The sequence below is a fragment of the Hemibagrus wyckioides genome, linkage group LG07, assembly GCF_019097595.1.
Source record: "Hemibagrus wyckioides isolate EC202008001 linkage group LG07, SWU_Hwy_1.0, whole genome shotgun sequence".
Classification (NCBI taxonomy): Eukaryota; Metazoa; Chordata; class Actinopteri; order Siluriformes; family Bagridae; genus Hemibagrus; species Hemibagrus wyckioides.
In genome coordinates this window covers 7,768,523-7,912,701 of record NC_080716.1, presented here as the reverse complement: position 1 = coordinate 7,912,701, position 144,179 = coordinate 7,768,523, and the positions used below count along the sequence as shown (strand labels likewise).

Genomic DNA, 144,179 nt, shown 5'->3' with positions numbered 1-144,179 from the left:
AAGCAAGGTCCATAAAGACATGGATGACAGAGTCTGGTGTGGAGGAACTTGACTGGCCTGCACAGAGTCCTGACCTCAACCCGATAGAACACCTTTGGGATGAATTAGAGCGGAGACTGAGAGCCAGGCCTTCTCGTCCAACATCAGTGTGTGACCTCACAAATGCGCTTCTGGAAGAATGGTCAAAAATTCCCATAAACACACTCCTAAACCTTGTGGACAGCCTTCCCAGAAGAGTTGAAGCTGTTATAGCTGCAAAGGGTGGACCGACGTCATATTGAAACCTATGGATTAGGAATGGGATGTCACTTAAGTTCATATGCGAGTCAAGGCAGGTGAGCGAATACTTTTGGCAATATAGTGTATATCCACTCATACTGAAATGAATAGCCTGCTTCTGTGTCCCTCAAAGTACAAAGTGCAGTCCAGGATAGTCAAGAAAACAAAAAAAAAAGTTTTGTTTTGTTTCAAGCATATTTATGGAAGAGGAAAACAGAGCTAAGCATCTTTTCCATACACAGACAAATGAAAACCAGTTGAAAGTAAACATAAAAAATTCCAAACATTTTATTCACAAAATTTGTCATGTTCCTCTTTTTTTCGGTGTACATCATATTTTTGTCATAATATTTCTTGAAAAAAAAAAAAAGGATAGCATATTTCGTTTCAAACAAGTGGTTTAGACCTGGAATAGAAACAGTGAAATAAAATGGAGATTTTCCCGAAACCCAGAAACTGAGAACTCTATTTTTGGTGAAAATGTTACTTACAAGAAAACATTTCAAGTTTATTTATTATAAAGTACATTTTATTCTTGCTTCCAGTCTCGTGTATATGGTTCATTCATCACTACCCTGACAACACAGCAGGATAATAAATAAACATCCAGCACCATTATTTGAGCCAGACCTCCCAACCACTCAGAGGTTAACTGTTATATTGTACATTTGCATTAATAAATCACAAATCTAGAGACAAATGATGGCTGCAGAGGCAAATCATGCTGTTCTGCAAAATGTCAGTCCTTAGTTAATCAGAGTGCATTTAAATAGTTCCAACAGTAAAATATACTATATTAAATACACTATATTAATACTGCCTAAAGGCTCTCAGAGGTCTTCCTTCTTCGAGGCATGGACTCCACAAGGTCCACAAGGTCCATGTCCACTGCTGCAGAATTTTCCGCTGCACTCTCAGGTTGCAAATCTCGTGTTCTACTTCATCTAAATGTTTCTCTAATGGATTCAGATCTTGTGCCTGAGGAGGCCTCTGAAGTACACTGAAGTAAACTCCCTGTCATGTTCATGTAACCATTAAGACTAATTGAGTTTTGTGGTATGGCGCATTATGTGATGTTGGATGTAACTATTATAGGATGGGTAAATTCTGGCCATAAAGGGGTTTTTGTGGTCAGCAACAATGCTTAGGTATTCTTTGGCAAGCAAACAATGCTTGATTCATAGTAAGGGGCCCAAGATCTTGTTTCCATCACCATTACACCACCAACACCATCACCAGCAGCAGTCTGCTGTGTGTTATGAGATGCTTTTCTGCTCACCACGGTTGTAAAAAGTGGTGATTTGAGTTAGTGTAGACTTTTTGTCAGCTGAGACAAGTTTGGACACTTTCCTCTGACCACTCCTTAGTTAAGATTTAATTCATTCCTGTTCATGTTCATTCATATTCATTCATGTTCAAGCTCTCTATGTCATGTTTCACAACCTCGTAGAAAATAGTCTGTGTATTTGCAGTTGTTTGCATTTTTCTAATTAGTCTACTTAGCCTATAAAATGAAGCAGTGAACTGTTACTGGGAAATAAATTCTGCTAACAATGTCAGCTACTTTTTAACTGTGTCTGTGTGACTGTAAAACACAATAAACTGGGTTTTGTAAAATGACACTGGAGTTTATTCCAAACCCCTATGTTAAAGGCACACACTTTGGAGAGCTTGGTTTTCAGCAGAAATAAGACAATCGTGATCACTTCAGAAATAACTGCGGCCTTTGTCTGATGGTTAAGCTACTCCTTTTTTCTTTGCCTTTTCTGATTTCTTTTGTGTTCCATGGTATTTTCTGCTTTTGTGCTAGGCTTGCATGTGATCTGTTTGTGATCTGACCTCTGCTGTGGACCATGATTTTTGGCAATGCCTGAATAAAATAACTTCCAACTCCGTCTGGCTGCCATATGTTACAGACAGCCACTTCCCTAAACATCGGGACCCACTCAAATCCACAATTAATACCATGACTGATTCTTTAGCTACTGATAGCAAGTATCCTGCCATATGGAAGCGAGGGAAGTATGTGGTACAACCATATGACAACAAAATGTCTTTAGCTAAATGTATTTCCTTCAGTTGCACTGCTGCTTAAATGACAAATTAACAGGTCATTGAGGACATTAACCGAGCTCCTGACAGGAGTCTTTTTTGTATAAGCTGCTGATCAAGTGCTTGATTTTTTCAGTCATGGTTAGTCATTTAAAATAGCAGGGAATCTGATAGCAACAACCTGTTAGTTACATAAAGTAGGACACATAAATAAGGACAGTGTGAGGGGAAAATACAAAATAAGGACAGTGTGAGGGGAAAATACAAAATAAGGACAGTGTGAGGGGAAAATACAAAATAAGGACAGTATGTGGGGAAAATACAAACACAGATTGTCAGTTCAGTCCAGCTAACAAACAAGAGATAACCTTGGAAACCCAAGGATGAATTCATTTTAAAATTCCTACAAATTTGCAGTACTGTAAATTACATCCAACCGTATCAAAGTTATTATATTTATTAGTGAAATCATATAGTCGGTAGCCCATTTAAATGGTCTCTTGAACTGAATGTGTTTAATCCAAACCCTGAAAACAAGCAGACCTTCAAGTAATCTCAGTTTAAATATAATGTGTTCTGTTGCAAGGTTCAGGAAGAAACACAATCTCATTCTCATCAAAAGTGAAAATATTGTACGCATTTGAATTATGTTTGTGAAACCAATCCTCACTGAGTCAGACCATAGAAATGATTTTACATTCATATAAATATTTACACCATTTGGCAGAAGCTGTTAAAACTGTTGGGAAGAAATACAGCAGGAAGAGTACACTCTAGAAGAAAAAAAACAACAAGCGCTAGTTTAAAATGTCGGTCTTTATATGTCATTTTCCATTTTTTAAACCCGGCTCTAAAATATTTGAGAACCCCTGGCCTACTAACTACTACGTGACATGGAACATATTAGTTTGCTGTGTTTATATTTAAATAGTGACTATGTACTGTTCACATGTGTGTTCATGCACTCAGGCTAGTAGGCTAGCAGGCTTCTTTGTAATTGTTAGCCAGCTGATTTATTGTGAAGTGATTTAGCCAGCTATATTATTTACTGTGGATCAAGCGAGGTTGCACGGACGAAGAGCACCTTTTGTTCCATTTTGATGAAGCGCTTCTGTACAGCTAAAAAACACGGTTTCATTGTCTTCATTTTTTTCAGAGCATCCCTCACTGTCAACGACTGATTGTCAAGAACAATGTACTTAGTTAGGGCTGTTATTTACACTCACCTTTGGCTGTATGTGGACTTTTATTCTGCTAGCCAGTGTTTACTCAGAGTTGGTCACGACCATGTGCTGTTAGGAATGAACTTTTTAAGTTGAGATGTTTTATGTAACATATCGAATATATCATTAAAATGAGAATAGTTTGAGTCGCTTTAACCTAACACCACTACTGAAAAGATCAAATTAAATGAAGTGTTACACTTTAAATCAGTGTCTCTATATGAAAATGCGTAACATTAAAGTAAACATGTATTGCTTATCCTTTAAATTGACTGTCCTGAACAGGATCATTTATTGGTTTCATTTCATTGTTTGTCTACAATGAAACAACTACATTAAGATTCATACAGAAATTCTTTTATTGTCTAAAAAAATTGACAGAAAGTGAGACAACTGTGATGAAGAAGCAGACATCATTATCAATACATCCAGCTAGAAACTCCAGATCATTTCCACAGGTGTCAGTCGCTCGCTCCCTGCACAATTATTCCATCCGATTTCTTCACCTCGCTTTTCAAGGACATTTTCATGGATCCATCCCAGCACCTGATGCTCTGCCTCTTACTAATCATTAACACCTGCATGCCATCAACACAGCAATCAGTAACCATTTAAATAAAGCATTTGCAGGGGCGCTGGTGAGGAAGCCTTCCACCTACTCGTGCTCACGTGCTTTCAGCATTCCCAGTGTTCTAGCATTGCCCTGTTCGGATGCTTTTCTTTTAGCACACCTAGATTCTGTTCATGTCTAGTTCTTGTTTTCGTCTAGCCCATGTTGTTTCATGCTAATCACAGCCTAGATTACTTCGGCTAGTCTGTTCTCGCCCAGTCTGAGGCACACTAGAGGATAATCAGGACGATTTTAAGGCCAATTGCAAAATGTCCCTCAATTTTCTTCTTAAATATTTATCTTCCAAGATTATCCTGTGGTGTGGGGTGTAAAAAAAAATCTTTACACATTTAAGCGCACACACAGTAATCTTTAACCTCGATCTTTTTTTCATGTGTGAAGCAACGATAACAGCTAACAGACGAGATGAAACGCCGTTCTCCATGCAGCCATGTTGATTCATGGGAATTCTCTGACTTGAGTCAGGATCAATGATTGAGGAAAGCAACATAAAAGTGTGACGTTTTATTCCGAGAAAATACTGCAGTGGGATTTGATCCATCCAGAAAAACAGATCTGTGAAATTAGTCATTAGTTCAGATTCGATCACGTTCCGCATATACACCACTGCATCCAGTCATTCCTGTTCTGGTGTAAGATCGACTTCATTTTTGTTTTCATATTTCTCATTCTGATTTATGTTTGCAGCCACAGGATTGTGTTCATGTTGATATGTTTTATATTTGCATTAGATCCTAGTTGTGATTTATCTGCTTTCCAGCTTATAACTTTTTCTTTTCTGAACTAACTTCTTATTTGTATCTTCATTGTAAATAATTCTTTTGATTCCTTGATTCACAAGAGTTGATTCAGGTCATGCTGCGGTCCATATTCAACCTTTATCATTTTAATTCATGTAGCATTTACACATCGGAGAGAATTGATTCCACTTTTGTCTGTTTCACTGGTCAAATTACATTTTTGTGTGTTTGCTGAAAAGCCATTATTTGGTAACGTTTTTTATTAAAGATGTCTCTAATGAATCCACTTCAGTGGCAGTAATCGCTTCTTAGTGATCAAAGTCATGGTGGATTTAGAAGCGGAAACAAACCCTGTATGGCGTATGACTGTTTACAGAGCCACCAGTCATGGACATTTTGTAGAATTTAAGGGTGGAACAAATTTTCTTGTATTACTTTTCATGCATTGTGTAACTGCAAGTTGTGTTACCGCATATCTCACATTTGACATATTGACAAAAGTTTTTTCTATGGTTCAATCAAAAGGAATTGAGTATAGTCTATATAGGTTCCTTACTTAAGGGGAGATGCAGACTCTGGCAAAAGTGAAAGAAATGAAATAACAAAAGTGAAAGAAATGAAATAACAAAAGTGAAAGAAGTTAAGCGTTGCTTTTTTTAAAGCGCCTGTTCATAAAATATTAATAAGATGCTCACTTGTTATTGATGACTATAGTATGTTGTAATTTAAAGGGTTGATTCTTTCAGAAGCCAGAAATAAATAAAGGCAGAATAACATTTTTAACAGTGACACTAACACAGACACTATGCCTCATAAATCCCCTTGTAAAAATTGTATTATTAATAATAACAAAAGGCTTTCTTTGTTTCATTTTGTGCCACATTTACGCCACCACATTACAAATGAGAACATTCTGCATGTATGTTGTAATATGTTGAAACCATCATGTTTGATCAACTGAATCCAGTTGGTGTAAATGCAAAAACGAGTAGATTGATGAACTTGAGTGCAGACTATACCCGACCTCTCCCATGAGTTATAAAGACTCCCTTTTAAAAACAATGCAATAACAATGACGTGAGTTTTAGCGAATTTGATTTAAAACTATAAATATCCTTCTTATTTATTTATTTATTTTTTATTTATTTTTTTTCTTCTTTGGGATGTCTCACATTGTACTCCAAAACTGTTTGTTTTTATTTTAATGTACTCCCTGCAGGGCTTGCCATAATACATACAGTAAAATAAATGATACAGACAGTTAGACGAATACTATCCACCCTGTGCTCATTCCCGCAACTGAAGCCAGTGTCTGTACTCTGTATAAAATTAAGGCCAGCGTCTGTGAGGCCATCTGAGGTGAAGACTGACAGTAGGAGTTACGCTCACCACCCACCATCTGGTCAGAGACAGAGACAGAGAGAGAGAGAGAAAGAGAGAGAGAGAGAGAGAGAGAGAGAAAGTGAGTGAAGTGCTCTTCCTTGTGTGGGAAAGCAACAAAGGCTCAATCTCAGAGCCAGCTCTTTCGTCTTGTGTAAGGAAAGACCTACAACACAATAGCCGGCCTTACAGTTTGGCCGAGTCGCCGAACGATGTGCCCCAAGGCAATGGGTGACTCATGCTGCAAGCCTCCCTGACGCTTTTTTCTCTCCGCTCAACGACGAAGAGAAAAAGAGGAAATAAGACCCAGCTGCTGACTGAGAGCCAGAAACACATGGCTCACGATATGCCACTCAGATTGCATGCAGTAGAATCACAAAATGACCCAGAGAAAATTCTTTTTAAGGACATGGGGCACAAGACGAGGCAATTCAAGTCACGTCAAGTTACATGCTATCTCATTCACATACAGTCGAGCAAAATACTCTACCTGCAGCAGCAGGGTACAAAAAAAAAAGAAAGAACAGGATTGACAACAGGAATGACTAGCCAACATGAATGTCAAAGCTGAACAGACCAGCTATGCAAATAACATAAAATAGTGAAAGATTGTTAATTATAAAAAATCTGATTCAGTGAGTTAGAATAAACCACAACCAGTCTTACAGGTACAAATCCAGCAACACACAGAGCATGTTAATGCAAGTTGGCATAACTTTCTAACGTCACATTGTATGCCTGCCTTATTAAGCTCAAACCATTTCTCTAAACTCTTGACATGAATGACTGCTCAATATTGGTTTATCTGTTAAAAAAGGACATGTACTTTAAAAGGACTAATTTTATCACATTATTTCATAATTACAAACAATAAAGAGATGTTGAAAAAGAGAGATCATGTTGGATAAAAAGGCAACATCTAAATCAAGTGCTCCGTGGCGCATCTGTGTGCTTCAGTTTTGTAAACCTGCTCATTTGTGCAAATAGAAAAGTCATTATCATTAAAAAAAAGAGTTTATTATCTCTCTAATCCTGCAGCTGCATGACAAGTCCTTACTGGCTCAGGAGCTGAGAAGAACTCCACAAATTATTTTCCCATCAGAAGAATTACGGTTAGAATGATACGAGAAAAAATATCATGGCATGTAGAATTGTACAGCTGTACAATATCAGTATTGCTAATCATATCACATAATGCAAGTCTCATCAAAAAACCCTAATCAGAACACAGACATTATTTAGGACAATAGAAAAACATGGTTTAGATAGAAAATAAAGTTTGTCATCATGCACTGACAAAAAAAAGAGACAGCTATTCTGCAAGAAAAGGGATTTTCTAAGTGAAAATGTGGTTAAGTCGCCGAATAGAAGCTGAGCATGATTTGCTTTAAAATGATTAGCTGAAAATGTTGGACACTGCTAGCTCTTAATAAAATATCCAGTCTCTGCATTGACTAAAAAAACTTAGCAGGAGCATTTTTATTTAATGGAACAATTTGCATTAACAAAAATATTAAGGTGCCTGAAGTGGGTCAAAGTATTTTGTAGGAAAGTTTCACGGTTTGCAAGTGGAGGTGTTCGTCAAAAATACTATAAAATCATCTACAATCATAGATCTAAAAAAAAAACAATATTGAATAAACATTTAATTATCAAGCAGATTCGTAGATTTGTTTTAAATTCAATTAATAATTCAATATAGTGAAGAAAATCACCTGTTTTAATGACTTATAAGATTAATAATAATAATAATAATAATAATAATAATAATAATAATAATAAACAATAAATAATGAATAAATAATAAATTAATGAATTTGAGAAAACAGACACTTTAAACTCTACCATTAAAAATTAATTTACATTAAATCTATAAATTTTTTACATAGCTTTATTGTATGAATTACTGTTATATTTATGTAAATGCTGAATAAAAATGAATGCATTGGTATGAGTTGATAGTAAGTATGAATACCTTTTTACTAAACCTTTTCTCTCTTTTTTTGCTGTTTTTTTACGGCATGATTAATTCATTTGGCATTTAGATTTTTCCTGCATTAGTCAGTTTGACACAACAGTGAAGTACATAGAGGCAGTACTGTGAAGTGGAAGAGATGTGCTTTTATTTTCTTATATCTGAAGGCACCGGTAGGCTCTGTCACACAGGAATGCATGGAAGAAAAGGGAGACCTGTCAAAATATTTCAGAGTTCCATGAATGGAGATTTCCCAGAACCCACATGCTTTAAACATTCATCAGAATCATTCAACGGGCAATCGTGTGAAAAAGTAATGAGACCTGGCTTTAGTGATATTTATGAGTGTTGGGTTTTGCTGATGTTCTGATGTAATTGTATTTTGCATTTTGTTATGCATGACACACAGGCAGATTTGCATGGCTGACTTTAATTTACAAACTGCAGGTGAACAATAATATTGCCTTAATTAAATCCTCCTTATGCTATTGCCTCAACAACAGTAAGCATGTGTGTGTGTGTGTGTGTGTGTGTGTGTGTGTGGGTGGGTGGGTGGGTGCGTGGGTGGGTGTGTGTGTGTGTGGGTGGGTGTGTGTGTGTGGGTGTGTGTGTGTGTGTGTGTGTGTGTGTGGGTGTGTGTGTGTGTGGGTGTGTGTGTGTGTGTGTGTGTGTGTGTGTGGGTGTGTGTGTGTGTGTGGGTGTGGGTGAGTGGGTGTGTGTGTGAAGTAATTAAATAGAAGAATATGGATATGAAGAACACATGCCAAAGAAGATATGACGGGTGGTGAATTTATTTAGCAAGTTAAGGACAGCGGACTTATTCACTCCTTTTTTTTATGCAGTGTTTTTTTAATGCTGTGAAATTGCTTTGTAAAACTATATTTTGGTGACAAATAGCTAAAAGACGTGAGGGTGTTGAGTGCATTTAGCCCTGATGCTAGAAGAGTTTACAATGTGGTTTAGTCTGGCAGACTGATGACAAGATGAGATTCTTTCTCCCTCTCCCTCTCTCTCTCTTTCTCAAACACACAAACACACACACACACACACACACACAGTCACAGAGTCATGCACAGAACAACAAGCCAGACATTCCCGTTCCACTGAAGCCGTAATTATCATTTACAATATGCTGGTTGCCATTGCGTGCAGAGACAGTCAGAGAGGTTCACAGTGCCAAAGGTCAGGGGTCAGATCAGCACAAACTGGAACAATCTGCCACTGTGACACTGATTATATGAATTATTGCCTGTTGCTGTACATTTGGCTTTCTATATGTCTTTACTCATCCCAATATATTTTATTTATGCCATTGCACCATTAAATAACTGAATAATTACACCCCAAGTGTTTTTATATCCTTGGACTCCACTTTTACTCTGGCACTCAAGCACTGCCTTATTTATATTTTGCATAGACCAGGCCAAATGACTTGTTACTGGTCTCTGATGGTAGAGTTGTGTCTACTAACAAATATCCAACTCCTCTTTTTTCCCCCTGCATTTTCCATCATGTGACCAGTCACTGCCAAGCAGACTAACAGAGACATCTCCATGAAGGATGTGGTTCTAAGCCGTCACATCACTTAGTCCTCTAATGACTATTAAATTGACAGAACCTGTCAGATATGCAGGCGCATGAATAAAATACTATCCGGCGAAGGCAATACTGTTGTCTAAGAGCGTAATTACTAATGACTGATAATTGAAGTGTAAGCATTAATGTTTGAAACGAAAAGTCTGCATGACGAACCCAGGGTATATGAGTAATGAACTTCATAGAAGTAAGAAATTCCCAGAAAGCCACAGAAGAACAGAGGCATTACATGCATGGCTGAAATAGTATTAGTGCAAATAAACACAAAGCGAAGAAGACAGAAAGTAAACACTGGAGTTTTCTACTGGAGGGAAAGTCAACAGAGCTTTACTATAGACGTCTCGAAAAGGCAAAACCTCTTACCTGTTTCTCCATTCTTCATTTCCACATCTCAGATACAGGATCTAGACAGTTATGTAAATACATTTCATTAACAAAAGTCAGTTTTATTCTTAATGATTTTTATATGCAGCCATATTAAAGATGCACATAGATTTTCACTAGCATCTGAATCCATCTGTAATCTCAGTTCATTCTTGCAGCAATGACTTGGGTTCAGCTGGACTCATGAACACTGCAGGTGATAATTTGGGGATGTTACTGTGTCGGTATGAAAGAATTAGCAACAACCCGAGACCTGAACGCTGTCTCTCCCTTGTTGATCCGGACTTCTTTTGATTACATATAAATAAATGTATTTGTAAAAAAAACATGCCACAACATGGTTTGTAAATGACTCATATTTTTTAGAAATACATTTATTTCTGTGTTATCAAAAGAAATCCAAAATGTGTGTGTACAAGCATATATTCTTATATTCCTATATTCTAGAACAGTGATATCTCTGAATGAAATATCTATACTGTTTATAGGCAGTAAGAATGCAACAAATTTAATGAACCTAAGAGCAATTTTCATTAAATGAACTACAGTAAAATTAATATTCCAATCTTAAGGTGTTTGAAGGTCAAAGAAATTTTAGGAAATTTCTGTTTCAGTTTTGTTGAGTTTGGACTATGTTAAATACTAATGTTGTGTGTTTCTAGAAGAAGAAATGCATAATTTCACTAAGATACAAAAGAATCCACTGAGATCAACTAAAATAAATAAATAAATAGATAAAATAAATCAAATTAAATAATAATAATAATAATAATAATAATAATAATAATAATAATAATAATAATAATAATAATAATAATAATAATAATGTATTAATTTCACTTAGAATGTCTGCATGGAAATTTCAAACCATTTGGACCAATTGAAAATTATTTTAACTAAAAATAAGTTTATATAACTTTGTTGTACCTTTTACTATAGTTAAAATATGAACAAATATATTATATATATTTTTTAGATTATTTAGATTACATAAACTACTGAAAAATTTCAATGTAAATACCCTGTCGAACGTATTGTGATCACATAAAAAATATATAGAAATGTAATATTTATTTTAAACACACACACACACACACATTCGTTATAGCAGGCTAGTGCATGTGGTGTGCGTGTCTACAAGCAGAAGTAAAAATAAATGACAAAGGCAATGTGGCAGCGACTACAATACCCATTCTGTTTCATATTGAAAGAGCATTTTCTTTCCTTTCAGATGTAAATGACCAGAACTTGGTCTAAGTAATTGAAATATAATTTTAAAAAATCATTTTTCATGTTCACAATGAAAACGTGCCAAGTACAATAGTTTTTATGTTATTACAATCATTTTTAGCATCACTCCACTTCGAGTAACAATTGGGTTATATTGGCCTGAACAGAATCCTGGAAGGGTTAAGATGGAGTCAATCTAATGTTAGCCAGTTTAGACCAGACGCATAAGTTCTTCCAGATCTCATTCCTACCTTCCTGAACTCTGCGCACAATGCCTTCTTGTTGTGATCCATCTGCCAGGCTAAGCATCACCTTTGGACTGAGAAAGCGATCCTAAATATGATCCTAAACGTGTGTGTGTGTATGTGTGTGTGTGTATGTGTGTGTTTGACTGAGAAAACAACTCACAAACATTTTAGCCCAAAAACTGACAGAGACTCTTTCTGGCTCATCTCTAATGGCACAAAAGCAGACAGTCTGACTGCTTTACTTGGCCTGAACATCAAGTGAACTGCATGTGTGATTCTGAGCACACGGCCAACCTGGCAGCTTCCAGCAGAACTACGCTAACATTCCCCCATTCAGTGGAAATTAGGAGGTGCACGTGAGCACGTGGGCTTGATTTTGCCACCACTATTGTCAAGTTACCAAGCATCAGCTTGTATTCTTTTTTTTTCCACAACTTCAAAAGCAAATGTCAAAGCAATGCCAGATCAGATTCAGTGCTATAATTGGGACCAGGATCGATTTTGAGCGACAGTCTTGCTTCGCTGACCCATGTTTTGGGTTGAAGGTCACTGACCACATCTTCAGTGGTCAACTAAAACTGGCATTGCCTTACGAAAGCCAGAAGCAAAGAGAGAGAGAGATTCATTTCAGTCATGGAGTCACTCTGACAAAATACATAGCATGAGATAGCATTGATTGAGCTAGTATAATAAAGCTTTTGGTAGGGTTTCATTCTTTTGTTTGGGTTATGCATGCAAGTCACATACTATATTTTGACTGCTATAATTATGCCACTCAGTGGAAATCTTTTTCGACTTTATGTTGGTCGTTTTATGTCCAGCAAGTAAAATAGCTGTGATGGTGAATATAGGGAAAGAACATATCATAGCCCATCAACTGACATTAGAACAAAGAGTGCTGTTGTGTGTGCAGTTCTTCCCAGGACAGGCCAAGCGACAGGCTCAACTGCCCTCCCACGCAGGGTGGGGTCTCCCGTACGGCATGACTCACGCATACACACACACACACACACACACAGAGTTTCACACTCTGTCTCTTTCGTTCACACAGGCTTTCAAATAAACGCAAATGGAAACACATGTTACATACAGACTGCACACAAGCACATAAACAACGACACACACAAACACTTTGTCTGTCCTTGTCCTTCCTCTCTTCTTCTCTCACTGTGTGTGTGAGACTGGATACAGCACGCAAACTGAAAGCATTTGCACATATACTCCTTCAGTGACACATCGGACCTTCTCACATGAACCCAAACGGAAACACACACTGCACGCAAAAACTATGTGCAAACTGCATACACACACATACACGCACACGCACACACACACACACACGCACACACAGCCCCGCTTCCTTGACGGTGGATTTCCTTTTCAGGGAGTCACAGGTGAAAGTGTTTTGTATGGGTCTGCGTGTCTGGCTGTCTGATAGGGAGGGCGAACTTTGTTTTCACTCGCCGTCTGGGCAACAGGCCAGACTAAATAACACTTTTATAGTGCCTGTAGACCCCTCCTTTGTTAGATGGCCCTCACAGGGGCTGTTAAGAGTGTCACATCCTCTCAGCCCGTAAAAAAAGGCAGCCTTATTACTGAGAGCCACATCCTGGAGTCTGAGTATAGTATGAATAGAGCTGATCTGCACTCCAGGCACCTTCTGTAGATTTAAAATGTAAATGTATTTAATAGTTCTAGGCCTTTCTACAAAGGCACTGGGATATGATCAGCATCGGGGACCAGATATCACATAATGAGTGCATCAGCTGAGCAAAGCCATCAGTGAACCCAGGACAAGTCGAATTTGTAGTGGATATCCGGTATCAAATTTCAGAGTGATTAAGACTGCGTGGATTAATTTGATCATGTAATGGCCAGTTGCCCGGCAACGCAAACTGTTATGCGGTAAACAGAAACCAGTCTTCAAATATGAGCTCTCTCGTTTACAATGATAGCCCCTCTTTTGAGCAGATAACGACCTGTGATTTAAGATGGAATTATTGTGATTGGTGATAATATGGGTTCATGCCTAGACATTAAGACAAATGCATGGACTTTGCCACAGAAGCTACATGGCTACATACTGTGGAAAAAAATCCTAATGTAGTTACCATAAAACCTTCATTATTATGATATGGCCAGAAGAACAACACAGCCTTCTGATTTCTAACAGGACCTGTAGCTCAGGTCTGAGGACCGAACATAAAGGGTTTTTTGCGTAGAAACATAAGTCCTGAAATGTTTACAGAGGATCTGGAGGCGGTGAGTACAACCTAATAATCATCTTTAGCTCGCATCCTGGCAAATATATACACAAAATCCAAAACAAATCATTGCTTTTCTTATTTCAACGCTTGATTAAGGCCTGCGTATCCTCCAGAAAGGTCACATCACACCTACAACCGCCTTTTTACCCAGAGTTGATTCTCTAATTTAAATAAACATCCTGCAATGACCAACGGAATAATTCTCCATTTTGCTTCTTTTTTTTTTTTTCCAAACTCAGCCTCCTGCCTGCACTTTGAGGCCTGGCTGAAAACACATGCTTCCTCCTCTGTCTCTGGTGTTATTTAAGGAAAAAGGCACCCTAACCCCTCCTCTTTCTCTCTCTCTCTCTCTCTCTCTCTCTCTCTCTCTCTGCACTGGGATGGGTGTGGTTTTTTCGAAGACAAACTTCTGAATGATTTGTGTGCATGCTTCTCAGTTTCTGAGTCGTTCTAGAGGAGGAGCGTGATGCAGAGTAACGCTTAGGGCCTGGCCCGCGCTCACAGTGGAGTAAAAAGTACAAGGCTCCGTGCCTTGAGGCTCCTCTGGCTGGATATGGAACTTCTCAGGACAGCTGGGACCACAGTGAAGCTCCTTCGGAGCCTCAGAGAGCACTGTTGTGAGTAAAATAGTCGAGTTTTTTTCTTTGTTATTATTTATTAATACACTTTTGGAGCATCTAAGCTAGGAAAGTGTTGAATGGGAAAATGTACGAATGTTTTTGTAGTAACATTTAGTACACTGTATTTTAATTAACAAGTTGTGGTTTAAGAGCTCAGAAAGCAAACATTTTTGGTAACTGTTGTTGTAACAGAACTTAACTTTTTACTAATACTCAAGCATCTTAATTTGTTGATCGGTCACTTAAAAGGGATAGACCTGTGTTAAACGCGTACATTTGCTAGCGTTGCATAACAACATGAACGCATCAAACGATTAGATACTACACATGCACAGGCTCAGTTTTACACACAATGCTGAAATATATGAAAAAGAATGAATGGAAAATTGACCGCACTTGACCAGCTGCTCAAACATGGTTTGAAAAAAGAAGGGTCTTGAAACAGTTACTTAAATATAAGCGTAAAAACAGCAATGAGTCTGAGCTGCTTGTAGTATGTGAGTAGAGTTGTAAAAAACCTCACACGCTTCAAAGCGTTATTATCCACGTCATCCAAATAATTTTGTCAATTTCCCACCACCATAAAAAGATACAGGCCGGCTAGAGATAAAATGTATTTTTCCATTGGTGTTTCATGAAGTACTAGATCTACACCAGCCCTGGTGAGAGTTTACTGAAATCTGCCAATTATTTGTATTGGGATCTTAAAACTGTAACCCAAATTTGACAGGAAAACATAGATAAGTCATTAAGTTACATGAGAAACAGACTCCAACTTGGCTTTGATAGCAAGAAAAAAAGGAACCAAATTGTATAGGTGATGAAACACTTATTAGAAACATATTTCTTTCCCTGAAGCACTCCCCCATGCCGTGACTCTGGTACACAGACAATATTGGACGTGGCACAATCACTCTTGATTTGGTAGGTTTGCATGAGTGCAGTAAACAAAATGAACGCAATTTGATTTCGAGTGCCAAACAAAGGTAAACGACAAGGAACGCATTTGCATGTTGGACTGGCAGCCTGAGGCCAAATGCAGTGTTCTGACTGAACATGAACAAAGAAACAAACATCGCTAAAATTGTCTCCCATTTTCAGCAACTTTGAGGTTGGGAGTATTTCTGCCATTGACACAAACCACCTGAAATAAACCAATCTGGAGAAGGAGAATAAATAAACAAGCTTAATTTCATTCAGAGTCAGGTTTAGAGAATGGGCTGTTCAGTGCTGCTCTGTGCTCTGCACCAAGTCCTGGCAAAGAGAGAGGAAGTAAGCCATCTTTTCCACCTGACATCACTGACGTGATTAGAACAACACCGCGGCTGAAGCTCTGGATTCTCTCTCATACATCAACCAGGAGCCCATTACAATCTACAGTTTTTCTCAATACACTATATATAAAACTTCTAAAGAGTTTTATTCATGAACATGCTAAATTCAATATATCAAATTATAATTAGTTTAAAACGTACAAAAACTACCAATGCCATAAATCTACAGTGTAATACGGAGGTTTTAACAAGTTTAAGAGGCAGCGCTGATGTGGTGAAGCGTTTCTTTAACGGCCTGCGTAAAATCATGGCTTCAACTTTATTGAAAATTTTCAGAGGTCTTAGTCAAATCTGAGATATTTTTTGACAAATTTAGAATTTATTATAATAATTTTTTTTTTGTATTAGGTTATCTGATATGTATCACTGTTTAATTCAATCTCTGTGCACACAGTGAAGTGTACAACATATTTATATCCTAGACATACTGAATACAGTGTTTTAGGCCATGTTGAAATTTAAATAAGAAAACATTTAAGCAAAAAAAGAAGCAAACACCTTAATTTAGTCTAATAGCCAAAAACTAATTTTTTAAAAATTATTTTTAGATGCTATGAAATATTACATTTATACAACTCAAAACACATGGGTGCTATTATTTTTTAGCAAACAAAAAATGTAAAATAAGTGAAAAACAGAAGCAAAATAAAATTGTTCAGTTCACAAACTGTTCATTTGAATTTGTGATTGAAATTTGAACGATTTTGTTACAGAGAAATTTTTCTACAAATAGCATTTGGTAGCTGAATTGTGTGTGTGTGTGTGACAGAGAGAGAGAGAGAGAGAGAGAGAGAGAGAGAGAACGAGAGAGAGAGCGGACAAGCGGAAATGACTGCGCATTACTGACGAATTAAATTAAATAAGAAGGGGAGATGACATCATGAATACCCACATTAGAACAAATCATGATCTGATTTAGATTTGTAGATTGTGCATCAAATAAATCAAAAAGAAAAAGAAGAAATATGCACATGCTAAATAAAAATATATTGTCCGAAAGTGAACGGATCATGAGAAATACAGCTTCTATATACTGAACACTGAATAGTTCACTTTACAGGCACTTTAATGAGAAATGCTGACTCTCAGACCTCACTCTAATGTTTCCAGCGTTAAAGTGCATGTAAATATCTCCAAAAACAACACTAAATGCATAATTACAATTATAAAATGCATAAACAAAAAAAAAATAGTTTTTCTGTAATAATTTACGTCAAACAAACTGAAAGTGTGACCCAAGGTAAAGTCCAAGGTAGATTTACTATATTTTCCAGGCCCAATAAAACACCCAAATTCTCCTCACATGGGTCCAGTTGGGAAAAAAGGGCTTTGGCCACTATGTCTCAGCTTCCACAAGGGTATGCGCACCACATAAACCTGACACATAAAATCACTTTTATTTCAATAATTTGCACTATAGGAGAAGAAGGGTGTGATGTCTCATTCAATACATCAGTATTATTAAAAGAATCCCACTGAGCCGAGTCACGTGATCGTTGATAGTAGGATCCAGCTGCCTTCAACATTTTTATTTTCAGAATATTATTTTTTTACATGAACCTGTTTCTAATCATGTGAAACGAAAGTGCATTTAGTCAGAGCCCAGTACTTGCTGTTTCCTCCTATTGTACCTTATCTGCGGTAGAGTCCTTATGTCTGCTGCACAGTAAATAATTTTCAGAGTTGTTCTGCTTCCTGATTAAACTGCCGGCCAAAACGGCTGTTAGACCTTTACTGAAAGACCTGCCTTTGTGCTATTATTGTCTTTTTCTTCAGCCATTTCAAAGGAAAAACAAAACAGGTGATAGATTTTTTTTTTTTTTCATTAAATAATTTGAGCAAATGATTACATTTCCTGTTATTACCTGTTCCAATGTGTTTCCTTGAACATGGAGACCTTCACTAAATGTGTTTTTGTTTACATTAAAATCTGATAACAGGCTGAACACCTGTCGTTTCTATAATTATTTAATCAACTCATAAATCTATTGCACTTTTGTTCTTTAGCAGTTAACTGTAAAAATGTACACCATTATCATAACATAGTCAATACAGTAATAAATTTCTATCTATGTTTTTCTTAGAGCCTGGAGATTAGTAGATATAACTGCAAAGCACAATATCTACGATCATTTAAAATCCTGGCATATAGCCCTGCAGCCCTCTGGACAAACCGGATGTCATGTCCTGATTATTTCCAGAATACTCTCATTATCAGTGGATCTGGAAGCACATGTACAGTGGAGAAACTTCAGTAACGAGTGTTGTGTCTGTAACTCAAGATGTATGATTGGAGTATGGTCTAGAGTCAACTTTCTGTCCTAGCATGCCCTCTGTGTCTGTGTGAGAACATGTGTTTGTGAGTTTTAGGTTGCTGGGGGCTTTTTTGTTTTGTTTTTTGTTTTTTCTTTCAGATTCTTGTTCCCACTGCTATGGGGAACAAGACTTTGATTATTACTACGTGTCTGCATCATGACTTTTTTGTTTAGCCACCATTCCACATTTCCATCTTTTTACCAGACACAAACTCAATGTTGTCTGCACCATCGAACTAGAGAACACGCACACCTGCTTCTAATCATGCAGTGCCTGCCATTGTCCACTTAAGTGCTTCCTCCATGCCAGGACAAGAGTATGATGTAAAAGAAACTTGTCCAGTCATGTGCCCTGGTCTTAAACACGCTATATTGAGCCTGCAATGCCGTCGTATTAGGACGAGTATATATACATATATACATGGGAAGCTATTGTTGTTCTCAATTTTCGTCTTAGTGCAGTGGAATAGATCACATAGGTCAAGTGAATAAAAGCAAAGGGCCTCCACTTCTCTGGACGTTACATTACAGCTAATTTCATGCTTCTGTGTAAATGGAAAATGTAGCAAGCAGAGGTCAAGATTCAAGTTGCATGTGATTTCACAATGATTTATCCTTTTTGCACTGAGTTGGAAAGAAATCAATAAAAAGAATAGGGGGGAAAATCGCTAAGAATATTTATTTCTGCAAATCGTCTAAGATTATAATCCTTTCAAACCAAATAAATAAATATTTTTACAATGAATATTGCATATTTTATGTGTATAATGTTTAAAAAAAAAAAAAACAATTGCTCTGTGTGGGATTTCACTTTATTTTTATGTCATGGAAATAAATAATTAATTCTTTACATTAAAACAGCACTGCAAAGAGTAGAGCAAAATGTAAAGCAAAACAAAAACAAATCTTTTCTTTCCAAATTTAGCACTGACAAATGTACGTGCTAATCAGGTGGACATGTAGGCTATTCTGCCTTCGATTTCCTTTTAGTTCGAATATAAAGGTTTCGACGTCTAAACAGATAATGCTATGTTTCATTCACCTAATATAAATTCAAAGACTTCATAGTAATGACAGACTCTATACTTTCCAGAGCTTATATATATTAAAAAAAACAATCTTTTACCATGAGTGAAATGTGTTACAGTGAAATACAGATGAGATTTCAGTGAACAGACCTGTAATTTTCTTCTAGACAGTCTCCTGGATGTTTTTTTAACGATGATTTTATATAATAGGTCGTTTTATTTTCTAACTTATTTGGGCAGACCTAAGTGGTACATCTTTCTACGTGTAGTGACTGGATAAGATAAGTGCGTAAATTAAGTTTGAGTCAAGTCTATAGGCAGTGGGTTTTTTTTTTTCCGATAGCCTCCCGGCATATTAAGTGGGAGAGATCTGACTTATGCTCTGACTTTTTTGCTAATGCATTACTAAGACTAAATCTCACTTTTTAATGATAATGTTAACATCTTTGTGGCTAGTGACTCACATAAAAATGGCAGCTAGAACATTTCACATCTTTTAGATGTCGTTTAATGACATAATTTCCATTAATTTTATGAACACTTTGGTGGCTGGGATGAAACTGACTTTTTTTTTCATACTCATATTGTTTTAATGTGCTATAAGCAGAATGTGCAGAATATTAGGGAAGATAAGAGTGAGTCTCAGAAAACTGATATAGTAGTTTTGTCGATGTGACATTACCAGCCAATAATATGTGATGGTTAAAAAGTCTAAATGCGTTTTATGGACAGTCTGTCTCTTTCTTTTTGAAGAGGTGGCACTGAAATGGAGAGCCTTGTTTATTCTGGACTCTATTTCCTTATTTCCTGCTCACACTATTTCACGGAGGTGGGATAAATATTTTGAGAGGCCATATTTGCTCTTTTGCCTAGCCTAGAGGGGAAAAGGTAATAGTCAGCATTCATTTTGCTTTGGCCAATTAGGGATAATATTACTTGTGCACGCATGGTTAGTATACATGCCAAATTCATTTAGCATCCACCAACGTAATATTATTTTAAAATTTACACTTGATATATATATACATATATTGCTAATTCATATGTCCGAAAGAGAACTTTCAGCTTTCCCAATATCTTCTTAGGATCTACTGTGTATTTGCAGTTTCAAGGCAGTTAGTATTGACATGCAAGTAATTTCTGACTGCAGAAAAGAATGTTTGTATGTATAGTAAAGGTGGACAAACACTATGCTTTCAGCCTCTGTAATCTAATTCAGCTTTCAACTATTTTGCCGGTAACATTGAGACGACATCCAATTATTTGCATGCAATGCCACCAAGTGTTCTATTGTATACTCAGCGAAGTATGTTGTACTTATGTTAAAATGGAATGAAAGGTTTCTTCTCACCTTTTCAGAGCTGGTTCCATCTTGTTAAAGAACATCTGGAGAAAATATCTGGAGAGCTACTTATTGGGAGTGGACTTTGAAGAAAAGAGACGTTACGTGTCATTTGGGAAAGTAAGGCTGTTGCAATGTTTTTGTGTACGGTGCAATATTGAAACCCTTTGGTCCAGACAGAGGAACATGTCTGTGCTTTACTTTAGTGTATTTCAAAGGGAGAAAAAAAACAGCCATTAGCTTTTGCTGCAGAATGGAGCGTCCTCCGGGCTCTTAATATGGCCCATAACGCAATTACACACTGGCTATGGCCGCGCTAATGAGAGACAACTACATCTAAACATCTCCACATGCACAAGGTCATGGCTAACTTTAGACATGATGCACGTTATTGCGGTGAGCTAGTCCATGTTGAAATAATTAGATGAAATATTACAACCGATCTGACTGAATTATGAATCTATTATTTAGCCATTGCTGTGTCCATTCTCAGTCATGTGCTTTAGCTCAAAGTAAGGTTCGGTGACAATTATTTTCACATGATTGACAAACATTTCCAAAGCTGCTAATAATTTGATGTGAAGGGACCTCTCTTGTCAACACAAAGAATACTTGGTGGTGAAGTGAACACTCAGTATGCTGACACACATACATACACCTCCCCAAGTTGTCAGAAGGTCAGGCAAACACAGGACACTAAGGCTCTATTGAGCATGTGTTTTCTCAGGTGAGCGTAGGCAAATGAGTCCTATGAGTAAAATGTGAAAGATGAGACTGTATGATATGCATTAGTACGGTTTTGTGTGTGTCTGTGTGTGAGTGTAATTAATGGGTGATGACTGACCAAGCCTAGAGTGTGAACAACTGCAGCCAAGCCTTTTGCCTCTCTCGCTCTCTCCTCACTGGGGCAGCTGGAGGGATTCCTGGCAGAGTGATTTGGGTCTAAATCAAAAAAATCACATTGCCAGGGATTTCCAACCAGCTGCAGGCCACTCGCTTCAACAAGTAAAGGCTACAAATGTCCTCGGACATGTCCTCTGCAGTATTTACGTTTACACTGCATCTCACATAGCTAACCCTTACCTCAGTAATCCCCCCAAGGCAAATCTCAGAAGCTGTAAAGATGCCCTGTCTGCCTTGAAGCCTGAGGAAGAATAAACAATAACGAAGGAAGGCTAAAGCAGTGAAATCAATTCAAACTTTTGAACATACAGTAAATGTAGGTTCCAACCTTCATAGCACTGAACGTCTTTCATTTATTTCAGAGCATAAACACTCAGACTCCCACTGATGGCTGTGGTTTTATGAATTGGAACGGGATACGGGACTTTGGTGCCATGCAGCCGTATGTGGGATCACAGTATAAAAAAGACTGTGGCTTCTGTGCTTGAGGTGGTCTTTAAAACCTACATGTGGAAAGAATTGGAATTATCACCATCATACTTTGATGCATAAGTGTATGTTGAGAAAAAAAAATGTGTTAATGAGTTCATTAGGCACATGGATATGGTTCTGATTCAGTCTAGAATTTTTAAGACAAAGATTTAGTAGAATTCTAAGGGAAGGAATGAAGCAAAGAAAAACAGAGACTTTGCAGTGCTGGTGTTGAATGGGATATTTAATTAGTCTTGTAAAAAGGAAAGAAAGAAAGAAAGAAAGAAAGAAAGAAAGAAAGAAAGAAAGAAAGAAAGAAAGAAAGAAAGAAAGAAAGAAAGAAAGAAAGAAAGAAAGAAAGAAAGAAAGAAAGAAAGAAAGAAAGAAAGAAAGAAAGAAAGAAAGAAAGTTACTGCAATACTTTGATGCACTTTTTTTAACATCTCAATTTACCATAGATTGATTGGATGATATTTTCCCCCAGTGACCTCCATTGTGGAAGAATTATCCCAAGAACCACTTCCAATCATAGTTAAAATGTAATAATGTGTATACAAGTGGAAATAAGCTGAAATGGCCACTCTCCCCATTCAGACTGTGCCAGTGACCAACATCAGTGATCTTTGGGTTGTGGTGTGGTAGAAGGCAGAAAAACAAGGACAACTTGAAAAAGAAGACTTTGCACAGGCACATGAACACAGGAGAAGAATGAATGGCTCTGATAAGGTGGGCTATATATGCTAAGCGTCACTCTGTGATGTTTCGTGAGGTGCAGGACTTGGCTTGCTTTGTGAACAGATCCGGGAAAAGGCCGTGTTCACAGTGGCTAAGTTCCGCTCCTCTGAGGCTAACTCTCAGAATTTCTCGAAGCCAGTAATCCAGGCACTATGTGTAACAGACTGCAAGAGTAAAGCCCACTGACCTAAGGTAAGCTTTTCCTGTCATATTTGAATGATCATTTTTACACAAATAGGAAAGGAACTGATCCTGAATCAGCATTCTGTCATTGTGGCAGTTTGTAAACACAGGCTTTGGGTGCCAGCTTTCATCTCTCGCCAGGGTAATCTGACTAAGTACGTTCTTATCCATAGGAACATGCACATGATGAATAGTATAGAGAGACTATATAGGCTGAGACAAGTCCTCACGGGGAAAAAAATGATTATTCAAACATTGTATAGCTTGAACTCTTTCATGTGTAAAACCAGGTCTCTGTTTAAAGAAAAAAAAGGAACTGAGGTACACAAAAAGCCACATCAAGCACCAAGTCACACACCCACAACACATGTTTTGACAGGAACATCTGTATATATATATATATATATATATATATATATATATATATATATATATATATAATCATAACGCATTGAGTAGACAAGTCTTTACAAAATCATGAAAGGAGGCCAACGTATTTTCTTCAAACACTACTTTTAGTTAAGAATCATTTTATTCACCATAATCATTTCTAAGGGACCATAATAAAAACAGCTGTCACAGATGTATACATCAAGCAACACGTTTGATGGTTTCAAGCATTTGAGCACAAGGTACATGGAAACGTCACACATATGATATGCCCACGGATATTTTCACCTTGACAGGGAAATCCAAGACAGCAACAAATCCAGTACAATGTGAGTGATGTATGTTGGGATTGTGAGTAGGAGGATTCAGGATTCTTATCCATATGGACAAGCTGTCAAAGGTTTTTTGACTCTGATAACTCATTGGCAAGAAAAAGGAGGAGGACTGGGCTCAACCTCCTGTGCCTACTGAGCTGATAACAGTTGGTAAAGCATGCACTGGCTCAGTTCAGCAGGAACCGGAGTTAGGCCCCTTACTGCGCCAAGCTGATGCCAGATATACAGCATCCTCATCTGCACACTCTGGGGGTTTAAGATCAATGGAGGAAAGCTGTTGTTTCGTCTTTAAGCAGATTCCCGAAGCTGAGCTTTTCCAGGCGGGTTTCTGACCAAGTCATTTTCAACATATGTTTTCATTCAACAAATAAACTGTCAAATTAGTTGATCCCAGACACACCATCATTTATTTACAGTTAACGAAGGAGATCTGTTTTTCTTACTGTGTCCATAAAAAATAAAATTAAAAAATGGAAAAAAAAAACCTTTGTTTTCTTTTGTTGGTTTATAGATATTTATAGGCACGTTGTAATTCTATCCTCTTTCCTGCTCTAAAGCGCTTCTCCTCAGCAATATGTTATTAATAGGCTGACAAGGAATGTTTTGTCTCCTAGCAGGTAGTGTTTTGTGCGACTGCAAGGCTCCTCCAGGCTTTATGGTAATCCTTACTGTCACATTATGGATGATTTAAGGCCTCTTTTTCTCATGAGAATATGACTCCAATATGGGTGAGGGACTCATTTTCTCAAGGAGATGATGAAAGGTATTGTGGTTGTAATAACTACTACTACAAACTGAGTAGAAAGATGTTGATTACAGTTGCATAGGAGAGTAAATAAGGTACTGAAGAGCCTGAAGAGTACTCTTCAAAAGGTACTTTAAGGGTCCTTTAAGGATACGTTGGATAATTCTACCTGAACCCTTTTGGACAGGAACACTGTTCTATATTGGACCTTAAAGGATTTCCCCAAAGGGACACCCAAAGAATCCATTTAAAATTTCCTAAGAGTAATCATTTACTTGTTTGTGTGTGTGTTTTCTTGTTCTTTCGTTCCCACCACAAGCAGGTGGTCTGAGAATCAGGGAGGACATTAATCATGACTAATAGCCCTAATTTCATCCAAACAGCAGTAATCTACAGGCAAATGAGACTTAACTTCAGGGCTCCATATGTATGAATTAATGCACAAAGAGTGGTGTCCAAAATCACTAGAGAAAATCATTACAAATTATATTACTGACAACAATTTAAGTGAAAACTGGAATCGTTGAAATGACATTGACATGAATTTCACTATTTTTAGCATGTGGTTCGTTTCCTTTTTTGCTTTTTTGTTCGTTTCCTTTTTTGCGCACTGTGAACTCGAGCTGGCATGGACTCCCCAAGTTTGTGCAAAAGCTAATGATTCATTTTAGATCAAATCCATTAGAGTGTCTGAACACATGCTTCAATAAAAGAGTTCAAATATGAAGAAAATCTGACCTTTTGTAAATTCTGAAAATTCTGTTTATTCCCAATTTTAATTAAAATAATAATATCCCAGTTTTTTTTCAGTGTGTTATCAGCACCTGTGTTTCTCTGACAATTTGTCATTTGACTCTAAGTAACGTAGTTCCCAGTAGTAACTAATGAACACAGTAGAGACACAGTAGTGTTCCCAATACCTGTCCAGAAAAAGCCTGGAAGGGATTAATTAATTCTATCTCATGCACAGCAGGTAATTGTGCTCTTGACATTATTTCCATTTAGAAAGGAAGGAAATTACTTTACAATGTCTTGGAAGGCAAATAGAAATCTATATGTATAGATCACACATTAAATTGGGCCAGCAGACACACCAAAGCAGAACTACTTGAAGGAGCTTAATTCTTAAAGAGCACTGTAGAATAAAGTAAACTGCTTAAAAATACATTCTATATTTTATATTCTACTTAATTAGCTGGTGGCTGTAAGCTTTACTTTTGGCATCAGTAGGCAACTGGTAAGAAATAAAAGACAATTGACGTGTTGCAGCCCACTGTGCTTTTGTTCCAGAAAGATCCGTGTGCTTTTGTCGCCTTAGGAGCTTAGAGTAGGTGGACAATAGAAACAAAGAAGGAAACAAATGCATGAACATGATAAAATTGAATAAATAGAAATCGCAGGCCCAATTTCAAACTTACATTATGCACCCTAGATATATTTACCTAATAAATGGCATGATTTAATATAAACAACTGTTTAAGAAGCCATGTCGTTAAGAAGTTAATGGGTTAAGCAGGTTTTTGGTTTTGCCTACTGATTATGAACTCGGACAGTATTTTCTCTGCATTGAATTTAAAACCAGGGTATGTCATCTTTCATAAGAGTCAATGAACTGCTTAAACAGTCAGTGTTGCATTAACATAGCATAGAATACAACACGATATGCACCAGCAGACCTGAAAAGTTTATGTGAAAGGTACAAGAAAGAAAAACAGGACATTGAGGAGTTGGTGGTTCTTGCAGCAAAAATCAATAGCCAGAATATCAATATCTCACAAATAATTAAAAATCTCTCTCTCTCTTTCTCTCTCTCTCTCTTTCTCTAGATATACTGATAGATAGATAGATAGATAGATAGATAGATAGATAGATAGATAGATAGATAGATAGATAGATAGATAGATAGATAGATAGATAGATAGATAGACAGATAGATAACATAGTGGAGTCCAAAAGTCAGAGAACCCTAGTGAAAAGCTTCTATTTTGCAACAATTTTCAATAAAAAATGATATGATGTCATTATATGATGACTTCGTAGTCATTTTTAGTCATTTTTTTTTGCTTTAATGACAGTGTGCACTTGAGTTGCCATGGGCTCCACAAAACCTTATGATCCATTTTAGATCAAATCCATCAGTGTCATCTGAACATGTGATTAAGAGATTATGCTGGAGGAAAATCTAAATATCTGAAAGGTTGTATTTCATCTGCTTGGATTTACATCACTGCATGGTTTGTGTCACCTTCACTACAAATCAATATAAAGTTATATGTCAACTTTCTACTCTAATAAAACACCTCTAAATCCTGGTGAGAGTGATCTCTTCCAAGATCCAAAGCCCCCATCCACGAGGCTCGCTGCATGGTTTGATTAGTATCAAAGAAAAAAGATTTAAATCATAAGCTATGGCCTCCACACTCACCGAATTTCAAGAACTCAATGGGAGATTTGGAAGCGAGGTCTTACACAGTGCACCATCATCAAATGCCTGATTGAAGCAATACCTTTCAGAAGAATGGTGTTCATCTCTCTGGTACAGTTCCAGCGCCTTGTAGAATGTGTGCCAAGGTATGTAGACACTTCATGTCGGTTTTTCCTTTGATATGTTCCCTATCTGTACCTTCAGTTTTGTATAACTCTTTTCTTTTTAGTAGTTTAGGGGAAGAGTAATACTTAGAATAATAACACCGATAATGGAAGGAATAAAAAATCCTTCATGTAATAAATCTGCCAGAATAGGGGTAAATATTTAATGCATCTAAAACATCATTGATCATTATATTTGTTTTGGAATCAGAGGACAGCTAATCTAGTAATATCTGACCCTTTAGAAGTACAATCCAAAGTAACTAATGATGTTCCATTCAAACCATGTAAATGAGACAGTAAGTGCAGAAGGACGTTTGCTCTTCACAACAGCTCAAAAGCAAGAATATAAAATAATCTACTTTAAATGGCTGTCTCAGCAGCCGCTATCTTTTTCTTTCTAGCATGCCTTTAGGTTTCTGAATTCATTATAACTGGGTTTCTTCCAGTTAATGTGCTGCATTTCAACAAGAGACCACTTCCTTTATAGCTTGTGCAGTGACAGCGGCAAGTTTATCCCCATAAGCTCTAAAAGCAGGCGTACATTCAGGCTGTCTCTGTGTGCCTCTCCTGTCTTTCTTCCAGCACTTCTGTGGGCTTCATGGCCACTTAAAAAGCACAAGCCCTCTTTTTCAACCTTTGTCAATAAAAAGGATCTGGGGGAAAAAAGAAAAAAATGTGGTCTTTCATAGTCACAAAAGGGAGCTAACACAAGATTAAGATGCATTACCTCATTGGATTCATGCAAGCAGTCAAGGAGAGTTTGTATTCGTATGTCTTCAGTTCATGATCAGAGCCTGTACAAGCGACATTTTCTTTTTCAGCGAGCACAAACTGTGGTGGCTTTCGCTTAGTGCCCATCTCTCAAAGGGTTGGCTGCTCTGCGATGACATTCCAGTCCAACAGACACTAAAGCACATGCAGCTTTATTCTTTAACTACATGTTTTGCTCATTAGCAAGTATAAGCTTGATCGACATTTTCGCTGTAAAAATTTGGATTAAACTTTGATTCTGCCAAAATGTCAATGCATGACTCTGTATGACGCAATGTTATAACTGAAAATATCAAACAAAGTAATATTTCAGTCAACATTTAATGATGAATAAATGTACTGTAATACATTATAGTCTAATAAAATAATAGTCTATATTTTATAAAAATACGATATGAATATAATATAAAAAAAAACATCTGCAGAATAGTAGCATAGTGTGTCTACGTTTCACACACACACACACACACACACACACACACAAAGAGATATTGCTATTAAGTAAAGAAAAGTGTCTATGTATTAATTGTATGAATGTTTGTATACCAGTCAATACAGCAAGAAAGTTGTTCAAAGAGACACATAACAGTGCAGTGTCTATGAACGATATTTTCCGTGACAGCAACAGCATTACTACCATGAGAGCAGCTCTAATCAAATCCAGGAGACATTGTGTGTCCATGTGTGTATGTGTGGGAGAGAGAGAGAGAGAGAGAGAGAGAGAGGAGGTGGGTAATTATACTACATAGCACGCACACTCTGGTCAGAAAGGGGAGGAGAGGGGTTGATGAGGTATAATAATCAGACACACTTGCATTTTAAAGTAATATCATTTTCATCCTAAAAGAGGAGAGACCCCAGATGACAAAATGTCTTGGGGTAAACCTTTTCTAGTTGAATGCCCTTAGTTTCATTTATAGACGGGTTAAGGATCTCAGTTAGTTACTAAAAAGAGGAAAAAGGACAGAGTGTACTGTAAATATAAGAAATGCTCATGTGATACATTTACACAAGAACACAGCAGCCATTCCACCAATAATATATCGTATATAATACAGTATACGCCCCTGTAGGGGAGGAAAACTGTAATCAGGGATCAGGCACGCAAACACTACTTTCCTCCTGCACAAATACAAGTGGATTGAGGACAAATAGTCACAGAGCTGTGACCCCAAACAGGAAGATACTGTTACATTAATCGCTCAAGATGAACTTTTTACTTTCTCACATGCAGCATTTGCTTTTCAAAAGAAAAAAAAATATATGGGAACATCGGATCAGGGGATGTATTTTCTCAGAAAGAGCTCCTCCTCGCAAATGAGAAAAGCTATTCATCTGTTTCCTCATCTCGGCAACCAGATGTCATTTCTGCAGCTTCCTTCAATTTCTCGGCGCAGAACATTTTTGATAGTCATGGTTCTCTATCAGATTTTTACTTTCATGTCAAGGGGTTTCCCACCCATTTTTATATATTTTACATCTAACTGTTTTAGAATATCATAATACAGTATACACATATACTAAGAGACAACCACTAAACCATTCACACACACACACACACATCTGATCAAAGAAAAAATCAAATCTGACTCAAGCTTTTCAGTCTGTAGTCTTTCAAACCTTGGAAGTTCCCCAAGCTGATATACTGTTTGAAATATAAAGCAGGCTGAACATGCAGCATGTGCTGAGAAAGCATCAACTGCATCAAATTTTATTACATTTAACAGAAACAAAAAGTGTGTATAAAGTATATATCAGTAATAACATTAAAACCAACTCCTAACTATTGTGTAGGTTCCCCTTGTGCTGCCAAAACAGCTCTGACCTGAAGGCACAGACTTCACAAGATCTCTGAAGGTGTGCTGTGGAAATCTAACATCGATACTTGTGCAGCAAATCCTGTAGGTTTGTGAGGAGGGGCCTCCATGGATCAGACTTGTTTCACATCCCACAATCGATCAGATTGAGATTTGGGGAATTTGAAGGCCAAGTCAATGCCTTTGTCATATTCCTCAAATTATTCCTGAACTATTTCTGCAGTGTTGCAGGGACCATTACCATTATAAAGGCCATTAACATTAGATAATACCATTACCATGAAGGGGTGTACTTGATCTGCAACAATGTTTAGGTAGATGTCAAAGTAACATCCCCATAAATGCCAGAACCCAAGGTTTCCTAGAGCATCAAACTGCCTCTGCCACCTTTCCTTCTTCATATCGTGTATACTGGTGCTGTCTCTTCCTGAGGAAAGTGAGACCCCTGGCTAGCCTAAATAAATAAATAAATCAATCAATCAATCAATCCTTAGATCAGGCCACATTCTTCTGTTTCTGGAACTTTCCCTTTTAAAGATGTTCTGACCTCAACCATCTATCTATTACAATTTGACCTTGTCAAAGTAGCTCAGCTTGACCCTTTTTCTGCTGTTCACTTTACCTGTGAGTGCTTTTAATGTTTTAGTCTATCAGCAACTCTTAATATTCTCTAGAAAATGGACATAGACTTGTTTTGTTTGCGTGTGGGTAGTGTTAGACTACCACATAGTGGCCGTTTGTGGAGCTACGTCTTTAGAAAACATCCTATCATCTATTTCGTTTCTGTTGCGTTTCTGAAGCTTCTGAACATGTAGCTATCTTGTGACACTTTTTGTTCTTTGGTAAGAAGAAGGCTTACAATGCATTTTTGGATGTTTACGTGCTGCTTTTATACATGAAGTTGGGTTTATCTAAGTTATGATCCTGCTAACACCATTTTAAACAGTAATACCATTGCATACATTTGCATTTTCAGTTTGAACTACATACAAAACACTGAAGTGATGACTGAATAATACACAAGAGAACTACAGCCTCTCACCATGATGTGTAACACACCTCTAAAAAAAAAACAAAAGCACACGTAAAAAATTAAAAAGGCCATCTGTGCCTTGTATCAGCACATTTGTTGTTATTACAGTAGAAACTTCACAGTCCATCCCAGCAGTCTCTCTCTCTCTCACACACACACACTCACAACTGCCAGAGCAATAGGGAGAGAGAAGAATTACACAAATACATGAGAGACAATGTTCAGATGTGCAACAAAGTTCTCTCACCATGCAGTCACATCAAAACCACACCACCATTCCTCACAATAAGTACATTGTTATATATAACTCTGCATCACACTTTATTACAAGCCCCACCTCTTAAAATATTCTGTACATATATAACTATTTGTACTGAATATACACAGAGTAAACTGAAACTGACCCAAATAGCCAGGATGTAGAGGGAAATGACATGCCATGACTGTTTTATTCTCTCTCTTTTTTCCATTAGGCTATAAAATTATTATTATGACTAATATATTCCACATAGTGTATTTATGATGCATGTACACATATGATGTACTACAAAATAAGCATATAATCAAATTATATACATATTTGTATATTTGATATCATTTTCAAGGCATTCCAGATCCATTATAACCAGGATATAATGGATGTATGAAACTGTCATGAGATGAAAGTTCAGATAGATGCAAATCTAGGTAGTGTCATTTATTATGAAAGTAACAAACAAAACACTGACACTTATTGAAAAAGCACAGGTCATGTATTCAGCAAACCGTGTAAACATGGTTAAGCAAAACACAGAAAACTGTGAGCAGAAACTTGGCAACTCATAAACGCATAATCAAAGGCTTCGTGTAGTCAGGACACAAGGTAAACTGAGTATATGCAACACAATGAATGTGTGGAGTGAGAGGACTTAAATACCCTAATGTGTGGGTGGCTGTGCTTGTAATTGAGCACAGGTGTGTTTGATCAGATGTCCAGCGACCAGAAACGAGGAAGTGATTGTGCACTGTGGGAATTGGAGTCCAGTGCAGCCATATTTGTAGGCCATAGGGCATGTTGGGAATTGGAGTTTCAGTAGTCCTAACAGAAACATGATCCATCTTTGGTTAAATGATGAACTGATGAACGCAACCCATAACGAAAGACATTATTTTTAGTTCTAAAGATACATCCATCTTTAGCTGCTTTATCTTAGTCATGGTCATTGTGGATCTGGAGTCAATCCTAGGAACAATGCATGTGATGCTGGAATACAAACTAGACAGACTAGATGGGACACCAGTCCATCTCAGGGCACTTCACACACACATTCACACCTAAAGCCAATTTAAAGTCTACCTACTGGCATGGTTTTGGGACCCAGTGCAACACTACTTGTGGCTTGGGACAGATTTGGATAGTTTAGAAATTCACACTCTAGTGGTATAATAATTGTAACAACAAATCTGGGTTTTAAAAAATCTGATCTTTTCTAAAAACGTGGTACAGCTTAAGGTTTTCCTTTATTTAATCACAGTAAAAACGTCACTGTTCTAAGTATTTATTTATTTTTTACTGTAGCGCCATAACAGAGGAGTTTAGAGGTTAAACATCAGCATCAATCTCTAATACTGAACTAATACTTCTTCATTCCGGACCTGTATGATCCATTCTGATGCTCTACCCCTGGTTGGAGTCTTGTCGCTTGGTGGTGCTCACTACTGCTGTCTATAGATCTGCGTGGACAGCCTGTGACCCAGGAGACTGCAGTGTATAGAAGCACTTGGAGACTATCACGCTGTCTCTGAACTGCCGTGTCATCTGTCAGCTTTCGGCAGGAAGGAATTAGTGCTATAATGGACCTCAAGAGCTCTTGGTTGCTGTTGTAGAAAGGACATAATCAACAGTTACATAATTTACTGTTTAGTGTCACCCAAATGAGGATGAGGTTCCCTTCTGAGCCTGGATCCTTTCAACGTTCCTTCCTTATATCATCTCAGGGAGTTTTTCCTTGCCACTGTCGCCTTGGGCTTCTCATTAGGCATAAATTTTAGGTATAAATAGTAACTTTACTTTAAACTTTATAATTTTTTCTATGTTTCTATACTTCTGTAAAGCTGCTTTGAGACAATGTCCATTGTTTAAAGCGCTACACAAATAAACTGAATCTAAAATGTATCATACATCCATTTATGCATCCATTCATCCCCATCATTCTTCCTTCCTGCACTTATTTATTTGTATTTAAGACCCAATTAACCCAAACCTTGCTGTCTCAAATTACTAAACTATGAACAATAGTGTTCCAAGGGCTCTTGTAAAGACAGACGGCACGTAAGTTCCACTAAATGCCAGGATTTAATCACAAAACCTCAGCCGGGGGTTAAATTTAGCCATAGAAAGAGTTTTCAACCAGATGTCGAGCCAAAAAAAAAAAAACAAGAAATGACTCAAATTAAATAAATAAATCAACACTCATCATTTTTCAACAATCATCTTAGTCTCTGGGGGAAAGCTTTGGGATGAAGTAGGAATAAAAACCTTAGTTTGTGGTTAACCTGTTCTGCATGGAGGAGTGAGCTAAGGTCTCTTTACAAGTCTTTCCAAACATCCTGTACAGGAAGAAACTGCGGATTTAATCATTGTGGTTTCAAATCTCCATGCAGATTTCTGTAAAGCTGCAAAAGCCAGAGTCAACTGAACTTAATGAAATATAATAAGTGTAGTTATATAATTAACATAAATTTTGTAACCATGCAGTGATTACGTTTTCCTATCTTATGAAAATACCAGGCCGGTATGCTGCACTCTACTGGGCTACTAGCACCAGAACACGGCTGACCAGGGGATAAGACTGTTAAGGACGGATAAACACATTATTTTTGGATATACAGCTATGACTACCTGCTTTTGCACACTTGGCATGCTTATCCATGACATGTCTAAATGGCATGCTTCTTACTATTGCATTTATCAACTGATATATTTTTTAAAATGGAGTATAGAAAATGCAAAATGAAAAGAAACAGCCACAATAAAATCTAACAAAAGCATACAATGATTTACAAATAAATTAAATAAATAAATGAATGAATGAATAATATTCAGACTGATTGAGTTTTCATTGAGTTCTTTCCTAGGAGTGAAGGAAAATTATAAAAGCACAATCCCAGATGATGAAACATCCAGTCTACTCCAGTCTAGTCTATACTTTGCCACATTACACAATATTATGATTTTTTATTATTATTTTGCTCTTTAATGATGGGATTCTTTGCAACATCTAAAGATTTGCTGAAACATCGATGTTTATTAAAACTCCACTTGATAACATGACTCCATACACACCCTGATCCCACATTTCCCCCTGATCCAGAGCTCCTCTATTGGCTACACTAAATTTAAATTAGGTGCAGCAGGACCGTTCTCCTTCGTACTTCCGGTTCGGTGAACAACTTCCGCTGACGTATTTTGAAAGCTCGGCGGTTGAGATTTTTACCCCCTCTGTATGGGAGTGTGTGTTTGTTGTATAGCGCTGCCTGACGAGTTGTGTGGCTTTTTTATTTTTATTATTATTTTTTATTTTAAACTCTTCTGCTTGTATTAAGTGAGCTAAAATGGACCCAGCAACTGCGACGCTTCTCGTTGGACTCGCTGTCAAAATTAGCCGGAGTGACGGTAAAGGCTATGAAATAAAATAGAACGTTAGCGGCTAAGCTAGCGAATAAAAAAAAAGAGTTTAAGGTTAACATTTTCACCTAGTTACCAGGGTAACTAACCCGGACTGATGGAGTGTTTATAGTTAACTCTTCAACTGATGTGTGTGTGTGTGTATATATTTATGTATATGTGTGTGTATTAGTGATGGTTATTAGTTAAAGTTAGGTGTAGTTACTCGGTGTGATTTAGTTAATACTGCTTGTTATTCATGTTTCTGAGGTTTTTGATGGCTGAGTCATTAGTAAAGGTGTGAGTGTTGTGAAATTGTGTTTGTGTGCAGGGAGAGTTCACAGTGCTACAGTGAAAACTGTCAATGCCACCAAGTCGACTGTACATGTGGAGTGGAACGAGAAAGAAGTGACCAAAGGAAAAGAGGTTGGCCGTTAGCTTAAGCCGCTGCTGTTTGTCATGTGTGCATGTTTTGGAAAGTGCTCATGGTCTTCATTTGGTGGTTCTATGTCCACTAGATTGACTTCGGTGACATCTATCACCTCAATGCTGAACTGCTTGAATATCTGCAAACATCAAAACAAGCAGGACCGTCCACTGCTCCAGCACCGCTCCCTGCACGAGCGCCTAAAGGAGAGCGAGTGAGTTTTATGGCCGATTCCATATCATTACTCAAACCCTGTTTTTACTGCCGTGGATGCCAAAAGTCGACAGCCTCTTGTTTGTCATGTCTTATCATTTTCACCTTTTAATGTGTTCACCTTTTTAGGGGGGGAAAAGTTACAATAATCTGGTTGCTGCAAAAGTGTGCACAATGCTTTTTGAGTAATGTGACTACTCCGAACGAACCAAGTACGTACAAACCTATTTTCAGAAGTAATTATCATGCACCCATCATCAGTGACGTGATTCTGATTAACCCCACATAAGGATCCGTCACGGTTTCATCCATAAGGATCAGTCATGGTTTCATCCAACATGCTGAAGCCATAGCCAGGACATCATTTGAACAGGAGATGGGTAACAAGAGAATTTCCAAAACATTAGTTGTGCTGTGGAATACCCTGAAGGTTGTCTTTAACAAGTGGAGTAAATGAGATACCACAGTGACAACCCTCCAAAATGAGAAGACAAAAACTTCACTGAGGCTGCAAAGAGACCTCCAGCAACATTAAAGGAGCTGCAGGAAAATCTTGCAAGTACTGGTCAGATGTGGCAAGATGTGTTCTGGTCTAAAGAGACCAAGGTAGAACTTTTGGGGCATAATTGGGCCATTAAAAAAGAGAAAGTGGGGAAGGAAAAAATCACCTAATCATACAAATAATACCATCTGCAGTGAGGCATGGTGGTGGCAGTACCATGCTATGGGGCTGTGTTTTAGCTGGGACCAGAGCTCTTATCAATAGAGAGAGAGATGGATAGCTTCAGTTACCAAGCTATTTTTTTGGTGCAAAGTGTTCAGACCTCAGTTAGACACCTGTAGATTTAATTCTAAATTAAAAACCTGTGGAATGACTTGAAGCGGACTGTATACACGAGAACCTCTCAATTTGACAGATCTGGAGCATTATTGCAAGGAAGAGAGGAATAAAATTGCAAAATCATGTTGGTACCCAAAATTACTAAGTGCTGCAATGGAAGGAAAAAGTGCTTTAACAAAGCATCTCTGTGTGTGTGTGTGCTTGTGCGAGCACGCACGTATGCAGCCAGAGTGTTGTACACTTTTGTTTTCCCTAAAACATTTCTATTTATTTTCACTTGAAGTTTGTTGGTTGCTATATCAATATATCACATAAACCTAGAAATTTTAACATGGTTGTGTAGACATTTTAATATCCAGTGTAGGTCTGTGCCTGTTCCAGACCCTGTATTTGTTTATGCTGGCAGTAAATCGTTTAAAAGGTTTCATATAGTTGAAGATCATGTTTTGGGTATATTGTATTATTATATTATAGTTTCTTTATCATGTATGTTATTGTATTGCTTATGGCAGATTTTATGAAAAATGTAAAATATAGCAAAAAAAGTAATCTTAAACTCTATTTTTTTATTATTGTTTTTAGATCGATCTTTAACACTGTTACTGGTAAACATGTGACTATTTTTCTTTTAGAAATCTGAGTATCCTACAAAGTCAAAGTTACCTGCACCTTCAGAGCGTAAGTGACCTTTGATTTAATTCCCCAGACTGTGTGTTGTTTTTTTTTTTTTTTTAATAAACATTGCAGTGCTTTTTTGTATGGAGTGGTATGATCTTAATGTGTGTTTCCTGTTCGAAGTGGCCTCCCCAGCTGGTCCCTCTGAGGAGCCAGGTTTGCATACTGTGCATGTTTCTGACTTCTGCACTCTCACTGATGGGCTTCAAAAAATTCAATCTGATCTAAATGATTATACCATAGGTTCTCAACTTTTTAAAAAAAAAATTTTTTAATAAACAACAATGTTCCAAAATTTAGAGTCTTATTACCTCTAACCACAAAATACAATATTTTTTTTGCTATATTATGCAGTCCAAGACCTAAACAGCTAATGGTCTGCTTTTATTCAGACCATAGTCTGCACCATTGTAAAATCTGGCATGATGCCATCATATATAGAGGAGTCACTGGCCAAAAAAGGTTGAGAACCTCTGTTTACACTAAGCTTTGGGAGTGTATGCTCCATTTTCCCAAGTCATGTGCTGATAGTGAGATACAACTCTAGTATTTATTTGATAATACTGAGCAATCTATATGGCATGGTGAAATTAGTTTGTGTTTTGTGTAGAGACAAAGTAACTGCACAGGGTGAGGGTAGTGTGTTTTTAATAAAACACAAACGGCATTATAGTAGATGGACATGTAATTAAAACAAGGCTGTATAGTTAACATGGGGGAAAAAACATGGGAGATATTCAATGATCATGGCTTCAAGTGATCATGATTATTTTCTTCAATATCGAGTGTGATTGTTGATCATTTTTTTTTTGTATGTCTCGAGCTTTTCCCCATCCCTTAACTAATTCACCTTTTTTTTGTAATATGTCTAGACGTTGACCTTTTCACATGCTACTAATAATAATTATATTTTCATTGCCTTAGATTTAAGACCAAATCATTTGTGCCCCTGAGAAATTCCTATTCTTTTGCAATTAAGTCATCATTTAGTCATTTTCTGCTCCTTCCTGTTTTATTTACAAGATTAGATCTCATATGTCATTGTTATAATTATCTTTAAATGTTGAACAGCAAAACTGGTAAAATTTGATAATCTTTGAAGTGTTGAATCCAAAGAGATTATACTCTTTATCCATAGAAAAACAATGGCTTAGCCAGTGCAAGGTGATTGTCATTAATCTGTATGCAGCCAGATAAAGACAGTTATAGCACAGGTTAACTCCCCATCTCACAAGGAATTTGTAAGAACGGCTTTAGCTAGCTTAAAGTGTCACTAAATGCACTTTGTAGAAACTACTGCTGTATTCATGCCAAATGCATGTGGCAAACAAGTCCAAATATTATTCAAATAATGCTTGAAAAATTTGAATAGTAATTTAGCTTGAATTGTCTTTCCCTCAGTTAAAGATGTCATTATTTGTAATATCAGCACATGACCCTTTGGTGCTGCAAATCCCTTTTCACAATAATTCTCTGCACTGGTTTAGCCCCAATAATGAGATTTCAGCATTAGCTGCTACAGCAAATCAGCTCGTATGCACCCGGTTATGTAGCTGATTAAGAGTGACATTTTTCTTTATCATTTAACCTAATTATTTTAACTTGCCTTCCAGTCCCCAGAAGGATGACCACTCGCCAGACTTGTCTATTTCGACCGCCAACCATTCCATCCGCTGGCTTGAATCCTACTGATGATGCTCCCAGTCAGGAGCAGCCCTCATCTACTATTCCTAGACCCTCAGGTCAGTGCGCATGATCAGTTTTAATGCCACAGTTAGGAAACGCAACATTTTGAAACTCAAAGGCATTTCAGTAACTTTGCTCATTATCTGACGTAGGATCTTCTGTGAAACCCCCCTTGACCAGCCTACATTTGTTTATTCCAGATTGGCTGTTTTTCTTGACTTCCATAGATCCATGTTCTGTAAACATTTTGGCTCATTTTCATGTTCAGGAACAGCCAGTTATATTTGTAGGGCAATAGTTACACTTACATAACACATTTTTGCCACACATTTTGTATTGGACAGATTGTGTGTACTAACACTACAACTATACATTCCATCACAGTATAAAATCTTAGACAAATAATCAAAAAATATAAGATTAAAATGTCTTGTGGAAGTTCTGAAATAATGTACTTATATGGATCCCACGACTCGTTCTCTTCCATGACAGGATTACCAAGTTATTCGAGAAGACAAGTTGCTAAACCCCCATCTCCTCTGCTTCCTGCCATTGAAGCTGTGTCAGAAAGTGAGGCTTCAAAATGTGCTCCTGCACCCGCAGCAAGTAAAATAACATTTGAACATTTCCTGTTTTATGTTTGAACTAGTTGAGAGCAAATTTGTCCTGCACAAATTAAATACAATTAATTTCATTCAAAGCAGATTTTGTGCTAATGTTGTTAGAGCCTCATGACATACTAAGTCAGAAAATGCAAAGATGTAACCAGATCTCATTTTGTGTATTGCTTTGCTGACGGGCAACAAAATAAATCATTTTGCATTACCCCTTCCTTGTATTGTAGACCAGCGCCTTTCACGAGCTCCTGAAGTAAATAAAACAACAAACAAAAGGCTGTCCGTGTTGATTAAAAACCCAGACACTCAAACAAAGAAAGGAAAGGTATGCGGTATATTTGAAAAGTTAAATATTCAATATTTAAAGCAGTGCCCCACCTCATGTTTCTGTTTATCCTTAGTATGGAGATATGAACCGCCCCAACAAGCAGTTTTACCAGATGATTGAAGAGTATCGGGAGACTGTGGAGAAAGTTCCATTATCTCTAAGTGATCCTGTAAGTAGCTTAGCAGTACGTGATCATGATCAAAATACTATAAGGATTGTCAGTGCATTCATCATTCATGTTTTTCATAATTAGTTTAATTTGAAATAAATTTGTTTGTTTAAGGTTGAGCTCCACAGAATCTGTGTGTGTGTTCGCAAGCGACCACTAAATAAAAAAGGTAGAAAGTTAAACAGTTTACTCCAAGATTAGCTATAAAGTGCCTGGCCTTTCAAAATAATCGTTTATAATTTATTTAGGAAAAATTGTGCCTGTTTGTTTTTAACTGGATGTATTTCCCCTTATGACTATGGTGTTGATTTGATTTGTTCAGAAATAGCTAAGAAAGAGATTGATGTGGTGACAATCCCTGGAAATGGGGTCCTCCTTTTCCATGAACCCAAGCAGAAAGTCGATCTCACCAAGTACCTTGACAACCAGCCCTTCCACTTTGATTACTCATTTGACGAAGACGCCAGCAATGATTTGGTTTACAGGTAACTGGGTGTTTTGTCTGCAGTTATGGATTAGAGGGCTGCAAATTCCACCTGTTATGAGTATAAGATAGTGGTTGCATGTGAGGCTTACACACAAAGTAAATTAAAAGAAGAATTTTTCTGAGAACGTATGGAGCGTTTTAATTTGTATCTAGTTTTAAAATATTTAGTACAGATAAACCTTTGTACCATATGTCATCTTATAAAATTAACCAAGCTGAGTTTTGTCATTTTACATTTGCCTTTATTTTCTTGGTATCTGGTTTGCAGGTGAGATAAGTTAGCTGTCTGTGTAATGCATATAACTCCAAGGCCATGGCTGGCAATGTCTATAAATATGTGATGTATTTTTCATCACACTGCTTAGCAGGATGCAATATACACCGGTCAGGCATAACATTATGAGCAGTGACAGGTGAAGTGAATAACACTGATGATCTCCTCATCATGGCACCTGTTAGTGGGTGGGATATATTAGGCAGCAAGTGAACATTTTGTCCTCAAAGTTGGTGTGTTAGAAACAGGAAAAATGGGCAGGCGTAAGGATTTGAGTGAGTTTGATGAAGGGCCAAATTGTGATGGCTAGACGACTGGATCAGAGCATCTCCAAAACTGCAGCTCTTGTGGGGTGTTCCCGGTCTGCAGTGGTCAGTATCTATCAACAGGTGGTGAACCAGCGACAGGGTCAAGGGGGGTCAAGGCTCATTGATGCACGTGGGGAGAGAAGGCTGGCCCGTGTGATCCGATCCAACATACGACCTACTGTTGCTCAGATTGCTGAAGAAGTTAATGCTGGTTCTGATAGAAAGGTGTCAGGATACACAGTGCATCACAGTTTGTTGCATATCGAGCTGCATAGCTCCATAGCCAGATACCACAGCACACCTACAGGAATCTAGTGGAGTCCAAGCCTCGATGAGTCAGGGCTGTTTTGCCAGCAAAAGGGGGACCAACACAATATTAGGCAGGTGATCATAATATTATGCCTGATTGGTGTATATATAGATAGGTATGTATGTATGTATGTAAATCCCCTAATTACTTGTAGTCCCACCATCCAGTTGTGGTGATTTTAGATGTTTATATGTATTTTTAATGTTTTTTTTTTCCTATTCTGTTTTCAGGTTCACTGCCAAACCTCTAGTTAAGACTGTTTTTGAGGGTGGAAGGGCAACATGTTTTGCATATGGTCAAACTGGTAGTGGAAAGACACATGTAGGTATACTGTCTGTCTTTTTACATATGCCTCAGTGACTGAGGAAGAAATCCTCATTACATTTTTTTTTTGTTTATAGACAATGGGTGGAGATTTTTCAGGCAAGGCTCAGAACAGCTCTAAAGGAATCTATGCACTGGCAGGTGATGTGCAAATGTTTAACTATCCTTACAAATTAATACAAATCTCCAAGTTATTATTTTTTTTTTATTGATTTGTCTTTATACCTTACAGCACAGGATGTGTTTACCCTTCTGCAACAGAAACGACATTCTGACCTCTGCCCATATGTAACCTTTTTTGAGATCTACAACGGCAAGGTGTGTGTAAACACAATTTAATACATAGAATTACTTTTAATGTTTAAGTTAAGTTTGCTTATCTTCTGTGTGAATAATCATAATAGTTATAATAATTTTATACATAATACTTTTTCTTCTTCTTCGTATGGCTTTAATTGCAAATGCCTTTTAGCTGAAAAATGTCATTAAATTTATTATGGTTTCAGGTCTTTGACTTGCTGAATAAGAAGGCAAAACTGCGTGTACTAGAGGATGAAAACCAGCAAGTACAGGTTGTTGGCCTGCAGGAAATGCCTGTCTCGTCTGTTGAGGATGTTATAAAGATGATTGAGAAGGGGAGTGCATGCAGGTACACTTTTTCAGACATGCATAATGCTATCAAACATCTAAATACTCAGTGTTTCCTGCTGCACAGCTTTATCCTGTAACTGTTCCTTTTGCAACTAGTGACTAGATAATTATGGGCACAGTTGTCTGGGGATGGGGCAGATTCCTATGAACATCATGAATCAAGTTGGTGTATACCTTGATAAATGTTGATTGGATGACTTGTTTTCACCTGTTCTAGAACATCTGGCCAGACGTTTGCAAATGCCAACTCGTCCCGTTCCCACGCCGTGCTGCAGGTTATCTTAAGGCGGCATAAGTTGCTTCATGGGAAGTTCTCGCTGGTGGACCTGGCAGGAAATGAGCGAGGCACTGATGTCAGCAGCAATGACCGGCAGACTATGGTGGAGACGGCAGAGATCAATCGCAGTCTCCTGGCATTGAAGGTACTGTTTGGTTTTCCAATAGGCTGATCCAGGTGCTGAATGTGTCATTTCCTGCTGCAAATTAAGCTTTGTAGTGAAGCAATCAATATTATTGTACATTATTATTAAAAATTAGCGTTCCTCTGTGTCTTATCGCTGATTCCATGTGAATGCATCTGATTTGCAGGAATGTATTCGATCACTGGGGCAGAACAGTGAACACATCCCCTTCCGGATGAGTAAGCTCACTCAGGTGCTCCGAGACTCCTTCATAGGCGAGAACTCCAGGACCTGCATGGTAATTAGAGCTGGCTCATATGCAAGAAAGATTACCAGTCAAGCCATGTTAGCCTGAAGAATTCTGCAGTGCTTTAAAAATACATTAATATCTTATCTTCGGAATATCTGACATGAATAAACAAATTCAGCACTAATAAATTGTGGATAATGTTAATGTAACAAATTAAATGAACCATATGCATCAGTTGATGTTTGTTTAAATGCGAACCAACTACACTTGCACTGACTGTTTATTTAAAATGGCAGGAATTAAGTTCATGACTGATTTACATGATGTTATATAAAGAACTGTCAGGATTTTTTTTTTTCTTTTCACTAAATATCCTTAATATTTCTACAGCTGCTGCTTCAATGTCTTTAGATATTAAAGTAGGATATAAAAATAGGACCACATTGAATTAAATTATTGGTGTGCCTTTCAGATTGCCATGATCTCACCTGGTATGAACTCTTGTGAATACACTTTGAACACGCTACGTTATGCAGACAGGTAATCCTATTTCAAATATGCATGAAAATACTTTGCTTCTGTTGTCTTAAGGGTCCCTCTAGTGGCTAGATTTGGTATCACACTTGTATGTGTCTGGCTGGTAGGGTGAAGGAGTTGAACGGACTGTCTAAGGGAACTGCTCCGAACACTAAGCTGACAGAGGAGTCAGAGGAGGGCAGCAGTTCCTTAGAGGAGGTAGGTGAAGCTCTGTAGATAATACACTAGCACAAAGCAGAGGCTTTTACATCTTTCAGATGAAAGCCCTTATAGCAAATGGGCATTTTGTGATGCATTAGTTAAATATGAATAATAATATTCAAGTTAGTTTCTGATCACCTTCACTTTTCAGGAGGGTATTCCTGCAGAGCTTGAAGTCATGGCCCAGATGTCTGAGCTGGAGGAGCGGTTCTATGAAGATCTGCAGGTGTGTAGTTTTGTGCTGCATAATCCATGCTCATACATTTACAAACATTTTAAACTGTGAATTCACCCAGCTGTTCTGTACACCACATGCCTCTGAGAGGTGTGTAACAACTTGTCACTTTTTGGTTTATCTGCCTGTCAAATGCCCTTGTCTTGTCTTTCAGGGTGGCAGTGACATTGCCCGAGCAATGGAACACACATCATTTGACGTTATAAGTGGCCTACCGGAAATCGATGCATACATGGAGAGACTTCAAGGTTTGTTCTTCATACTGAATCATTTCCTAAAAGCAATAAACACCCAGTGTTGTCAAACTGAATATTTTACTAAAGATTTTTGTCGTCTCTTTAATTTAGGATCTTATCATGCTCTGCGATCAGCTATTGAGGCACTAAAAGCCAGGTCACCCAATCTGGCATGGCATGCAAATGGAGTGTAAAAAAAACAGTTCAAGTAATGTGGTTCTTTCTGACTGCTGATGATCTACACATGTTCCGTTGTAATTCTAATTTCTCTTGTAAGTTCAATTACAGTTTGTTTGTATGTTTGTGTGTTGTCATCTTAGAAACTTTCTTATTCACTGAATAAATGTTTACTTACAACAGATTCACCCTAACAGATGTGTTCAGTTCTGAATGTGATTTTTCACCATGCTGTTCATAAACACTATTTTTAGAAATGGAGAAACTACAGATTCAGCATTGATGAGGTTCCTTCCTATCTCATGCCTAGGTTTTATGGTGACTTTAATTAAGGAGCTTTAAAATGATTCAAGTATTAGTGTGGTTTGAACTTAGTATTTCATTGTAAAACATTACTTAGATGGATGGATGAATATATTATATAATTAATTGCATTTTAATTAAGTATTCTAGTTTGGCATCTGGGTTTATGTTTTTTGCAAGTGCTTGGTACAAAACTGACATCCTAACATGTTATGCTATGGAATTTATCACTCCTGAACCATTTTGCTATAGACAGTAGACGAAATTTACCTTTTCCGTCTGACCGTATGATGTTGAAATGACCCTAGCCATCTCATCAGTTCCTCCAGGGCATCTAGGACCTTCTTCTTTGACCCTTACCACATACAATTCCAATTTACAAGTTCCGAGCAAAGTTTACACATGCCCTGTGAGTAAAAGACGACACAAGAAATCAAAGACCTACTAAACAGCTCTTGCTGAACAGTTTACCCCAAAGGATAAAAATAAACAAACCAGCCTGAAACTGGGTGGCCCCATGTCTCTGTGTGAGGCCCACCAGTCCAACCACTTCTTTTTGCAAGAACAACCCCATCCCCCCTGAACACATACTACCCTACTCTCTGGGTGGCATTCCACAAACCCATTCCCCTAAAATACAGACGCACTCCAAACCATATTCAAAGACCACACTGCTGATTTTCCCATGTTGTTGCAAAGCTAAAAATGGATGTAATAGTTCCTTTACATTCAGTCTGCACAAATCAGTAATGGTTCCTTGGTGGTCATCTGATGTACACAGAACTCAGTCTAGCGTGATTACTGTTTAGTCTATATCCGGTCATCAGAAGATGACCGACTCTGTTTCAACATAATGTTTTTCAGTCAGCAAATCTACCTCTACACTATTTATTGTGTGCTATAATGAATGGGCTGATCAGTTAACTGTGCTATTTCCTGTTTGGTCATTCAGTTATCTTGTGATTTTGTGATAAAGCCTTTGTTCCTACTTTCAGTGTCGTAAAGCATCAGACAAGAAAGTGCAGGCTACTAGTTAACTATTGGCAACGTGTAAGTTTTGTTGATTGTATGTTTCGGACTGTTGTGTTAGCATGAAGGGTAAGAAGTATAACAAAACTGAAAAAGTTTATTAAAATTTTAAATTCAGAAATGATGGAAATGGATATTAACTAAAACATCAACATGTGATTAAATTATAAATGCGCAGGCTTAAGAGAACTTCTCCAAATCTCCTCATGTGATTTAAGGCTCCATGTCGCATAATCCAACTGCTGTCTCTGCTAACTAGAAAGTTGGAAGCTTTACTAATCCGTCTAGCTAGCACATTACATTACGCACCTGTCCAGGATAAAGTGCTTATTAAAGATCAATGCTTTTTTTTTTTTTTTTTTTTCCATTTATTTACCCAGTCACCCATTTACATTAATGACATTTGGTAGACACTCTTTTCCAGAGATGAGATGCATGTCGTCTTTGTACCCTGAGACGATGGTCAGCCAGGCAGTGATAGAGGCCTAGAGGAAGAGTTGTACAGTGCAGTCCTTAAGGCCTACCAGGAGTGAACTTTAGTAGTCTTATCACTAAAATGTCATGGGACTGAACCATCTGGAGTGGATAAAACTGGATGAGTCCTCATGTTGTAAAGGAGCAATTGACATGTGTCACTTTAGCAATACAGACATTTGTTTGTCCATGATTACCCCAAGGTTACATACAGACAGATTTAAAAGTAGTCCAGGAATATCACAAGGACCCTGACACAGGAATGAATCACGTGGGATGAACAGCAGTTAAGTTTTGCTGGGATTAGGTTTCAGCTGATGTGCTGTCATCCATGATGAGATGTCTACCAGACATGCTGAGATCTGAGTGTCTGGGGGGAGGATAGGAGAGGATCAGTTGAATGTCATCTGCATAGCGGTGGTATTAAAACCCATACACACAGGGTTATGGTCACATCAGGGTGAAGGTTCATTGAAACGTGTTCTCTAGCTTCTTTCTGTTTGAAGAATACATTATCAGTGTATTATTGTTAGTTACATTATGTAGGCTGTCTTCTATAAGACTCCCTGTGGTTTACGTGTACTATATGCAGCATTGGCCACACAGCTATGTTTACAAACAAGCTGTCAAAGACTTTTCCTGTTTAGGGTTGATATGGAAGGTTCTAAGTCATTTTATATAAAGTCATATTTTTCCATGACCTCTCTAACCGGATCATGGTTCTGCTCATCAGATGCCCAGTTCTGCTCTTTTTTGAAACTAAGACATAGGGAGGTTCACCAGCATTTTTGCCCTAGTAATGTGTTTCATATGAGCCCTGAGCATTCGTGTGTCTGTTGGCCTCGAGCTCTGTTTGACTCTCTCCTCTCTCCCTGGATTCCGTCTGTCCACATGAATATTTTTCTCGGCTCAGAGAGAATTGGCAGTGGCTGCCGCTCGGTTCCCATCACCTTCACAGACTAAATAAACAGACAGAACCACCCAGCGAGTCCGACCGAGCACAGCGACCTCTGTTTTCTTTTCTTCATTGTGCATGTTCCCTCTCCCCCTCCATCGCCCTCTTATTTCCTTGCCCTATTTGACTCTCTGTTCAATAGTGCTGGGCGATTCCCAAATGAATCTTTCTTGACTCTTTTTCAGTGAATCGATTCACAAGCATGAAGCAATCCAATGTGTTTTTACAGAAGCAGACAGACAGGACATGAATAAAACTTGCCACAGTTCATTGGAAGGGGAAAGAACGTACGCTAGGTAGTAAATTTTGCTTCGACACACCTAGGTGTACCTCAACCCAGTGAATTCCCAAACCTCAAAAATGACAACAGAAATGAGGGCAGACAGGCTGTGGTACCCTATATATATATATATATATATATATATATATATATATATATATATATATATATAAAACCTATTTACATAACCAGGTTTCATCTCTTCAGAAGCACTTTGTTTACACAGCTGATGAAGGATTCTAGCAAATGTCCTGTGTCTCTGGAAACACTTAATTCCACTACATACTGTAGATTTAGCATTGACAAAGAAGCTTGACCACATGGTTTTTAATTCGGAACTCACGGTTAAAGCACAAACACTAGCCTGGTTGAAAGATGAAAAAGATGACGGCGTTTATGAGAAACACAGTGGGCACAACAAAACAATGAGATGATAATTCATACAGACTCAGACACACAGTCTTACAGTAAGTTAATGAATAATCAAGCAAAACTGAAATAATATGGATGCCACAGGGCTCAGGGGTTTGCAGCTCTTGTGCTTGAGGTACACTGGTAAAGGAACAGTATCATTACTGGATATCTTAATATCTGTACAGCAGGCTCAGTCATTTAATTATCCAATCAGCCAATCATGTGGTAGCTGCATACAATCATACAATCAGGGCTAAAGGGCTTTTAGTTCATGTTGACTTCAGACATCAGAAAGGGAAAAAATGTGATCATTCAATTCAATTCAGTTTATTTGTATAGCGCCTTTTATAATGGACATTGTCTCAAAGCAGCTTTACAAACGCAGAGAAACAGAGAAAGGAGAAAAAAATATATTAAATTAAATTAAATTATTAAACTGTTTTATCCCTAATGAGCAAGCCTGTGGTGACGGTTCCAAGGAAAAACTCCCTGTGATGACATGAGGAAGAAACCTTGAGAGGAACCAGGCTCAGAAGGGAACCCATCCTCATTTGGGTGATGCTGAACAGTAAATAATGTAAATGTAAATAACGTCCTTTCTACAACAGCAATCAAGGGCCCATGAGGAACTATTAGGTCAGTGTAGTTTCTGAGTTCATTATAGACACTAAGTCCTTTCACCCTGACAGTGTGAAAGTCCCCAAGTGGCTCTGTCCACAGTTGTCTCCTGGTCACAGGCTGTCCACACAGATCCATTCACAGCATCAGTGAGCACCACCAAGCACTGAGACTTCGACCAGGGGTAGAGCCAGTGATCACACTGTAAACTCAGAACACTGGGAGCTTGGGAGTGGGACATAGAGCTCGATGGAGAAAGACAGAGGGAGAGAGAAATATATTAAGTATGATCATTGTAGTTAATGTTTCAATATTGAGTATTTCCTGGGATATTCACATGTAATTATCTCAAGTGTTTTATGTTAAATGGTCTGAAACCTGTGGGTGATCCTTTACTCACAACTGTAACAATCCAAAAAGTTTTTTTTTTTTAATGTGTTAACTTTCTATGAATAAACTCTTGGTCTAATAATGTGATCATATTACCATATGAGATGCTAGCATCCTAATTTGCAGGACATGAAACCTTCTAAAAGCTCAGTCATTGCGCATTTTTTTTCTTTTAATTTTTACATTTAGATTTTATCATATGAGAGATTTATTATACACACCACCATGAGAAACTAACACAGTGAAAGGGGTATTTTTTTTTAAATTATTTATTTATTTATTTATTATTATTATTATTTTTATAGTGCTTGGATCAGTTGTTATCGTACGATTTTATTTAAAATAACAGATTGCGCTTTCACAAAGTGATCTGGGAAAACCTAGGCATATCAAGAAGCTGTAGGGACGAGCTCGGATAGTCTGAATGCTTTACATGTATGAAAAATGTACTAATAAACCATGCTTAATTCTTTGCTTTTTACATCAGTCTATGTGGGAAGTGAGTGAATTGAAGTTTGAGCAGAATGCTGTACTTTTTTCACTTAACTGTACCTGGATACAGGCTATGAAAAGTGCTTTTATCAAGTGTAATGTTTGATGAGATAAATGTAGAAGATCCAAAAAAGTTAGTCACATGTTCGTGTAAAATTTTTTTAAAAGGTTCAGCTAGTTATTTATTTGGTCATTCCTTCCATTTTGAATTGAAAAATGAATTCCCAAAGCAGAAAGTGTCGACTGAACAGACAAAAATCACATCATGTCCATGAGTGATGAATTCGTGTGTAATATACTTCTCTAGCCATTAGGGGGCAGTCACACTGCTTAAATCCAGGACTTCTGGGGAGTCTCATTCACTATTATTGTTTAATATTTTAACTCCTTCAAAATGCATCTGGAAATAATATGTAACCAGCATCCTACAGCCCTTGATTACTTGTCCTTAACCTGGAACTGAAACAGAGTGAAACTGGAGACTGAAAAGCTCAGTTAGCTACCATGAGCAGAAATATTTTACAAATATTTAGTTTGCTTCTTTTCCACAGGCAGTCTACTACGTTCATGTGTCTGTGTGTAAAATGCGTTTATAGTGTGAATGAATTCATCTACTGTATTCTCTCTTTCGAGCTGTTTTGTGTGAAGGAATGGGGTGCGCCCCACATTTGGCAGTGTTGGGTGTTACAGGAGGTTGATATGTAGCAGGCATTGGCAGCACTCCTGTCTGTCGGGCAGTACTGTTTATGACCATTTCTAAAATGCCGAATGGACAGCACACTTGTCAACACAGGTGTGCAACCACAGCTACTCACCGAGGCAGCGGTTTATTAAACACACAAATGAATGGCCGGTTTTCATTGCTACTTGTAGGACCTCTGACGCAGACTGCCTTTATTTAGCCTGGCATGGGCCAAGTATACTGAGTCTTGGGATTCTTCATTTTTATTCACCATGTCAGTACATGGGATGTCCACTCTTATTTATTTGTATATTTTGCTCATGCTACTTGTCATGCTCAAAAGCAAGATAAAAATGCGTCTTGCTCTATTTCAAAGGGTATTCCCTCAATGTATCTTAAAAGAGCTTAATAGGAAATCCATCTGTGTTTTGGACAGGACCTGAACCCCCAATGTTCAGACGAGAGGCCCACTGGGCCCTTAGTGTGTCAGCTGAGGGTTGATCAGGACATGTGCATATATATCCACATGTCTGGAAAAGAGGTGTTTGACTTATTCTGGCATGACGATGGATTTTGGTGATGAAGGCCATTGTTTTTTGAATATTTGGTGGCTTCCTGCTATCCTGTAAGTGCCAGTTAGACAGATTCTAAATGCCTTGAATGTATGTGCTTTCACTGATCAGCTTTGCAGAGTGAAGTAATAATATTTTAAAGCTAAAAAAGAGAAGAAATTAACAAAAGTATGTGTCAGAATTAGCAGCACCCATGAATGTACTGACGGCAGCACTGACTTATCTCCTCTAAAGCCTGATGAAATTAGAGAAAAGAAAGCAAACAATATAAGTCTCTCCATATCCTCCATGATCCTCCATCCTCTGTTGTAGACTCTCCTCTTCAGCTAATCCCACAGGTTTTAAGCTGGGTTTTAGGTCAGGAGACGGAGATAGACATGTCAAAAGCTTGGTTCTTTTAGCTATAAGTTGGATCATTTTCCTGAGAATATCCAACCACAAGCTAGTGTTAGCCGATTTGGAAGCCAAATTTTGGTTTCAAATCTCCTGTTGCATCACAAAATGCATTGTGCCATGTATCCTAACAAGGTTTCTAGGGCTTTTGAGGAAAACCTGACCCCACAACATCACAGTTCCTCCATGCTAAACAGTGGGTTCTTTATAACCATTTCTTCTTTTTATGCCAAACCCATCTTGAATGTTTGTTGCCAAACAGCTCTGTTTTTGTCTGAACCTGGTTCTAATCAGATCCAGTAGTGTTTAGCGACCTCCAGCCACTTACGTTTGTGGTTAGATGAAAGAAAAGGCTTTTTTTCTGGCATGCCTTCCAAATAGTTTATTGGCATGGAGTTTGTGTTTAATTATAGATTTGGAGACTTGGTGACCTCAAAATGCTGCTACCTTCTACAAATGTCCAGCTGTGATCCTTGGGGAAATATTTACCACTTTAACCCTCTTCCTCATTGTGCAAGAAACAAAATACACTCGCATCCTTTTCCAGGTAGATTCATTACAGCTGCAAATGTTTTCTACATATAATTACTGCTCCAGCGATGGATATGGCCATTTCCATGTTATTGTTTGTAGTCCGTTCCTGATATATGAGGGTCGGCACAGGTTCATCACATTTGATTTGTGTGTTCTTCTTTGTTGATAATTGACTAGTAGAACTTTGTCCTAGGAGTCAGGACGTTTTTTTTTTAATGATTGCTTTTATTTACTCATACTTTCAATATGAGATAAAAACTAATGAACAACAAAGACTTTTTTGTTGTTGTTGCCAATCTTTACTAGTAATTCTTGAGCTGACTGTGTGAAATGGCACTCATTATGGTAAGTACGTTGACTTACTTTCGCCTGAATAGCACCACCTGGTGGTTAATTGTCATTATACACCACTTAATTCCAGTATGTCTTGTAATTAACTGCAGCAGTGAGGGTCTCCAGTCAGTTCCAGTCTGCAATACCGTTTTGTCTCTCTACTAGTCATGAGACATAGTTCTTCCCACTTCCACTGCCATGGCACATCCATACTGTAGCACACGCCTTGGGCTAAAATCACAGTCCTGAGTCTGCATTTGTACATGGCTTCCAGCACCCATATATGGGCAGAAACTGAAAACCAGAGCACCCGAGGACACATGTGGCCCCGCTCTCAACGCCCCTCAACATGTTGTGCCTGGCCACATGAAACAACTTTGCCAGTCTCCTCTCTCCCTTCATTACATTTTATTACCACTTGCATGTGTTTAATTATAATCTGGAAAAAAAAAAAGACTTTTAAACCAAAGTGCCATACAGTGCACACCACCTTATGATTATTACCCGTTTCGTTTTAGAACCGAGACTCTACTATGTGCAGTGAGCTGCTGTGGCGCACAATTTGTAGGCAGCAGCCCATGGAAAGGTCCAAAGCAGAACCCCGACATGACTGGCATTCAAGCCATTATTGTCTTAACCAAGAATACCACTTCTAAACACTGGGTTTGCATTACAAGCGCACATTTGGGCCCTTCTGCAAACAACACAGGGCCAGAATGAATCAATTAAACAGGCATTCCTTGGGTTCCTGTTTATTTAAACATGTTTACGCGGCAAGGGGCCTGTCTGCGAATTCATATTGTTCCCGCTCTAGAGGAGGAGAGATGAGATTGCAAACACATTTGTTAGTTTGAAGCAAGTTGTATAAATATTGATTGTGGGATTGATTGTGATTAGTCTTGGATGTATAGCTCAGAGCTGAAATATGCAACTCGGAGAAGACTATTCCATCATCGCTGTGTTCATTTGCACAGACCCAGATTTCGTTTTTTGGTCCTGCGAATTGTCCAAAAAGGGCACGTTGCAACAAAAACTGCAGAGATACAATAAAACTATAAGCTGTAGGCTGCCCTATAAAAGTTAGATGAAGAAAAGAAATGCTCCATGCTCCATCTAACTATAAAAACTTCTCAAACCAAACCACTGGGTCAGTGAGGAAAACAATGCATAAAACTGTAATCTCTTTTTCCTCAGTCGACAGAAGATGTAAAAATCATTGCCAGTCTATAAAAGATACACACATGCCCTTTTTACTAATCCGCCCAAATGAATTTAAGCAACTGTAGCCACTCATTTTGTTGACCACCCAAGAAGCCCAACAGCTTGTGTTGACTTTTTTTTTTTTTTTTTGATCTTGCACCGATTTTGTCTTCCTCCCCCTGCCAAACACATCTCATTCTTTAGCACTTGCTTTAGCGCTGATTCTTGATCCTTCTACCTGCAGTGATCAGTTGTTAAAATGCCAGCTGCCTGTGCTTTTAGGCTATTTAGAGCATCTTTCAGTGGGTGCCAGATGCCATGCTCTAATTTCCAACAGTCGTTTGGCTAAACATTTCCACCAGTCCACTTTATACACACAGACAAACACAGACAAATTCACTCATCTCCCTCAGACTGACACCCACACTTCTGCTCTGCTCACTTCCTGTCTTTTCCAATCTTCAGCCTCATCTCGCCTGATAAGGATGACTCTATAGGGAAGCCGTATTTTGCGTCAAAATTCAAATCTTTAGAGTACAAAGGCAGAGGCATTTATAATGTTTAGGTTTTATTTTTTAGACGATAAACAGAACATATCAATTACAGAGAAAAGCTAACTTTTGATATAAATAATTTCGTATAAATCGCTCATTCTTGATACTGTTATGTGTGGACTACCTATAGTAAAATATTTCTGTAGATTTCTTTTACACTTCTTGAGGTCCCTTCTATATCAGTTTCTCTTTTTTCCCATTTAAGTGACTGTTTGAGCAAACAAATAAATATTTCTCATGCATGTAAACTCAAACAGGGAAATAATCAATAATGGGGTGTAATTTCCCAATAACAGCACATACTTGTGTTTCGTACCTCTGCTATCATCTGTGAAATAAGTTACTTCAATCACTTTTTATATATCATTTTTTATAATACTTATAAATATTCCCTCACACCTCTCTCTCTCTCTGTTATAAGGCAAGTACTCAGACCGTTACTGTGAAACCACAAAGTCCTCTGCCCTTAAGGCTTTCCCGTGTCTAGAAAACCCCCTAAGATTACACCTTAACCTCAGGCTATTGCCAAGCAGACACTGGTGTCCTTTCAGAAATGTGAAATAAACATACCTGCACAGAAATATCACACTATATCAGTGCTGTAATCTGTTTAATCTGAGTGTATTGATCTAAACTGGAAATACAATCAGTAGCATGCTGTAACAGGAAATTCTGACCAATCAGAATCAAGCACTGTGGTATAAAAAGGTCTAACAAACATCTGTGCTGTCAAGCCGAGACTTAAACAAATATTTTGGACCCCTAGTGAAGCTTTTGGTTGCTTAAAGAAGTATGTTTTGCTCATATGTTATTTTAATATAAGCTGTTTGTGCCAACTTTGTATGACATTTTTTTATAAGAAACAATTTATTCCGTAGAGTATAATGTCATTTGGAGCATACAGACTGCAGAACTATGACGGTAATTTGAAAAGCCTGAGACGTATCAGATTCACGTGAGGCAGTGTTGTGGGAGGGGGAGGAATTTACAGTGCACGCCTTTCATCTGCATAGGTGGGCTCACAGCACACGGGGCTCTCGCCTCAGGACTCATAACAATCAAACAGGAAATGTGAAGCCAGGTTGTTACACCCTACACTCCCCTACTGCACCTGAGCAGCCTGCTGCCTCGAAACACCTCAGTCTTGCCGTGAGCGCACAAACAGATCCTGTAGAGCCTCAAAAAGGAGAAGGACTGAATATCGGCATTGTTAACTATCACTTGGGTGAGATCTTATTTCAGTGATCTGCGTCTTATAACAGTTGGCTTGATTTGCATCTTATAACAATTACAGAAGATTTATTTAAAGAAAAAAGTAGAACAAAGAATACAGAAACAGGTTCAAGTTGATTTTTAACATTTATTTTGTTAGTTGAATTCTCATTAAAGGGTGACGGGAAATGATGGTCACACAACGGTTGTGTGTCTTTTTTTTTTTTTTTTTTCTTGCACATGGATTTCTGAAGTCAGTGTTTTAGACAACAAATAGATATTGTTCAAATCTTTAAAACGAAGAAGAAAGGCAAGGACATCTACACAAAGTGGATAGTGACAACCACACACCCCTCCTTCATTTTCCAAACAAAATGTCTTTTCATCTAAAGAAAAAAAAAAAAAAAGTGAAAACCTCCACTTCAACCAATTTTACACCTCCCCCCCCAAAAAAGCAACAAATAGATATAATTATATATATATTTGCATTTGTAATATATTTACTCTTTAAAAATATAACATCAGTCTAGTGACTAACATCTGTACAAACTACAAAAATAAAACTTTTTATATAAATAATTCATATGGCATGACATACATTTCAAATAGAAGTACAGGACCCCCATCCCCTTAGTCTTTCCTTTCTGCTATCTCACCATGCATGTACTTCATGTACATGTATACCATGGATCGCTTGCTTGACTTTGTCGTAATGTTGATTTCTGTTGTTTTTGTTAGATTCAGTAGCTACATATTGTTCTGTTTCTAGTTTCTGTCACAAAAAAGCTGCCACTTAAATCTAATGTTTCCCTGGGTTTAACCTGGCAGTGTTGTGACAAGTATTGAAAATAAACTCAAAATCCAAGAGACAGAAAAGAAGAAATACTGGCTTGAATGAGCTCTTTGAGTGATACACTGGCCTAGCTGGAGAAGCCTGTAGGTGAATGACCAAATCCACCATTGCACAGGACTTCAGCTATGTATTACCTCTAAAGCAGCAAAACAAAAATAAAAACCTAACCTCCCCTGGTTACTTTAATAAGATTCCCTTTCTGAGTGACGTTTGGGGAAAATGATAATTCAGTATTGACCATAGAGTTGACCTGCTTTATCTCTCATAGCTTCATTGTGACAAATGTGAGACTTACTGTATAGAAATAAAACAGAATAAAATAAAATAAAAAACCTCTGACTGTATTCAAGTGCATCAAATGCAAAAAATAAAAATAAAAAAATGCATGAATTCAAAAATACCTAGGAGGTGAATGTCATTTGAAGCACACCATCATGTTTTACTGACCTCAACAGACTGAGGAGACCATAACATACTAAAGATGGAGAAACCTTTTTGGGGTTCATTTTAAGACCACAGAAGAAATTTTCCGTTACTCTAATTAGCTTCACTAATGTAAAATATAGTTTCCAACTGTATGTAAAATAACAAAAGGCACAGTGGTTGCTGTAAATAAAATAAAGGTAGGGAGATTTTTTGTTTAAATTAATTACGGAATGGAATATCTCTTTAACGTTTCTCCAAGTTACAGTGCAATCAAAGACAAGACACCATCAGGGAACAGTGCAGTGGGAGCTCAACGGGTTTAGGTTTCTGACACTCTTCTAAGTCACATTGAATAGAAGTGTTTGCCAAATGAATGCAGGTATAAATGTAATGTAATCTGGGAACTAGCTGAAGAAGTTTGCAGTGTAAGAACATGTTAATGTAATGTTACAACTTACATTGAGGAGGGGGTACTACGCATTTTCAAGGCAAATCATCTCATCATATATGATGTATAGCAGCAAAAAAGAACACTGACCTTTCATTTGCAATAACCTAATATTTAACGTCTCTGAATTTTTACATATAACACATTTCTCAATCTTTACAAAAGAGGAAACAAAGCCTATGAATCCTCTTATATATCTGACTTTTACATAAGAGAATACACAAGTGATACAGTACTCTTTTAAATAGTTTTCCCCTCTTTTAGTATTAAAATATATATTTATAAATGTATAATTTTAATCTTTTAAAATAAATCCTCTTATCTGTGAGGTTTATGTACAGTTCAGAAAGACAGAGCATAGGGACCTCCCAAAACAGCCAGAGATAGATTCCAGACAAAGGGTTTGTGGGGTTGTGGGGGCGACGATGTGTGCTGTCTAGCAGTCTTTGGCTGTTTGGGTCCATGTACCACCTACAACACACACACAAAACAGAAGAAACACAATTAGAAACACATTTTCCTTTGGCTCTACATGAACACATTTACTGAAATATACAGCATGAATTGATGTTGTTGAAAGGAAAAGGTTATGCAAATGGTTAATTAACCTTACCTAGACCCTGTTTAGCTTGATGCTGGTTGTTATCTATGGATTCCAGATCTTGTAGTTGCAAAGAGTCTCTCTTGGAAGGCTGATTAGCTCTCCCATAAGTTTGTGAAGTCCTCTTAGAGTTCTCAAAAGAGTCCAACACGCTATCCTCAAAGACCTCCTGCATCGTACCCTGATATGACCCCGGCAGATTGGGGTGCACTGACACGGTTACTGAGGCAGAGGCCGTAACCATGGTGACAGTGTTGCTTGGCTGCTGCAGTGTATTGCCACCATGGGGCAGAGCTTTAGTCCTGTTCTGCTGTGGCCCTCTGCCTTGCTGTAGCCTGGTACCACAGTGAGTAGTCCTCCCATGAGAATATGCACTGTCATTGGGTAAAGGGTGTCTCCTAGATCCCTGGTACTCCGGCTTGTCATCCCATCGTGTGATTTGTGAACTGATGGAATTTACTGCATTCTGGGCGGTCTCACTGGGTGGATCTTTCTGACATGTTGCAGATGGAATTTCATTATAAGGTTTTACAACCTGGGAAATACAAGTCATCAGCTTAGTGATCACAAATAACAAGACAGCAGTAATCACTTTATCAACTTTATCCATTATAAGAAACTTACTGTGAGCTTTGGAAAAGATGGGTTCTTGCTGGCCTCCAGCAGTATGTGGGAAGTTGGTGGCTGTGTAGGTGTTGTTATGTACACATTTCTGTCACAGTGCTTGTAGTCCTCATCACCAATCCCAGATGTGTTGGTCGTTTCGGAGTAGTACTCAGAGTCTGAGACCTCAGTGAAGGCCTGTCGTGGTGCTCTGGGGATGTGCCCAGCATAGTAGCCATGGTTGTTCATAATCCTGGGTATGGGCTCTGGTGACGGACTGGAGAGGCCATTGGCATTATTGGCAAGAATGACTTCAGCTGGAGGGCCCATTATTGAGAGCAGAACAGGCAGCAATACCAAGCCATTTAGAATTCCCAACAATGTCAAAATGGCCAGCACTGCGAAGAAGTACCTTTAGAGAAACAAAAGTGGGACGCACATTTTACTTAACATAAACACACACAAAATTAACGTATGTAACCTAAAGGTGACATGATGTGGCCATTGTCAATAACAAGAAAGAAAGAAAACAGTAGGTTCTATGTTGCTTCTCAAACTTCTCCTCCCTTCATTTCCTCTTGCCATGTCTTCTCCCCTGGCAAACGGACAAAGCTGGAGAGAAATTCCTACGCTCCATCTTTGGCGCAAGCACTCTCTTTTGCTCCCTCTGGGAACCCTCATCTATCACCACTGCACTGGCACTTCCTGAATAAGTGTGTTTATATTAGTGAGCGGATTCTACACGTCAGAAACACTCACCTCGTTCCAAAAAGCTTGCTCTCTCTTTCTTGTAGCATACTTTTATTAACCCCCTCTGTTTCATGACCACCAAGCTACTGCTGCTGCTGCTAATGTAATTTTCCTCTTAACAACTTAATATCCCATCTCACCGAGATCCCATTTCACCTTAAGCAAGATACTGTAGATCTGTATTTATGCTGGGCAGGCTAGCTACCCTTATATCTCCCCACCTCTAATTCTTCCTCTTCCTATGATCACTTTAGAATTAATCACACAACAGCAGTACCGGCTTCTTTACACTGTCCACCAAATCCAGTATGGGCCCTGAAATGTAGCACTGATTGTTTTCTTATTTTAAGTAAATCTAGACCAGATTAACCATAAATTTAAGTGGGTAAAAGTTGTTCCACTAAAGACAATTTAAAGCTGGCAGAAATATCACCCCACTAAGCCAAAGCTAGCTGGAGATGGTGAGTTATACAGTGTTACCACTTGTTGTTGAGGTATGAAGCCCTACAGTGGTGTAACTCTAAGCAGGTTGAGTAAAGCGCTAAGTAGAGCTTCTACCATTGTGTTATGTGTGCTGACTGGCGTGCTAGTACAGAGGCAGTCATAATGGGCTGCAGAGCTACGAGAATTTGCGTCTCTGGGTTTCAGCTCATGGCACCAAAGGAAAGGCTCGCCCCTCACCACAAGAAAGAGAGCATGAGAAAATTAGAGAGTGCTTCAGTTAAAAGCTCAAACATACATAGACAATGTAAGTCTTCTAGCTGTGGTTCAGATATCTGGAGGTAAGTAAAAGAAAAACAGAGTCTGGAAAAATAAGGATGTGGATTCTGGGACTTTAAAGTGTTCCTTTTAACAATCCCTGCCACACACACACACATCTTCCCTTATGTCACACCCAATAGAAGTGGACTAAACAAGTTAAGTTCTAGAACATCTGCTGGGAGCATTCATGTTTTAGAATGGAGGCTGCTGTCCATTGACCTGTCTCTTCCAATGAGCCCATAGGTTTGTCTTGGCTAGCTAAGGATTCTCAAGCCAATAAATAAAACTCTCTTTTAAAAAGAGGTCAGACAGCCATTGCCCCACTAAATCTTTATTTTGGCTTGTATCTATTTTAGCTTTTGTATATAACGGTTAATCATACCTTCACCTCAAAAGAACTATAATCACCTCATTATAATCCAAATACACACTAAACTGGAGTTTACCTTTATTTCTTTAAAGGGAAGGATCTCTCCAAATGGAAGAGTTTTACCACTTTCCTCTGACAACAGGTTAGAATTCTATACAACACTAAGACACAGACTGTCTGAAGCATGTGATCTTTCACAAAAACAAGGAGGAAATTTGCTCTTATTGTTTCCACCTACCCTCCTTCAACCTCCTGCACTCATGCCGGGCTAATTAAAAAAAGGCTGGAGCTTTCTGCTCAAGTGTGATCCATTTTGTCTACAGCTAGCGTTGTGCACACAGGGGTCCCATTCACACCTAGCATTAGCATGCATCCTGGCTGTTCGGGTCACCCAGTAAATGGAGAACTTCATACCTAGCATTATGAACACGTCTTCAGTGACCACTTGTGATCACATTTGAGATGTATTTAAACCCATTAACAGCTGTACTTTGTGCATGGAGCCAGCTAACATGCGTTCATGCTGTAAAACCTTTAACCTGTCAGATAACTGGATTCTGATGAGGATAAGCATTAAGGGGAAAGTCCTAGGAGTGAGGCAGTTAAGATTTTCAGATTGCTTGCACTATTCCAAGAAACGAAAACATGAGTTGTTTAGAAGTTTTAATAGCCATTTGTTTCAGGCTGTACTGGAGTCCACCTTTTGTTTGTAAGAGGCATTCTGACTCCCTGTTTCCTGTATACATGAAAAGACTTGAGAAAAGATAATTGTATATTTCACTAAGTCAACATTCTGATAGTTGAGCATAATTTATTAAAGCTGAAAAAAAATGCAGAGGAAGAAAAAGTGAAAAAAGTGAGAAACCATCCATGGGCCCCACTTGGGTTAGACCTCCAGAGTAGACCTAGTGTTAGGAATTCTGTTGTTTATATAAACTGTAATCTTTTCCATTCCGAGTCAGGGGTTGGAAGGGGTGGCTCCTTCTGAGAGGGGCTGCTGAGCTTGTTCTGGTGTTTATTCAGTGTCCCACCGCCAGGAGATGTTTACAGGACCGTATTTATGCTACTCCCCAGCTAGAGGGCCTGCTTACTCGTGCTGTCTCTCCTCCACCCTTTTCTCTCTCCCTACATCTAAACAGGACCTCCCAGTGTGAATGCCCCAGTGCTGGCACACTGCACCCTCCAAATGGTTTGCTCCAACTACCCCTCCCCCCTCCCCCCTCCCCCAACTCATTCTACTTTACCAATGTCCTAAAAGGAACCCCCTTTCCCAAACAACCAGGCTACACTGTTCTTCCTCCTCTCCACCTCCTCTTTATACAGCTTTGTCTCAATCTTTAGGGTAAAGAGGAAAAAGGGAAAAAATTCCTTTCACCATCTGACTTCATTCAAACTCTTGGAGAATGTCTGAATAGTTGTGGTGCCAAGAAGCCACCCTGGGGGTATTTAGATTTTTTCAACGTACTTCTTCTCTTTTCTACTCTCTTCTCTAACTAAGCCATTTTTATGTTGTGGGTCTGTTTGAGGCTGCTCTCAAGGTTGTGGTCAGGATCCAGCAGAGTCCAGATTCAGCAGAAAAACACTGCTATTTGCTCTTTTTTGAGCCAGACATTTAAGTGAGACAGGGAAAATAGCAGGCCAAAGGCAGTGCTCCGAGGCTTTCTGAATTTTGGTCGAGGCATTCCTGACCAGTTGAACCCATTGATGGACTGGGCAAGCATCCCTCTTATGTGGTGGCCTCTTCAAGCACAGAAGCTCTCAACCGGATGATTGGACATTTGACGTACTCCCCAAGAAAAGGGTTCAGAATGTGTGTCACCACCCAGTGGGTATTTACATGTTTACGAGCAGCTGTTACACACCCTTGATGTTTTCTACATTTGTTCTTGTGATAAAACAACACTAAAGGCCTGGTAAGGATGGCCTGAACTTCTGGAGCAAGAGTGACAAGGTCAGGTGAGGAGTGAGAAATGGCCACCTGCACACTTGCCCCTCATGCTCTAACCCTGAACATCTGTTTTTTTTTTGCCTAAAGGCAGAAGTACCTAAAAATCTTGCTTACATAAAACCTGAGTTTATAATAATCTGAAAAAAAGCACATAGCAAGAAACCTTCATAACTCTGGACAGTTCTCAGTATGTGTTTGATAAGTGTAAGTATGCGTGAGTAAGTGTAAGATGTAGATATTCAGTAGTATCTGTAAGACCGTCAGTCACTCACCTCATGATGAAGTCAAACTCAGAGCCAGCCAGCATGAGCACTCCAAGTAGAGTGGAGATGGCGCCATCCATCACAGGTGCAAACATGTGCTCTAGAGCAACACCTGCACGTGTGTTTCTGTCTCCGATGGCAGTCAGGAAGCCCTGCAAAGACAGGGAGTAAAACAGCAAAGAGTCACTATGTATACCCTGCTTACATATTTAGAAATCAAACTCTGAGTTTGTAGGGAAATTCTGAACGTTGTAAAATGTTTTCTCCCTTACCAGTGCAACATGCACAGTGAACTCCACTCCAATGCCAACAGAGGCAATAAGGATAACCACAGGGATGGCACTCAGCTTGATACCGATCAGACCCATAATGCCAAACAGCTCTACTGTCATCATAGCCAAGATAAAAACCTGAGGAAGAAATGAAGACAGTCTTATTAAATTTGTAGCATGCCACCAATCTTGAGCAACCCTCTGTTGGGCAAAAGGCCCCACCACCTTGTGTGGAATGTTTCCCAGTCATTAAACTTACACCCACCCACCCCCCACCCCTACCCCTCACAACCACCTCCTCCAAATACAAACTGCTCCCATTCCAAACCCATCACTGATTGATGGGTTTAGCAGACCAAGGTCACAAATGGGCAGATCTATCCAGTCCCCAAATATCTAGACAAAGGCAGTTTGAGGTAAAAGGTTTTAGGAAAGCTTTGCCACTCCTTTATGTTTTTTTATAATAAAAACCTTCTTACATATCCAATTAAAATATAAAAAAGTTAGTCTAGTGTGTGAAAATTTGATCCCCCTGAACAACCTGCCATCCTCAGAGAAGACTCCTGTGTGACTGATATGTGAATATGTGAGCTTACTGATGCCCACAGGTTAGTGTCATTCTGAATGACAGGAAAAAATGTAATTCCATACCCCTTTCCCAGAAAAAATAGGCTATTTTACTCTCTTATACTCCTGGCCATGGATGACTGTAGTATTGTTGGGATTTGAACGCACCCTATGCTCAATTTCTAAGCTAACAAAGCTCTTCCTGTGAAAGTAGACATAAGAAGGGGAAGGGTGAAAGTGGACTTACAATAATGCCGGCTGTCCAGGGGTTGAGCAGCAGGATAGCACACACCAAGAAGGTGCAGGCCAGCACCACACTGACAGACAACAGGAACCAGTGGCGCAGGCCAATGTACTGCTCCCAGAAAAGGAACGGGTATCCGTTGGGGTAGTTTGGGATGCCCTTGCGCATAAATTCTTCACAAATAGAGCGCACACTCTCAATGGCCTCAATGAAGTCCGAGGCCTGACGAAGACCATTTAGGTAGAAGGGGAACTGGGCAAACTCCAGAGGCTCAGCAGCCGGTACTGAAAGAAAAAGACAGGGCATTAAGACATACAGTGTGTGCACAGAAAGGTCCTGCTAAATGAGAAATAGTTTAAGGAGGACACTTACTGCGTAGGTTTTCTCCAGTAGTATCATATTTATCGTGGATCCACTCATGAGGATGGGGATAAAAATTAGCTTGTGATGCAGCATAGCCTAATGGATCATTACTGACCCACACAGTCAGGTAAATGTAGAAAACCTCTTGGGGGATCAGACCATCATTATCTACCAGGCGGCGAGATGTCAGCTAAGGAAGAAACAGGTCTGAATGAGTATTGGCCTCTGCACCTTAACTGAGATATTAGTCAAACACTTAAACAATAAACATTGAAAATCATTTTTCCACATACCTGGCTGTAATTGAATGGCTCTTTCTTAGAGCCGGTCTGAATGAGGAGTTTATAAGCCAATGCTCCATCCTCAGTACCATTGCGGTAACTGTCATAGGTGATCCTGCCTGCTTCCCAATCAGCATCAAATGCAGCTTGTAGTCCTGTTACAAATAAAGTGTTATGTTAGAAAGTGACTTCCTTAAATTAGATGAGTTAATACCTATCAATACACACTGATTTGTGTGCGAAAACTGAATAAACAAACTAGTGAGAGCCTTTCATGCCCTTCATATTACAAAGCTTGGCAACAGCTGAAAATCCATTTTCCTCAGCCATTCTTTAATTACAGAGATCTCCACACAAAAAAGGAAATCACATAGGGGGACAGGCATTGGAGAGAGAAAAACCCTTTGAACTGCCTCCAGTTTCCACTGCCTTTCAAAAGAAATTTTCACTCTAAATCAGTTTTTCTGACCAAGCTCTATTTTCTTCTTCTAGTTTATTCTGCTTTTTCTATTCTAAGGCCAGGTGCAGAGGTCAAAAGCAGGCAGAGATAACCCCTGACCCTTCCTGATCTTCCTCCCTAAGGCCAGAGTGGGAGGGGAAAAAATGACAGATAGCTTGAACTCTCTCTGAACTCTTTCCCTTACCTGTGGTCTCGCAGAATTTCACTTTCATGTGAGTAGAAATATTCAGTCCAAAACTGTATAGATCATTAATTTAAGTAGGAACAATAGCCTCAATAAAGTAATCTCCAGGAAAGTATATTTGCACCTATAAATCATGGCTTTAATTTATGTTTGTCTTGCCCAAGGAATGATATAAGCAATAAGAGAGATTAAATGATTTAAGCAATGAGTTCTTACCTCTGAGCCAGTCGTGGAAGTAGTGGAGCCACATGCGGGGTAGTTTTTGATTACTGTCTCTCACAATGTACTTCACTGAGTTGAAAGCATTGTGAAGCTGCAGGAGTTCACGTTGAGAGCGGGCATAGTCAAAGCCATCCATTGTAACCAAGTACATGTTGTAGAAAGAGAAGTACTTGAACTGGGCTGAAATGAAATCATACTCCTTTGTGTCCCTGGGCACAATATCCGTCAAGTAGAGGCCATCATGGACCATGGTGGTACCATAGAGGCTAAGACTGAGCAATGCCACAAATACCACAACTACCACTGTCTTCGTCTCAGGCTTAAGCAGCAGAGGTGCGTACTTCTCTCGGGCAAAGCGGGGCAGGTTCCACTGCAAAAAGGGCAGAGGCACGCACTCACGCCCCAGTTGAGGTTCCTCTGCTTGGGCTAGCAGGTCCCGGGTGGAGCTGGAGGGCATGAATAGCTGGGAGCCATAAAGGTCAGCAGTTGGTCTGGGGTCTGGGGGAGACAGCACCACAGAGGGAGGGCTGGTGGAGATCTGAGATGTTGGGGGCAGAATGGTGACAATGTGCTGACCAGCAGCATCACACTGAGTGAATGCTTGCACCGTGGTGGTGATGTGGGTGCTGGTAGTGATGGTAGAACCAGCAAATGTGGGGGTGGCTGGGCCATGAGGGTGAGTGTGGTTATCATTGGCATCAGAGAACTCCTGACTCTGGATTTGGATTACTCGAGAGGAACATGGGCTGTATGAAGACACATAAACAACAATGATGTTTAACATTAAATAACAAAACATCTTCCAACAGATTAGCGTAGCTGACTCTCTGATTTGAACTGGTTTATTATTAACCAGGAATTTGAAAGGTATAATGCAGTCTTTGATAGCTACCTGTAGAAGCAACAGAGGATGTCCAGTCTTTTGTCCTTACGTCTATGCAAATCCAGACTGAGAATTGCAGGGAAGATGAGCAGGACCATAGCAAAATTAAATACCACCACAACAGCAGCCTGGAAACAGTGAAAAGTACAAGAGCGATTAGAAGAAAGGCACAGAACTTTCATTTACAACTCCTAACTCCACAGCTGCTGTCTCAACTTGATAAAAAACACTCTTCACATTCAAGCTCCCTTACTGTTTTAGTGCCTTGAGACTGAATCCTGGAAAGTAAAATATGCATCCTAAATCAAACAGCTCTACCCCCTCCTTCTTCCTTCTACTCCAAACATAGTCAACAAGCTAGTGAAAGGGGACTCCCAAGGATACGACTAGCCTGAGCAGTATTACCCCCTAAACCCCCCCCCAACACACACACACACAACCTGCCTGCCTGGGGCAGACATTATACTCCATATCACTAAAGAGCTGGACCACCCAGTGCTCGCTTAGAGAGATCAGAGAAATGTGGGTTGACAGCTTGGTGATATACTGAGTATTCACTCATCCTATTACTTTCTCTTCTCTATCTTGCTCCCTGACTCTCTATAAGAATCTGAGAGACAGGCTTCGTTTTTAAGTAGACAAAGGGGGAGCAGCCATAAACATAGAGAGAGAGAGAAAGAAGGATGGCAAAAAAAATAACAAAAGCAGTCCCTCATTTATTATGCCTACCCTTCATTGACCTTTTTAGAGTACTACTGTTCATGCCAGCCTACTGAATAGCAATCAAAAGGTGTAGATGTTTCCAGGTCTCTCACTCACAAAATCATAAAACACATGCACATTCACAGTACAATCTCTACCTGCAATGAGAAAGCCCGAAGAGCAGGAATGGGCACTAGGGCTGCCATGAAGAAGGCGATCATGTTGTTAATAGAGGTGAGAGCCACACTAGTGCCAGTCCTTCTGAGACAGTCACCAGTCATCTCCTATACACAGGGAGCAAGAAGCACAGAGTAAACACACAGTCTACATGCAGCAGCAGAACACACACACATTTTTAATATATTTCAAAATAATTGACATAGCAGGGTTGTGGTTATAAGAGAGGCACATGCCTTGAAGGGGATGTTGGAGCCAGTCTCAGTGAAAGAATGAGCCAGCAGGAACATATCGTCCACCCCTATTCCCAGCGCCAAAAACGGCAGCACCTGTGGAGGATTACACCATTCTCTCTTACAATCTGTCCAAACATTGTTTAATTGAATCAGGTACTAGGCATGTTCAAGAGTGTCTGTGTGTGTACCTGTGTAGTGGCAGCGTTGAAAGACAACCCCAGCAGAGAGCATAGCCCTAAACCTGCAGCTACAGACAGAGCCACCAGCAGCACTCCAGCCAGCCCTACTGCCCCCTGACTCTTAGCACAGTCCCAGCGGAGCATGGTCACACATGCATAGGCCAGCTATACCCACATAAACACACAAAAGTACTGGGTTACACACACACACAAAAAACAATGGGTTATGCAAAAGCATTTTAAGTGCATATATTTAGCACGTTTATAATAACATAGTGGTTGTAACTAGTTATTTACCATGAGCAGGTAACCTCCTGCTACCCTGATGACACTGACATCTGAGAAGGACTTCATAATGTCATTGAGTGTAGTGGTAGAAAAAGCGTGGACGTTAGAGGAGGAGTTCTGGGGAATGCTTCCATGGACCACCTAGAAAGAGAACCCAAAATCACAAAACATCAGACACTACTACAAGAAGCAATGAAGCTTAATTGCAAGCAGGTACACAAATTTTAATATTACAGTATATAGAATATTACTGAAATATCGAAATCTGTGTTTGTATTTCATATTGTGATGACTTTAAAAATGACTTCCCCAGCTGTTTACCTCATGTTTTAAATGCTAACAACACACCAACAACATGATGTGAGCCCACAGGAAGTTTGATAAGCATAGAATAATGAGCACAGATGCCAGGGTCAGGGGTCAGATGGATCAGATGTGATTACCCTTCAGGCTACTCCATCAGTTCTATGAAGAGCCAACCTGAAGGGGAACTAAATATGCCGGCACTTTGTTTTTACAGTGCCCTGCCCCCTTTCTTCCAAACACTACTTCCCTCTTTGTGCTCACTATTTCTCTCTCTCTCTCTCTCTCTCTCTCTGTAACTATGTTCCCCTATTCACTCAGAATGCTAGGTGTCAGTTAGCTCAAAAAACAGATTGTTTCTATAATTGGAAGTCTGACAGAGGCCTCCTAGGAGGACTCCATTTACTACGTGGAGGATTGATGGAATTCAGGCGCAAACTGCCATTTTTGAACATAGAAAATCCCCAGAACAAACCCCTTAACAAGAGAAACACCCCTACCATGACCTCTATAACAGGTAAATCCAGACATCCAGACATGCTCTTATATTATTTAAATGGCACTGGGACAGAAAAATACCTCAACAAACTTTCTCTGCCAGGACTCCAGAATGGCCGTGGCCTTATCCTCATTCCAGTTGATGTCATGGATCTCATAGTCATCCTTAAAGTGTTCATATAGCTGTTTAGGGCTCATGAGGAGAAACATGGTCTGCAAAGCCTCTGCACTGCAAGAGGAAAAGGAAGTAGTGGGTGAATCTCATGGTGTAGAGATTCCTCTCTGTATGCATTGCCTGTCTCATCATCTTCCTATCTCACCTCTGCAAAAAACCTTGTGAGTTCTTTATACGTTCCCCCAAGATCAGCTCCTCCTGCCAGTGCATGAACTTCTTTGAGAAACCATGGCAGCCACCCTGTAGTTCCATAGCAATATCTGGATTCTAAACAGGATAGTGACAAATTTAAATTAATCACCTAAAAATCTACACAGCAGTCATTGTAATGTGGCATTCATCATAAAAGGTCCATGCACACCTGCCGCAGGTCCTTGTTGGGGGCACTGACTGGGCAGTCTCGGTCATTGGGATTAAGACAGGGCCGGTTCATGTAGGCATGACCTACTTGAGCCTTGTCCAGCATCTCCTTGAAACCTTCAAGTGAAGTGAACTGGCTCAATTCCTCCATGAGCTTTAGAGGGTCCAGATTCATCCACTGAATGTCAGGCATCCCACTGTAGAAGACAACATGCATTAAATAATTTTATATCACATCAATGACTGTATTAATTTCTGGTTGTCTGAATAGCAGCTCCAGTGCCACCCGGCATCTTCCTTCCCATCATCACCATTAAATACTGCCTGGTCTCTAGTTTGGACAGCACTAGATTCTTGCTGGTTTCATTTGGGCCACAGCCACAGCATAAAGTAGCGTTTATTATCCTATTACACGGCTAGGGCATAAAGCGCTGGCAGGCCATGGGCTCCAGTATCTTAACCCCTGTACACAGAGTCATAACAATTACTTCTGCCTCCCAAACATCTTGATAAGATGCCAGGAGCAGTCGCGGTGGGTCGAGCTCTCCACTAACCCATTCTATAGCTCAAAACTGATGCTTGCCGGGCCTCTGGCTAAAGACTCTAATCCACAGCCTCCCTCTCAATACCAAAGAGCCCCACTCGAATCTACATCTGAAATAATGGGAAAGCACTATGCTGTATTGAGATGTCTAAAGGCTATATTTCAAGATCCATATTTAGCGAATGAGGAAGCACCTCATCATGGCCACTGTGATAAGATTAATTGCAACTCCACAGGAATCTTTTTTATCACAGTGTCACAGAATTGCTGGCAAAAAGTGATATTCTAGTCATTCTTCTGATTATATCTGTTAAAGAGATGCAAACCTAGGTTGATATATGCACCTAAGAGAGTGCAAATGTATGGGGGGGTCTTTCAGAGTGGCCAGTGCTGGCTGCAGAAGGGAAAGAGAGGGAATAATGTCCTAACACTGGGCCCAATCTCCAATAACTCATGAAGAGTAGCTTCGAATAAAGCTGTGCCTCTCCCATTCCCACATACCAAGCGCCTTTGCTCCTGCCTGCAAAGAGAGCCTCCTTTATCTCCTATTTTTTGCTTGAGTGAACTGGCCTAGGTCCTTTTGTTTTTCCATAGATTGCTGCTCTTTGTTCTGTCAAGTTTTTCCTCTCTCTCTCTCTCTCTCTCTCTCTCTCTCTCTCTCTCTCTCTCTCTCTCTCTCTCTCTGTGTTTAAAACCTTCAAATTTACTGAAGTGAAAGCAAGTAAAAACATTAGCTTCACCCCTAGCTCCATGCACACATGGAGAAAGACTAAGGAAAGAAAATCATTTGTTTGGTAAAGAAAAAAGAAAACACTAAGCCCTAAAATTTAGAGGCAGTGGCTGGAGCCCCTTGAGAGAACTGCAGATAGCATAAACACATGTCCATCTATTGCATGTACATCTATGCATAATCCGATTAAAATTTTATTTCTAAAGCTATAGATATCAATAAAAACTGACGAAAGCAAGTGCAGTTCATATTCTTCCTGTCCAACCAACATGCTGATAACTTGAAGGAATAGGTACAAGATCAAAGTTTGCTGTAAATTTCTTGCATGCTTCTCTCTTTCTCTCTCTGGGCCCAAGACTTGAATAATGCCCATTTTATTTGTTGGACAACTTACAGCTCAGAACCCAAGCGATTACCATGAGAATGCACAGTGTTACCCAGTGCTGACAAAGCTGGGGCCCCCTCACTGATGGACACTCAGTCGTAAACCCAGAGAATGCTTACCATTGTTTGACCAAAAGCATACCCCCTCCACCCGCCTGGACACCCACCCCCCGCCTCCTACCCACCCAGCAGCAGCCACTGCTTCTGTTCCTCCCTCTGTCCACTATCCATGAGGGCTTCTTTTGCATGGATTTGATAGCAAGATGGGTGAAAAAATGGAAGGAGCCCCATCACAGCTCTGATGACAGCACAAGTTCAGGTGATGATGGAAACAAGCCCCAGCTTATCAACAACCTAAATGGAGCTTTTGCTTGGAGCTTGATGTTGGAGTTTGTCACAGCTAGTGTTGCCTGTAGGTGGGGGGGTGCTCTTGTTAACAGAGCATATGTAACATCCAGTGAGGTCAGGTATGCCCAGTCCAGCCAGCTGAGGTTAACTTGAACTGAGATATGCTATGCATATCTATTATGTGTTTGTGTGTCAGACAGGAGAGTCATACTTACGGTAAGTAGGCTGAGCCTCCCTGCAGTTTGGAGCCCTCCCAGAAGCAGTCCAGTGGGGTCACAATCATGCAGGGGAAAAGCTTGTCAATCATCTGAAATAATAAATGGGAAAAATTAGATAATCACCATTATAGCAACTCTATAACAAAAGTCTGACAAAGAGTGAGCTATAGTATTTTTTGATGTGAGCAAATGTAAATAATCACGGAATCAATCTGTAAATGTCCCAATGGTAACTTACCCTCTCAATCATGACATTTTCTATAATAGGGACTCCAGATTTGAAGCATATTTTATTAAGATCCCAGGATCTGTGGAAAGAAATTGTTTGAATAGCCATACATTAAATTATGCAACTATTGTAATAGAATCTCAAGTCTGTAAGTGTATAAAAAAATGATCCATAATCTTTCTGGAGGTTGCACTCACTTTCCATAAAGAGACACCTGGACTTTGCTGGCTGACACAGCTGCCTCCAGGTGGAGCAACAAAGCTTCCTGGGTAAGAATATTGGTTCCTTCCTGTTTGGGTGTCTGTATGAGCATCTGTGAGGTGAACACTGCCTCTTCTCCTTGCTTCTCCTTTGTGTAGCGCAATTCCCTGCTCACCCTACTGCCAGCTAAAAGAGTGGAAGACAGAATGAAAAGAGGTGAGACAAAAAAATCAAGTAACGCATGTTTAGTACTAAAGACAGATGGACATTCACGTTCATTTAGCTTGCTTTTCCAACTCTTCATTCTCTAAACGCTTATGCATTGCAACAAGGTATCAGGTACAAGCCAACCAGACAAGTTGTTTTAGGTTTAATGATGATAGATAGATATCTGGATTCTCAATAAGCACCCGGCTTAATTAGGCTCTGCAATTGTGATTCCCATATGTATCTCACATCCAACCAATCCCAGAAACAGATGTGAGGATCACATGAGACACTTTGGCTGGAAAAGAAAGCCAGAGCTGTTTAAAGTATATGATACCACCAATGCTGTCTCACCAAGCTAGGAAGACAAAGGTTTGCACAAGCTCCATTGTAAATTCTTCCAAACTGTAGTGGCTGGAGCATACAGGCTAACCTGTGCCCGGTTCTCGGCCAACCTTGCCACCTCACTATTCAAAGGACATACTGAGCCTGAGTAGCCTGGCCAAAGATAGAACAACTCCTGGCTTCATCCTCTACAGCACTCAGTAAGTCATCCCACATTTCAGAGGCTTAAAAAAAGATCATAAAATTTATTAATGTGCATAGAATTCCCTTAATAGCAGAAATGAACTAATATTTAACGTAGTGCCAGTTGGCAGGTTTTATCTTGGATTCAGTATTTGCAATTTCTTCTCAAAAATTCCTTCATTAATTAATGAAAAAAAAAAACATAGGCAAAAAAGAAAAATAATATAATGATATCCAAAAGGGTTCTCCAGAAGTAAGTCTAAATTAATCAAATTTATATTCTTCAAATATACTTTCACAGTTTATGAAAGGTCTTAGTGTTGCCTCTAATTTTTTTATTATAATTTAATTTACTCTACTCAAATTCTCTAATTTAATCATGAAGCCAGTGAGCATGGTGTGCATTCAATACATAGACAACACAAAGAGGCCATCGGTTGATCTGGATGTATAGATATGAATTTAGAGAGTGCTAATTTAATCCTAAAGCCAGTAAGCAATCATAGGAGACACAAACTGGCCATCAGCCGATCTGGATATATAGATATGAATGTATAGAGTGCTAAAGTCTACACAAGTTGTAATCCAGCTCTGTCAAACCCAGGAGCTACTTCCTGGTACCACAACCCAATTCTCAGGCCTGGAGGTCTTTATTTCCACCTCACACTGCTTCGATCCTGGTCATGTGAGAGCTCCATGACTAACCCTTTATTCCCAAGCTGATACTTGAACAGAAAATGCTCTCAATACGGATGGGCTTGATAGTGTCCTGGTTTGAAAGCCGGAATACCCTGACAGAACTAAGGTTTTTTGGAAGCAGTCTGTATTCATGTGTGTGAGTGTGTGTATGAGTGTGTGGGCTTAGAGAACAAAAGCTGATGGCTGGACCTAACTGGAGGAATAGAAGAAGGGAAAGACAGGCAAAAACACTGTTCATTTGGTACGCAGAGCTGAAATGAAAGACATCAAAGAGAGTTGAGGGAGATCTAGAGTCCAACCCCCTAATTAACGAAGGCGGTGGTGAAAAGAGTGCATGGGGTAGAGATGGCTGTGCCAACTCCTCATGAAACACACAGTGGCCCAGATCAGAGCCTGTCTCTGTATGCCTTTCCACATCCCAGTACTTGATGACAAGCCTGCAGTGACTGGTTGACAAGCTATGCTTTGCCTCCAGCACATCACCCAGGTTTGGTCAACTGAGTAAAAGACTTGCTTATTCTGCAGATGTACGTGACTATATGACTACTGCTTGCATGACTAGTCTTTTTGGATAATGTATAAAGTCAGTAAAAATGCAAAGCCCAAGCTATTGTACACACAGCAGTGACTTTACTTGAATGGCTGCAAACAAATAAACAAATTGATTACATGCACAAAACATTCAGTATCTTGCTCATTGATTGTCACTGGAAATTCTCTTGCAATTGGTTTACATTACTTCAAACATTTTCCATAGTACTTTCCATGTACTGATGCTTTTGCAAAACAGAAATGTGTGCTTGATTTTATTTTATTTTTTTATTTTTTTTCTTGCTGTTCAGATGCCATGTTCACATTTAATACATTCAGACATCTGCAGGAATCGAGCTGCAGTCCTTGGGCCTGTAATTACAGGGGCTCCTGAAGTAAATTATAGCTATTTGTGTCTGGTTCCTCCCATCTGGACCACCCAGATAGAGGGCCGAGTGAGAGCTGTTGCTCAGCCAGTCTCCAGATGGGAGCTCTGCTCTGCTCTCCTGCGCTCTTTCTCTCTTGCTCTCTCTCTCTCTCTTTCCACCCACCACTGCTGTGCGCTTAAAGAGACAGGAGCGCAAATACTTTCACAGCCAGAAATACAGCCACAGGGAATGGGAGGAAATGGGCAAAGGAGCTGGAATACGTATTTGAGAATGGAGAGGTTTTGAGTGCTCCGCTGCTATGCTGTTTTCAGGGATAGGTTTTCAGGAAACCTGGGCTTTGCTGTAAAGAGGTTTACCTAACTTCCCATTACAAATCAGTTCAGCCCTAAGGGGGAACTATAAAGGATTTTAGTAGACAGAAAGTTAATTCAAAGCAGTAAAAATGAGACTCTATTAACATATAATAAAATGTGTATTGATCCATCAGCAGATTCTCTTATGCTCTCTCTCTTTCTCTTTCTCAGGCTGAGTACCTCTTTTGTGTTCCCCATCATTTTTCACAGCCCTGGGAGTGACATCACCACCACAGGCCAATTATCCACCAGGAGGGTCCAACCACTGCTTTCCACCAGAAAAACAAACTAACCTCAATATCTTGTAAACTAATCATTTGCTTATCTACTGCCCCACATTTTCTCCACTGTAGATGAAACACCAATGCTAAAAAGCTAAATCTACCCTAATCTCTAGGACAGCCTTTTGTACGGCTTGAACTACGAACAAGAATGGTGTGAGAGCCTACATTCCCAGCAGGCAGTCTGGAAATTGATATGTAATTAAGCATGGAGAAGAAGCACTCTTCCTTCATGGGTCAGCCCTTTACTGGATCCTGTCAGCAGCTTTCTCCTACACACCCATTTCAGCCCATCCATTCACTCAGCAAGCAACACACTGTATCCTTCCAAGTTAGAGCGGGACACCAAGCATGACATAAACATGCAAACACAGTTGTCAAATAATACAATTTAGAAGGTCCTGATAAACTATAATAATGCTTTAAAAACTAATAAACAAGAGTTTATTAAACCACTAAAAATATTTAAACTTAAATAAAACTATGTGACGTTTGTAATTTTTGCTGCAAATGGAAGAAAAAAATATACTGAAGTCATTCGACCAGGACAATCTCACTTGTGGCTTCTGGTGTGTGTGTGTGTGTGTGTGTGTGTGTGTGCAACAGTTGCAAGTGGTGCTGTAGTGTGGAGTTGCTGGCACTGAGTCCTCACTCCATTATACCAGGCCACCTTCAAAGTGTTGTGGACCAGATTAGTGGGATTAGGAGGCCACTGAAAAGACCCATGCTGATTTGGAGGAAGTCCCACAAGGAAGAGTGCTGAAAGAGACATTTTTACCTGGTTCTGCCACCCAAGAAAAAACTAGCATACTAATGCGCAAGTGAGTGCCAGCAAGCACAAACGCATACAACAGCATACAAAAGCACCAGGCACAGACCTAGTCTATTTGTCATCTACACTCTTTGCCTTTGACTCATCTTATCCATTCTAGGCTCTTTGCATCTCTTTTTGAAGGCACACTGTGGTAGCAAAAGGGTAGATTTTGGCCAATGTACAATTGTTTTTAGAAGTTCGAGTACAACTCTCAATCACAGACACCATGAATGGGACATCACTGAAGGAGCATTTGTGTCCGTCACTACCGCCCCTGGGTGAGATGGAGATGGCGCCACCTCTGGCTCACCCAGAGCCGAGGCAAGGGCATGGGGAGATTCAGTGCACGTCTTTGTCACTCTGGTTTTCAGCCCTTTTTATATGTTTCCCAACAAACAGTGAAAAACTAAAGAGAGAAACCCACTCACCAAAAACAAATGGATCGAGACTTTTCCCAGGCAGCTGAAACAATGTGTAAGAAAAGGGAGGGATGGATTCACTTTACCTAAAGAAACACTGTTATAGGGGTGTTTCTGTCAAGTGTTTTGTTCACTACAATTTTGTTATTAAGTAACACTTTGATCTAATTTTTTTTAAATGAATAAAATAGAACCAAAAAGAAATCAGGACAGATTACAAAATCTAAGCTCCTGTTACCATCTATTCAAACCTGATGCTTCTGTCAGCACTGACATAAATTTCCACTAGTGCTGGCATTTAGGCCCTGGCCATTTCCATATGTATAGCCAGGCCTGTACTAATTATGCTAATCATCCCTAGTGTTGGCTGCTGTGGAAAAATGCCCACATTAGGCACTCCAGTGGCTGCTAATGCAGCTTAATGTGTAGTTGAAACATACATTCATCCCTTGCTGAAAAGCAAAATTTTTCCACATTGCTGGTCTTATTCAGACTGGAAATGAATTTACTGAGCCCAAGAGCCATTTTTATTCTTCTCAAGTTTGAAGATTTTTTTTTTTTTTTTTGCTTTACTCTAGCCAAAGAAGGAACCATACAAAGAAAAAAATAAAATATAAAATAGGAGTTATTTTATTTTTTAAATAGGAATCAATATAATAACTGTATATTGTCTGCACACAACGACAAAAATGTGGAAATAAGACAGCCTCTGAGCAGCATAATATCATGGGGAATAGAAAGAGCACATAGAACTTACAGTCCTACAGAGGTATAACAAGAATACCAAAATACCAAAAAAAAAAGCACATAATGCAGCCTTTATATGTCTTCCTCACATTTTAAATACAGTTTAATTCTGAAAACCATCTCACTAATTGCACAGCTCTTGAGATTTTCTGAAAATGTTGTATTTTGTCAGTGAAATGCTCAGCCAGATGCACTGAATGCAGTCAGACACTTGAAGGGAGAGCTCTGGGCCAGCTCTTTGCTTTCAAAGTGACTAGCAGAGCAGTACTGGGGAAAAGGGAGGCCTGCTGAATTGAGTATTCAACTCATAGGCTGTTCTTGAGGAACGAGGGCTGGGAGTCTGGACTGTGGTGGATGCATGTAGGGGGTTGGGAAATGGAAGGGGGTGGGCTGAAATAAACATTTTCAACTGACCCAGGTTGACTCTGGCCTTGTTTGTTCTTTCGACTGGTGAGGTCCGAGTTTCTGCAGTATGAGTTTATTTGTGTAGCTGAGCTGCTGCGACCTGCCATTCACATCCAATAATGCTTCACAGAGTGTTCCTTCTCTCAAAGCAGCTGCTAGATGACTATCATTTCTAATCGTTACATTTACTTAGGTTTTTTTTTATCCTTGTTTAGATGATGAGAATCTTATATTCTTCCCTTTTGCACTTTGCAAGGTATCTAGGTGACACGTGGAGAACTTTCACGGGAAAGGTCATTCAAGCTAAAGAGGTTCTCCTGCCATCCACACTCTTCCTCAGTGTGTGGTGACTTTAAAAATCCCAGCCAATCTTGCTACCCAGAAAGCCTTGCTTTCTCTTTTTTCCATAATGTTTGCACAGCTTGCTTGTGTTGCCTATGTCTGTCAAGCGCACCAAAACTGTGTCAAGACAGATGAGATGAATTAACCTCAGCTTGTGCACGAGTACACAAACATCTTTTTCCGTTTAACAAATGGTGCTGTCCTTTTAATGCAGTGGACATTTTTTTTTGTCGTTTTATCTATTGAACGTTTTAATTCTTTACAATCCTTCCAAAGAGGTTTCTGTTAGTCATGTGACTGTGCATGAATACACTTCGGTCTTCCCAGCCCACCGCAATGGTATGGCTTGTCAATAACAAGCTGTTGTTTATCCTTCCTTCTGAAAGAGAAACAGACTTACATTCTCTCATGGCTTGCTATATGATTGAAACAAGATGGTGGCCCACCTCAGAGAGTCAGGGTGAAATGACTCCTACTTCCTTCTCCTAACAAATTATCTTCTGGAATGAGTACACACATGGTGCTAAAGTTCCAATGTGTAGGAAGTTTAAAGATAGCTCTGATAAAACACTGCTCTCCCCTGCCCCCAACCCTTCACCCCACGTTCTACTTTATTACCCCCCCTTTTCTTCTTGATGACAATGGGGACCAGCTCACACTTTCCCAAGCTTCCAGCAATGACCTCAGCCCTCTTTAACCAAGGCAGACTATTTTTTACTTTTCATAAAAATAATTTTAAGAAATCTATTTAAATTGAAAGTTAAATTTGCACAGCACATGGTAATGATATTAGCACAAAATTTTGTTTACCGATTAAAAAGCATCGCTGAAATAACAAACCCACAGCTGAATAAAAAGTGTATGTAAACACACTGTAGTGACTGACGCTGAGTTGTACTGAATCAGAAGTGTCCTGTCCCTTATGTCTTCTGCTTCATTAAGTTTTCAAAAGAAAGATACATTAAGCTCAAAGCATAAGGGATAGGAAGTGTGTATTCAGACATAAAGCAGCACATATAAGGCTTTCTTGGGTTTCTCAAACTCCCTAGCATTCTGTGGTCTGTGATCTTCGCACATTATTTGAGGGAAGGCGGAAGCAGTCACAGATGCCCGGGTGGTCCTGGTGGCCAGGGTGACATTTGGGTGGGGGGCAAAGGTTGGGGTGAGGGTGTAGCTGTGACAGCCTTAGGGTATATGATGATGTGGCAGATGATCCCAAATGCACAGGCGGACAAACGTGAGCCTATTTACATTCTTACTTTTATGGACAGCACTCTCATGCTGCGTATGTTGTGAGCTTAGGACAGTTACAGAGTAAACCAGTGGAAGTGAGAGTGAACCTTATGTGTCCATTTTTAATTTTGAATTCCTGTGCACCATTTGGCTGATTTACTGGATTTTCCCTAAGCAGGTTTGTGTCCTACAGCAAGGCAAAACTTTCAGACAAACACGTGCAAACAGTGCCATCACACACGATCCATTAAAAATAACTTTCCTTTGTCCAAATGACTTTTTTGTTTGTGTGTGCGTGTGTGTGTGAGAACTAACCTCTCTATGTTACCAAACCACTTACTCTCCATTCAGTGGTGAGCAGCTTTGTCAATGGGCTATTGGGGGAAACAACGCAAGCAGAAACTTTAGTAACATGGGTCCTGCCTCTTAAAGGCACAGCGCCCTGACACAGCATCTGCGTCTCTCTCTGTGAGTCCTGTGCTTTATGTCTGCTTTCCATAGGTACTCTAATTATGTGACAAACCTCGAAACTCCCTCTGCATGACCCACTTACTCAGTAATATGCAACATTTTATATATATATATATATATATATATATATATATATATATATATATATATATATATATATATATATATATATATATATATATATATTAGAAATTTCTATATTAAGTAAGAGTGCAGAATAATAAAAAGATGTGTAAAATGAAATCAGTTCAATACATTACATAAACTGGCAAGACAAATATTTCCCTGGAACTCTCACTTCCACCTCACAGAATAACGCACTAACAAGTTACTAAAACTAGGTATATAATATGTTTATGGTAACTCCCCATGTCAGTGTATGTGTTTATGTCCTTATGTGTGTAGCAGTTGGGTAAACTTCAGCTGTATTCTCTTTTTCCCTGTCGCTAGAGGAAAAGGGTGCCTTTATTGTTGAATGGAATCCAAGAATAGTTAAGGACCACACAGAGAGCCAGAGGGGGGGAGGGGTCAGTGCCTCCAAGATGGCTAACAATTCACACAGCCCATCTGTGCAGGGGATCAGCACCACTGCGAAAGCCTAGGGGGCTTAGATGGAATTTGGCAGTGTGAAAACCAAATAAAGATGCCCTAAAACGCAGAGATAAGTGAGGCGTGCAGAAAAGACGTCAAATGAGGAAGGAAAAAAAAAAACACAGTGCAAAGGCAAACAATACTGCCTGATGGGGAGAGAACAAGAGAAGGCTTGCATGCGCTAGGAAAAAAAAAGAACACTACTTGTGCGTGACAGAAGATATGGAATTCCTGAGCCCACAGCCCGTGTTCAAAGACCTAGCTACTGCACACTGCAAGCCCACAGAGTGGCTGGTGGAAAAAAAAACTCCCAAGAACCGTACAGCTAGAAGCAAAATCTAATTTCCATTCAGGACCCTGCTGTCTGTCAGCTTGTTTGTGGAGCAGTAAAACAGGGAAGCTTCTCCAAAAATAGGCAGTGAAGCAAGAGGAATGGTGTGCATGGTCAGATGGCGCTGTCTCTCTCTTTTCCTAGACCCCCCATGACTTGACACCAGAATGTAACACTCACAAACAAGTTCATTTGGCTCGCGGATACAATCCCCAAACATCCCAGCCAAAAAAACCAAAAGGCCAAAAGAATGGACTCACCTTCCACCCATAGCTGTTCAATGTCTGTCTCAATGGCGGCCACGCGTAGGCCAACCGAGAAGGCTCCAAACACGAGGAGTCCAATAAAAAGCACTTTTCCACAGTGTCGCTGAATATGACAACCCAGAGTAAAGAGGAGAGCCTGGAATCTTGCCCGGAGCCACAGCGGAGCTTTCTGACCCGCAGCCTTCCCCTGTGACACAAGAGAGGAACACTTAGTCACTTGGTCCATAGACAATTATTTCAGATTCAAAGCAATGCCACACAAAGCCTGGATCTGTAAACTTTTTTTTTTTTTTTTTTTTTGAATAGGCATCAACACTGTGTGTATTTGTGATTTTATATTGAAGAAGAGAATTATTCATTGAGAAGAAATTGAGTCTCTGTCTAAGTTGCCAGATACAGGCCATGTATTTCTCTGAAAGAGTGTGATCACTGCTATTAAAACTTATAAGTAACAAGGAAAAACATGCATTTCTGTTTGTGTTAAACCATAAGAAACAAGCAAAAATTGACAAACCGACACGAAACAAAACAGCTTTATATTTTTGATTTTTGGTAACTGTGTTTCAACATCATATTTATCCCCACAAATTAGATTTTCCTGCTTTGTTTGTATGGGTATTTGTACAAGAACGATGTTGTTCACACTCAATAATAAGTGCAGGCTTATTTTCTCCTGAATCTAAACTGACCTGGGTTAAAAGCTGAAAGCGCTCTCTGAGCTAAATGTTATTGCATATCTTGATAACTGGAACGCTGTCTGAACTGCCCAATGAATAAAACATCATGTCATGGAGCCGCTGCACAAACTGAAAGCTCCTCTCTGACCACCTTGCAGCACTGGCGCTTTTTAACTAGCAAGTAATCAGTGCCTGTATTACTATTTGGCTTTGAGGAAACGGAAATGGCGATTTTGAACTATCCAGTTTCATGTGCCAAGCAATTCAAATGTCACAGCTTGATGTGGACCACACACATGCACAGCAGCTATGTGGGAGCAACCTTCATTAGGTATTGCATTTCTTAAAACATTCCTCGAACAGTTTCTGAAAAGCTGTACTGAAAACACATCTGAGGAAGTGTGTACATTCTAACGATTGTAACTGTAGCATTTCTTTTTAGGTGTATGATTTCTGTATTACTTGTGTGGAGAACTTTGTTTCAGTCCCAGTCCTTTTTCACATTCATATTAAAACACAGACATCTCTGTTCTCTGTGTAAACACATTACAGTGTGTGTCTAAATCTAGTTAACTATGATGTTTTAGAATATAACAATAAAGCCTTTTACTGTCCCACTATAAGAGGTATATACCTAACGTCCAGATTAAGTGTAGATCTGGTACAAGAACAAAATTTACACATCAGTCAACGTTAGAATTTCTTATACTCATAAATCTTCACTGCTCCGCGCCTCGATAATAATGAAGCCTGGCTGCTGATGTGATGGAGTTTTGACAACAAATCGACATTAAACCGCTTATTTGTCAGTTCCACAACTTCATTAGTGAAATGCTCTTGAGGACAGATCGGAATTAAACACGAAGCCCTGGCTGAACTACTCTCTCCTTAGACCTGCCTTAGTGCCTGCTCAGAGCCGAGACGCGCACATCTGCCTGCAAATGAATGGAAGCTTACTCTCATTCACGGATCGCAAAAAAAAAATTAAAGGAAAAAGAAAACAACAACAACAAAACGCAAAAAAAAAAAAAAACAATAGCCGGTCCCGTTATTTCACTGGGCTTCCTGCTCGGACGCGTTTACACATTAGTTTCTTCTCACTTCTAAAGCAGCGCAAAATAACTAGAAGAGTGTGAAATTCCCCACGCGTAAAACAACCGGGAAGAAGAAGAGGCAAAACCGGGTGCACGCCACCGGAGGAAGTTTTCGGTCACCTTAGCGATCTGTTTGAGCGCAAAAGCGGCGTGGCAGTAGCTGGGTCTGCGGGTGAGGTCCGGGTTACCGGAGCGCGTGTAGCTCGGGGGTAAAACTCCAAACCCGTCGGCCCCCGCCACTCTGGGAGCCGAGGCCATAGTCCAAACGAGTCGACGAAGAGGCGGACAAAATTAAAGAGAAGCGCCTCAATAATCCGTGAGCAGGAGCGAGCGCATCCGCCGCGCACGGTTCCGGAGATCGGTGTGTACTAGTGTTCCGCTGAGCCGAGCTCCTCCAGCACCATGCCAACATTATGGGCTCGAATCCGTGTAGATCCTTCGGTCTTCATTCGGTCTGGACGCGCTTTCTTTATGCCTTTTTCCTTTCCTTCTCAATCAGAAGAGTGTGTGTGAGAGAGAGAGAGAGAGAGAGAGAGAGAGAGAGAGAGAGCGCGCGCGAGAGAGAGAGAGAGACGGTGCGGTGCGAGCGGCTCTTTCCGGCGAGTGTGGCCGCGCTCTCGCAGCACTTGAACATTTGGAGGAAGGCAAGCCTCTCGGTCGAGCCTGAAAAAAAGCGCTTTGGTTTTGATGGAGGAGCGCTCTGGTTCTCATTGGCCGAAGGAAGAGGCAAATTACTTTGCAAACATCGCCTATTATTAGCTGCTAAGCAACAGCTCGCCGGAGCGGAGAGAGAGGGAGAGAGGGAGAGACCACCCAGGCAGAGCCCTCCAAAAAACCCAGAGGCGGGAGGGGCGAGAGAGAGAGAGAGAGAGAGCTCTTTCAGTAATCCAGCAGCAGCACTGGGAGTTCAGGCGCAATCACACATGCCGTCTGTTGATAAGAAGGACTGAGTTTTTTTGTCTCTTATATCTCCAGGCTGATAGTCTAAACAATGTCACAGAGTAAATGCCTAAAAGAAGTTACTTATTAAAGAATTAAACAACATCAACGTTATTACCACCAACACTATTAACTATATAAAATAATTAAATACTACCAAATAAAGTCATACACTTTATCTTAACGTAGCATCTATTCCCTAACTGAGCATGTTTCTTGGACTAAACTGAAATCTGGGTGGAAAAAAGCACCTTTTGTGCATGACTCTAGGGTTGTACTTTCAATTATATATCTTGTGTACTGTTAGTTAGCTGAGAAAGTCAGCATACTTTACTTTGAAAGGACCTGTGTTGTATGTCTGTGGGAATTTTTACATTGATTTTGTCACATATCTCTGGTCCTAGGCAATGTAATACAGAACGATTGCTATAAGAAACAGTGTGTATTTAATGATTGAACAGCACAAGCCTTGATTTCTGGTATTACTGTTCCTACTATTAAGCATCAAATAATGAAATCCTGTCGAGAAAGTCATGAGGAACATCATTTGTTTGTTTTTAACATCTAATTCGGCAACTTTAGGGAATTCTTGACTTTAGTAAAAGTTCAAACTTTGAAAAAGTCAGAATGTTTAACCATCTGAATTACACCTGAGCTGTGTATTTCTGAAGTATATCATTTTTTGTGTTTCATATATTCAATTCTATATTGACAGCGTCTAGACAAAAGTCTTTTTTTGGCTCATAGATATTATCCCGGAATAAAAAATGTCTCCTTTAGAGTTCAAATACTTGTCACTAGCATTGTATTTTCAATCTTGTGTACTTTTACTTACATTTTATTTAAGTGAGTTTAAACATAACTGAAACTTAAGGGCAGTTTTTTTGTCTTTGTGGGCAGTGTACAGTATTTCTGTCCCCTGATAATGTAGGATTATTTGTTAGACTAGTGTAGTGTGTTTAAACAAAGCCAATAAGGTGCTTTAAATAATGTACTGCTAATAATCATCTTAAGTTGCTAGACCTGGTACTTTTGGTATTGTAAAAGCCCCACCTTTCTGTACACCTTGTCATTTGTGATGAAATGATAAATTATAAGGTTTCACTGATTTTGAAATGTCTATAGAAAAACTTAGTCATGTGTACAGTCCAATCAGGCCTCTTGTTCAGTCCCAGGACTGGAGTAATCTCACCATTCATTTGCAGTGAAGAGAAATGATAATGAATTTAACCATGAATCCCTCCATTGACTTACGTGATAGCACAGATAACTGACTCCTTTATTCCCCCAATGTGCTTGTATCTAGCCCTAATCTAGAGATAGAGGGGTGATGGGTTGAGGTGAGGTGTTCATGTTTGCTCAGACTAAGGGCAGGTATGGTGTAGGATTGCATCACCCACAGCCATGGGCCTTGCAGTGATTTCAGCTATCATTCATTAGTCGTCGTCAAGACTAAGAAACATAATTTACAATTAGAAGTAAATGACAAGCTAGTGTAGCCTAATTTGCTACACTTGATGTCATGTATTGAAAAATAAATCCCATTTCAAACATTTCAGTCAAATCTAATATGCCCATTTCTTACCACACCAGATGGTGCTGGAACTGTAGGCAGCAGGAGGGGAGGTGGGTGTCAATCACATGCATGAAATATAACACACACTCATACAGGGTTATGAAGCATGTGTGTTTGCTCCAGCAACACGGAGAAAGACAACTCCATTTTTTTTTTTAATTCGATGAAGGCTCATGTGGAATGCAAGGAATTGCTCCGTGCGGTCAGGGCCTCTTTAAGGCTAACAAACTGAGGGAGGTCCGGCCTGACGTCTGCAGGCCTTGGATAAATAAACTCAGGAGATGACCATGCGCTCTCCAGAAAGCTACCATCATACACCCCCCCCACCCCCAAAACGTAAACAACCACAGCCATGTGCCTTGTTTCTGCTAATACCATTAGCTAAAGGGTAAGGGTGTGATTACCTAGCTACTCTCTATTCTATACTTCTCTATTCTACTATATTGGCTAGAATATTCAGACTCTGAACAATAAAAGATTTAATATCTGTGACACATTTACAGGAGCTTACATATTTTCAAGACAGAGGTCTTGCTAGCCAGACAAGCTGCATTCTTCGTATTAACTTCAAAACGTCTTGTAAGGGGAATGTTGCTCCCAATGTAATAAAAGGAACAAAGTTGTCTTATAACGTTAAATGTGGGTATAAATGGTTAAAAAGCACATTTAAAAAATGAAACAAATTGAATCATTGGCAAATTGCTGTGGTGTAAGAGGAATAAAACACTTGGTGCTGTTGTTGGAGAATAATTCACTTCTGACTGATCATTATTTATCAGTGTCATTATTTGATTATTTACACTCAGAATAAAAATTTTAAGATAAATATAAATTCTATTCTTTGTATATATTAGCCATGTGACACAACACATATCCTATCACTCACCTCAGCCAAGGTCTCATCCCCCCTTTGGCTTACTCTTGGTTATTTGGTTTACTAGTTAAACCTACTGACTGACACAAAGAGAATTCTGGGAGATTAGTAATAAAAGAAGAAGCTGGTACAATGACTGGAATGCCCTGTTTTAACAGGTATTCTTATAGGGTTAAAGGTTAATGTACAAAGGAAGGGAAAAAAAGAACATGGGGAAATATGGACCTCAGTCATGATCGGTGATTCCACAAGTGTGGTTTTATGAAACTCTCCAAGCTTAATCTTACTTATTTACAAGTTTCTTGGCTGAATAACAACGGCTATAATTCGCTCTTATATGTGTTATATAGGGTTTGGGGTTGTTTTTTTACAGCGTAAAATTAGCAAATACACAAAAATCTGGTTTACACCAATGACAACGGCATGAAAAAATGAATGACAGTGTAGTGAATCTCTAATTTTTGTTCCAGGTTTGCTTTGAATGTGTTGAGAAAGTCATGAGGAACATCATTTGTTTGTTTTTAACATCTAATTAGGCATCTTTAGGGCATTCTTGACTGTAGTTAGAAAGTAAGAATGTTCAACCATCTGACTCCTGATCTGTGTATTTCTGAAGTATATCATTTTTTTGTTCCATATATTAAACATTGTCTTAAACTGAAATTAGTAAAAGGGTGTAAAGAAATTGAAAACTAAAAATAAAACAGACCTACGTTTCGGTGACTTAACACCTTCTCCTACTGCTGCATCTAAATGTAATTTTGGTTCCAGGTTTGCATTGAATGTGTAACCATCAGTCAAATACATTATCATTAAAAACGCAAGAGAAATGAGAAAGCATGCTTTTCTTCTTACCATGATTCTCTGGAAATCCTAATGATGTAACCTTTATTGTTTTTCGTCAAGGGAAATGTGTTCAGGTAACAGGCTTGAGTGACCGCACATTTTTATAGCCTGTAAGGGATTACTGATGAAAAATGATGTTTCAGGGATGAAATGATGCAACACATGGATGAGATAATAATATTACTTTTTTAAAAAAGCATTTTAATGATGAACTTCTAAAGAAATGTGTCACTGAAACAGAAACTGGCAAACATCAGTTTTCTGTGCTGTAGATGTTTTAAGCCATTTACTATGAAGGACTATATGAAGGATATTACCTGTCTTTAAAATCTATTTTAACACATTTGTAAATGTAATATCAGTGGGATATATTAATGCATCCCTGTCATGGAATCCATTTTTAACCATTTAAATCGATTGAGATTGATAACATTAAATGATTTCTTTTCGAACTCATGCAGTAAACATCACCCAGGCCTTACTGCATTTTGTCTCATACTTTTATATTTAAATTAGCCATTCTGTCCAGACCAACCCTTAGAAATGAGAAGCAACATTTGTCTCCCAAAAGGCAGAAACAGGCTATTTTGCCTGGTAAAAGGCATGGGGTAAGTCTGCTCTCCTACTAACATGCAGGACTTGTTTAGTGAGTGTTTACAAAGCTTAAAATATTCTTAGGCCCCAACGTGCATTGTGACACACTGATGTGTACATGTTGGTATTGTAAAGGCCCATCAGTCGCAAATGGGAAAGACTTGCCACCCACAGTCACAGATAAGATTAATTATGATAATATATTTCTGTCTCTTTTGTCATAGTAATGAATGGCCCCCCTCAAACTTTTCTTGAGGCGTCTTTGTTTGTGGTCCTTTAACAGTGGTATTGTTGAGGGCAGAGTTAGCAGGTGGCAAGAAATCAGAGCCCTTTGTTTTCTTAGATTCTTTTTTTTTCCTTTAGTGGAATATAAAAATGTGCACGCTATGAGCATGAAAAGAGAGAGAGAGAGAGAGAGAGAGAGAGAGAGAGAGACTTTTCAGGTGACCTGACAAAGGTGTTAAGAGACAGTGTTGCAATGTCATTATCAAATAAAACAGAAAATGATTACTATTCAATATCATTACACATGTCACATGAATAAAAGTCCTAATTCATATTAGTCAGACCTATTATATCATCTGTATTAAGCATCACACAGAGCTTGGAAATGATCTGGCTGCCCAAAGGAAAGTCTTCTCATCATCTCATTTCCTTAAAATGATATTTCATATATTCGTAAATATAATGTGCTAGGAGTCACCAATCAAGTAAAAATAATTCTTAGTTTCCCAAACAGTAACTAAATACCAGCCACAGGAATGGGTAATAAAAGCCAAACTTCACTAGATTTTAAAAAAAGAGAATATAAAACTTTTAACATCTGCGTTTTCGCTAAAGAGAGGGTGTACATCTCATTGCACCACAGCAGCTGAGAGAGTTCAACAATAGCTTAAAACAGTGTAAATGTCTTTAGGATCATTGTGCTGTGGCCTGTGTGTTCATTTCAAAGCTGCGCACTGCCTCGTGTGTCTTTGAGGTTATACGCCTTTACAGGCCACACAGCCTGCATACTGTCTTTGTTCGGCAGTAAGAAAGTACTAATTGTTAAGTGCGTGTGTGCTGGAGGTGGGCGTGATTTCGAGGGAGGCTTGCGGGGGACGCGGCGTCTCAAAAGGTGGCCGCGAAAGAGAGGAAATTCGTTTGGGCCTCAAGAACACAGAAGACAAATTGAGGAAGTGTTCTGTTAATGTGTAGGGGTCAGCAGCAAACATGCAGGTTTTCTGCCACTTGGGTGGCCGAGGCAGTCTCACACCCTGCACCATGCTCAGTCCTGGAGCCTAGCATCCCCCATGCCCTCTAACCACACACACACACACACTCCCTCAGAGCAGAAGCACTGACCACTCAGTCCTGTCATTTGGTCAGTCATTCCTCCCCTCTTTTAGCCGGGGCTTCACCATTACTTGGCTTGCGGAGGTATCTGGACCTATTCCACGGTCAAATTATGTCACTCGCAATGATTTATAACCTTTCAAGCATTCATAAGTGCCAATGCACTTACACCACTTACTGTAACAGCATTTCACGCCCATTTAGCCACTAATGTGTTAATGTTAGCATTAACACATCATATCACCTGCAGTTCCCCAGCCGAACCTCTCTTAGACAAACCACCAAAGCATCAGTTTTCTCACAATGACTTGTATAAATGATACATCTTTCCCAGAAATCCTGGGTGGGTTTTTTTTTTAGCACTGTGCAAGATTTTTGTCTTGTTTTGTTTCTAGTGGATTCTGTCCCTTGATCTTTTGCCTTCCCAACAAACAAGTGAAGGAGCATGGGCTTGGAAGCTACCCAGAGACAGTAAGCCGGGCCTGATGTATGATCTGTCGGCTGACATCTGAACCTGGGCACTGGAAAACACAAGCATCTGTCACGTTCAGCCTGGAGGGTGGGGACTGACACTGAACACAGCTCCGGTGGGCTCACATCCCAGTTTAGCTGTTGCGACTCTTGGGGTTCTAGGAGGCTCTGCCTAAATATACAAACCTTTTCCCCAAATGACCCATGCAGTGACTCGTAAGCACATCCTGGAGGTCTGGCCATGGATGATGCAGAGAGAGGGCAGAGGGCACAGCTTCTGATTAGCGATCACAAGTATACACATGGTACATATTAGGTACAAAAACGAGACAGACGCATGGAAGAGACCACGGATTCGGGGCGATTTTGACATCTTGATTTCTGTCTGTTCTACGTTTTTGGCTGGTAGGTGAAAAAGCTTTAAGGCCAATAATCTAGCTCAGCAGGGCAAATAAATTATACATTCAGCAAAAACCAATTCCTACTACCGCGGCTTGGCGACGTGATGCACTGCTGAAGGTCTTGAATTGGACAGAGCTCAGACGGAGGGGAAAGAGGGAGGACAAAACGCACAGCAATATCCTCATAAATACACATATTAGTTTATGGATTTAGAGAGGGGGCCATTAGAAAGTCAGAGGAAATTATTTCAGCATGTCCAAAAAAGAAAAACTACAAAGTACGGGGAGGCGAAGACTGCGGAGACAAAACGCTCATGATCATTTCATTAGTGACATTAAATGACTCCATTTGGCCACAGAGACGAAGCGAAGCCACGATAAATCATCATGGAGAATCTTCCGGAGGCTCATCGCCCTTCGTGACTGAGGAACTAACTTCAAGCCTGTAATTTAGGAGCTGCAATGGAATGTCATAAATCTTTGACAGCAAAGAGAGAAAAACCTTTAAGACTAGTCCTTTATAGCATCTTCCGAGTCGGGGGGAGGGAGATGATTAGCTGTTATGTTCTCTCTGGGTGGTCCATTGCTCTGCCTTTTTGTGTACAAATAAAGTTAACCCTATTGTGCTTATCCGTTTCTTCTGACAGCAGGGCATGTAGTCGCTCAGTCATGGTGGTCATACAGAAAGCTTTAGAACCTACAGCACATTAGTACATCGACAAACACCAGTACAGCACCTCCCACCAGCTCCCTGTAAGGTAGACGACGTCTAACTGTGTCAGCGGGAACACACCTACTCACATTTAGGATAGAATATGTACAAGTAAACATCATGAATTACAAACTTCTTCATATTTATATGTAAGTTGTATAGTATTGTCTGGCTGCTCTCTACATCAATAATAAAAGAATCACTCTGGACATTTCAAAACAAAAAACAGAAAAAAACAAAACAAAATGATGACACTGTCAGCTGAGATAAATAATTCCATGTTTATTTGGACACATTCAGTAAAAAAAAAGAAAGTTGAGGTGTCCAAGAGGAAGCTTCTTTGGTGGCCATCTTGTCAAGCCCATGAATCGTCTTCTCCTTGGATCTAGATCTCCATCAGCTGATCTGATCCAACGATGACGTCGTTGGTCCTTTCGGCTGAAACAAAAAGAAAGGTAATGTTCAGAAAGGCACCTAGTTATCCATGTCTCGAGGAGTTCGCTGTGCATTCTGGGATTTGGGGCTGCAACAATGTGTTTCAGCTCTAGAGATCTTATCACAAGCCTCATGCCACTACTTTGATGACAAATATTATCTTCCATCTGCCTAGCGCTAACTAGCATGAGAGTATATTTACACTGCTGCCAAGGACACATGGTCTGTTATTGAGGGTCAGTCAATTAGGCAGTCTGAAATGTTGACTCTAGCAAGCTTTTCCCCATGTTTTCAATCAAAAATGAGCAAAACATGTCTTTGAAAGTCTATGCATACGCCTCCAAAGTTTATCTCCGTTCCTTTTTGTATTGACGAAGGAAATGGACCTGACCTGACAGACGAGGCCCCTATTTATAAATACGTGTCATCCAGGCAGATAAATAGGAGGAAGGTCGATATCCTTCGACTGAAAACATCATTAGCATGTCCATGCTAAAAACCTTGGCAAATGGAGCATGCCATGATGGACATCCAAAGCTGAGAGAGACCAAAATAGAGTACAGTGGAAAAAAAACTGAAGAACAGCATGTGTCATCAGCCTGGGTGCCACCTTTGACGGGCTTTCACACCTGCCGGCTAGTCGCCGAGCGCCCAGGTGGTCTCACACACACCCTCACGCTGAGCTCTGGTTTGCGAGCAGACAATAATCTGTAATGAATTTCCCAGGCATACCCCAGCATGCTTTGCTTGCCTGGGGATTGCGAAGCCCAGAACCTTATAAAGGGTCTTGTAGAGCAACTGCTGAGACATTTTATAAGATGCCTATGGCTGCACTTCGGCTAACACATGCTAACAGGCAGCGGGGGTAAACAGCGCAGAACAAGATTGTGTGTGGAAGTTGTCAGGTCGAAGCATGAAGCTAATGGACACTGACTGCATAAGACCACCATAGTAGAGCTCTAGTGAAGTCCACTGGCTTCTAAAGTGCTCTAATCACTCAACAGCTAGTTAGATAGGCTTAGTGGTATGATAAGCCTGGTGGTCATGTTAACATTAAGGGCACAGGTGGTGAGTGGAGACAGATCTACATGCACAGAGCCCGACAGAAATGAAATATAAAAGCGTCCTGTGCCTTTGTTTGTATGTACCAACAGAGAAGTACAGGTACGAGAGGCCATATTGTGCACAGCAGTGTAAATGTTTATAGGATCGTCTTTCGGTCTTTGTGCCTGAGTTTGACGTGACTTTCACGTCTGCAGGAGTTCAAACATGTCAGAAAACAGCGATTTGCCCCTTTCATGGTTTGGTTTCTTGACGTTTAAATTAAAGCATTTATATTTTGGCTTTAAAGCTGTGGAGGCTGGGCGTCATGCCCTGTGTGTAAATCGGTAAATGCAATAAATAAATAAAAAAAATAATAGGCTATGTGAACTCTGCTTTTGGTTTCTCTGGATTGTGGTCACTCGCTGTGCTTTAAGCTCTGTGTGTGTGTGTACCCATGCTTTGGGAAGTACAGGGGTCTAGCTTGTAATTTGGGATTTCTGGGAGCACTTCAATAAGCCCCTGTCTTTTAGGAGGTTATGGCTGACTAATCGGGTCCAGCTCACAAGTGACTAGGGAAAAGGAAAGCGTGGTGGGGGGTGGAGAAATGTTGCAGTTTGGGTGTGTGCAAACGGGGGAGAGAAAAAAAAACTGTGTGTGTGTGTGTGTGTGTGCGTGCGTGTGTGAGGGGTGGGTGGGGGGGGTGTTGCTGAGGCAGCAACACCCTGTTGTTCAGTCAATTAGGCCAGGAAGCCTCTGGACATCTTAAGGCCGCCTTAGGCACAGTCATTGATGGAGAGGTTGGAGAGCGAGTGCAGACCACCCGCAATACAACAGCCTGGAGCCACACACACACACACACACACAAACCTCACAGTATGATCCAACACTGAGGGGATTAACAATATTAAAAAATAAAGCGCAATTGTTCACACAAGCTTAAGTTTTAATGCACTATTGAAACAGATTAACAGACAAGCCACACACATACACACACATATAAAAGAGACATACACTGAAGCTGAAAAAGGCAGGCACGACTGTGCAAGAGCACACACAAACAAACACAAAGGCCTGACTTGTGTGTGTGTGTGTGTGTGCGTGTGTGTGTGTGTGGTATAAAACAGTGCATGTGCTCACCCTCTGGCTCGATGCGCTGGCCGCTTCCCACCAGACAGTATTTAATGTCAGCACCTCGTCCGATCGTGGCATTGTTACAGATCACACTGCCTTGAATGTTGCACCTGAGGACCGGATATTAATAGAGCTTCATATCAGTTTCACTTTGTGAATTCTCTCTCTCTCTCTCTCTCTCTCTCTCTCTCTCTCTCTCACACACACACACACTAAAGCCACTCCATGAGTCACACTCATTCATTGCTGCTGTAATTTGTTTGTACATGATTAAGTGTCTAGCTATGCATATGTAAATTAGCTCAGTACTTGTCATTACAACCTTATTACAACTCTATTAGCCTGCACAGCCCCACGTTTACCCAACTGCACAGCCACAGTGACATAGGAAAAGTGGATATTGTTTGCTAACAGATTATACAGTATATATAAAATGCATGTCGATACAACAAACAAGGGAAAAAAAGCCTTTCAAGATAAATTCATGATAAAATATTACTAGTAAAAATAGTTGATATTGGTTCACATTTTTACCATCCTGAATCTGATTTGCCCAAAATATTCTCTCATGTCTTTAATCCCAGTTTGTCTTTCTAACTGCATGTAGCTTCTTTATAGATTATGCAGATTTTGGATCTCCTGGATTCTAACTGGATTCGGCTCTGTGTGACCCACCCAGTCTTTACCAGTTCTTTTTCACATCTGTTCCAACTCTGCCAGATGTCAAACACTGCATTCTGAGATCAAGAGGGTTCTGGCCAAACCCTGACTTCCTGGATTTGGTTCCAACTTTTCAGTTTGGCTTCGTTTTTCGATCGATGTCTTGATGTAGAATATCCCCACATCATTTTAAACCATTTCATTTTTTTTGGCCATGCTAATAAAAAAAGAATAATGAAGTAAAATAATCACGGGGCAAAAAACGTTTGCACTCATCTCTATGTATGGATGTATTATATGGCCCTGTATTTGAACTTCTCCAGTTTGCTGTACGCTGTAGCCGTGGTAATGCACACGTCAGCACATGATTAGATATTTGTAGATGAGTTAGAAGCAGTTTCATGTTTACTGGACAGTGCTTTAAAATGTGCATGCCATGACACGTGCGCACACACACACACGCATGCACACACACAGAGCGCTCTAAGCTGCTCCTTGTTTACACCGCACAAAGAATAATATTTTCCTAGGCTCGCTTTGGCACCATAAAATTGTATTTGCACAGTTTGATGTTTGATTGAGCCAAGCCTGGCTTTCTTCTCTCGCACTCTCGGGTGCAGGAATATAGTTCAAGAAACACACTTTCATGTCTTTGCACTAATTGCACAGCTGAGGGTCTTGTCCTTTGTGCACCCGAACGCTGCCGCCCTCCCCCTGCAGGGGAAACCCGATCCTGCCCTGTTTTCTGCCAGTTTCTTTTATTCCCCATACGATCCCATTAGCACGTGTATTAAAAACAACAGCGGCGTCTGATGTGCGAGGCAGCCCACTGTGCTGTCCAGAGACAAAATATATATGCACACGATCAGTGCAGCATGTTCGAGATGTCGTAGAGCGGACTGTGTGCTCACACTTCCTGTTAGACGTGCCGGGTTTTTTAGGAAGTGAAAATAGTTGCTTCCTTGAGCTCTTCTATAGGACACTACACACTCCTGAGGATTAGCATGTTTCCTGATTGTTAGGACAGAAAAGCTGTTGTTCTGCTGTTCTCAACTTTGGGACAGGAACTCGACCCTGTGTTAGGGTTAGGAAGCTTCTACCCTGTTAAATCAACTGAATAGGACCACCACAGGACCAGATATCATTCGGATGGTGTAACTTTCTCGGTACATCAGCGATACTGACATGCAAGTGTGTATGATGCTGACATGAGTGTATCACACACAGCATTGCGTTACATTCAATTAAGGAGCGTATGATAGAGAAATCGAAAGATATGAAAGATAAATAAATATATAAAAGAAGGAGAGAGAGAGAGAGAGAGCGAGAGAGAGAGGAAGGGGGAGGTTTGGTAGTGATGAGAGATTACAAGGATTGGAGAATTAAACAGAGAGACCACCAAAGAAGCAGTGCTGAAATACCACTAATTACTGACACTGTGTTCTTCCTCGTGGTGACCCCCTCCCTCGCTCCTTTGCCCTCCACCCCTCTCATCCCTTGCTCCACACCCCCCCCTCCTAGCCCAAAGCCCCCAGAGCTTTGTAAACAACCACTCCTCCATGCAAACAAAGAGACCAAAAATGCAAGTGCCTTCTTTGACATTGCTAATCCCCTCTTTCATTTTTTTTTTATCAATCTGAAAGAATTGCTGTTCCCCTCTCTCTCTCTCTCTCTCTCTCTCTCTCACTCTCTCAATTCTTTCACCCATCGCTTTCATGCGAGCTCTAATTCGGATGTGAGGGTTCCCGTGCTGGCACCAGCCTCGCCTGCTTTAAGGAGGAAAAAACCGCACTGGAAAAACCCCCCAAAAAGCTATTTCCTTGGATCTGGACAAAAATGCACTTGTTTCACTCTCACTTGCTTGCAGAGATCCATGTTGTCTACTACGTGTTTCAATGTCCTGCAAGCTCAGCGTTGACCTAAATCAGCTTCTAAATCTAAACCTTCACTAAATCAATTCATCCAGCCTCCAGAGCGATACCCTAGGACGTTTCGCAAGAACACGTCATTTTGGCGTTTTTGTGGAGTAACCTGCACGCTGATGCACTTGTCTCTCTGGCAATCATTACATCGACATTCATCACTTTTCCGTGTGCTTGTAGCATCGGTGGCCTGTTCAGGGTCAGCGAGCACCTTCAACAGTTTGACAACAGAAGTTTCTGTTTTTTCTCAGACAATAAAATGCAGCAGACGAAGCCTCCACCCCCCCTTCTCTCTACTCATAGCAGGACAGTCTGATCATGCTGCATGTCCTGTCCTCTGTCTCAACTTTCCAGCACCAGACTTGTTTCGAAAGAGAAAAACAGAAATGGTTCGTCTCTGTACAGTAATCGCTTAATCCTAGCTGTATTCGAAATGGCACATTTTCTTTAACACTGCACCCAGAGAGCTGAATAAAGCAATGCCTTTAGTAGTTATAATTAAAAATGACAAAGTTCTGTGAACTTTATCAGCACATTTATTTAACATCAATGAATTCTCTGACTCAGATATGATTAAAAATACTTTGCCAGGTTTGTAATGTTGCCAAAGAGATGCCATCAAGTGGGGATATCAATATGATTGATGTTATAGACAATGAATCACCCTCTGACTGCACTGTGGTATCATTTATATGAATCATGTCACTGATTCCATTGATCATCTTTCGCAAAAACATAAACATAAACTAACTAAGCTTAAGCCAAAGCACCTACCCTTCTTCAACAGTAACACCATTCATGATGATAGAGTTCGTTATCTTGACTTTCTCCTTGATTGTGGTGGACGTGCCGATGGTTGAGCGTTTGATGGATGTTTTGTCTGCTATCTGGCTCGACGCGCCGATGATGCTGTCACCTCCCACCTTACAAAGATAACACAACTGTTACTCCTGCTGCACATAACCTTCTATTTCCACAATCCACAAATTACATTAACTGGAATGAAGTTAGAGAGTGAGATTGGAATACTCACGAGACTTCTCTCAGACACTACAGCAGACGGGTGTACTGGAGGCTCTTCGACCAGCTTGGGAGCCTGACAAATCCAAGTCCAATATCACATTAGACAGCACGCATTCTCCTGTGTTCCCTAGCCTAAAACCATTACTATCCCTGTTCCTTTTCACTTGATCAGCTGTTAAAATTGTTAGAAAAGTACCCAATGTGGAATCTCAGCATATAAATGCCCACCCTTACGAATTTTTGCCTTAAGAATTAAAATTTTGCACGAAATTTGCATCAGCATACGAAGCATTTGCATCATATAAATGTCCCGAACCGAATGCTGCATAAGTTGCTCGTATGTCTGGGAGCTGTCCAAGTGGAAAGCTAAGCGAAGCTAACCAAAGTGAGTTTACGAATATTACAATTTTTTTTTTTAAAAGAGTCAACCCACGATACCAACATTGCCTTTAACATGCGTTCAAAGGCTACGTGATTTTTCTGGCGTTTTTTTGTTGACAGATTGGTGGTGTGGGTGGTCTGTTCTATTTTTAGCCCAACCTTGGTGGGACGACTTCTTGTGAGGACCCTTGACATGGAACGCAGTAAGCAGTCATACAGTTTACATACGCTTCGTATTGGGAATATCAGTAATATTTTTGGGTGGCTGGAACGGATTATCTACATTTACAATATTTCTTATTGGGAAAATTCGTGTCGCAGTACATATACATTTTCGTCTTAAGAAGTGACATCCAGAACGAATTAAATTTGTATGCCGAGGTTCCACTGTATGTAACTATGCAACGTAACACAACCAGACAGGCAACACAAAGAGTTGTGTTTTTTTTTTTTTATTTATCTGAGTTAATGAATGGTTATAGTAAGTAAACTAATATTACATGTAAATGATGCACAATAAGAGTGGACAGAATAGTAAGTGTAAAATTCAGCTACATGTTGTCTAATAAAATATATATATTTAAAAAAAAAAAATCAGGTACACAATACTGCTGTAATATTAAGTGATTATACTGTGAAATGCAAATGTAATACTGAAACATGGAACTAATCACACCGCAGTCATTCAGGTCAGGAGGCATGTATACATCAGCTTTGCTTCCACACTTAAAAGTCAACACTCACCACACGGTTAGCCTCCACGTACGCAGCCAACGTGTTGACACGGTAACACACTCCGTCCTCCATGACGTGCACATAGCAACGAAGCTTTCCACCATGGTACGCCTCGCTCATGTCGCCCCGATGGTCATTCCAGCAGGAGCGATCTCGTGCAAGCTCCAGAAGCCCCTCATCTTTAGAGGAGCTGAAGATCTCTAAAAACACATTTTATGCGTGTTAGGTTATTTTTTTTTTTTCTTTTAAGGCTGAGGCAGGACATTTTTAACTTGAATAACACGCTACTGAAACCAATGCATTTGTGACAACAGGGTCTCAAGAAATGCTCTTATGCATTAATAAACCTAATGAAGAAAAGTCGAATACAGCTTATTTCACTACAACCAAAGAGTGGGGGAAAAACCCCCCAGAAACGCTTTAGTTAAAAAAGGAACACGCCTGCACTCCTTTTTTTTCCACACTTCCTGACAAATATGCTTCAGATCTATCAAATTGCAAAAGGATCTCATGTGCCTGCAAGTCATTCCACGGGTTTTTGATAGGATTTAGATCTGGCCTCAGACTAGTCCGTTCCAAAACCTTGATCTTCTTCCTCTGAAGCTGTTCCTTTGTTGACTTGGATTTGTGCTTTCGGTCGTTATCGTGCTGGAAGGAGAATTTTTTTTTATTCAGGTGTCAGAGGACAAATAGATTAATATTTGGAGCTATCTATGATCCTCTCTATTCAATCCTAGCTGAAGACAAGCAGCCCCATGGTATGATCCTGCCACCACCATGCTTCACTGTAGTGCTGTTTTGCATGAAACATATCTTTTAGAATTATCCCCAGAAAGTCCTACCTTAGTTTCATTAAACTAGAACACATCTGGCAACATGGTTTGGAGTTATTTTATGTATGTTTTGGAAATATTTAGGTGGGCTTGGTGGCTGTTTTTCTGAGAAAAAGCTTCATCAGTATAATAAAATATGAGAGAATGTTGTCCCATGCAGAGACTGACTTGGACTTGCAGATTTTCCTGCAGTGTTGCCGGACGTCTCCTGGAAGGTTTTCGTCTTCTCTTGTAGTCAATTTTGGAGTGACGTCCTGTACTTGATGTTTCTGTGGTACCCCATTTTCTCCACTTGGTAATAAAGACCTTTACAGTTTTCTGTGCTATATCTAATGCTTTGGAAATTCTTTTTTTTTTTTTTTTTACCCCTACACTGATTGATACCTTGATCGTGGCTACAGCATGTTGAATAAAACCAAGAACTTGGGGTTAATCAGAATCATGTGATTGATGAAAGGTGCATGATATTTACTATTGAACATGAGTTTAAACTATAAAAGGCCTGGCTTCAATTTTTTACCTTACAATTTTAACAGGGGTGTGTCATCAAGTGACTAAGGTTTACCTAGGGAAGAGCTTGCATCTTTTTTCTTCTGATTCTGTTCCGTCTGTTTGTCTTCCGTCTGGACATTTAAGACTTTCTTGAACTGCTTACGCACCAGATATGGCACCAGCTCCCCCCGCAGTGAAGAGATGGACCTGGGGTCGAACAAATTCATCTTAGAATTCAGAAAGGAAGACACAGCATTTGCCCTTTACCATACATATATTACAAATCAAATAGTTATTTCATGATTGCAGCAAAAAAGGTCTTAGATCTATATCCTGCATGCGCATTCATCATATCAATGCCCTGCTTCAGGTCTGAATAGAGGACGACTATTTAAGGAATCTTTTCTTCATTCTTATAAAGGTTCAAACAAAGGCACAATGGGGGGGGCAGAAAAGGACGACTATGTCACCACAGTGTGGATTCTAGTTCATGGGCATCTCGCAGGTTTAAAGGGATCAGGATGGAGCATGGTTTGTAAAAAGCACTCTGTAAGCCCGGGGCCGACTTCCAGTGGGTCCCTAACCATCGCTCCTCCTCAGGCTCCCCACTCTCACCCTCACTCTTTAGTTCCTTTTTTCGGGGCAAGATTAGCATTTCCATCTGAATGGCGTGAGAGAAACAACAGTTACTCTGTCCATTTCTCTCCTTCACTACTCTGTGCCTCAGCAGCCTCAAGAGTGAAAGAGAGTGAGAGAAATGGAAGGAGAGAGAGAGGGAGGGAGGGAAATGGTACCAAACAAAGCAAAAGAGGGGGGAAAGGCAGGCTACAGAAAGTCAGCCTGGTTTGATGAGCAAAATGGGGAGCGGGAGGAACCGGGTGATGATGTAGGCAGATTATTTGAAATGATATTTATATCAGGGATGAATTACACTCTACAACTGCCAGGAGTTTGGAAAAGCATTGCCATGGTGCATAAGCACAGTTAAAGTGGCTCATGAATGAAGGATTGTGGGAGAGGAAGGACACGGTGAAATACACTTCATTATTTCTTTATCCCTTTAAAAGTGAATACATGTGCCCACCTTGTACTAAGATTCAGCACATTTATTTCAGGCTCTGAGAGTTCACATGACCATAAAGCTCTCAGGTGGTGTGCTGTAAATGTGCTTAACACCTCACAGGAACCCTTAACCAGCTCAGAGTCAGCTAACACACAGAGGGCTTAGTAAATCAATAAAGTAAATCAATGCTTATTTGATAATGCCGTGGAATTAAGTCAAGTAGTCTAACGCTATAGCCGAGTTTACACACGCATTTCTTCTGCCTTACTTTGTAATAACCATTAAGAATGAGGGAGGAGAAGAGTAAGCAAGCCAAAAGAGGCGTGAAAAGGTCATAATTCACGGTGGGAAATTCCCCAGACTTACTTGTTGTCGACTAAAAAGTCAACCACGGATCTCTTAAAGCAGTACAGGTGGGCATCCAGGAGGCCTGTCTTGATGTGCATCCTGGGATGTCTGAAAAAGAGACAGAAGAGAGTGAGACTCGAGTGAAAACATTTCAGGAAATGCACTGCCACTAAAGTGTGCAAATAAAATATAATGATCCAAATCTGTGCAAATCTGGGAGGCCATGTCGGTGTTAAAACGACGCACTGGGTCTTGTGTGGTAGACTTTAACAGAAACATTTGGCTGGCACCGTCTTCCTCCCAGCTTGGGTCGGATACAGTATAATTAGACTGCAGAACTTGTCTTTACTCTGCACATGGCCTTTCATTTTCCTTTCGCTTCCACTCTTAATTGGTCTCTTTGAGGTAGCGTATGAGGGTACAGGCTTAACAGGCCCCAAAAATAAAGGCAGCGGAGGGGGGAAAATAAAACTAGGAGGTGACTTGAAAGGAGCGCTGTCGCATCTGTGTATTGTCCCTGTACACTACACAAACGTCTCTCGTTGCTTAAAATTCAGTCGAACCAGTACGGAGAAGCAGTCCAGGCCGACTTCATGCTGCCGCTTGCTCACGCAGACCCCCCAGACTTTTTACAGCCTGCCACTGAGATGACGACGTTCCTGGAGAGTTTAGAGGCCCGGAACAAGGCCTCACAAAATGGCCGTCTGAAGGATATGGTGACTCGTAATGACGGCTGACTCGACCAGACCAGAGGAAGAATGCAAATTACATCAGGAGAAAGTCAGCTTATGAGGTCGCAGGCCAAATTTTAAAACGTTTTTTAATATATGGAAAGGCAATTACTATTATACCGTCAATAAGAATTCATTTAAGGCAGTTGGACTGAGGGAGAACTGATAAAGACTCTAAAACTACTAAATATGCACAATATGTGGCTACTAAAGAGTCATTTCTTTGTTGTTTGGATGCAAAATTTATTTCCAAAACTTTTTTAACTACAAGACTAAGTAATTCCACATAAAAGTTCATGTCAAATAGACAGCAATTACTGAAAGACACAATGCATGCACTTGAATTCACACTTAAACAATTCATCATCAACCATTTTAAAAACACCACAGTTCACACCATGTCTAGATTTTATATTATACACTTTATGGCCAAAAGCATGTGGACATCTGATCACCACATCTACATGTGCTTGGTGAGCATCTTATTCCAAAATCATGGGCACTGACACGCACTTGGCCGTCCCTTTGCTGCTGTAACGGCCTCCACAATTCTGGGAAAGATTTCCACTAGATTCTGCAGCATGGCTGTGGGGATTTGATTCCATTCAGCAACAAGAGCATTAGTGAGGTCAGGCACTGGTGTCGGGTGAGGAGGCATGCGTTCCAGTTCATCCCAAAGGTTTTGGCTGGGGTTGAGGTCAGGGCCAACATGAACCAACAACTTAACATGATCGCTGGTGCACAATTCAATAGTGAAGCTCTGAAATGTACACCTGGATGTATTTTTAGCGATGGATTAACTAGATTTAATTAACATTTAAGGAAATGTGACACTTTATAAATTTCAGCATTATTACAGCATTAAATGTTTTTATTTAATTATTGTATTTAAATAAATAATTTTATTTAATTTATTAAATGGTCAATAATAACTGTAAATAATGTAAAATATTCACTTTAAAATGTATTTCATAAGTCTCAGGGTCTACAGTACCCAGAAAGTTTTATTTAAACTGAATAAACACATATGATGTGTTATTTTTTCCTTAAAAAAAAGAAAAGAAAGCAATGATACTAAATTGTGGTCTTAAAATGGTAATTTGTGCCAAATGCAGGTTTTATTTTATAATGTTTTTTATTCCCTATTTTAAAGTTGTTTGTTTAAAATAATACTTTTCTTTGCTCACAGCTCACTTTAAATTAATTTGTAAGCCTGTCTATAAAAACGTCACACATGAAGACAATCAATATCTTCAATTAAGATAATTGTATTAACTAAATTAATTAGTCCAGTCAGATTGTTGCATTTAATATTGGACTCAATTGGCTTTACAGCCCAGAGGAGAAATTTCAGCAGGACATACTGTGGTTACAACAAATTGTCAGACAGTGTTACTGGAATTAATATTGTGCAAGAAAACTGGACTCGGGTTCATGTTCAGAATCACACATTAATGCTTTTCTCAAACTCCACCCAGCAAGTGCAATTCTCACACAACATCTGAACGCCAAAAACTCATCCAGCAGGCCGTGTGAGAGCTTTCTGGATATCCAAGCGGGAACAGGAAGTCAGCCAAAGATGACAGGTATCCAATTTACAAAAAAAAATGTTAAGAGCCAGACTCATGTGTGAACATATACTGCTGTGACATGAACCTCTGCCTGGAACGATGGACAGATAAGCACTGATTCTGATTAGATGCTGTAACCAAATAAATAAATAATCTTCCTAGCACCATTTACGTGTGAGTACTTGTTCCTGGTGTGACAAAGGTTTGGGACTAAAGAAACGGCATCAATTAGAAAAAAAATAGTATTTATAATCTGGTATAGTATTTATAAAGTGGTATTTTAGTAGAGGTTAAGCACATTTTGTGTATAAGTTGACAAACTGTGCATTTTCTGGAGAGAGAAGCGAATCTCAACATTTGTAACACAAAGCTACATGGCTGCAAAAAAAGCTATTTAGCAAAACACTCACTATATGACCCTTTATCTATATCCACGGGCAGAGCATTTTCATTTCCATTTCCAAGCAGGTGAAGGAAGAGAAGGTCCTCAGACCCAGAGAGCAGTTGTGTGACTACAAGACGCTGAGGTTACGTGTGTGTGTATGCCAGTGTGTGAAAGGTGTACATGTATGTATGTGTGTGTGTGTGTGTGTGTGTGTGTGTGTGTGTCCGTCTCTGTGCTCCTGACCACATCTGGTCCCAGCATGCACGGCTCTCACGCGTGCTAGCATGGTGTCCTTTACGCTAGGTGGAGATTATGCAGAGCCAGAGGAAGGAATTAAAAAGCACAACACTGATTTATGCCAAGCTTCAAGTGTGTGACAACACAGTTCAGCACCTGGGGGCCAGTGCAGCTGAGGGAGAGAGCGAGCAGGAGAAGGACAGAAGGCGTGAAGCCGAAAATGTGCAAGTACAATGTTACAGTGAAAAAAGGGACATTTAGAGTCAAGTTAGAGGGGTCACATGGACTCAGATTTGAAGGGTGCAATTTATGTAGCATGGAAAAGATTTCACATAGTTGTCTGTGATTACGGTTAACACACTGCATTGGGACATAATAGCGTCTCAATATATATCCAAATATGCACTTGTTCACAAAATTCTCAGTCCCTCCAGGATTTTTGCAGAAATTGACACAAAATCAAGTAAAAACAAGCAAAATCAAGGAGACTGCAATTTTTCAAAATGATAGCACTTTTCCCACAGATTTGGGCCAAGACACGACATCACAATAGACATTTACCCAAAGAGTACAGTTATACATATGTGTTTTTACTGGTATAGTAAAGGAAGAACCTTGTGCTTGCAGTTTCACAGATTCAAGCCGATTTCCACAAATAAGCAAACTCAAATAAGTGCTCAAATTTTGGAAGAAAAATGCAGCAAAATCAGCCATCTCCACCAGAAACTCAGAATCCTAAACCAGATTATTACATTACATGCAATCATGTTTCTGGTTTACTCTGATACACACACATCTGAAGGCGCAAATGGAAGTTCACATCAAAAACCTTTGTAACACAGAGACACAGGAAGCACTGGCATGTGCAGGTCGACCCTTTCTGAAGTAACAAGCCTGAGCATGCAGTGATCACTCCTACAGCAGTGAATACATGAGCACATGTTTACATGGCACATATCTGCAAAAAAACGTGTCCAAAACAGATAAGTACAATATCCTAAATTTTAGATGTGCTTCAGTGTGGAAGGAATGAGAGGGAAGAAAAAAACGTGTCTGGCATTTTCAAGGTTAACTGATTATAAACCAGCAGACATGGCTGCTGAGTGCTGGAGCCTTTAAGGACGCTTTCACACCTGCCTTGTCTGGTGCAGACCAGTTAAACATGTAAACATTCCACCTGTACACTGAATAACTGAACTGAACTAAGTCCAAGTGAACTCTGGGTCTGTTACCGGTGAGAACAGGATGAAGAGCTGCACCAGAATGATATCAGAGGAAATTCACGTCGCACAGAAAGTAACCTTTTGGACTGAATATAATTTAAATAAATAAAAGAAGTCACTTTAATTATTAGACTGTGGAAACTAGGAATCTCTAGGAATGAAATGGATCCAGTCCTACAAATGGAAAAGATTTATTTTAATTTTTTTTTTAAGCAGGGAATAGGGATTTTGCTGGGAATCAAAACTATTTAATGGAAGCAGACTGAAGGAGCCCCGGTGAGGTCGAGCCTGTGAACAGCACAGTGGAAATCTAACTTCCAGAGCTCTGTTCTTATAATAGTCTAATAGTAAGTGTTTCTGATAGTGATTTTGGCATAACCCTGCTCTGGAGGTGTTTGTAATGGTTCAGGCCTGTGACTCATTCCACTCCAGCCCCTGTGTTTCCTCTCTGCTCTGTCCAGATGCGACAGAAGTGGCAGGAAAAGCCCTGAGGCTGGCAGCTGACTCAGGCTAATGGCTTTAACGGCTTTCTGAAGTCTTGGTGAGTAACATGGCAGCGTGATGAGCTCATGAGCATCGCCGACGTGAGAGAAATGCGTCGTCCAGAGCCACATGGCAGCGTGCTTGTAAAGAAGAACTCCGGGCATGAGGGACTGGGCTGAAAAACATTTCCGCTTAGAGATTTGTAGGGTGCATGCACTCACAGTGTAGGTGTGTGTGTGTGTGAGAGAGAAAGAGAGAGAGAGAGAGAGCGAGAGAGAGAGAGACTTGCGTCTCACCTGTCATCAATTTGTGGCGGAAAGCAAAGTAAGGGTGTAGACGAGAGGAATCTGTAAGACATTCTCAAACTGTAAAATCAATTCAGGGGTCAATTAACAGCACATGTGCAGCGTGTTCTCGGTCTCCGGGGGCTCAGCACGTGAAGGACTACACAAGGCTAGTGTATAAGAGGATAACTGCGTAACTGATTAACATCATGAACTTCGTTGGTGTAGCTACATGGGTCCCCGCTTCAGATGCCTGATAGCATGGTGGCCTACGTGTTTTTTTTTAAACAGTTGGCAGGAGACATTTGGCATATGGATCGGTTTTCTATATACATGTGTCTGGGTACATAAAGGGACAGAGTAATGTATATACAGGCCTCAGACTCAGGACAAACACCGAGTGAGCCAGAGTTCGACTCGTGTAGACATCTCACAACTCTTCCCAGCTTTTTCTTTTTTAAAAAGGCAGCAAGTTTCAACACAGGGACTGATTTTCACAAGTCAGTATTAATCAGTGCCAAATGTGTTATAGTTACAGCAATTACACTCACAATGAGAGGATGATGAGAGGCGATTCACTCTGCAAATGTACAAATTAGCACAAGCTTATCATCAACGGTATCATTACTGCTAACAACAGGAAACTGAATACATTTATCACTGAGACTTTAGCTGGCTTTTCCTGCCCTGATTATTGAATGAAGTGAGTAAGTTGTCCATGGCAATGTGGCAAATATCCAAAATGTCAGCCAAAGAAAATTACTGCATGGTTTGTTAAGCCAGTCAATCATGCTGAGGGTGTTGGTGCAGAACAGAACTCGAGAACTACATGGAAGTGATTTTAGAGTAACATTCAGTTTTTTAATAACACACACACACCCAGACATAGACAAACAGACACACACACACAGACAAAGACAAACAAAGACAGACAGACACACACACATACAGAAAAACATACACACAGACACAGACAGACAGACAAACAGACAGACACACACACACAGACAGGCGGTTGCAATTACATCCTTTTGGGGATTCATCTGCTGCATCATCTCTCCTAATGCAGAGGTATTACAGTGGCTAAGACTGAATTATTTCCATGCTGTATTATTTACACAAGTTTGCAAGATCCTCACGACTCCAGACAAAGGTGCTTTACAACAGAGTATTAGTACATCCTGAAGGCAATACTAGTCTCTGCAGTAATCACCATCAAAATCTAGTTATGTCTGGTTAAAGTTAGTGTGATAGACAGAGTTAGTCACGGAAGCTTTTCTTACAAATCCATTCACATGTAATCTATCTCAGTCGAGTTTTGAGTGAAACTGTGCTGTCGAGACTGAAACTAACGTCCTATTTAGAACGGACTGGTTTTACACAGGGAGGTGTGGGTGGGGTGGGGTGGTGTATTAATTACCTTACAGCATAGCTTTAGGGCTTTAATCAAATCTGAACCGATCATGTCAGTCATGTTTCACGGCCTGGCCTTTGACATCTGGAAAGATGGAAAACTCCTTTTTATATATATATATCCTGTCCGAATTGACATGTTGGTAAGGATTCCTTATATATATATATATATATATATATATATATATATGCTAAGGAAAGAGGTTCAGCACTTCATCTTTAGTTTAAAGGCAATCCAGGAAGTGCTCAATCTTTTTTTTTTTTTAGTTTATAAACTGAAACAGGCTGAGATGAAATATAGTGGACATTTTTAAGGACTTGTAGGAGACAAATCCAGGGGTTTAGGTATATTACTGGGTTCTTTGCACAGGTAAAGCTTACACGTTTTGGTCATGTGATGAACTTGGACTGCAACATGCCTAATAAATCGAAAAAACTGTCAAATATTGTACTAACAAAGTGTGTGTAATTTGCATGGATTTATTTATTTATTAATTACATCAATGTGTCAACCACAAAAACACTCACATCTCATACAATTTATTCAGAGATCGGTTATTCCTTGCAAATCGATCATAATTATTTTTTTTTTTACTACAGACGTTCTGTGGTAACATTATTAACAGATATTCAGAAATCTTATCCCGTCTGACAGATGTTTCCGGAAGGATGGTCGTTTGATCGATGAAACACACATTGTTCTTTCCTCAGCAATGCATTTTATAATATACAACAAAATGCAGAAGATGATATGTTGGGCATGGGCAAAAAATAGCTCCCTGTTCAAGCTTAGTCCAAACAGCAGTACAGAAAACTATTTACAACAGAAAACTATTACTTATTAATTGAACTGAATAAATTATTTAACCTATTTATAAGGCTGGCTTTTCCTTTAGACGAGTAGTCAAGCTCATCAAGGAATCGACTAATACAGGAGATCTGATCATCAGATCTTAATTCATGATTAAACTAGATCATGCAACATAACTAAGCAACATTTACTAAGCATTGACTATACTATATGAAAAATCTCTGAGCATCCGTTCTGTGGGTTTCTTTTCTAAAAGCTCGAAGCGGAATAGCTTTCCCTAAGAACACAAGAGCTCGCTTTGTAAATCAAATATTCGCATGTTCATTAGATGAGTAGGCCTTCCTTTGTAGAAAAGTCCAAATCGTCAGCTCTCCTTCAAACCCACAGACGGAACGCTCGCTCAAAGAAAAGAGAAAACAAAGAAAAGAGAGAAGAAAAGGAGAGAAAGACTTTAGAGTGGCTCAGGGAGGGAGGCATGGTGGAAAAGTGGGCCCCGATGAGGCCCCGCTTAACAGGCAGCTCTTGTGAAGGGCCAGCAGCCGAGGAGGCCTCTTGTTTTTATTAGCCGTCCCACACAAACACAGGGTCAGAGTCCTGCGAGGCCCAAAGTTTTGTTCTGCTCCCCCATTTCAAACTAGAGCTCCTGCAAAATCGGCTTTGACTGCTGATGGGTGTTACTGTAGGTGTAGGTGGTATAATTCTCACCACACTCATCGGTGGGCCTTAGAGCGTGGCTGAAAAGCAACAGTCTACACTCTCCCCTGCTGGTGAAATACTCCTGTACTCAACCTGCACTCAGCTGGACAACCTCCGTCATGCTACAGGAAGTGGACATGCTCACATTTTGCCTCGAATAATGTTCAACGTGAATAACACAGAGCGGAGTGTGTTGTCTAACACGATAAAATAGTGTTTGGGTTAATTTCTTTTCCAAATTCTAAACTTTTGTGCTTGTTTACCCGAGAGTGGATTTGCAAGAGGGTGGGGGGGAAAAAAGTCCAGGTTTTATTTGTATAGAGCTGTCTCACAAAGCAGCCTTCCAGGAATATAAAAATTCTAAATAAAAATGTTGAAAATAAATGTATATTTATCTCTAATGAGTACACAGGTGATGGCAATGAGGAAAAACCTCCTGAGACGATATGAGGAAGAAACCTTGACTTAAAAGGGAAGCCATCCTCATCTTGGAGATATCGGAGAGTGTGATTATAAATCTGTACACTATATAGGCAAGTGCAACTGCGTAACCTGGAGATTTTGAGCAACTTTTAAGTATATGAATCAGCGAAATTTCCATCTAAATGCCACCAAATGTTGTGATATTGGGACAGAAGGCAATACTGGCCTTGGAGGAATTATTATTTTACTGTTAAAATAGATTACGGTGTTCGTCTTCATCTCTCTCTCTCTCAGCACTTTCCTTTCTTTAATCAGTCTATTGATAGTCTTAAATGTTGATTATGTTGTCACATATTCAACAGTCACTGTGAATGAGGTGTTTCTATTAAAATGTATGATCACGTGAGGGGGAAAAAAAAAACAGATGCTGAAATCACCACTGGTACTAACTTGCGCATGATGGCCTTCCTGATGACAAGCCCTTCCTCCAGGTCCGCTTCGTTAGCCATGAAGAGGAGCCGCTTCCCCGTGCCGTCCACTCCCACAAAGTCCCGCTGCTCTCCTGATGCAACACAACAACACACACTCACACTTTGTATACACTACTCAGCGTTATGTTTTTTTCCACACACAGTGCCAGCGCTGCTTGGAGAGCAGTATATAATCACGTGCACACTGCCAAGCCTTCAGCACTTCAGTACACACAGTGCATGCAACAGTGAAGTTTCACATCAACAGAGATAATAATAATAATAATAAAAAAAAAATTGTGCAAAACATCAGGCCGATGTTTTCTCTGAGTGTGATGGTATTTTTTAAATAAATAAGAAGTCTAGAGCAACTGCAAATAAAACAGATTTGAAATATTTATACTGATTTTTACAGCTTTATACACTGAAATACCTCTTTTTGACCTCCATTAAAGGTTGAATTGACATGTCAATAATTTTATTTTATTATTAAACCACCCCAAACCCCTGACATCACCAATTACATTTTTTTTTTACACTAAACTGATTTTAATAGAAATAGAAATAGAAATAGCCTTTATTTGTCACATATACATTACAGCACAGTGAAATTCTGTCTTTGCATATCCCATCCTTGGAGGTTGGGGTCAGAGCGCAGGGTCAGCCATGATACAGCGCCCCTGGAGCAGAGAGGGTTAAGGGCCTTGCTCAAGGGTCCAACAGTGGCAACTTGGCAGTGCTGGAGCTTGAACCCCTGATCTTCCGGTCAACGACCCAGATACTTAACCGCTTGAGCCACCACCGCCCTTCACGGGTTATGACGGATTTATGCTCCGTTCACACATACAGCGACCTTCTGTTAAAAAAGCGACCAAAGATCATTCATGTTCAATAAGAGCTGGAGACTTCATAAGCATCAACACATGTTGGTGACTCGATGTGGGAGTATCCAGGAACATGATAAAGTTTAAATTTAGCCTTGGTGCAGTGGTGCACGAGAGTAAAGACACTGCCTCTCCATTGTCTAGTATCATATGATACAAATATACACTGTGAATACCATCTATACAAAAAATCACCCTCCAGAACGTTTCCTTTTAGCCTCAAGAAATTTTATTGCACCACCCACTGATAAATGTTATTTCTATGGCAACCAGTAACAGGATCACCTACTGACTGGTGAGTAGCAGCGATAAAACCACTGCATGTGTGAACGCAGCAACAGACCAGCCATTAACCTGCTGTTTTGCAACGGAACATCTGGAACGATTCGGGTTTAGGCACGGGAATGACTCGGGTAAAATACTCATAAGAGTAATTGTGGGGGGGGGGGGGGGGGTTCCCTCTGCCAAATGACTTGTACCGCATTCAAGCCGCTACTGTACTTGCCAGGACAGGGTGCATCCTGAACCAAACCATGAACAAATCTTCATACCATCATAATAAATCATCCAGATAATGCCTCTGGTAACAACACAGTTTTACCATAGTGAAACTATATAATGTTTCAGATCCAGTCTGACCAATTACAATTTAAAATAAGAAAGTCATTCATGAGCAGGATCAGGTGAGGTGAGTTTAGCAACCTATTAGTATGATGCATTTTGTAAACTTTTCTATTAAAGTCCATTTTAATCTAATTTGATTTGCAGAAATCTGGCTGTAGATCTGAATGCTAAAGGCTGTGATCTGACTGGCTCCCTGCACTTTTCAGTAAGTATAGATTTCAACAATAGGGCTTTTCACACTTGAAATAATTAACCGTGGCTGATTGTGCATCCTGGGTGAAGTTGTTTCACACTGCTCATACTTGACCAATTGATCCTGGCTCTTCATAATCTGACGTTACACACTGTACATTCCTAAAACCCTGGGTCCTTATCTTCTTATTTGCGGCGTCAACAACTGTGATTGGATAAATACAGAGCGCGACCGGATTAAATAATGGCTTGTCTCATGCTTTTACATCAGCGACAAAAAATGTCAGCATGTAAATCCCTGGCTGTATTAAGCCTCCTGACTTCACAAAAGCATCACTGACCAGTGCTTCAGGGAAGAGTTTCATAACCCAGGGTATCAAGCAGTACTAACCCTGTGAACTGTTCCTCTACCCAGGGCTCAAAGTAGGGGTTAGAATGACGATAACAGGGTCAGAAAAGCCCTAATGATTGTTTTGGATAAAGATATAGTAACTGGAGTTAAAAAAAAAATAGTTTAGAGTCTTCAGTCAGTGAACGTATTAAATAGGCTTGTTTTAAACACTGAGTGATCACGAAGCATTTGCTGACAGACCAGAGGAAAAGGCATCTGCTTCTTAATGACTTCTTTCTGTGAAAGTTGGTGGTTCTTGGCTGCGTTTATTGACAAAATAATTGGAAAAGTCTGGATTGAGAAACTTGCATCCAACAGCGGACTAACAGAGTATGTTGTTTGGACACTGGTTTTTTTTTTATTTTTTAAAGTTTTACTGAAATCAGTTATTACTTGGCAAAGTGAAAATCCAAAAATGATTGGCTAAAGCAAATTCTTTGCTACTATAGTCTTCTACAAACCCCCCTAAAATATTTGGGACGATATTAAATAACATCTAATCTGAATAAAGCTTTAAAGAGAAAGGAAGACATAATGGATTAGAAACATTAAAACTAGCAAGCGTTTAACCGTTACAGCATGGCACGAGTAACAGTACCTGCTTTCTTCTTTCCTTTCTGACCGGGAACGGTCTCTGTGAATTCATGCACTTTGCTCATGAGCATGGAAAGCGTGGCATTGTGGGCTCGGAAAAGATCCACCACCTCGTGCAGCGCCACGTCCGTAATCAGGTCACAGCTCACCACCAGGATGTCCGTCTGAAAGCAAACAACAGAAAAGTGCGTGTGTTACAGGGCTGTCATTTTAACTGTGACGGGAAAAACAGGAGCCTGGAGAAAATTATAACTATTAAAAATAATGTATAATAACATGTAAGATGAAAGTGTGTGCTCTAGGTTTGTACCATATATTAACTGCACTAATGTCTGCTGTGTACTGTAAACAAGAGCTATGGAAATAAAATTCCCTAAAGGAATTATTATTACAAGACTGATCTTCAGGGCTGCGTCTCTGCTTGCACATTTGTAGCTTTTCCTTCCAGCCAACACATTAGATCCAGCTGAGTGTCTAATTATCAAGCCCATCGTGTGTCAGCAATAGGAAAACTGGAGTGGACTGGAGTCAAGAACCCGTATACTATAAAATATATTGGCGTGCTTGATGGAAAACCTTCATAGGGTCGACTTGTACTATCCCAGATTTAGGAGACGAAAACTACTACATGAGGTACCCATGTTGGAGCTCTCCGTAACGTTCGGGGTTCTGAACAGAAAACATTCATAGATTTGGTGTACGGGTTGAGAATAAATGTCCTAGCATGGTCCATACAGATAAGAGCCGTGTCCAGAGCTCAAGAGTCAGGTTCTACATATACAAGTACAAAGTAAAAGTTAAATTCCAATTACAGTATACATTAAGAGCAAGCGGACGCTCGCTGGCGCTGCTCAGCAGCTCCGTGTACACATACGCATCCTTCCACGCCAGTTCTGATGCTTCATAAAGACTCCTCGCTGTATGAAAAGCCCCCCTGTATTTCTCTTGACGACAGTCACAACAAAAGTCGGGTTTATAACATTACGGCGGCGGATGACGTGGGAGCTGCAGCGAAGGAGCGGGGGGTCGAGCTGCCTCCATAAACACTTTGCTCTGGCCTAGCCTTCATCTGTGCGTGCATATTTGTATATGTGTGTGAGCGAGCGCAGGCGTGGAGGAGAACCCGGCGATAAATCCTGCTCGCCTTTGCCATTGTTTCTGTTTAAGTTGTCTGGTTCCCATCTGGTCTGCCCATCTCGAGCCTGTGGATAAATAAACGGGGGAACGCGAGTGGCGAAAAAAGGGCCTGTAAGAGAGCGCCTGGCTCTGTGAGAGCTGCATGCCTCATTGGGGAGGCCCTGGCGTGACGCTCCAGCTCCGGTTCTCTCCCTCCTTTCTTTCCCTCTCCCTCTGGGCAAACGGCCGACCTGAGGACACATGCTCAACAGATAAAGATGGACAGAAGCCTGACTATTCGCCGTGAGCTAGAGTCAGCATCCTAACAGCTACAGCAGTGCAGCAGAAGCTCTCGCAGCGTTACAATATGTCTCATGCGAGTCTTCCACATGGCGAGGTGATGATGACGGTCAAGAGGGACTCGTTTTTAAATCTTCATTCAGAAGTCTTGAGTAATAAACGACTGAACAAACAACATTCTTGTGGAATAAGAAACAAATCAGTAAAAAATAAAAGGAAATCCAATAGGCAACGCCTTTATTTTAAAAGTGGACAGTGGCTTACTGCAGTAAACACTGGGTTATAGTAATGGTATCATGTGTGCTGTATGATATAACAGATTAGTGGCAACAGGATACAGAACCTCAGCTCATTATAACAGGATCTAAAATAATCAGTCATTTTTGTGAAGACCAGAACGGCACCACGCCACTTGACAGAGGGGAGAAATGAGAGGCTGGTGAGGGAATGACGGTTTATATCAGCTATAATGAACATGATAACAGAAGCTGTCTTACAGACATTCTACTTCATTAAAGGTATTGTATATGTACTGTATGGTAATGTACACAGATAATATACAACAAATCGCATACATTTTATTATAAAATATTTCTTTGTGGTAAATAAGAGGGGGAAAAACTCTATGGGCTGTGCTCCTCTGGGAAAATAATCACCCTGTCATTATTTTCTTATTACTGCAGCCTCCTCCTTCGTGTTTTACTTTTTACATAATAAGTCATATTGTTCATTCTTGTCTTTGAATTTCATTTTGGAAGAAATGTGCTAGCATGTGTGTGTGTGTGTGTGTGTGTGTGTGTGTGTGTGTGAGAGAGAGAGAGAGAGAGAGAGAGAGACTAGTGATGGAGGACTGAGGGTATCCAAATGAAAAATCCAAGTTCATGACTTTAAGCAGCCTCCAACAAGATCGTAAAAAGATTTCAATTCAAAACAATTTCAAAATGCTGAACGACAGGAGGAAAAAATGTGTACGTGAAAAATGACATACAATCACATCTGCACACGGGAGCGGCACACGTGTGCTAAAATGCCCCCAAATATGCAACAAATGCGAATCCACTCCATCAATGTCACAGCAGAACTGACCACTTAACACGGCATAGCTACACTACTATTTTTCCCCCCGCGACAACTGGCCGAATGCCTGAGGGAGCCTGTGTCCCGCACGCTGCAGGGTGGACGGCTGGATGTGCAGGCGTGCATCATCCTTTACCCTGCTGTGCCCTGGTCACGGGGATGCAAGGCAGCAGGAACCAGAGACATTCAAACTCTGAACACCGCTGTGAGGCTCGGAAAACACGTCTCTGAGAGCGAGGGAAGCAAGAAGAGGGGGATGGGTAGAGGAGAGGAGAGGAAAGAGGGGGTAGGAGGTCAGGCCACCCACACACTGCTGTAGTTCTGCCTGACTAAACCCCCCATGCCCGGGGCGCTGCCAGGTGAGACCACCCAGAAGGAGAGGAGAGAGGAAGAGAGGGAGGAAGAGGGTGGAGAAAGAGGAACGTAGCACAAGTGAAGGAGGCGGCGAGGAAAACAGACAAAACCAATGCTGGGGAAAAAGAGTTTGTATTATGTGTTGACTTGAATGTTATAACACGAGTGAGTGAAAATGACTAGCACAGACTCGGTAGGAGGGGAAAGAATATAAATGGTAAAAATCACAGAGTAATAACTAGAGGACATGATCTGATGTTTTTTTGGTATTTAATCTGTGACACTGCAACAGCATGAGCTTAGAGAAACTATTTCACTTCTTATAAATATCCCAACATTCAAAACAACACAGAAGTAGTGTATTCAGCTCACTTCTTTTTTTTCCAGTAGGACATGCTACAGATAATACTGGAATTGGAATAAAAAATGGTAACAATATAAGCATTTCAGATTTTTTTTACCATGGCATATCATATCAATACACTGCCACAGCCTTGTTAAACAAATGCAATATGACAATATTACCTAGTGAAAGTGGGCCTTGAACCCAGACTTGGGAATTCTCAGACCAAGAATTTTGGTTTAATTTTAAATACTTTGCAAATCTCAGCAAAGAACAGGTCGACGTGAAACGAGAAATAACCGGAAAATCGTACGAATGACTTGCAATAATCTCCATGACTAATATAAACTGATCCAACTAATAAACTAAGGCACAAATATTTATTCCTCTATATAAAAGGCACTTGGAGCTCCAAATATGTACGTTTGACACTCAATACTAGTGCTATCTTTTATCGATAGGCTTAACAACACATCTTGAGACTTATGAGGATTCGAGCGGTTAATAAGTTCCAGGAAGATTTAGGCTTCCTGATTTAATTGCTATCCTGTTTTGTTTGGTCTGTGGCAACAGTACTGATTACACTGTAATAAACCGTAAGAAACTCCAGGTGTTCAAGAAAACATCACCTGCCAATAACAACATTATGGGTATTGGAATTAGTGCGATAAGCCACGTGATCGCTTGACTGGTGCTTGCGTAATGTTGCGATTGCACGCTGTGAAGGTCCACTTTTAAAGCATTTTTCCATCTTTAAATATCATCTAGATGTTTAGGCGAGGGATAAATCTTGCTCAGATTAAAGGACGTGAAAGAACACAGGCAGGTCAAAGTATGAAATTGAGAAATCTATAACCGTAAACATAAAATAATAAATTCTAAAAACATCCATAAATATCAGTCAGCGACGTTAGAACTCATTATACATCAACGTCAAGCTCTGAGATTTAGCCAGAAATGAGCCGAAACGTTTTTTTCCTCCCAGTTGCATTTCTCTACACGCATCGTGTGTGTGACACGAACCTCTAGCCCCATTCCTGACAAGACCTGGCAGAATTCTCCATAAGACAAGATTATTCCGTTTCTGCCTAAACATTGACTTAAGGCGTCACTATGAACCCAAACACTGGATAATGAAAGAGTGCTTTAACGACGACACTGTGAGATTCCACCATTATGCGCGTGTTATTTGCTAAGGGAGGATGAGAACGCTGTGTGTATTGTCCATACAATAAACAGGGATTTTGAAGCCCCTGCTGCCAGCTGTCATCTCTCAACACTTAGCGGACTGTTCGTGCAGTGGACGCCTCTGCCGCTCAATGCATTTAATCTCTCGTTTTTCTCCCTGGGATTAGCAATAAACGCATCTGTGCGGCCTAGCGTGCTAGAGCAGGCCCTCCTCTGGAACGTTCCCTTTCCAGTGCATCAGGGTTTATTATGGCGGAGTTAATCTCCTGTGAGGAGCACATGTTTTTACCATCCCTCCCTCAAACTCCCACATTTTCATGGAAGCCATGCACGGCGAGGAATGAAATGGACCTTAGGACACACACATACACAAGATGGGCTGTAAATGATATGTTATCCTGATCCTGGAATGACAAAAGCAGAGAAATTTGAAGAGGGGGGAAAAAGAGAGAGAAAAATCTGGCCAGCCCAGATGTGATGACACCTTCTAAATCCCTAATAACTCATAACACATGACTGTAACCCGCACACGCCAACACCACCTGTCCCGGCTGTTCACGTGGAAACTGTCACATGTGTGGACGCCAGGTCTGAGGATTCAGTAGGCAGGCTCGATGCTGCTGAAACCATGTGTTTGTGAAGGTTTTCAGCAGGTGAAATGAGGCGGCTTGTGTAGTCACGGATCATGGGGTAACAGAGGTCCGTGTGTCACATGCCAGTCACGTGGATGCCAGGTGAAGGCCACACACACACACACACACACACACAACAACCCATCACATTCATACCCATCTACACCTATTCTGGGTAACATTCACACCTCCCAAGCCTGCATTTACTGGAGTGTGTACGTTGTATATTCTTCTGAAGCCTAAATCCTGAGTGTAATGATAACGCTAGAGACTGTTATGCTCTACATCTGGCTACTCCTTCAACACCATACTTAGAATTAACAATGGGCCTGTTCTCTGTTGAAGGTATACCATCCAAAAAAAGCACTTTTTAAATACTAGTGCTGCAATGTCTTGCCTGATTTATGCAAAATCAAACATAACAGCATATCAGATTGGATTTAAACCATTTCTGAGAACGTGAACAAATGGCAGAAATAATAAAAAGCCATAACGCCAGGAATCTAAGCCAGGATCTGGCTTTCTGACTGAGGTTTCGACTCAGTGTGCGCTTCAGGCATGTACACAGTTCCTCAGAGTTCAGTGTGGGCTGGACATACTTTCCAAATGCAGTGAGGGGAAATTTATATACTTCCAGTGCTTATGTCTATTTTATGTCTTTTGACTTTGTAAAGTATATATTCATAAATTGATAGAAACTGACAGGCAAAAACGTTTGCCATTTTGAGGGACTGTATTGCCATGTATTGCCAAATAAAAAACAGTTCTTGCACAAATTGTATTGGAAAACTTTTACACAACAAGTGAAGGTAAAGAAGCTTCCTAAACATCTAAGGAACAACATTATTAACCAACCACTACAAACCAAAAAACAACAAAAAACTACAGAGATTAAACATCCCTGTCAGGTTCCATGTATTCTACAGGTTCATGATGGCACACCTGGACAGATGTGCCACGCAAAATTTCACTTTCTGTGAAACCATTGATAAGAAAAGGAAGAGAGAAGAAAGCATCAACTGGAAAAGAGCTGCAGGACGACCTGAAAGCAGCAGGAACAGCAGTTCTACAGGGAACAATAGGCAGTGAACTGCATCGCAGTCATCTCCGTTCATACACATCACTCTTTACATACATCCTGGTCATATTTATAAGTACAATGTCAAAAGACTTTATATCTATATCACATACTCCACACAAACTGATTAAAATAAGCTTAAATAATAATAACCGTACCAGAGAGGACATGTTTATCTAACATTTTTTGCTGCTCTATTCCAGATCTCCAGGACTGAGGGCACTTCAAGGCAGAGAAAAACAGGAACTAATCTGCTCCAGAGATTACACGAAACTATAAACAGAATCAGTATCACTCTTTAATAAATAATAAACTGGAACACTGCTGTTACCTAAGAGGAATAAAACACTGCTTTTGGAACATAACTGACACCGGTTTTAATTAATCTCCTACAACAGCACAAGCCCAAGTGTTTAATTCCTTTAATTAAACAGACTAATTCCAAGTCGAAGCTGTAGGTGTCTTATTGGGATACGGTTTCTATTAGCAGATTCATGATTGGCGTTATGAATTATTAATATTATTATAGTTGTTATTATCGTCTTGCCTTGATCTTCTGCTGTATGTGTCGCAGGGCATCAGCTGTCCCCATGTCTGCTTCCTCCGGGATGCACACCACGTCCAGCTTCATCTTCACGTCCAGCTTCACTCGCTGCTCGGTGCTCAGTGCTTTCTGCACGTCTTTCGTGGTGATCACTATGACCTCTGAGACGGGGAGGAACATTAATGATTAGACCCATGGCAAATTTAGAGCACAATTCAAAGCACAGATACCAAGACGTTCTCGAAGTCTACAAACACGTCTTGCAGGAATTCACCTGTGAAAATTATTACTATGAATGAAGCAAATAAATCAGTGCAAATATGATTAACTGGCACCTAAATCAGAGAAAAGCAACAGATGATTTATGTGCCCAGCCAGGGATGTGAGAAATTGCATTTTAATGATGTGTGAGCTTACATATTCATTAAGACCCATACTGGTGGAACCTGAATCATGCCTTCAGTAATTCTGGTTCTCTTGGGAAAAAAGTTGCAAACCCAAGTACCCAGTTCTAAACCTATATGCAATGTAGAGTTTGAAATAACTCTATAAATCATTAAATCTGCAAGATACAAACTCATAAAATTATATGTTGAAAGCTTGTGTTTATCAATATTATTATTATTATTATTATTATTTTGACACTTGCATTTCAGAATGCTGAAAGTCACCCTAACTTCCCTCACACCATCTCCTATCATCGTTTAACCAAATGTTATTTTAATACCATTCAACCCTTCTTTCACTGATCCTTAATTAAACAGAGGAGTACTAACTCGTGCCAAGTTCAGATACAGCTGTTGCTTTAGCCATCTCCTGGAACACAAGCGTTACTAACTGTACATCATATTTATTATAAGCATCATCTACATAGAATCATGCCAGAAGCAATACAAGCAAGAAAGATGTATATTATTAAAATGATATATTATTACCATCAACGTGTTTAATAGTGCGGAGTAAAGTTTAAGCTTTAAGAAAGACGCATGTGGACAGAATTGGAGCTAATTAGAAAAAATTTTCAGACACATTTCAAATAAGTTCATTGTTAATTACTTGCCAGAAGTCCCTGTGCTTGGGCCAAGTGGTAAAGCTTTTCCTAGAATCTTGCTTAAGTGCACAAACATTTTCTTGCAAAGTTGCTTACATACTGTAGTTAGTGCTGCGTAAACGCTAACGCAGGCTTTCGCTGGCCGCGCTGTTGGCTGTTCACAGTACGTACTGTGCTACAAATAAAGGTACACACTGTGCTGCTGGCCAGGCAGAAGGCCACGGCCACAAACTTCATACCAGCAGGATTAGTCAATATCAGCTAGGTGTAAAGAATAAACATTTAATTATCATTAATACCATAAAACTCAGTCCGCAAGCATGTGTGCCTCCTTCTCCCTACTTGGCTTTAAAAACAGGTTTTTTTTTTTTTTCCCCCTCCGAAACTGCAATTTCTTTCTGCTCTGCAATTAGTGAGCAGTATCCCAGGGAGAAATCATGATATGTGGAGAATTAAACTGAAATAACAGCAGAGCTTTCAGGGTTAGTTCATGTAAACTGGGTCACGCAGAGGATCTGGATCATCACACAGTGGTATCAAGAGAGTCGGTGTCAGTTCGAGAATAACCAGGTGCTCCACTCCTCTCCTCTTCTGCCTCTTCTTCTGTATTACTTTCTTCAGAACTCCCCCTGGTGAAGGCTGTCTCCAATACTACATTAAATCAGGAAATTCTTGAAGGTTTGAGTGACTGAGTCAACATCACAGTTTATTTCCAGCGTAAACCATCAGGATCTGATGCTGTTTTTTTTTTCCATTTTAAAGCATTTTCTAAACTGGGTTTAGCCAATAGATATTTAAACCTGCCAGTTTGTAGGAGGTTCCACACATGTTCTCTGCTGAAACTTAGAAAAATAATAAAAATAAGCATTGGCTACTTCATTGAATAAAACAAGAACAAGCTATATTTTGTGGACAGCTGCAATATAGATGACGTATCCCAAAAAGGTCTCTATTAGATCCGTCACGCCTTAAAGTAAAGCCGAAGCCTCTTTATTCATGGCATCTCGATCTGTTTTTGGGTGATGTTTCTTAACGGCAGTGATGTCGCAGTGGTTAGGTTTCAGAGTTGCTGTTGCTCCCTAAAACAATGCGCTGATCTATCGACTGCTCAGCTATGGGCTTGAGTTGTGTCCTGTATCAACATCTGCCCAATGAATCAATGTCAACTTAAACTGAGTACGAGTGAATCGTTTCAGTAAACGCGTGTTTGATGAAAAGTATTTGTGTAGTTTACACCATATTAACATTTAACTAAATACAGTAGTGTCCATTCAAGCTTCTTCAAAATTATTCGATTTGTCGGAACTACAAACACTATGTACACAGACTGTTGTAGTCAGTATTTTTTTTGCACTGATACGATCGAAGTAAGATTTCACAATCGAAATCTGGTATATTTGTTTGTGTGTGTATGTATATATATATATATATATATATATATATATATATATATATATATATATATATATATATATATATATATATATATATATATATATACACACTACCAGTCAAAAGTTTGGCTTCTAATTCCATGGTCTTTCCTGATGTTTATTTCTTTCTACAATGCTGAAGGCGGCCGAAATACACAATAATCTCGTTTGAACAGTTGATATTGACATATGTCTGCTACTGATGCTCTGTAAAGCCTTCATAACGGCTCTAATCTGAGGTGCTGTTAATTGGTGATTTCTGAGGCTGGTCACTCTAAATGAACTTCTCCTCTGCAGCAGAGGTAAGTTTTGGTCTTGCTTTACTGGGATAGTCTTCATGTGAGCCAGTTTCATCATGGTGCTTGATGGGTTTTGCAAATGCACTTGACAATACTGTTCTTGCAAGAACTATTCCAGAACCTGACCTTCGTGTCTTAAAATAACAACTGACTGTTGTTTTTTGTCATTACATATGGATTACTTAAGTCCATGTGTGTTATTTCATAGTTTTGAAATCTCCAGTATTGTTCTAGAATGTAGAAAATAAATCCCTAAACAAAAAACATTGAATTAAAAGGTGTGTCCAAACTTTTGACTGGTAGTGTGTATATTTTATATATATATATATATATATATATATATATATATATATATATATATATATATATATATATATATATATATATATATATATATATATATATATATATATATATAAACTGAGGCTTGTGTAAATATTCAAGCCTTTCACACTAGTACTTGGTAGAACCACCTTTTGCTGCAATTATAGCTTTAACCACATACAACTATTACCCCCCCCCAGCAACTCGTCAACTTGGAGCAGTCTTTTCAGCTACCAGTTTACGCAGTGAAAGTCAAATGGAAAAAAAAACAGTAAATTTCCCTTTCGGTCCTTTCAGATTAGCTTTCAGCAGTAGTGGCTTTAGATTAGTTAACATACAGGCACAGGTCTGTAAAATACTAATCACTGTTTTAAGAAGGTAATCATCATTATAGTATTATCCAGCTAGATTGAGGCTAAGCTACTCTCTATTGTCCGCTTTGTTGCTACAGCAATTTCAGTCCAAAATGTTTCACTACAGTAGAACAGAGGTTGTAGGCACTCAGGAACATAACTGTAAAAGTGCACTTTAGGTTGTCACCAATGTTCACCATTCTAAACACACTAAGCAGCAAATATCCGTCAGGGTACGTCCCTACCAACGTTTCACACTCATACTTCCTGTCAGATTTGCTCCTGGTTATTCAGGTTGATTAAATCTTTTTGTTGTTGTTGATTGCATCACAGATTCTCAGTGTGATTCAGATCTGAACTTTATCCTTGTGTTTTGGACCACGGTCCTGCTGAAATGCTGAAAGTTTCTCCTAAGCTTTATTTATTTATTTATTTTAATACTGGAGCAGGTTCTGTTGAAATATCCCCCTGATTATTGCTGACAAGAAGTACTAAAAATGAAAAACATCCCCAGAGCATAATAGGATAATTGAGTTGGTTTGCACCCCACACAGCACGCTGAAACTTGCCAAAATGCAGTATCTTTATCTTGGTCTGATCACATCTTCAATGGGTCGCTCACGTGCTCACTTCTGGCACTTCTTCAGCAAGAAAAAAGGTTCTAGAGAACCTGTCATCCAGTTCTTAATTATGCGAAGCTCCAGAAATGGTTGTCTAGTCCATCTTTACCTCACTCACACCACTATACTTATCACTAACCCCTTCAGAGTGACTGCTGGTATCACTGTGGCTTCCCTCAACAGTCTGGTTTTTCTGCTGAGTTTTGTCTAGGTAGGGTTTTTATGATGTGATGCTGCTTCCACTTCCTCTGCATTTACCCAACAGTCCTTACTAGAATGTCCAACTTATTGAACAAATTACACCTAAATCATTTTACATCCTATTTTTTAACTTTCGGTACATCATTACCTTCCTTAGAATACTTATTTTCACTCCCTTCCTTCAGACCGATGTTCTCTTCACTTATAAAGATGTTTTTTTATTCTAAAAAGAGGAGCTTCTTTAAAATTTCACAGGTTAAGACAAGGACACAATCCATCTAAAAGTCAAACACAGTACGTCTGGAGCTTTCAGAGCCTAGGAAGGTGAAAAGCAGCATTTATTTAACTATTTTGACTGTACACACTGGAAGAGAAGACAATTTTGTGTTGAAATGGAGCCTCTTGTACTGAACAGGGCCTCCTGCTACGAGAACGTTATAATCATACCCTTGTGCTGCAGGTGGCCACTCAAGGCGAAGGTGAATCGCACATCAGACTAACGAGGGAAGTAAATGAGGCCATGTTGAGAACATTACTAGTGTGAGGATGTGAACACATCCTAAACGAGATGCCACAAGCCCTGAATTTCATTTGGCCGACTGTAAAACTATTCACCCTGGCTCTGAGTGTAGGATATTTAACCGACATCTGGACTTATATGTGGAAGCAATATAGGAGGTAAAACATTTGACCCAATTAAATCAACATGCACAGCTTTGCTGAATTACTATAATCAATAATTAACATGGTATAATAATGAACATAAAAACGAATACTGATATAACACTTTGTTTAATTTGATGTCTATGGTCTGACGAATAAGCCAACCTGCTACACAACCACATGTAGTCTGGACAACCTTGTGTTTTTAACGAACTTCATCCCACACACACACGCTGCTTAAGCCTGTAGCTATGTCCGAGGCACGCTGTAGTGCACGGTTTCAGTATTAATCCCTCATTAAGCGTGCGTTACTCAACTCTGCAAACGGCTGTTAGTGATTAAAGTAACTGTTAAAATCGGAGGCTGGAAGAAATCTTGACTTTAGCACAGCACACAGACGGCACCGTACAGTCTCTCAGAACATATACGGGTATAAACTTGTCTGCCACTCACTTCTGGATGTCAGTCTAAGACGTGAAATGATAACAGTGTGTGGGCTGCTTAAATTGTCTAATACTATATATATCACGCGCCACACTATACATCCTAAGGCAAGACTTTTAAAATTACAGACCAAATATTTGACTTCACATGGTGGGTGTTCTATAAACATTCTTTATATACGGTACTTGTCTATTCTGTCAGCACCACCTCCGTTTAACAAACTACAATGATGATTGGCTAAGGCATTGTGAAAGATCCTTCACTTGTTGTTCTTTCCCCCTCTTCTTCAGTATCAGACTCATTTATTCCCTAGAACCCATAAAGCCTATGTTTCATGTCTGTTATTTCTAGATGTCTAATATTAGAATTACAATCAGCAGTAATATCAGCAATATATTTATATATATATATATATATATATATATATATATATATATATATATATATATATATATATATATATATATATATATATATATATAGTGTAAAGCAGTGTTGGAACAGCTAGCCGTTTACAGATTTGTTATCGCTGGTTTAAAATCAAATGAAAATATTTTCCATTGGATATATTTTCAATCGGTTTAATGCTGTTTGTCAAATTGGTTAGAGAACAAGTCCTTTCTTGTACTGTCTCTTGTACAGCGACCTAGCGGCTACTTATAATATTTCTGATTGCGTAAAATTTAAAGCTACCATGACGTTTTATCCGTTTTGTGGGCAGCTGTAATATACACGCCATATGTCACACCCTTCAGAGTGTAAAAGCCATTAATTCCTGCAAAGATGACTAATCTAGGCCCAAACTATGTTTTGAATTGGCCATCAATGTCATGTGAACCCCCTTGCTGCTAAAAATAATAATAATGGGGACAATAAAAAGTCTTTAAGTGAGCTCTCAACTGTTCTTATTTAAGTTCAGCCCTTTTGTATGTATAGTTAGTCCACACAGCTTCGTCTGTGATTCATTTTGATTACTATAGGATATACACTATAATCTGCTTTGCTTCTGTATTTCCAGAATTAAGTAATTTAGTTCAATTTATTTTTATAGCGCTTTTAACAATGGACATTGTCTCAAAGCAGCTTTACAGTAGTATAGAAACATAGAGGGGGAAAAAATTACTATTAAGTTTAAATTTAAGTAACTATTTTATCCCTAATGAACAAGGCAGTTGCAACGGTGGCAAGGAAAAACTCCCCGAGATGATCTGAGGAAGAAACCTTGAGAGAAGCCAAGCTCAGAAGGGAACCTCATCCTCATTTAGGTGACACTGTGCTCTTAAGGAACAAATAGGTCAGTGTAGTTTCTGAGTATGTAGGTATTCAGCTGCTGTTAATCGTTGCTCAGTTCCTTACTTTACCAAAGGAGACCTGATTCGCGAAGTTCACTGGGACATCATCATAGAGCAACACGAGAACTCTGACGAACAGAAAATAACAGAAAATATATTTTGCTACTTGATAAAATAATATTGCTAACTCTTACTGATCGAGAAGGCCCGACATTTCACACAGACAGAACCGTGTTCTCGATCAGTCTGTGGTTAGTATGACATCAGCTGTGAGCACTGACTGTTTACTTGCAGCCTAATAAATCCCATCTCTCCACAGGTGCCAGTGTAACGAGATAGTCGATGTTATTCATGTCACATCTCTGTGGATTTAATGTTAAGGCTGATTGGTTTAGATGCCTCAAAAGATTTTGCCACCTTAAACTATTTACTTAAAACTTCAGGTCTTTCCATTGATCCATCAGTGCTTCAAAGCCAAATCCAGGGTCACAGTGGCCGTGTGCCGACACTGTATATACATTTCCATATGTACTTAGCTGCTGTTTCCATGCAGTGCGCAGAAACAAGCGCAAGATAAACTGAGTGAGCCACAACTAAACAAGGCATCTATCACAGCAAGGTAAAAGCACGGCAATGAAGCAGCACACATAAATAGTCATAACTCAGAGTGAAAGAGCTGAGAGAGAGTCTGTGATTCATGGTATTTAGATAAATAACACACCTTATATTTCTTATTTCGAACACGGGAGCATATGACAATTTTTAAAGTCAGCAGAGATGTGCTTGATCAGTAATGCATCAGATATCAGCACTATAAAGCAACATTTTTAAATGTATTTAGCACGCTATGGTTGTGCAAAAGAAAAGCAATCACACCATCATCATCATCAGATCAGAAGTTTGATGATGCTACAGCCTCTATTACCGAGCCATGCCAATGCTCTGTGTGGGAGTGATGGACTTACTCTTCTCCCCGGTTCACCACAATCAATTGTAGGCATCTGTGAGCTTGTGTATGCAGAAGAGGGCAGATTTCCTCTTGTGCATGTTACTGCATGAGTGTCAGTACAACAAGACGCTGTGGCTGGCATCCTGTGTCTCAGAGAGAGCATGTGATAGCATTCATCTTCCTGTCATGCAATGGCAGAGGAGAGGAGAGCTGGAGTGGGAAATTCAAAAATTCTCCCATAGAATTAGGGCACACCTACTTATTATCTTAAATGATAACTCCTGTAAGCATACACTATATTGCCAAAAGTTTTGGGACACCCCTGGAAAACACTGAATTCAGGGGTTGGGCTTGGTTCCAGTGAAAGGAACTCGTAATGCTTCAGCATACCAAGACCTTTTGGACATCATGCTCCCAACTTTGTGTGAACAGTTTGGGGATGACCCCTTCCCGCTCTAACATGACTGCTCACTAAGCAAACACCATAAAGATAAGGATAAGAGATTTGTTTTTGTTGCGGAGGAACTTGACTGGCCTGCACAGAGTCCTGACCTCAACCTGACAGAATACCTTTGGGGTGAATTAGAGCAGAGACTGTGAGCCAGGCCTTCTCATCCAACAGTGCCTGACCTCACAAAGAGCAATGGTCAAAAATTCCCATAAACACACTCCTAAACCTTGTGGAAAGCTTTCCCAGAAGAGTTGAAGCTGTTACAGCTGCAAAGAGCGCGCCAAGTCCATATTACATTCATGTGCATGTAAAGGCAGATGTCCCAAAACTTTTGGCAATATAGTGTAGCAAATAGTGTGCAATGGCTGTTGCTGTACAACAAATATTTTTTCTTTCCTACAGTATGCTAAAGTACACAAGTTCCCTAGCCAGGTCTTGAGGTACCCCAGAGGACCCCTGTCCTACACCTTCTACTGCTCTCCCTTCTCTAACACACCCACTTCACGTAATGAGCTGAGTAGTTCAGGTGTGAATCAGGTGTACTGGGAACATGAAATGCATGAGTACTCCACGACCAGGTTTTGGGAATGTGTGCTGTAAGAGATAATAGAGTATTAACATACTGTATACAGAAGATGAGTTAAAGTGTATTGGTCTGAGATCACAAACTAGTAGGAATGAAAAGAGCCATGAAGCTATGATAATGCAATGGAATAAAACGTGGAGCAATGCTGTATTAGTAATGATGGTGCATTGACAGGCATTTGTTTGTTTACCTTCAAAGCCGGCTCTCTCCAGCAGGCTGAGTGGGTACCAGATGAGCGGCTTGTTGCCCACTGGCAGTAAAGGTTTAGGTGTGTTGTAGGTGAGGTCCATCATGCGGGATCCACCACCAGCAGCCATTAGCACTGCCTGCAGCTCCATCTTCATCCACTGCCATGCAGGAGAACATACACACTTCATTCATTCATTCATTCATTCATTCATTCATTCATTTATACAAGTCTTTCAAATAGAACACATTTTGCTTATTAAATAAACCTTTTTTGTTAACAACAAAAAGAAAACAGTAAACACCGTACGATCTGTTTATGTTTATGATTCATCATGTCACAAAATTCAATAGTTTTCTAACATGACGTCATCAGGTCATATACCTAGTACCGCTGTGGCTGAGCAACTTAAGAGACACGTTCTCAAAGGTCAATAAATGCGGCACAAAAACTGATCTTAGGAACACAACAGACACACTTCAGCTAGCGTCGATCACTTTAGACTCCATCATTTAGAGCATGTAATATCAGACGTGTGCTAGCCGGCTAACATACCTGTTCAGCAATATCGCATGCGAACTACAGCGCTGTTAGCATTCAGCAGCAGCTCACGGCAATCTCCCGCTGCAATGGAATAACTCCAAAGTGTACGGAAACAATCCCGGAGAGGCAATGACTAAATATTTAGAAAATATTCAGCAAATGTTTGAGGATCTACAATAACTTAAAGGAATTTTTCAGCTTCAGAGAATCTCACTAGCTAGCCAGGTAGCTAACATGATGACACCCGTGCCGTTACGTTGAAACAGTCCTGAAGGAAACTTCAACCAGAAACGTTCGTTCCTAGTTCCTTGATCGTTCTTACCAAAGTATTATATTCATAAGACAAAAATAATTCAACAGAACCCATCGTATATATCCTTTTATAACACTGAACTTAAATATATATTTTGAAACCCTTTCTAATATCAGAAAATAAAAAACTATATTTACTATATTTATATGCTCAATAATGTAGCATTTTTTATCAATTATTAATATTATTAACACACACACACACACACACACACACACACACACACATATATATATATATATATATATATATATATATATATATATATATATATATATATATATATATATATATATATTACTAACAATTATTACTGTTGTTATTTGTTATTTATATATATATATATATAATGATTTATTATTACTATTATATGAATTCAGAAAAGGAAGAAAAGGAAATATGAATATTAAGAAAAATGTATAGAATTAAAATAAATAATAAATTAAATTTAAATTAAATTTAATTCACTTGTTGCTTTGTGCTTTTTGGTGTTGTTCTTATCATTAGTCTCATTATGAAGCACAAAAAATAAATAAATGGCAGCTCATCTTTAATGTCTTTAAAACATAAACTATTAACTACACAGAGGGGAAAAAGTGGGAGAATGGGAGAAAGTAGTAACTATGTAGTAAACTTGTAACTACGTAGTCATGGGAGAAAGTTTCTGCAACTTATGATCTGGCAGAGGAATGCATTTGTGTAGCCTTTTTTTTTCATCATTTATCATTACAATCCAGTTTAATTTTTTTGTGACAAAAATAGAAATTACTCTCTGTACTCCACTTTATTGCAGGTAGGTGCTGCAGGAGAAACTTCTCCACACTGCTGCACATCAGCCTTCACACAGCTCTCCTTCAGTCAACAGACATGGCTCAAACCCCAATCCACAGCCCTCCAATGTAACAGCAAATTGAACTCTGGGAATGTGGCTCAGCTTTGTTTTCTCTGGACGGGAGATGAGCTTCGTTGGTCGCTGCCTGCAGAGGGAACCCTGGAATAACAGGGCAGGCTGCAGCACCCCCTTTGTAAAAGACGTTAAGCCACACTGAAAGATTAAGTCAAAAGATAGTGAATAGAGATTATGAAGCGTCTGAAAAGCATTTAGTTTCACCACCCAATATGTTGTGCAAACACGTATCTTTGTGTGTGTTTCCATAACACATGGAACACGCGTTCTGAAAAGCAGCCTTTCCGAAGGGTTTATTTGGTCACCTTAACATTCCTTCCTTTGAACAGACAAAACAGTGTGTTAGCGCCGAGAGTCGCTTTAGACCACCCGGAAAATCCTGCACGATGTCGCAACCACAGTTTACTGAACACACACTGTGCCCGTTACACACACGCCACGAGTAGCCCAAAGACATTTCACCAGCAGAATTGCCTTTAAGAATCGTAAGCAAGACGAGAGGAAAAAACAAGCCCAGCTATCATTTACATGTTGTACCCAGCTTAACACACAAATTTGCTTTCTTATTTAACCATGAGAAGGTAATGATGTTAAATGACATTGAGGACGTGCATCAGATTAAAACTCACACCAGGGGTTTACGGAAACGTGTGCGGCAGTCTGCTGGGTGTACGTCTTAACAAACAGAGCATACGTCTACAAGCCAAAAACAATAAACACTATAATATACTTGTCTGAACTGAAAATATACATGATGTTATCTACAGTTCTGGAAAAGCACAGTGTATAGGGTATAGCAATTTTTTTGGCTTTTTATATAATCAGAAATTGGATGTGATCTTTTGTAATATTTATATATGTCATAATGTCATATAGTAGCATATACTAAAAGAAAGACTTAATTACCTTAATCATCCATGACAGTTCTTCAATGAATAGTGAGGACAGAACCGCTAATAGATCATGGTGACGGCTTTGAAATGCTAGTGCTGCTGTGGTCGATTTTGCACTCAGGTCAACATTTGTTGGCTTTGGCAGAAAGGAATTTATGTTAAAATTATGGAAATCAAGTTACTCAAAATCTCCTGGTTATACAGTTCCACTTGACTATATAGTATACAGCTAATAAATAGGAAATGATTTATAATCACACTCTGGTGTCTCCCAGATGAGGATGAGTTCCCTTTAAAGTCTGGTTCCTTTCAAAGTTTCTTCTTCATATCACCTCAGAGAATTTTTCTTCATTGCCATCACCTCTGTCTTGCTCATTAGGGATACATATATACATTTAATTTTGAAACATTTTCTCTCATTTTTATTCTGAATTTTTCTATCTTCTGTTGTTAAAAGTGCTATGCAAGCAAAATTAAATGGTTTGAACTGAATATAAATGACATACTGTATAATACTTTTCCTTGTTAATCCGCTTGACTCTGGGTCATCGCTGTGGTGTTCCTCCATCACTGTGTTGTTTAGAATCAGCCCTAAAACAGAAATCTGTGGACAGCTGCGTATTCCGGTTCGAGGTGCTGCTAAATAAACTGTATGGCTCTGGATTCATCTAAAGTGAGTAAGAGGAAACAATTAGCAGGTTAGCTACTTCAGGTGATGTCGGTGATGAAGTAAACCTTGAGCATTATATATAAATCTATCTCTGACAGTTCAGACTGTTTGTAGTTTAAGTGTCTGAAACAGACAGTAACCCTGTGTTTATCTGTAACTGGGGTTGGTGTTGGATAATGTTAATAATGCTTGATGGCAGGACACATGGAAATGTATTAAAGTGGTATATTTAAGTATATTTATAGATACTGCCATTATTGATGGAGGTGCAGTTACATTTCTGTAGATCTCAGTTTTATTAGAGCTTCTTCTCTTTCTTTCTTTCTTTCTTTCTTTCTTTCTTTCTTTCTTTCTTTCTTTCTTTCTTTCTTTCTTTCTTTCTTTCTTTCTTTCTTTCTTTCTTTCTCATCATTCATTTATTTATTTATTTTATTTATTTTCTGCACCTAAACCTTACAGTACAGATTGAACAATCAGGCCTAGAGACATAAAACTTTGAGTTCTTGTGGTACTCCATCAGCCTACAACGGCGCAAAGTCTCACCCTGATTGGCTGCATAGTGGTGCTACAATGATTAAAAAAATAATAATCATTTTTTTGAAAACCAGATATTTATGAATTCCTCCTAGATTGCTCATTAGAGCTTCATCAAATTTTGCTCTGATCCTTGTCAGGCAAGACCAAAAGCTATTCAAGGATTTTTGATAGACCAAACAGTTCATGTATAAAGCGTTAAAGAATATGATGGTGATTAAGGCAAAACACACTCATTTTTGTTTTATATCTCTGCATTGTTTCGGCATATTCAACCGATGACCTGAGGAAACATGAGCAGTTTTACAACCTACTGATTATAAGACATGGAAATTAGTTTTTTGCTTTTAAGACCTGTTTAATTGGTCATAAATTCATAGAACTCTTTAGACTCAGTGAAAGATGCCGAGTTGAAGGATACTGTTACTATGTCAGACATTTTGGGTATCAGCTGTTTTGAGGTGTGTTAAGATGCTGTATTTTACAAACATGTAGAAGTATCGCTGTAAAACTTATCACTGTGTCATTGTTGTGGTCCATCTCCAATTTAGGTTTGCTTATGCTGGCTAAATAATATACAATATCTGTTTATGCATGTACTCAAGGCACTATATTATTATAGTGAAAAACACTAAAAAAATTATTATTTAAATAATCATGCTTCACACTTTTGATCTGTCTATCTATCTATCTATCTATCTATCTATCTATCTATCTATCTATCTATCTATCTATCTATCTATCTATCTATCTATCTATCTATCTATCTATCTGTCTGAATGTTACTAAGACAGAAATGCAGTGTGTCCACAGAGCCCTCTTTTCTGTTCTGGTACTGGAGACTCCTTCCAAAAAATACATGGCTCCTTACAGAAAATGTATGACACAGGATACTAACTGTATATAAACTTTATACAAACCCAGGATTTGTCTTGGCGTCATAGACACCACCAGAGCTGAAAATAAATCCACAGCTTCTGATGAGGCGGACTCTATAATTCGACTGTATTGTGGTATAAAGTCTACCTACAAGCTGCTTCTGTTCATATAAAACACATCTGTTCAAGTAAACTGCATTACATAACATCACATAGTAATAATAATATTACTATATAAATATATAATTACAAACCATGTGGTAATAAAATAAAAATGGGGGAAAAGCAGAAGTATACTTGAGTGAGAAGAATGAGAAGGAATGTAAATGGAGAATAAGAAGCAGCGTTCAATAAAAATCGACCTCTGCGTGTTATAGACTCGTGCGAGGCCCTGAGGTTCTGGCAAGCTTCATTTTTGCAACCATGCAATAAGAAAAACGTTACGGTCTAATGTCCTCCATTTCTTCTTTATTTACAAGCTGTCGTCTGCCTGCTGGTGGCATCATTTTTTTGTCCATTAAAAGGTGGATTGTGATTCAAAGCAGGGCCATCATAAAAGTCAGCGCATGCCACAGACACTTCTGCACTGATTAGCTGCTCTTTTAAAACACTAACCCCGTGGCCACAACATGCTCTGCAGGGCTCAGGAGGAAAGAAAAGACACAACTTCTTCTTGATTCTCTTAATGACGACATGAAACAGTGGGGGCGTAGCGAGGAAATGTAGTCCAGGTGCTGGGATATGAACCACAGTCTCTAAAGTGTCCAAAGAGATCCACTAACATGGAGGACATGCAGGTCTCTAATTTAACAGAGTGTCTCTGAAAAACTGCCTGTGCGGTGGGTCTTGTTTCTCACAGACACACACACACACACACATGTCTAAATGTATTTCAGTATGTAGAGCGCTGTGGTATGTGGAAGATTATCATATATTTCCATTTTATATTCATGAAGCGGCAGGTGCTTTCATTCAAGGAAACTTTTGGACAAGGGGACTTGCTCAGGAGCCAAACAGTGGCTCTTTTTACAGCGTTAGCACTTTAACTCACAATTTTCTCCATCTCTAGCACAGAACCTGAACCTCGGAGTGACTAATCATTTTTGCTTGACATGGCAAAATCTCCCAGTGCTCCAATCTAGTCTGAAATATGATTATAACTATGCAAATGCAGACCAGCACACCCGTAACAAATTCACTAAAGCTATGGGTTTGAAAGGAAGCCAGCGCAACTGTCACGAAGGAGAACAGAAAAGTGAGCTGGACGGATCGAGCCACAGAAGTCGCACAGCTACCACAGACTCGAAGCTCGGGCTCGATTTCCTTCTGATTTCCTATGACTTGGCCCAAGCAGCTCTTAAATCATTCTCAATTCCCTTAAACAAGCCACCCGGATTAGGTCGGTTTAGATCATAAACATGCGCCGGGGCCAGACCACCCACAGGGAGGCCTCTGACCGCCGAGAGCACAACATGCTTCGTGTGGTTTGTTTGTGTGTGTGTGTGTGTGTGTGTATGAGGGAAATAGAAAAGAGACAGAAAAGTGGGGGCCGTGGAAACAAAAACACCCCCCCTCCTCCCCTTCCTTATTCACGGTCAGCCGCTGATAGACTGTGACATAGATAAACACACTGAGCTCTGCAGGACTACACGCCCTCCTATGTCTCAAAACACTCCTTTTTTTACTTTATCTGAAAACGGAAAACGATATCTGGCATTTGCATGGCTCCACAGACACCAGCTATGTCTTAAACACTAGAAATAATCTCTGATTAGAGTTTTATTACAGTACAGCATCCGCCACATCCCAAATGCCTAGATACAGCTGATGAAATAGAACATGTAAAGGCTTTCTGAAAGCTCCTTCCATAACACATGCCTGCCAAAAGTATTCTCAGTGACTAATGGCTCCCATAAAGTCCCATAGTACACTGTGAGCCAATGTCATTTTTATTACTCTCGATCAGGCCGAGTTTGTTTATTGACGTAGCACTGTATGGCACTAGCTGGGTGATTCTAGGATTCCAGGCACTATTACACACATTCAGGCACATTGTTTGTTTGTTTTTTCTTTACCATTATTGGCTGCAGTTTCCATTAAAACATTTACGCTGAACGTGACAGGGTTAAGATTTAAATTTACTACGTCTTTAATTTGGCTAACAAAGTTGTATTTCTTATCACACGATCTTTGAGAATGAACACATAAGAATGAGAGAAACATTCTTTCTATGATCTTCAAGAGATCCGGATGATGCAACTTCCTGCTGAACGTTTGGCTTGAGGAAAAGGGGTGAAAATGTTCAGGTAGCAGGGTCGAGTGAATGTTTTATGGGGACACATGAGTCATGGAAAAGTCATGGATGTTTTCAGCATGGGATGATAAGTGAATTCTCATATTAATGCACAAACTTTAAAGATATATTTCAAGATATAATTCAGCTGCAGTGAGAAGGAACAGGCAAAATTCTGTAGATGTTTTTTAGGTATATACGTGAAAGTTGCACATAGGTTGTTGTGCAAGACTTTCAAATGTCTTTCCTGAACAGTTGACATACTCCTGAGAATCGATTTACACGACATAACAAAACTGTTCTTTTAAAATCCCATCATTTATGTTGCCAAGTAGAATAAATTCATCTATGAGATACAATATGGCTTTTTCAAAGTCTGTGAAAATGTCTGAACATAAAGAAATGAGTGCAAGACTTTGATGAAGGAAGAGATGATACGTTTCCGCCTACATGGAGGAGAAAGGAAAAGGAATTAGGCTAGGTTTTAGCACATGGTTTCCATTAAGCCAGGTCTCCCCCAGCGAGTTCTCACTGACATGGAGGCTGAGCTGCTAGAATACACATTCGCAGTGCCATTAGTAACCGATAAAGCGGCGTAAATCACGACCACACAACCACTCCATTTTTATAAATGTCCTAAATAGCAAAAGCAGGTAACGGAGAAGGTATTCAGTGTGTCATCAGGTTATGATCGAGAAGAGCTTCAGGGCTAATAGTGCTAAATAACTGTCTTCTATGGATGGGAAAGTATTTATAACCTAGTTTTATGAATCAAGCAATTACGAATTTGTTTTATAGCCCGTCGCCATTCACTCGCAAAAGTTGCGAGGATGTGAATGTGTATGAGAAAGCACTGTGTGTGTCTCATACAACAGGTTTTATGATCTGCCAGCTGCAAAGTGGAATGCAAAACAGTTTTTTTTTTTAAAGAGGAGTGATCTAATTGTTCACTACACAATGTCACTGTTTCCAGTTTCAACATAGACGCAAACTTTCCAAAACAATTTTCAATGTTGTCTATAATTTATCCTGTAATTGGTCTGCGTCTATAGTTTATGATTTATGTCTATAATATCTATAACTTATGATATCATCTGTCTATGTCTATAATTTATAATTCCTTTTAAATAGGCTTGTTATTTCTACTAGCGACCCTTCACCGTCCACTTTGGGATTGGGATGTGACAAGGAATCAATATTTTCTCTTGGTCTCTAATGTCCATCTGTCATAATCCAGTCGACAGAAATAGCATTATTAAGGATGGCGCTTTGTTACTAGTAATGAGTTCTGAGAAGACTTTAACTGTCTGTGTGCTGTTACAGTGAATGATGAAGAGGCAGAGAAATGTGTTTTTAAATGTAAAAATGTTCTGCTACAAGCCAGTTGAGCAGGAATAAAAACATTTAAGTTATTGTAGAATGGTCTGGTAGCCAAATGGACTGGATTCTCATGCAGGGTGGATTCCTGCCTGACGACAAATCCTCCCAGGATGGAGCAGATGCTGAAGATGAATGAAACGAATGAAAGGTTTTATATATTTCCTGTGCATGAATCTGTGCACACATGTATAGTCCACATTGTGGCAAAAAGACGCACACTCTTGCAAAAGGTTATGTCTTTCAGTACTTCTTCTAAGGCTTTTAGTCAAACATCATCATAATGCAATTCTATGATATCCAGATGAGGCCTGAGAATGATGCTTTAAAGAAATTGTCATATGCAGAACCATATGCAAGTAATTGGCGATATAAGTGAAGTGGTGCTTGGGCCCCTAAAGATCACTGATCTGAACTAAATTGAGAATGATTTTTGTTAGCAGGACATGAAGTTTAGCTTATTCCCTTTCATTCTGGAGTAATGTTCTCCAGTTCCAGGTCCTTTTCGTTCCCAGTAAGTGAATATGTCGTAGTATTTTGTTGCTCCATCAACTTAGATCACACGAAAACTTAAATAGTGCATAACATGCATAACATTTTTCATTTTCCTGCCTGTCTCTGCTCCATTTAAGATGCAAAACAAAGACAGATTGGCCTCCTTTATTCTATCATAATGCATGCCAATTTTTCTTGTATTGGATTTACAATGCACATAAGAACAGATGCCTGGCAGGCAACTTGTGAGGCCTAGAAGTGTGTAACCCGCTCAACACTTCCAAAATAAAAGTTACATCCCTGCCCATGTCTCTCACAAAGGAGAAATCTAATTTCCCTGCAGAAAATCAGCAATCGTTTTCACACAACCATCTCTTTTTCCCCTTGTAATTTTCGTACTGAATTACAGCTGCCACTGCACTGACGTTGTCGTCGCATGGCACAGACCGTACTCTACCCCTCCAGCTTTGTTATGTGTGATAACTGCCCCGAGAGTTCCCATTTACTCCCCTGTAGCTTTAAACACAGGCTTTGCAGGGTGACACTTCATAAAATCCACTCGCGGCCTTGTAAAGGAGGACTAGCGGACCTTTCTGCGCTCGGACAATGAATGTGGACGCTGACACTCTGTGTTTGCACTTCTGAAAATCCAAGCCTCTGGCTGCTTCACATGCTCGGTCTGGCTTCCCTCATCTCTCCTCTGGTTAATGATTGCCATAACTTGCAGGGTGGCAGAGATTCAAGTGGGCACATTGGGCCAGAAATTGGATAATGAAATGGAGATGGTAGAGAGAGAGAGAGAGAGAGAGAGAGAGAGAGAGAGAGAGAGAGAGAGAGGAGCAAGGCCCAGAGGTAGTATCTGGTGTTTGAGTACAAATCTGTCTAAACATGGCCGCGAGAGTGGAAAATGGGAGTTATGTTGTGGTTTTTTTTTCTTTTCTTTTTTTTTTCCATTTTTTTATTATAGCGCCTAAACAAGAAAGTTGCACTCATTCCAGCTGAAATACCCTTCTCTGAGTGCTTGCTATGTGCTAATTCCCGGCACACATTCACATTTAAGCATAAATACTGGACTCTATTTAATCCAGTAAGAACATCCGCACAGCACGGCGTACAGGTGCGAAAGTTTGTACGTTTTACTGCCAAGACTAAAGTGTGTTTTGGAGAATTCTGGAGGATAAGCCACAGGAGTGCACAAAAATGGTTACATACATGCCACACACACACACACACACACACACTGGTTGGTTCTTGTGATCTTTGTGTGCGTCTGCGCTGACTGTTTGCCCCAAACCCATCTGACTGTGAGGTCTTCTAACCACACACAGACCCCTCGCTGTTACAAAAAAAAACCCTTGTGTTGTCTTTCTGTCTGTCTCACTTTCACTCTGTCTCTCTCAGTGGGGAGTCTGTCCTTGGGCACCCATCACTACCACACTCATTAATTATCTGGGAATTTCTGGATGTGTGCTATCTGTCTGCTTACAGAAAATTGATTTCGGTTAGCGGATATCTAAAAGAATACATACTCTTATTTTTTTCTCCCAACCTTAAAAACAATGTTTTCCATCTTGGAATGGAGAGTGTGTATATCTTTAATATGGAATGATAGAACTTATGCCGGATGTCTGTCTCTGAGGTTTAAGTGCCGTCCAGCTGGTCCTGGTCTGCCTAGTACAGTGACCGAAACCCAGGCCTTGAGCCAAAAGAGGAAATATAAAAATCCTTAAACAGATTTATAAAGATTTGATTTATCCCCAGTCGACAAGGAAAGGAATAGCTTGCAGAGTCTGTGCCAAACCTAACTCACGGTATACTTGTGTGGCTTCAGAATCTGTGCACGATGCATGTGATTCAGATCTTATTGTATCAGTAGAGCGACCTGCCCTAGCGTCAGTCTGGATTTGAATCAAATTTCATGCGTGTAAAATATCTGAGGAGTGAATCGGTGTGGACTGTTGTAGATACACCATCGCTGTATTGCCTGTTAAGGAAAAGTTTTTTCCTGCACTAATGCCTGTAAAACTCCACTACTGGCTGGACTCCTAACAGCAGAAATCAAGTTTGATTTTGTTTTGATCGCAGCACAAGTGATCACTTCTGGTTGGCAAAAAGACGATCCAAGAGGATGAAACATGACGTGGTGCTTCATTCATTTTTCACAGCCCTCAGAGAAGAACGAAGGCATAAAGAGCTGAGGACATCCATAATGATGCCCTGTTCTTCAGTAATTACAGTACTCCAGAGATCGTATTTAAGCAGTCCCTGAGTTCACAGAAATGGAAGCAAAATCAAGAAAATTCAGAGGAGATGCAAAAGTTTTAAAATTCTGTAGGTTTAGCCCAAGACATGTCATGTGACGTCATCTCAGTACACATTCAGCCAAAGCCCTCTTCAATTTTATGCATGTCAAACATGATTACAGCAGTCAGAATCATTACTGTGTTTCATATCTGCACTACAACATATAACTTAATCTATTCTATATTTAAGGTTTTCTTCTTTCTTCTTAGTCTTATATTTGTGTGTGTGTGTTTATATATATATATATATATATATACACACTATATTGCCAAAAGTATTCGCTCACCCATCCAAATAATCAGAATCAGGTGTTCCAATCACTTCCATGGCCACAGGTGTATAAAATCAAGCACGTAGGCATGCAGACTGTTTTTACAAACATTTGTGAAAGAATGGGTCGCTCTCAGGAGATCAGTGAATTCCAGCGTGGAACTGTGATAGGATGCCACCTGTGCAACAAATCCAGTCGTGAAATTTCCTCGCTCCTAAATATTCCACAGTCAACTGTCAGCTGTATTATAAGAACGTGGAAGTGTTTGGGAACGACAGCAACTCAGCCACGAAGTGGTAGGCCACGTAAACTGACGGAGCGGGGTCAGCGGATGCTGAGGCGCATAGTGCGAAGAGGTCGTCAACTTTCTGCAGAGTCAATCGCTACAGACCTCCAAACTTCATGTGGCCTTCAGATTAGCTCAAGAACAGTGCGCAGAGAGCTTCATGGAATGGGTTTCCATGGCCGAGCAGCTGCATCCAAGCCATACATCACCAAGTGCAATGCAAAGCGTCGGATGCAGTGGTGTAAAGCACGCCGCCACTGGACTCTAGAGCAGTGGAGACGTGTTCACTGGAGTGACGAATCGCGCTTCTCCATCTGGCAATCTGATGGACGAGTCTGGGTTTGGCGGTTGCCAGGAGAACGGTACTTGTCTGACTGCATTGTGCCAAGTGTAAAGTTTGGTGGAGGGGGGGATTATGGTGTGGGGTTGTTTTTCAGGAGCTGGGCTTGGCCCCTTAGTTCCAGTGAAAGGAACTCTGAATGCTTCAGCATACCAAGACATTTTGGACAATTCCATGCTCCCAACTTTGTGGGAACAGTTTGGAGCTGGCCCCTTCCTCTTCCAACATGACTGTGCACCAGTGCACAAAGCAAGGTCCATAAAGACATGGATGACAGAGTCTGGTGTGGATGAACTTGACTGGCCTGCACAGAGTCCTGACCTCAACCCGATAGAACACCTTTGGGATGAATTAGAGCGGAGACTGAGAGCCAGGCCTTCTCGTCCAACATCAGTGTGTGACCTCACAAATGTGCTTCTGGAAGAATGGTCAAAAATTCCCATAAAGACACTCCTAAACCTTGTGGACAGCCTTCCCAGAAGAGTTGAAGCTGTTATAGCTGCAAAGGGTGGACCGACGTCATATTGAACCCTATGGATTAGGAATGGGATGTCACTTAAGTTCATATGCGAGTCAAGGCAGGTGAGCGAATACTTTTGGCAATATAGTGTATCTATCTATCTATCTATCTATCTATCTATCTATCTATCTATCTATCTATCTATCTATCTATCTATCTATCTATCTATCTATCTATCTATCTATCTACCTACCTACCTGTCTGTCTGTCTATCTGTCTATATAGCTATCCGATTACTATCTGTCTGTCTGTCTATCTATCTATCTATCTATCTATCTATCTATCTATCTATCTATCTATCTATCTATCTATCTATCTATCTATCTATCTATCCAATTACTATCTGTCTGTCTGTCTATCTATCTATATATCTATCCGATTACTATCTGTCTGTCTGTCTGTCTGTCTGTCTATCTATATATCTATCCGATTACTATCTGTCAGTCTGCCTGTCTGTCTGTCTATCTATCTATCTATCTATCTATCTATCTATCTATCTATCTATCTATCTATCTATCTATCTATCCAATTACTATCTGTCTGTCTGTCTATCTATCTATATATCTATCCGATTACTATCTGTCTGTCTGTCTGTCTGTCTGTCTGTCTGTCTGTCTGTCTATCTATCTATCTATCTATCTATCTATCTATCTATCTATCTATCTATCTATCTATCTATCTATCTATCTATCTATGTGTCATCACTGGTAGGAGTTAAAAGAAGAATCCTGTGTTCACTCTTTCACCAATTCAAGTAGTTTTCCACAAAATACTCTGCAAGTTGCATCACAAAATTTGAACTAAGTCACAGCTTATCACAACATCAAGCATTTTTGGCTGCAACAATCCCAAAAAACTCTCCTCAAGGGATGTTTAAGGACAAAATTTTGGTGTTATATTATGACCAAAGGGCTTGTCATGCTTTCTGTCATCGAAAGCACAGCAGAGGTGATTATACTGACGGGAATATCCAGCTTTTCTGTCACCTTTCACTTCAAAACATCTTTACTTGTATTTCCTCGTTACATGTTTAAACACTAGATCACTGCATGACGTCTGTCAAGTCTTAGAGTGACAGGACAGCATCCGCTCAGTTGCTAAACAAACTAAATATAAACAAATCTAACAGCAAAAAAACTAAAATCTAACAACCATGAATGCAATCACTTTGTTTTTCTTTATTTTTAGTTTGCAGTTTGTTTCAATCTATACTTCAGAGTAAATTTCAGAGTAATTTTCTTTTTACTTTAAATTAAGTGAAGATGCACTTAAAGCAGAGGATTTGTTTAGGGAAACTGCACTTGTACATGACTTACTGAATTTCTGTCATTTTAACTCCCTCTGTCTTCAAGTGCTCTAACTGATCTTTTGCAAATTTCAGTTGTTCATCATGACATAATCACTAAGACAGTCTATGGACAACACAAGCTAATCCCGGACCACCAGGTCAGAATGTTCTTACTCCATTTTTTAAAAGTACAATCCAAAATTCCTACATGAAACCTTTTCAAAAAACAATATGAAATTACACTTCAGATGATTTTCAAGCTTTGGACCTGCAGATGTTTTTTTCCCAACCTGCCCCACAAGGTGCAAGGGTACAACAGGATATCTAGTGCTAACTAGCGAACATAACATGAGGGTTAACACGCAAAGGCCGTGCTGAAGCGGATGCTGATCTCAGTGTGAGTGTGGAGGCTCAGAGGAGCTGAGCGCTGTGTGAGGTCTGACTTCACAGCAAGAGCAGACTGCTGGCAGAACAAACATGGGTGGGACCACTCGCCACACACAGACACACACTTCCAGCATGCACACACACACACACACACACACACACACACACACACACACACAAACCACACTTGCGTTTAGAAGACTAATGAAGGCAGGGCCCAGACTGACTCATGTCTTGACTCAATGCTTCATTTTACACTTTAACTCTCAACCTAACACTTATCTCCCAATGCCTAATTTCTCATTTAATTAGGAGTGTGAGCAAAAAACTCCTTCGTGGCATCTTTTTTTTCCTTTCTTTTTATAGTTTTATAGTCTGGAGTTTGTTTCATGTCAGTGCTTGAGGCATTTGTTATCTTTGATCAGCTTTCACATGTTTTTAGGCTCTGTGAATATGAACAGAGAGGAATTCAAAACTACAAAATCCCAGGTCATGCATTTTGTTCTGTTGGCCTTAGGATAAGCTTCAGTGTCATGTTTTTCTCTTTTACATTTCCAAAAGAGCAGTAAATGTAATGATGTTCAACACATACTGAAAAGGAGTCAAATATTTTGCTCTCTTTTTTAACCAAATACATTTCCTTATCATTCAGAAATGATACACTTGCTCTTTAAAAACATGTGTTTCCTTGTGTGTTACGAGTATATTAAAAGACTGTCTTATGTCTTATGAGACATTAAAAAGTGCAGAGATGAAGAAGAGAGAGAGTGAAGTGAGTGCAGGGCATAGCATACGGATTTAATAAAGACACCAAAAGAATGAAAATGTTTTAAATCTGGGTTTAAAGATGGCTGACGTTTGGTTCCTGTCTAGACCAGGACACCAGAACAGGAACAGTGGACCTATTTCCCAATTCCTTATTATGTTGCTGTAGCTGAATGTCGAAAGGTTAAAAAAGACAAAGAAGAACATAATGTATAAAATATATAGTTAATATATATATATATATATATATATATATATATATATATATATATATATATATATATATATATATATAGTTAATATAACTCATTCTAACTAGATAAAGAGTAAAAGTAGCTACCTTAATGATAATTAAATAATAGTTAAAAGGAGTCCACAATTAAACGTCTTCATTTAACAAAATTAAGAAAAATGTGATTGTTCATGATGTAAAAGTAAATAATAAATCATGTAAATTTAAAATAAGGAAGTCTTTCAGAAATCTATCATGATCTAGATATCTCGATGTTTATGAAAAGTTGCTTTGAATGCAAAATCAAGAAAGATTGTCTTCTTCATTTATACAAACTCTTCTTTCAAAGAAATTTATTAAAATTATTTTTAATGTATGAAGAGCAAGCGAGTCATAAACAAAAATATAGTCAGGGAAAAAATGAAAATGCATAGAGACACAAGCATATTACTAGTTGGGCAACATAAATAATAATAAATAAAATGTGCTTGGAAATGGAGTCCAAATGTACGATAAAAACAGCTTCTCTAAAATAATATTTAACAAAATATATTTCCTTTTTTTTTTTAACTATATGCATAAGATGATGAGTCAAATGAAAACCTTAAAAGTGTGATATACCATTTTAGAGGACTCTGGACATTGATTATGTAGAAAAAGAAAATCCACATAAAAGTGTACATTTTGTAGGACATAAAATATTTTAAAAAAAATAATAATAATAAAAAACAATATAAATTAATATAATGAATATTTAAAGCATTTTTATATTTTTAGGTTACATTTCTTTTAAAAAATATTTGTAATATTTTATATATTCTGTATATTTTCTTACCTGTAAAGTTTAATTTTATTTTTAAAAGTCTATTTTTCTTTTTGATTCTATTTTTATATCAGCCACAAAAAACGTTCATGATTTGCATTTGTGACCAATAAAATTTGTATTCAAAGTTGAATTGAACTCTTTTAATTTGACTCGTAAATCAAACACCTGGTTGCTGCTAATTCCTATTTCAGACATGCGAATTCATACCATGAGAAATCCCCGTGCATCTTGAAAACTATTCATCCGCACGCCGTAATGGAGGCCCCCCAGAAATATTTGTCTGTTTTTTCTAGTGTGAATCCAGCCTTTCTCTGTTTATTATTGTGCTCAGGTAGGCTAGCGTGTTTCTTCGGGACTGTTTGAAATGGAACCGTGTAGGTCGCTGCTGAAATAAATGTTTATAGCATTCCAGCCGTTTTGTACGAGACCATATGTGTGGTCCTGTCAGCACCCGGTAAGGGCCGACGTCTTGTAAAGGTGTGTGTCTTTGTGCATGCTCCGTTTACCTGCGTGTGCTGTGGCGCGTTGGTGTCTGTACTCTACAGCTGTGTGTATTCTAAAGTTTACTTCTGTCCCTAAAGTGACATTAAACCACAATGCCATAAATCCTCCATAATATATTTCTATGTACACTGTTTAAGGAAAAATGACCGGGGCCTTAGCAAAGCTGGCAGCATTTCCTATTTGAAGACAATATTACAAAATGAGGTTCTGTTTTTAAACTGTTTTCTTACCATAAGGATCCATCTGCTGAAAAGCTCAACACCGGGTTATTTTTTTTTTTTTTATTATTTTCCTCTCTCAGTGTGTCTTCGAAATATTTCAAATGGTCAGCTGGGTATAGAAGAGAAAATGAAAACATGGAGTGTCCAAGGCTTCGGTGAGAGTTGATTTGTGCTCTCGTTGCATATATATCGACGCTACAATCTCAGCGGGAGATATCTCAGTAATAGAGATTTATTCCGCATGGTCAGTTGGCCAGGTAGCCACAACAGGAAAGTGAATATTTCCTCAGAGACTGTAACTGCAAACATCATAAAGATGTGTGGGAACAACTGGATAGATTAAGAGAACTATATTAAATGTAAAAAGAGAGATAGAGAGAGAGAGAGAGAGAGAGAGAGAGAGAGAGAGAGAGAGAAGAACTACACATTTGTTAGCCTGAATAAAAAAAGAGAAATCTTTTATCATACATTAGCTCTCAGTCACTACCATATGGCAGTCTATCTTAGAACAGGTCACAGTTCAATCTTTTCTACTAGTTAGTGCTTTAAGCAAGAAAGCAAGAGCTGTCCACAAATACACCTCTAGCTGTTATCTACAGCTTCTTTTACACAATCTACATGTCAGTCTTCAAGCTTTTAAATAGTACTTCAGCAAAGCATCAGCTCGTTTTGGGTTAAATGTTTCTTTTTATGGCTGCTTTAAATGGATTTAAGACCAAATTGGCAGAAATGATACACAAATATAAACATAAGATGCTGTAAAATATACATGTGCTATAATATAATGTGTATAATCCCTTGGGTATGTGATGTTAACCTTGTCATCTTCTTTGTAAGCAATTAACCGTAATGGTATATACTTTTATATTTAAAATAATTGATCAACAACCTGGTTGTGTAATACATCCTCAGGCGAAATAGAGGTACTGGTTCCATCCAGAAGCTGATTCTTTTCAGCACTTACACCTGTTTTATTTCTCATATACCCCTGCGTTAATAATATAATAACTGTTTATATTCATTAAAGAACAACACACAATCTGTTTATTGTTATATATAATGCTGTGGTGTGTCTGCTCAGCAGGTTAGTTCCTCTTATCACTTACTTTACAGCAGTTATAATCAGTTCTTCTCATAATTTTATAAGATAAAACAAGCAGCTCGTTCCTGAGAAACGTTCCTGTTTGCTGAAATTATTTGCTAGGTTTGACTGTTACAAAACTCTGACATTAGAATAATAAGAATAAATAGCAAAAATAAACAGAAAACTGCACCATATCAATAATTACTGACAGATTTTTCTTTGTCAAATAACAGCACATTTTCCGTCTCCTCCATCTGTTATTCGTTTTAGATCACGTGGATCACGTGTGTCTGCCGTAAACATCTGTGTGAATTATATGTGGCTTTAGAATTGATTAGAAGAGTGCTGACAGGATGGTCGGAGCTGCTGTTGAATCATCGCGATGAAATGAATCGTCAGCTTCTGGCCACAATCAGAATCAGATATCACTGTGGGCTGAACATTTCTAACACAATATGTAAGAATATTCAAGGCTTATTGCAACCAGTAAGTAGTAAATAAGTGGTTTTTAACAAATTCTTCTTCTTCTTCTTCTTCTTCTTCTTCATCATCTTCTTCTTCTTCTTCTTCTTCTTCTTCTTCTTCTTCTTCTTATTATTATTATTATTATTATTATTATTATTGTTATTATTATTATTATTTGCAGACACTCTGTGATGCATGTCTGTATCGCATTATAATAATGCATGTTTGCTTAGCCGGAAAAATAACATCGCTACCATGAAACCACATTAGAATGGATTCTGTGTACTATGTATTTCATAAAAAGGCTCTCTTTCCACAGCACTAATTAGACATGAATTCTTGCTTTGCAGATGTTTCCTGGTCTCACAGGCTTCTGTTGTGTCTTCGGTGATTTCCTGTTGGTGCTGCGCCTCCTGGTGGTCAGGTTATAAATCAAGAGCATTTAAAATACCTGCATGATGAGTAACAGGCATGGAAGTAGGGGATTAGTGGATTTCTTTAGGTTCTTCCCTAGTTCATGTGGCTTCTCACCCAGGAGGGCTTAGGGATGAGAATTCCTGCCTGATACGGCTGG

General features: G+C 39.5%; 3 protein-coding genes and 1 long non-coding RNA gene across 9 annotated transcripts; 1 reads left to right on the top strand and 3 right to left on the bottom strand.

Moving 5' to 3' along the window:
- Positions 1-6,142: 6,142 nt before the first annotated feature.
- Positions 6,143-11,937, bottom strand: LOC131355729 (uncharacterized). Its single transcript, XR_009204909.1, has 3 exons — positions 11,742-11,937; positions 10,240-10,280; positions 6,143-6,324 (listed from the first exon to the last, which is right to left on the bottom strand). It is a non-coding gene; the product is annotated as an uncharacterized LOC131355729 (long non-coding RNA).
- A 2,513-nt stretch (positions 11,938-14,450) lies between these two features.
- Positions 14,451-43,796, top strand: kif2c (kinesin family member 2C). 5 transcript variants are annotated; one of them, XM_058395054.1, is made up of 22 exons: positions 14,451-14,622; positions 34,597-34,691; positions 34,784-34,906; positions 36,379-36,424; positions 36,545-36,577; positions 38,035-38,163; positions 38,600-38,677; positions 38,952-39,049; positions 39,126-39,221; positions 39,336-39,390; positions 39,544-39,706; positions 40,831-40,921; positions 41,002-41,065; positions 41,157-41,242; positions 41,431-41,573; positions 41,793-41,997; positions 42,164-42,274; positions 42,699-42,766; positions 42,871-42,961; positions 43,116-43,190; positions 43,354-43,447; positions 43,547-43,796. In XM_058395054.1, the coding sequence occupies exons 1-22, from the start codon at positions 14,559-14,561 to the stop codon at positions 43,627-43,629; spliced, it is 2,091 nt and encodes a 696-aa protein (XP_058251037.1). In that variant the 5' UTR covers positions 14,451-14,558; the 3' UTR covers positions 43,630-43,796. The 5 variants fall into 5 exon arrangements, with proteins under 5 accessions (XP_058251037.1, XP_058251032.1, XP_058251035.1 ...); XM_058395049.1 differs by having other exon boundaries at positions 14,452-14,622; positions 38,600-38,713; XM_058395050.1 differs by lacking the exon at positions 14,451-14,622 and adding an exon at positions 34,063-34,274 and having other exon boundaries at positions 38,600-38,713.
- A 10,379-nt stretch (positions 43,797-54,175) lies between these two features.
- Positions 54,176-81,275, bottom strand: ptch2 (patched 2). Its single transcript, XM_058395707.1, has 22 exons — positions 80,618-81,275; positions 78,721-78,913; positions 70,116-70,305; positions 69,928-69,997; positions 69,687-69,778; positions 67,467-67,662; positions 67,251-67,372; positions 67,012-67,159; positions 66,139-66,270; positions 65,851-66,006; positions 65,663-65,755; positions 65,408-65,533; positions 64,557-64,675; positions 63,659-64,410; positions 62,811-62,953; positions 62,527-62,707; positions 62,158-62,438; positions 61,344-61,481; positions 61,081-61,223; positions 57,000-57,390; positions 56,388-56,910; positions 54,176-56,245 (listed from the first exon to the last, which is right to left on the bottom strand). Exons 1-22 carry the CDS (start codon positions 80,753-80,755, stop codon positions 56,211-56,213), a joined length of 4,362 nt encoding a protein of 1,453 aa, XP_058251690.1. The 5' UTR covers positions 80,756-81,275; the 3' UTR covers positions 54,176-56,210.
- A 7,232-nt stretch (positions 81,276-88,507) lies between these two features.
- Positions 88,508-126,028, bottom strand: eif2b3 (eukaryotic translation initiation factor 2B, subunit 3 gamma). 2 transcript variants are annotated; one of them, XM_058395721.1, is made up of 12 exons: positions 125,765-126,028; positions 125,213-125,393; positions 116,360-116,517; positions 109,729-109,888; positions 107,020-107,131; positions 98,331-98,420; positions 96,975-97,108; positions 95,586-95,776; positions 94,471-94,533; positions 94,212-94,360; positions 90,862-90,965; positions 88,508-88,683 (listed from the first exon to the last, which is right to left on the bottom strand). In XM_058395721.1, exons 2-12 carry the CDS (start codon positions 125,364-125,366, stop codon positions 88,631-88,633), a joined length of 1,368 nt encoding a protein of 455 aa, XP_058251704.1. In that variant the 5' UTR covers positions 125,367-125,393; positions 125,765-126,028; the 3' UTR covers positions 88,508-88,630. The 2 variants fall into 2 exon arrangements, with proteins under 2 accessions (XP_058251704.1, XP_058251703.1); XM_058395720.1 differs by having other exon boundaries at positions 125,213-125,369; positions 125,765-126,027.
- Positions 126,029-144,179: the final 18,151 nt, after the last annotated feature.

What these genes read in the sequence shown, in the direction of transcription:
- kif2c (XM_058395049.1), top strand. Translation starts at nt 14,559, where the DNA reads ATGGAACTTCTCAGGACAGCTGGGACCACAGTGAAGCTCCTTCGGAGC. An exon ending in TGGTCCCTCTGAGGAGCCAG is followed by an intron (nt 36,578 to 38,034) that starts GTTTGCATACTG and finishes CTTGCCTTCCAG; the next exon opens with TCCCCAGAAGGATGACCACT. An exon ending in ACGCTACGTTATGCAGACAG is followed by an intron (nt 42,767 to 42,870) that starts GTAATCCTATTT and finishes TCTGGCTGGTAG; the next exon opens with GGTGAAGGAGTTGAACGGAC.
- ptch2 (XM_058395707.1), bottom strand. Translation starts at nt 80,755, where the DNA reads ATGGCCTCGGCTCCCAGAGTGGCGGGGGCCGACGGGTTTGGAGTTTTA. An exon ending in GGAGGCTCAGCCTACTTACC is followed by an intron (nt 67,663 to 69,686) that starts GTAAGTATGACT and finishes TGTCTTCTACAG; the next exon opens with TGGGATGCCTGACATTCAGT. An exon ending in TCAACGCTGCCACTACACAG is followed by an intron (nt 65,756 to 65,850) that starts GTACACACACAG and finishes AATCCTCCACAG; the next exon opens with GTGCTGCCGTTTTTGGCGCT.
- eif2b3 (XM_058395721.1), bottom strand. Translation starts at nt 125,366, where the DNA reads ATGAAGATGGAGCTGCAGGCAGTGCTAATGGCTGCTGGTGGTGGATCC. An exon ending in ACATACAGCAGAAGATCAAG is followed by an intron (nt 109,889 to 116,359) that starts GCAAGACGATAA and finishes GTTTGCTTTCAG; the next exon opens with ACGGACATCCTGGTGGTGAG. An exon ending in TAGTGTCTGAGAGAAGTCTC is followed by an intron (nt 94,361 to 94,470) that starts GTGAGTATTCCA and finishes TATCTTTGTAAG; the next exon opens with GTGGGAGGTGACAGCATCAT.